This window comes from Patiria miniata, unplaced genomic scaffold (genome assembly GCF_015706575.1).
Source record: "Patiria miniata isolate m_02_andy unplaced genomic scaffold, ASM1570657v1 HiC_scaffold_3, whole genome shotgun sequence".
Lineage (NCBI taxonomy): Eukaryota > Metazoa > Echinodermata > Asteroidea > Valvatida > Asterinidae > Patiria > Patiria miniata.
Genome location: NW_024037069.1, coordinates 43,907,656 through 44,036,081, shown reverse-complemented (window position 1 = coordinate 44,036,081; position 128,426 = coordinate 43,907,656). Strand labels below are relative to the sequence as shown.

At 40.3% G+C, this 128,426-nt stretch overlaps 4 protein-coding genes across 6 annotated transcripts; all 4 read right to left on the bottom strand.

The window, feature by feature from the left end:
- Window positions 1-44,149: 44,149 nt before the first annotated feature.
- LOC119737777 (cytochrome P450 3A29-like) lies at window positions 44,150-59,678 on the bottom strand. Its single transcript, XM_038212373.1, has 14 exons — window positions 59,453-59,678; window positions 56,985-57,087; window positions 55,558-55,610; window positions 54,903-54,999; window positions 53,995-54,111; window positions 52,296-52,384; window positions 51,197-51,342; window positions 50,502-50,629; window positions 50,007-50,162; window positions 49,425-49,645; window positions 48,862-48,999; window positions 46,474-46,573; window positions 45,880-45,942; window positions 44,150-45,260 (listed from the first exon to the last, which is right to left on the bottom strand). The coding sequence occupies exons 1-14, from the start codon at window positions 59,560-59,562 to the stop codon at window positions 45,183-45,185; spliced, it is 1,599 nt and encodes a 532-aa protein (XP_038068301.1). The 5' UTR covers window positions 59,563-59,678; the 3' UTR covers window positions 44,150-45,182.
- Window positions 59,679-62,303: 2,625 nt separating this feature from the next.
- LOC119738799 (cytochrome P450 3A29-like) lies at window positions 62,304-98,356 on the bottom strand. Of its 2 annotated transcripts, XM_038213760.1 has the most exons (15): window positions 98,284-98,356; window positions 81,094-81,203; window positions 74,848-74,950; window positions 74,378-74,430; window positions 73,743-73,839; window positions 72,402-72,518; window positions 71,925-72,013; window positions 71,217-71,362; window positions 69,285-69,412; window positions 68,396-68,551; window positions 67,814-68,034; window positions 66,859-66,996; window positions 65,208-65,307; window positions 64,602-64,664; window positions 62,304-63,920 (listed from the first exon to the last, which is right to left on the bottom strand). In XM_038213760.1, the coding sequence occupies exons 2-15, from the start codon at window positions 81,201-81,203 to the stop codon at window positions 63,843-63,845; spliced, it is 1,599 nt and encodes a 532-aa protein (XP_038069688.1). In that variant the 5' UTR covers window positions 98,284-98,356; the 3' UTR covers window positions 62,304-63,842. The 2 variants fall into 2 exon arrangements, with proteins under 2 accessions (XP_038069688.1, XP_038069687.1); XM_038213759.1 differs by lacking the exons at window positions 81,094-81,203; window positions 98,284-98,356 and adding an exon at window positions 76,496-76,842.
- LOC119738800 (cytochrome P450 3A29-like) lies at window positions 83,259-98,378 on the bottom strand. The gene is made up of 14 exons (XM_038213761.1): window positions 98,174-98,378; window positions 96,525-96,627; window positions 96,055-96,107; window positions 95,428-95,524; window positions 94,073-94,189; window positions 93,596-93,684; window positions 92,888-93,033; window positions 90,959-91,086; window positions 90,068-90,223; window positions 89,476-89,696; window positions 88,438-88,575; window positions 86,799-86,898; window positions 86,186-86,248; window positions 83,259-85,077 (listed from the first exon to the last, which is right to left on the bottom strand). Exons 1-14 carry the CDS (start codon window positions 98,281-98,283, stop codon window positions 85,000-85,002), a joined length of 1,599 nt encoding a protein of 532 aa, XP_038069689.1. The 5' UTR covers window positions 98,284-98,378; the 3' UTR covers window positions 83,259-84,999.
- A 4,253-nt stretch (window positions 98,379-102,631) lies between these two features.
- Window positions 102,632-125,273, bottom strand: LOC119738797 (oleosin-B6-like). Of its 2 annotated transcripts, none has more exons than XM_038213757.1 (5): window positions 125,124-125,273; window positions 108,426-108,521; window positions 105,905-106,015; window positions 104,774-104,858; window positions 102,632-104,274 (listed from the first exon to the last, which is right to left on the bottom strand). In XM_038213757.1, the coding sequence occupies exons 1-5, from the start codon at window positions 125,142-125,144 to the stop codon at window positions 104,084-104,086; spliced, it is 504 nt and encodes a 167-aa protein (XP_038069685.1). In that variant the 5' UTR covers window positions 125,145-125,273; the 3' UTR covers window positions 102,632-104,083. The 2 variants fall into 2 exon arrangements, with proteins under 2 accessions (XP_038069685.1, XP_038069686.1); XM_038213758.1 differs by lacking the exon at window positions 125,124-125,273 and adding an exon at window positions 109,475-109,493.
- Between the last annotated feature and the right edge of the window lie 3,153 nt (window positions 125,274-128,426).

Genomic DNA, 128,426 nt, shown 5'->3' with positions numbered 1-128,426 from the left:
GCTACATTACATTTGTTTACACACTGAATGATGTGATCAGGTGATGCAAACATTCAGTAAACTGTTCTCGTTTGCATTGCATGATTTATTCTTGAAATGTGATTGGTGGTGACATAAACATGTTAAATGTGGGCATAATACCATTCAAAAGATGCTCATTATGTTTTGCTTACCCGTCGGTTGATTGTCAGTGTGACGTCACATGACACATGGTCTATACGCTTTAAAACGTGTTACTACCTTTAAACTAGGGGCGTGTAAGGGGCTTATTTTTGCGACCCTAGCAAGAGACAGGTTTGGGCTTTGGTCATTGGTTGAGCGTTTTGAAGACATCGTTTGTACCTGAATGACATCAGTGTTCTGTCCTAACGAGAACCGGAGTTTGTGGCCGGTTCGTCATGGATTCAAGATGGCTGACTTTAGTCAAGCAGACGATATTTTTGTTTTCTTAACAAAAAGGAATCATGTTTTCTTAAATTCTGTAGACGGCAATCAAAGACCAGTTGGTAGTCTATTGTCTTTCCAATAATATGGAAGGCGGGATGAGTAGACCTAATGGTGAGAAATGCGCCAGATTGTTCTTGTGTTCGGTGAAAATGAATGACACGATGAAAAAGACTGTCTTGTGACAGGATGGAAAAGAGCCTCCCCCTACTTTGTTACTAGTCTTTTGTAATGATTTCCTTCAGTTTCCTTACAGTGTAAATTCATTGAATTAATGTGACACTAATTAATTTGACAATCAGAAAACTCTGATGGTAGGTGTATAGTTATTTCCCTCACGTTTTCTGTCAAAATAATCTCGTTGTGAGCTGTCTTCCCTTCCGAAACAGTTAAAACGTATAAAAATTTACATTCAGTTGTCCTATTGTATAGCCTAACTGTAATTAAAGTTTAGTAGGTGACATAAAGAAACAACTACGAAACCTCAAGATTAAACTATAAAAGCAGTACTAAAATATAAAGGACGCCGATATTTAAATGAACTTTAATTGATATTTTGATATTTCCCTGATAAGACTTTCAAGGCTTTCTTGATTTAAATCTCATTATCGAGAAGTTTTCAATGTATAATTTGAAGGCTGTTTCATGTTATTTTTGATAATTTAAGCGCCTGTAGTTTTAGCTACGAATTAAATTCAAACAATGGAACAATGATTTTACAAGGGTAAAACAAACACACTTTTTGATTTTACGGAGGCCAAGTTTCCGAAGAAACAAACCCGTCTACATTTCAGCACTGATTTTCTGATTAAGAAAAATCGGAAGGGCCTAAACCCCCTTGCGAAAATTCCTGGATCCGCCCCAGTGGTGTTCAATTCACGATTCGTTTTGTTTTGTGACTCAATTCTGCTTAAGTGAAAAAATTCATTGTACTAGGCAGAAATAAGTTTACCATACATTGTGTAGCAAAACCATCGGTCCTACTTCTCACTCGCAAAATGTGTAAAACACCCAGTCTCCGTTGGCTTTATCCCATGAAGCGATACCAATGCGTACTTGAGTTACTACTCGCTGGTGATATGCACCGGCGTCCCACTCCAAGAAAGCCTCCTCATGTCCTCCTTTACCCACCTTGACCACGCCCCCTTTGTAGTCGATCCAGAAGGGGCGGTATTCAGTGGCGTTAACCAGACCTGCCTCATCGTGTTCAGCAATCCTGTCAGGACACTCGTCATAATAACAGGATCTCACAGCTGAGCGACGATTATTCCGACCTCCGATACCTAGTATAACAAAAAAAATTACAAACTAACATTTTCTTTCAGATTTAAAAGATTACACAAATGCCCACAACCGAATCAACCTTTGATAGATACAATGGTAACATTCAACTATCTCCACACTAAAATGTACCTTAAAATACCCTTAAATATTTAGGTGTTGTCCAGTGAAAGTTTTTCAACATGCGTTGGTGTAAGTTATGGGGTTTTTTGGTGGGGGGGGGGGGGAGGGGTATGAGGGAAAGTTTTCCCAGAATAAAAATCCTGAAAATTGGTCAACAAGGGATCGGAGTTCAACGATCACCTTCAGCTACTGCATTTGAGAAAATACACGAGATTTCTATCCAGACATTCAGACTAATCACTTACTCATCTCGGCAAAGATGGACCAATGTGAGGTGTCCTCTGCGAGGGCCAGTGCGGCCTCTCTCTCGGTCTTCACAGCAAAGTCCAACCGGAAAGGCATGCTGAGTGGCTTCAGGATGAACTTAAACGTGTGTGGGTTTGCAGCCACGGTAGAGAAGGAGCAAGCTGTTTTACGAGTCAAAGTCAATCATTTAGTCAATTTATTCTCAAAGCAAAATAAACTACGACCTTTTGACTATACAACCTACAGGAGACAGTGTTGCGTACCACTTACGCAAACGGTAGATAGAACCTATCCTCGGCCCCCAACGTATGACATTATTTCTCATTCAAAAGTCAAAAGGTGCACCGTTATAAAATGTACTTCAATTTTTGTATACATCATGTAGATGATCTACTAGAAATGCACTCTAGAACCACATCATGTAGATGATCTACAAAACAGACACCCTAGAACCACATCATGTAGATGATCTACTAGAAATGCACTCTAGAACCACATCATGTAGATGATCTACAGAAAATACACCCTAGAACCACATCATATAGATGATCTACAAGAAATGCACTCTAGAACCACATCTTGTAGATGATCTACAAAAAATACACCCTAGAACCACATCATGTAGATGATCTACAAGAAATGCACTCTAGAACCACATCATGTAGATGATCTACAAAAAAATACACCCTAGAACCACATCATGTAGATGATCTACAAGAAATGCACTCTAGAACCACATCATGTTGATGATCTACTAGAAATGCACCCTAGAACCACATCATGTAGATGATCTACAAAAATGCACCCTAGAACCACATCATGTAGATGATCTACAAAAAATGCACCCTAGAACCACATCATGTAGATGATTTACAAGAAATGCATCCAAATACTTCATCATGTAGATGATCTACAAAAAATGCATCCAAGAACCACATCATGTAGATGATCTACAAGAAAGGCATCCTAGAGCTACATCATGTAGATGGTCTGCAAACATGGTGCACAAAACCAAACAGTGCACTGCCAAACATACCAGTGGTCAGTTTCGAAAAGTGCACTGTAAGACCAATTTTGCCACAAAAATTGAAGTACATTTTATAACGGTGCACTTTATCTCCAGTTTCAACATCAACTACTGAAATGGTGCACCTTTTCATGAAAAGGTGCACCTTTTGACTTTTGAATGAGAAGTAATGTCAAAACCACTCGTATGCTTGGCAGTGTACTGTTTGGTTTTGTGCACCAAGTTTGTAGATCATCTACATGATGTGGTTCTAGGATGCATTTCTTGTAGATCATCTACATGATGAAGTATTTGGATGCATTTCTTGTAGATCATCTACATGATGTGGTTCTGGGGTGCATTTCTTGTAGATCATCTACATGATGTGGTTCTAGGGTGCATTTCTTGTAGATCATCTACATGATGTGGTTCTTGGATGCATTTCTTGTAGATCATCTACATGATGTGGTTCTAGGGTGCATTTCTTCTTAATTATCTACATGATGTGGTTCTAGGGTGCATTTTTTGTAGATCATCTACATGATATGGTCCTGCATGAGGTCAAGCTTCCATGTGGGGATCTTGTAACACTACAAGCAATTGCTGAATAACACAAGCAAAAGGTTGTTGTTATATTTATACGTTTTTAGGCAATTGCTAATCCAGGTGGCATATGCTTGCAAGAAACAAGCTTTGGCTTTTGCTTAAAATTGAGTAGTAACTGTGAATATTTCACGTAATTTGAATACTTTATTCCAAAGTCGTGTATATTTTTATAAAGAGATCACAAAATTCAGCTGTCCACCACTAATACCAATTAAACGGTCTGTGTGGGAAACGGACACCCCAAGTTGCTGTGAAAAAAATTCACGCCTGAGTGGGTTTGCGACTTGGGCCAAGTCGTGAATATTGGCGTCAATATTGGCGTCAATATTTGCGACTTGGGTTCATGTCGTGAATATTTGCGTCAATACTGGCGTTAATATTTGCGACTTGGAGACCATGTCGTGAATATTGGCGTCAATATTGGCGTCAATATTTGCGACGTGGAGACCATGTCGTGAATATTGGCGTCAATATTGGCGTCAATATTTGCGACTTGGCTCCATGTCGTGAATATTGGCGTCAATATTGGCGTCAATATTTGCTACATGGGGGCCATGTCGTGAATATTGGCGTCAATATTGGCGTCAATATATATGTGCGATGTCCCTTTAAAGCCACTATAACTATAGAAGATTGATGAACCATGTTTGCCTAATCTATCTTCTGTTAATCTGCCCGCCGTCATCATCGTCATTAGCCTTTTTGAGAATATGGCCGACACAATAGAAGGGCGCTGTCACAAACTGAATGTGGTGGGTGAGATGTACTTTTAGGATTCATGGCTCAGTGCGCACGCCTCTCTGTGTTTGTACCGTGCCATCGCATCGCCCGCATCAGCTACTTTGCTGGGCAATTTACTTGAATATTTTAGTGATTAACAAATACAACGTATTAATAGTTTATTGTGATGGCCGTGAACAGCACATAGCAATTAATGGAACACAATTCTTCTCGACTCATGCAAATGCAATTGACACTTAGGAAGGAGACGAGGCAGGAAATTAAACTTAATTTTTGTGTGACCGTGGCAGTAGCTTAATTTGTGTTTATCACAGATGAAAAGATGAATACATGGCGAGTCAAAAAGAAAGTGACCGTATGATTAAAAAAATGGCACGCTCCATTTTGTAAAAAATATAATTGGGATAAAGAACACGTTACTGAGTAGTAACTTTGAACATTTCACGTAATTTGCATACTCTATTCCAAAGTCGTGTATATTTTTATAAAGAGATCACAAAATTCAGCTGTCCACCACTAATACCAATTTAACGGTCTACGAATTGATGAATATCCATTAATAAATATAAAAAGGTTTTCCCGCCTCCACGAATAAAGGAAAAAATTAAAAAGGAAAATAGAAAAAAATCAACAATATTTCTAGGGAAAAAGAGTTGAATTGTTCCCCATATTCAAAATACAAAATCTGACGGTAAAAATAATGTTTCAGTCTTGATTCATAAGATTTCAATCTCAGTTGTATTTGGAATCAATGAGGACGGCTATTAAGTGCTTGTTTCAACAGATCATCCCACAATAAAAACAAGAAGTAAGAAAAAGAGCAACGGTTATTGGACCATGCCACACTCACTAGAAAGTGAAGAGAGACATGTCTATTAGCATCACACTGCTCACACGTCACCTTTGCCATAAACTGATTCTTTACTTAACCCTAAAAGGGCCGGGGGCGGAATCCGCCCCCCTCACTTTTTGGCTAGTCTCAACTCGAGACCAGCCAAAATATCGAGACCAAAGGGGACCGAGACCGAGACCAAGACCGAGACCACAGCTCCCGAGACTGAGACCGGCAAAAAGTGGTCTCGAGATCGAGACGAAGACCGGTCTCGAGACCTACAACACTGGAGAGCCCTTCGGCCTCCGACACACCCACGGAGTAACCTCTCTGGTACGTCCGCACTGGATTGAATTGGACTACATGTAAAGGGCACATTTTTACATGAGAGGGATGAGAGGGACACTGTAACTTTTGATGACTAGACCATTTCGCGTGAGCAGAACTATTATTGTTTTAAAGGCAAGTTTTCCACCTTGATCAAGATGGGTACAGTTTTAATTTCGCAAGCGGAGCATTTTTATTTTCGAGGGGCTGATTTCTATCTCAATATATATCGCAAGAGGAGCGCTACTGTTTAATGGCCAAAATCCCATCTCCTTATTGTGAGAGGGGTGTTTGTGCTTCCAATGGATATTTTTCCACCTCGAGAAGCCTCGGCAATCTTGTAATTGCGCGAGGGGTATTTGTGTTTTTAAGAGGCACTTTTGCAATACAAGAGAGGAGACAATTTTAAAGCGCGATCAAAGTTCGTTCATATCATGTGTGCCGGTTTGGGGCAGTTTTGTCACATCTCGAGGGGACACATTTATGACCACGAGAGGGGCACTTTTGTTGGCTGGAAAAAAGGTCCCCCCCCCCTGTTCTGCCGCTCCTGTATTTTATTGCTATTTGACTTTAATTCGCCCTTTCCTTTTGTGGGTATCTCAAAGTGAAAAATAAAATGAGAGCCCTATGCATTTACTATTTATTCCATCCAGGACTTACCATACAAAGTGAAACCTAACATGAGCGAGGATATAGAGGCAGGGATTGCCGTTTTTAAGATATATCGGTATACCATCAGCATTTTAAATGTAATAATAACTTTAATTACTTCTTTGTTTTTGTAACATTGATATTTTCAAAGCGTACACTCACGCAAACGGTAGAGAGAACCTATCCTCGGCTCCCAACGAATGTGCCAACTTTAGTCATCGAAAAACCTGCTGCCAAGGCAGCCAACAGTATGCCTACTACAAGCGTCACTGTGAGGATAGCAGTTTTCAATTCCTCCAAATACTTTTACTATTGAGGGTGATATTTCGCTTTTGAAATATGAAGTCTTTTGAGATTTTCGATACAGAAAACGACACATATTTCGGCCGAAAAACGTACGCCGTTCGAGTGGACCATGTTAAAAATAACACATTTATCCAACGGCTCAGGAATACAGTTCGCCCGTGTACCGAACTTTTACCACTATTGCTCGCTTGAGTCTACATTCACTTTTTGTATTACTCTCTTTCCTATTTAAAAATCACGAATAGGATATGAAACAATTTGTCATTGGCAAACATGTCTAATCAATTTGCTGCGACCTTTTATTGTTTGGAGTTTATAGCAAAGCTATTTCAGTTTAAAGACAAAATAAATTTTGGAAAATATCACTACTTTACTTACAGATGCTCTCATCGTGTTGGTCTGTGTTCAGCCGACATTCTTTTCTGAACGCCGCGAATGTTTTGTCACGGAGCGTGGTAAGATCATCGCCGGCTGCAGCCTTGATCATGGCGCTACACATCTCTCCTAGTACAGGCAGCACAGAGAAGATGACGCCCAAACCAAATGGTACAAAAACAGCCAAACTCAAAGGACGCATTTCTCTAAGTCAGTCAGCAGAATAAGACTGGACAACCGGATCAGAATTTGCAGCTTGTGGTGATACCGCTGCTACGAAAATCAGACTGAAAATGGTCGATGAAATCGTTGATGAAAACAAATTAGCTTTACTCAATTGTTTGTTTCCATGGTAACGTTAATTAGCTACGTCGTAATATAACAAATTTGTCAAGGTGAAAGTTGACACGAACAAGGTGAACAAAATAATGGGCTTTCTATTTTGCCAATATCACGCGTATTTCAAGGTTCAAGGCAGCTTTTAATACACGAAAGATGTTTAGAATAATCGCTGGCAAGCAATTAACCCTGTCAATCAAAATGAATTCACAGTTAATAATGATAATAATTATTGCATTTTTATTGCGCTCTCTCCAGGACCAGCCTGTTCGAGAGCGCATTACATATTTAAAAATCAAGTAAAAAGTAAACAGACGATTAAATCAATTGCAAAAATTAGCAAAATACACACAAATAAATATCAAAACTCACAGGCAAAAATACACAATAACCATTAATTAAAAATAAAAACAACCCCCTCCCCCCCCCCCGCGAAGTCAGACGCACAGGCAGAAATTAAGAATCACTAAATGCTTGCTTAAAAGGAAAGTCTTAAGTTTAGTTTGAAAAGATCACATTGAATGTTCAATCCTAATTTTAAGGGCAAGGCATTCCATAAACTAGGTGCTGCTGAGACAAAAGCACGATCTCCTAAAGTAGACAGCATTTTACCCTTGGGATAATCTAATAAAAATTCACTTGCAGACCTAAGACTGTAACGCTGTCAATTACGGATGGTGATTTCTTCCTGTAAATAATTTGGTGCTAAACCGTGTAAACACTTAAAACCAGTAAAATCTTAAATTCAATAAGAAACTTGACAGGAAGCCAAGCAATGAGCTAAGAATGGGAGTAATGTGACGTTCGATGCGAATTCGTAACCAGCCTTGCTGCGGCATCCTCTGTAACTTAGACAATTGACGATCCGGCAATCCATAGAGTAAGCCATTACAATAATCCAAACGACTGGTAATAAAGGCATGGATTAAAATAGTTAGTGATCTAGTTGATAAAAACTTACTGATACGTTTTATATTATGAAGATGATACAATACAGCGGAGCAGACTTTGTTGATGTGAGTACTCATTATTTGAGTCGAACCATGAACCTAGATTCAAGTTCTAACATGACTAACTGGGACAATGCTGGTATCACCTACTAAAATGTCAGGGACATCCAAGTCCTAATATCTTCAATGCAGTTTACCATGGCTAAAATTGCTTCTTCTTGATTAACAACACTACCAGGTTTAAATGACAAATACAATTGTGTATCATCTGCATAACAGAGAGCATCTGGTAAGTGAGTTTGAATAACATCAAACAACTTTGAGGGGTACATAACAAATAACAGTGGTTCAAGACAGGATCCCTGGGGAACGCCGCACGTAATATTGAACTTGTCTGACTTGGCTCCCTGTATCTGTATACGTTGACTCCTGCCAGCTAAGTATGATGTAAACCAGTCTACATTACGGACACACTCTCGCAAAATGTGGTCTGGGTGCTTTCTATACAAAAACCTCGTTGGCTCGGGGTTTTGTACGTAAACCTTATCAGTCAGCCGATCACGCTCAATTGACTTCGGCCAAACCGCAGTCCCATCATAAGAAATGTTTTCCGGACCATTTTTTCCGAGAGTGTGTCTGTAAGGCCAAAAAAAAAAAATTTCGGTCTCTGGTCAGACCAAAGTTCCGGAATTGACGCGGCCAGGCGGCTTTTTTTTTTTTTTTCCTTTTTTTTTTTTTTTCTTCAGCTTGGATTGTACAGACAAGGTGGGTACTATTTTGCTTTTTTGGTGTCCTCGTGTACATTGGTGGCCTCCATAATTTGCCTTGGTGCTTTCGATCATTTGCCTTGGTGCAATTTCCCATTCCTTGGTGCTCTTTGGTAAAAAAAAATGAGGAGGTGCGGAAATAGAGGGTGCTGTTGGAGTTACCGCGGAACATTTTGGAAAAAAAAAAGATCGAAGCGCATGCTTAAAATCGACGCGCGCGCTGACCAGAGACCGACTTATTTTTTTGTTTGGCCTAATGGTTGATGGGCTTTTAAAAAGAACTTTTGCAAGTGGGAAAGACACTTTGGAAAAATCCAATCAGTTTGAATATGCTTCATGAATTTCTAAATAAACGAGCACATTTTTAACAGTATTTAATTACTATTATTGTTTTGGTGTGGTGGTGGGGGGGGGGGGGGGAGTGGCTGGCTGGGGGAGGGGGGGGGTGCCAGACAGAAGATATATCAGAATGACGCAATAAGACCGACAACGGGCGCAATAATTTTGATTAGGGTTTCAAAAATGTCTACGTCCGAGTCGTTCATTTGCATAAAAAGTGCCCCCACAATTTTATCTTTATGCGATTTAACAAAATGGTATGATCCAGTTCCAGTAAATGGGCAAAACACAAGATGAAAACAGTCAGTGGTAGATTTTTGTGATCATTAAAACCCTACGCGGAGTAATTTGTTTGATGTTAAATATCAAGTGCTTGTTGGAAATCAATCCGTGACACCATGTTATTTGAGCCACCCGGCCCTCATGCACAGTCAGACCATTCACCCCTGATTAACCCCTGGTATCCCTCAGGCCCCAAACAGCCATTAAAACCACAGACTTAACCCATCAATGCTACTTGACATTCCATTTTGGTCACAGGGGTGATCGAAACAATCCCTGTATACAGTGCATTTGTACACAAGCCTATGTAAATGTGCACAAGCACAACTAGGTTTTCCCGCCAATTTTCAACACCTCCAGTAGGATCACAAGACTGACACCCCCTCTGGTGGATGTACCATGGTCCATACTCGGATCTAGTGATAGATGACCTGGGGCATGGCTACCATGTGGCTGGGAAAATATAAAACAAAGAAATGTGGATGCGATTTTAACCACACTGACTTCAGCTAAGGTTTTAACGTGTCATCGTTGACTAGGCCTATTTACTTTGCACAACCCAGTGTTACAACTGATAATGTAGTAACCAACTGATAACGTATCATCAACCGATAATGCCATCCAAATTGACCGATACTGTATCATTAACCGATAAGGTAACAAAAAATGACGGATAATGTAGTAAATGTTACTACTCTATCAGTCAATTTTTGTTGCATTATCGGTTAGGACCGATAGGACCGATACTGTAACAGCAATGTACTGATAGTGTAGTACATTTTACTACCGTAACGCTGTCTGTCAATTTTGTGTTACATTATCAGTGCTACAGTTTCGGTCAATTTGTGTGACATTATCGGTTGGTGATACATTATCCGTTGGTTACTACATTATCAGTTATTTGTAACAACCATACATTTGTGAGCACCGGGTTGTATCTCGCGGTAAATTGTTCTTTGTGGTTTTATGAAGACCACTTCAGTATGCAGTTTCGTTTGTTACAAATTTATGTGAGCGATTTGAATATACGAAAAGGACAATTGTTATGCAAATGATATGCTGCCACAGATGTAATATCGGTGAGAAAATACATCTCAAATTTCTTGATATACTGTAGTTCAGTACTGCTTGCATTTCAGATTCCTTTTATGTAATTATTATTTCAGGTCAGATACTTGGATAGAAACAATTATTCGATTACTCTGTCATCGAGCAAAATCCGCCCCCTGCTCATGGTTTGAATAGATAACGAGGCACCAGTCACATATCGTTGGATACACTATTATTATGGTAGGGGACCTTGGCCGAAGGAATATGGGAAGCCCAACAAACTCAAGAGACCCCGCCCCCCAAAATAAAATAAAAATCTGATCTTGTTCCCTTTTATTCTGCTTTTTATTCATTTATATTCACAGCTGAAATGGAACTATAAAAACAAACAAACGATTCATCAAAAAATAATAAACTAATAACTTTTTCATCAATAACATAACACAGCGCAAACTATTTCACTAAGATTCAGCAACTTAGAATTATTTTCTTTTTAATCTTAAACAGGATATCTGTATAGAGTACATTATAAGATTCAACATCAAACCAGAAATATACATGCATAGGAAATATGTAGTATAAATATCAGCATCATTTCATCATTTGAACGTAAAAAATCCTCTTAAAGAAGCAGTTTTCTTGATCGAAATCTGCTTTATCGAGAAGTTTTAAACGTATAATGTGAAGGCTATTTCTTTCAGTATAAATTGCGCTTTAAAATAGCTATAGCTGCGGATTAAATGCAAGCAATGGAACAATAATTTAAAAAAATAAAAATTTAAAAACCTTCAAAAGAAGTATATTTAATTAAATAAAAGGAGACTAATTTTAAAAAGCATAGAAAGTTATGCATTATTGTTGAATGATTGATTTTCATGAGCCCTGGTTGAATTTACAACAGAGTTTATTAGTTAGAAATATACAACACAAAAAACTACAAATATGGCATATTCACAAAGCGATGGCTCAGAATATATTCCCTAAAGTAACTGTTTACTACTATACGGGAATATGTAGAAACAAATGCTAGTATGATAAGAACGAAGTTTGTTTTGTGACCCAATTTCACTTTTACTATAAAGTAATTAATTTACCTCATAATTTGTTAAGCAAACCCAGCGGTCCTAATTCTTACTCGCAAAATTTGTAAAACACCCAATCTCCGTTGGCACTAGCCCGTGAAGCGATACCAATACGTACTTGAGTTGCTACTCGCTGGTGATGTGCACCGGCGTCCCACTCCAAGAAAGCCTCCTCCTGTCCTCCTTTACCGACCTTGACCACGCCCCCTTTGTAGTCGATCCAGAAGGGGCGGTATTCATTGGCGTCAACCAGACCTGCCTCTTTGTGAGTAGCAACTGCGTCAGGACACTCGACATAATAGCAGGATCTCATCACTGTGCGAGTATTTCCCAAGCTTCCGATATCTGATGAACAAATGATGATTAAGCGCAGTTTAATCAGGTTTATGGACGCGCAGACACCTCGAGAATTTTGAGAACACTCCCTTATGTGGTTGTTTACGATAACGTCACACGCTGAACGCGTGAATGACTGGCAGTCATTGGTGGAAAATTCCTTTGCGTACATGTAAATAGCACGCAATAGTTTGGCGTCGCGTCATTCTCGATTCCAGCTCTGACCGGAGAAAAGGCAATTTTTTGCACATGAAACTTAAGGTGTTTTTACACAAATCTACAACTGTCCTGCTATATTCTGTGATGTTTTGTCCCCTGTGGTTCATCGTGGCTTGGATAGCGCCAAGATTGGTGGAATTCGAGGAGAGGAATTTCCAATAACAGCCCGTAAAAATGTGGGGCAATTTTTGTTCAGTGCCAACGTGCTGTTTTCGTATTGAATTTTCGTTTGCTTCGAACGGGCCGCCGACCGGCCGACTGCGCTAGTTGAATCACGACACGGCACAAGACTCGTGGCGCAACTATAGAATGCAGGGCCACGCTGGAAAAGGTTTTTCTTTTTGTAGTTTGATGCGATGTGAGGAGTGGGGTCGTTGAGTAGAATGACACTCTTTTGTCTTAGTTTTGAGAACAAAGCAACTTTGGTATATGAGACTTCTCCTATGCAAACGCGGGTCGGGAGTATGGTATGAACGTAGATGTAGCAAAAACTTGAGGGCGGTATAAAGAGCGAATGAGCATGAAGTAAATTGTGATCAATAAAGGGCGCTGTAGAGAGTGAATTTTTGACAAGTACGTAGTATATATATACCGAGTGGATGAGCTTGAAGTCATCAATAGAGGGCGCTTCATTTACCCCGGACCCTCTACTGTGTTCACCCTTTATATAGGACCCACCACTTTATTTCCCTATCTAAAACCAACCCCAACCTACCCACTCATTCCGTCTTGGATGCGCGGATGGGCGGATGCGCGGATGCAGGGTGGGCATGAAGTAAATTTTGATCAATAGAGGGCACGTTATTGGAAGCCTGGATGCGCGGATGCGCAGATGCAGGGTGGGCATGAGGTAAATGTTAATCAATAGAGGGCGCTTTATTGGATGCCTTGATGCGCGGATGCGAAGTGGGCATAAAGTAAAATTTAATCAATAGAGGGCGCTATAGAAATGCGCGGTTAGCATGAAGTTAATTTTAATCAAAAGAGGGCGCTTTATTGGATGCCTGGATGCGCGGATGCGCGGATGCGCGTGTGCGGAGTAGGTATGAAGTAAATTTTTAGTCAATAGAGGGCATTATAGAAAACCGACTGCGCATCCACGCAGCCATATGGATGCGCGGACTCGGCCCATGGCTGTTATACAGTTATAGGCCTAATATCATTATTGGTCTATGTTTAGTGTTTTGTTTATCATTCATTGAAAGGCGATAGGCATGCAGACCTAGCCTGTACAAAACCCGCAAGCAAAATTACAATCAAATATGCCGACTGAGTAGCGTAGCAGCCTACTCTGAATCACACTTGACATGTCCGTGGTTGTATTTTTTCACATGGTTGTCGGCAACTATTGGCCTACGTTGTTGCATTGCACTCACAAATATTTCACAAACGAGACTCCTGGGCATGTCGCTTGGTTCGACTATAAATAATGGCGATAGGTGCAGTTCGTCAGTTATGTGATCTTGTTTCTCACGTACAGCAACTTGTTCAGCGTTCTTTTATGATTATTCATTTGAGGCGTACAATGAGGCCCCCTTTCAGTTCTTTCATTCGTAGGAGTAAGGCAATAATCTTTTTCTGGTCACTCCGCAATATATATTCACCAGCTTATGTTGTGCCTTGGTTTCTCAGACAAAAACCAAAACATACTGCGGAGCCCGGGGAGCCCTTACAGTTTTTTTTATAAACTGGTTCCAGGTTGATATGCGAAACTCTTTACCATTACAGCCCGTTGTGGCTTTGTGCTCCGGTAGAGCTTTTAGCACACTTTTTGACTGATTTTGGTCAGTCTTTTGCTCCATGGTGAGCTTTTTGGGCGCTTTTCCCATCAGGTATCCTGGTGGCTTTCATGGTTTGTAACATCTTGCCATATTACATTACTGCATTTGTCGGTACTTAATTTGCGTCCCTTTTATGTTGTGCTCTTATGAGCATTTTGTATATTGCTCCTATAAACATTTGTATTGTGCTCTTTATGAGCATTTTGCTCATATAATGAGCTTTCAGTGTGCATTTTTGCTATGGTCGTTGGTCATATTATTTGAGCATTTACGTTGAACACTTGTATGCTGTGGATATTTCAAAGTCATTTTCATCAGAATATAGCCCAGTAGTTCAGTCGGAAAAGGGGGTATCGTGCACCCTCGGAAATCAATTTCTAATCAACGTGTCTAGGTCAGAAAAAATGCGTAGAAAACGATTTGCTATGTTAAAAAATTCAAAAAATGTCCCACGTATTGTTTTTATGCAAATTAGTGCCGCCATTACCGAAAAATCTATTTTTAATTATATCTCAGCCAATATTGCTGATAACTGAACGAACTAGATGTCTAAACCCATGTTTTCAAGGTCAGAGATCACAATAAAACTATTCTGGAAGTGACCACATGTGTCTGTGGCATAGGAATATGCAAATTAGTGCCGCAAATACCGGAAAGTCATGTTTTTGGCATATCTCGGCCAATATAGCACATAACTACACCAGTAAAGTGTCTAAACCCATGTTTTGAGGGTCAGGTATCATTAAAAGACCATTCACGAAGTAACTATGTGTGTCTTTGGCATGAAAATATGTAAATTATAAAGTGTCGCTTTATCAGATATTTGATTTTTAGCCAATATCTCGGCCAATATTTCACATAACAACACAAGTAAGGTGTCTAAACCCATGTTTTGAGGGTCAGGTATCATTAGAAGACCATTCACGAAGTAACTATGCGTGTCCTTGGCAGGTAAATATGTAAATTCAAAAGTGTCGATTTATCGGAAATTTGATTTTTAGCCAATATCTTGGCCAATATTGCAGCTAATGTTGACAGAAGGGTTTTTGATAAGCAATAATGATCAAAGTTTATTTTAAGCCATCATATTTAAAATAAACTGTACTATTGGCTGAAATTGAATATAATATTGGCTAAAAATCAATTTTTTGATAAACCGGCAAATTAGAATTTACATATTTTCATGCCAAAGACACACATAGTTACTTCGTAAATGGTCTTCTAATGATACCTGACCCTCAAAACATGGGTTTAGACACCTTACTTGTGTAGTTATGTGCAATATTGGCCGAGATATTGGCTAAAAATCAAATATCTGATAAACCGACACTTAATATTTTACATATTTTCATGCCAAAGACACACATGGTTACTTCGTGAATGGTCTTCTAATGATACTTGACCATCAAAACATGGGTTTAGACACCTTACTGGTGTAGTCATGTGCTATATTGGCCGAGATATGCCAAAAACATGAGGTTCCGGTATTAGCGGCACTAATTTGCATATTCCTATGCCACAGACACATGTGGTGACTTTCAAACTAGTTTTATTGTGATCTCTGACCTTGAAAACATGGGTTTAGACACCTAGTTCGTTCAGTTATCTGCAATATTGGCTGAGATATAATTAAAAATAGATTTTTCGGTAATGGCGGCACTAATTTGCATAAAAACAATACGTGGGACATTTTTTGAATTTTTTAACATAGCAAATCGTTTTCTACGCATTTTTTCTGACCTAGACACGTTGATTAGAAATTGATTTCCGAGGGTGCACGATACCCCCCTTTTCCGACTGAACTACTGGGCTATATTCTGATGAAAATGACTTTGAAATATCCACAGCATACAAGTGTTCAACGTAAATGCTCAAATAATATGACCAACGACTTCGTGAATGGTCTTTTAATGATACCTGACCCTCAAAACATGGGTTTAGACACTTTACTGGTGTAGTTATGTGCTATATTGGCCGAGATATGCCAAAAACATGACTTTCCGGTATTTGCGGCACTAATTTGCATATTCCTATGCCACAGACACATGTGGTCACTTCCAGAATAGTTTTATTGTGATCTCTGACCTTGAAAACATGGGTTTAGACATCTAGTTCGTTCAGTTATCAGCAATATTGGCTGAGATATAATTAAAAATAGATTTTTCGGTAATGGCGGCACTAATTTGCATAAAAACAATACGTGGGACATTTTTTGAATTTTTTAACATAGCAAATCGTTTTCTACGCATTTTTTCTGACCTAGACACGTTGATTAGAAATTGATTTCCGAGGGTGCACGATACCCCCCTTTTCCGACTGAACTAATACAACCTACAGGACACAGTGGGGCGTACCACTCACGCAAACGGTAGAGAGAACCCATCATCGGCCCCCAACGAACGTGCCAACCCTAGTCATCGCAAAACCTGCTGCCAAAATGGCGGCCAACAGTATGCCTACTACAAGCGTCACTGTGAGGATAGCAGTTTTCAAATCCTCGAAATACTATTAAGGGTGATATTTCGTCTTTTAGTGAGGTACCTTAGTGAAAAAATCGTTACACAGTGGACAAAAGCACCATTTTTCACCAAAGCATCTCCATGGTATACCTTTTCGAAAAAAAGACGGACGCAAAAAATTGGATGATGGGAAGGGCATGTATGACGTTATTATGACGTCATCAGCTAATTATGACATGAAAAAATATAAATTGATAATAATCTTCAGAACTACAAGCATCACAACAACAAATGTGGTATCAAATTAAAGAGGACAGCAAGATCTTTCATTTGAGTGGTATGTCATGGGGATGGAATATAGTTAAGGGTGATTTTGTGGGTCAAAAAAACCTTGTTTGGTCAAAAGACATGTTTTTAGGCTAAAATCATGGAATTTGGGTAGTCACATTGACACTTTGTTTTAACATGCAAACAATATGTGGTATTGTGAGATGTTGTTTTTAAGTTCGAGAGAAAAGTTCAAATTCTATGCCAAAAGAGTTTTTGTGATTGGTTATTAGTATCATAAATATGTTTAAACTTGTTCCAAAGATAAGCGGAAAAGTGAGGCATCTTATAGCGAGCTACATTAGTAACAAAAATGCTAAGGATCGTTACATGGTATTTAAAAGCACCATTTTTTTCACCTAAGCTTTGCCAATGTGTTACGATCAAAAATAGGGTAGGATGCAAAAAATCGGATGACATGAAGGGTACTTTATGACGTAATAATGACGTCACAATATACCGAGCTTGTACAGTAGTTAATTGTAAAAAAATAAGGTCGTGAAGCGTTGTGAAGAGATTCCAAGTCATTAATTTGATATTTTGAGGGTAAGGGAATTGAAGAGTGATATAATCAGTGACATTTCAGTAACAATAAGCTGATTTACTGTTGCAGTGACATCACTATTTTCAAATTTTCTTGAAAAATCTAAGCATTTTTGATTATGGACAAAAGTGCTACAATGACGGTATTTGTCATGCAGAAAATAAATTGTGTGAAATTGTGCGGCTCCTTGAATTTGGTCTTTACCACATCCATTTGTTTTGACCATTTACTACAGCTGAAAGACGTAGCATTCTTATATGTTGTTTATTACGGGTAATGAGATGTGGGTTAGGAGCCAGACAGAAAGGAACGTGGTAACCTGAAATAGATTAACAGAGTGGCCGGAAATGCTGATAGTACGTCCTTTAACAGTGTATTACAAACGGGGGCCGCCCGATAGTCCGAAGGTCCAATAGTCCGAAGGTTCTAGTCCGAAGGTTCGATAGTTCAAATGCTTAAAATTTCCATAAGAGGGGGTTTGTTAGTCCGAAAAAGAAATAAGGTTCGTTAATCTGAACATTTGATGCAATAGTCCGAAGGTTCATTAATCCGATGGTTCATTAGTCTGAAGGTTTATTTATCCGAAGGTTCGATAGTCGGAATTTAGAAGAAGGTTAATCAGTCCGAAGGTTCAATAGTCCGAAACGAAAATATCAAGCCTGCGGGAACGGGGGATGCTGTGGGTGCTGCAGCACCCCCAACTGTTTGGATTGGGTTGCTGAAATATGCTTCAGCACCCCCTACTCCCGGGCACAAATGTGTTCCAGCCAGTAGTGTTCTACGATGTTGAAATCGCGCCGCTGCGCTATGCATTATGCTTGCTCTACAAATATCTCCTTCGTTTTGTTCGTTTCTAGTTTTGCCGCGGCTAAGCGCGGCGCTTCGAACGTCTAGCACAAAAGAACACTGTAAAATATCAGGAGGAGGTATTTTCTAAATCTTCGGGCAGTGCAGAATCGATATTAAAATCATGACATGTCTATGATATTTCCGCCATGATGGAAGCTTTGACCCGAAAGCAATAACCTCGACCAAGACAATGGTGGCAAAGTTGATTATGCTTGCCACGATCTTTTTCATTCGATCTTTCAATAGGGCCAAATGTTCATACCTTTCCCCTTTTTCTTTTCATTTACATTTACTTTTTCTTTTCATTAACAAATAGCAAGGTTCACACACATCCCAACCTAATAGGAGTGGGTCGGGCTTCCATTGAAACTAGTTCCAGTGTAGTTTCGTTTTAATAAAAAGCTATTCATGTGTTACCCTCTACAAGTTTTTTCTCATAAAAACATTGCAAATATATATCAAAAGCTACATCGTTTAGGCCTATGTGAATATTTTTATGAACAGAAATTCATCCACTTCCAGTGGAACCATTTTGTTTTAACTTGAACCAAAAAAAAGCCTTTTGGGTTTTATAAGTTTAAGTATATACTTCAGTACATTTCATCACAGTGCATCCAGAATCCAACATTTTCAGGGGCCTTAAAGCAGGCCCCTGGCCCTGTGGCCCCACGCCGTAAGGGCTCGGAAAAAAAAAAAAAAATACACGACGGAATTTACCATATGTAAGAAAGCAGCCTAGCACCAATAATATTTACATGCAATGTCATGCATAATGATACAATTCTTTTTCCAGAATTAAATGGAACAAAAAATAAAGATAAAAATGCAGGGTTTCGACTTTTCAGTACAGTAGAAACGTTATAAGAGCAACATTATATTTTAAACAAAACAGTGAAATAAATTGTCTTTATAATCTCAAAAAAACGTTTGCTAAAAAAGTGCTATGAAAGTGGCCAGGAATTGCTTCATATTGCACCACAGAGCATCCATAATCCAAAACTTTTAAGGGGCCCTTTAAGCCACGCTGTGAGGGCTTTGCGTTCCGCGTTCGCATTAATTTTGTCCGTCCTTTAGAAATTCCAGCACTCCCTGGCAAAAGTGTGTTCCAGCGGGCTTGAAAATAAGGGTTCAATAGTCCGAAGGTTTGAGTCCGAATTGACAATAAGGTTCGATAGTCCGAAAAGACTCTATGGTCCGATGGTCCGAATCGACAGTAAGGTCCAATAGTCCAAATCGACAATAAGGTCCAATAGTCCGAATCAACAGTAAGGTCGGATAGTCCGAAGAGTCATACTGACGAACCGTATTGCCTATTCGGACAATAGAACCTTATTCTCAATTCGGGCTATCGAACCTTTTTCTCAATTCGGACTATCGAACCCTATCGTCTATTCGGACTATCGAACCTTCGGATTAATTAACCGTATTCTATTTTCGGACTAATGGGACCTTCGAACTATCCAACCTTCGGATTATCGAACCTTCGGACTATTCCTTTGGACTAACGAACCTTTGGACTAATGACCCTTCGGACTAGAGAACCTTCGTACTATCGCGCTGTAACCATTACAAACACAATACCAGTGCAGCAAGTCATGTCCTGCAGTTTGTAAAAGTTTTTAGTTAGGGACGTGAAAAAGACAAACAATTATCCATAATGCACAAGCACAAGTGTGTTTCTCGATTAAATGCACCATCCTTGTCGTTGATGGACCGTCTATCCTATTGAAGTATCCATCAGACATCATCTTCTGTGTGACACGAGCAGAGCATTTCTGAAGGTCCACTGTGTGAGTTGTTTATCCTTTCTTGTTATCTTCCACAAAGCTGGATTGCGACTGAGATCGTGCAAATAAATAATCTTTAAAAAGCTTCATCTGTAGTCTTGTTGATTAATTATTAGAGATTTTGGTAAAAATGAACAGAAGTCTTTGTAGAAATTGTAGATATAATTCATCTTGCGTAAAATATACCTTTGCAAGTTTACAAACTTCCACAAAACGTGTTATTTTGCAACATTGGAACGTATAATTGGTTTGAACATTCTACATTTTTTTTGCTTATGTGAACTGTTACTATCGTATTTCAGGACAGTCATGGATTGGACTGCTTGCATTATCTGCATGCAAACTACACCAGAAAAAACTACGTTGTCCACAAAAAGGTTTAAATTGTAACGCCGGAGAAGTATTTGCTCAATTCCTGGCTAATATTGAAGGGTTTAGGGCAATAAATGCATTGCCAGTTGATGTAGAATACGGAGCCGAAGGGACAGTAGAAACTTTTGTGGAAAATAATGCCTCGTGGCATCATTCCTGAGGTAATCATTTATGAGATAATCATGACGTAAGACATTGCATTTTAACGAATCATTGATCACAACAGGGGATAGGAGCGAGGGTTAAAAGTACATGTACATTCCCATCATCCAATTTTTTGCATCCTACCTTTTTTTCGAAAAGGTAAAAAATGGAAATGCTTTGGTGTGAAAGTGGTGCTTTTGTCCACTTGTGTCACGATTTTATCACTAAAGGTACCTCAGTTTTCCGCTTATCTTTTGGCATAGAATTTGAGCCTTTCTCTCTGACTTAAAACAACATCTCACAATACCACATACTGTTTGCATGTTAAAACATTGTGTCAAAGTGACTACCCAAGATCCATGATTTTAACTGAAAAAAAAACAGGTCTTTTGACCAAAAAGGCTTTTTGACCCACAAAATCACCCTCAACTATTTTCCATCCCAATGACATACCACTCAAATGAAAGATCGTGTTGTCCCCTTTAATTTGATACCCAATTTGTTGTTGAAATGCTTGCAGTTCTGAAGATTATTATCAATTTATAGTTTTTCATGTAATAATTAGCTGATGACGTCATAATGACGTCATACATGTCCTTTCCATCATTCAATTTTTTGCGTCCGTCTTTTTTTCGAGAAGGTATATCATGGAGATGCTTTGGTGACAAAATGGTGCTTTTGGCCATTGTGTAACGATCCATTTTTTTTTACTAATATACCTCACTATTTTGAGATTTATGATACAGAAAACGACATAATTCGGCCGAAAAAGGTACTCCGTTAATTCCAGTCGCCTATCCTTGAAAAAAAACACATTTATCCAATGGCTCAGGAAGACGGTTCGCCCTTGTACCGAACTCTCACCACTATTGTTCGTTTTAAGTGGAACGCGCCGATTAGTCTTCAATCAGTGTTTATTTTGCCATTTTCACTGAGTCTGTATTCACTTTTTGTTTTATTACTCTCTATTCTATTTAAAAATCACGAATAGGAGTTGAAACCATTGGCATACATGTCTATTCAATTTGCTCCGACCTTTTATTGTTTGGAGTTTATAGCGAAGCTTTTTCGTTTCAAAGACAAAATACATTTTGGGAAATATCACTACTTACAGATGCTCTCATCGTGTTGGTCTCTGTTCAGCCGACATTCTTTTCTGAACGCCGCGAATGTCTTGTCACGGAGCGTGGTAAGATCATCACCGGCTGCAGCCTTGATTATGGTGACGTCACTCGAATCAACTCAATACATGTATAACACATACCGGTATTGGTACATATAAAGTTACAACCAAATCGGACCTTAAGTTCTTTAGATAAAGGGCTTAAAACGTCCCATTAATGTGACGTCCCCATGATGTCACTTCAATTTTCACCGATAAACACATCCCTGTGGATGTACATGCCAAGTTTCAACCAAATCGGACTTGTACTTTAGAAGATATAAGGCTACGAAAATTACTCCTTTAATGTGATGTCACGTGACACAGGATGACGTCATCGTGACGAAAATTTGGGGAACCATCTTTGGGTGGTCGTTTAAGTGACTGCCAAGTCTAAACTCAATCAGACATAGGTCTAAGCCTACGAAATTGCCAACGCGTATGGTTGAGGGGAAAAAAGTCTAGAAACCCTACGGAGTAAATGCAATTTTAGTTTGACGTCACGTGAAACACGACGGTCGTCATCCAGACGAAATTTTTTGCCATTTGTCTATAGTGGTGGTTTTATAAGTGTCTGTCAATTTTGAAATCCATCGATGCCATCATTTTCCGTGTAAAACAATATGGGCGTGGCTTAATTCTCCTACAAGTCACATTGTGTCTCCAATAGCTGCCATGCACTAGTAGCATTTTGTATTCCAATAAACATTTTGATAAGATTATCAACAAATGTCTTGAAATAAGCAATTATCCAGCATTTTACTCAGCCGATTATTTATGTCAGTGTTAAGATCATCTACCCAAGGAGCTGCAGGATTAAATGCGTCCTGAAATCCCCGAAAAAATCATGTTTTGGATTGTTTACTTATCCTATTGCAAACATCGGGTTAAAAGGTAACCAATAATTGAACCTGATGTCTTACCGTTCCCGAAAAAAAGACGAACAAAAAAAACCCACGATTGTTTACATTGGACACGACCGAGTATGAAAGTGTTTTCTGTCGTTTTCATGCAATACTGGTTCTTAGTTGAGAAATTATTCGCACATGGTGCTTCCGCAAACCGTTCATTCATTAGCATCTCCACCATGCGAAGCCTCAAAGCTTACTTAGTTGATAATTAAAATTCATTGCTTTCATTTAGAAAACTTGAATTTTACGACGATTTCGTGCATCAAGTATGCACTCGGATCGTATACGAGGGGCGAACTGTTTGCGGCGTCATGTACAATTTTGAATTTGACAACCGTTACCGGGATTTTCCAAAACACTACGTGGTCTCCATTCGGCTCCGCCTGCTAACAGTGCTATTTGGGTGCCCAACTTTGAAGATTCCAGGTCAACATTAGCCAATGTTTTCTTATAGAAATATCAAACTGTATTTTCATAACTGTACGATATTATGAAGCAATTGATATATTTAAAAATGTGATCGGAACATTAAAAGTTTTAGGTGATAAAGCGAATTCTGAAACGAAAGCTTCGAAAATGGGCCGTCAATGTCGTCATGTGGTGTGCAAATGTGCGTTGCTAAAAAAAACCCGTGGCATCCAGTTATTTGCTTCAGAATTTAAACAGTGCAGATTTTTAGGCCCGAGCCTAGTGTACAGACCTACGGGGATGTAGGTGGGCGTCACGCAGGTTTTGCAACACGCGCTGAAAAATGGCGCCGCGCATGATAGAACGGCACAATTTGTACACGACGCATGCCGATCTAGTCTTTTTTTATTCTATATTTTTTATCCGGTTTATACTCCGGCGTGAATTCTTTCAAATTTCAGAGAGAAAATCGTTTTGACGTTGGTCCATCGACGGTCACACGAGTGTTATATTTGGTCGTTTCTATCACTATCACACAATCACCGACTGGCATCGTGTACAAACTGTGCACCATTTCGTTTATCATCGAAGACCTTCAATGTAAATCGCGAAATGATTGTTAGTCACCAAAAATAGAACAGTATGCAATCATCCTGAAATGTTGCTATCGTCCTGCAATAATTGGCAATAACTGCAGAGGGTCGACGCCGCTTAGATCTGTTTCATTATCATCTTGGTGAAAAAAAAATGCCTTCAATGAAAAACACCAGGCAAATTACACAGTGGAGAAACAACGAGTGGCAGACATGCGACGGGAAATTTTCAAATCATATGCAGAAAGTCACAACAGTAAAGAAGCATCAGTTAGAGCGAAAGTAATTCGTGCTAAAATATACCGCTATCTGCCCGAGCCGAGAGTATTAAAACGACAAAAGAGAAAATGACGTTTTTTGAATAATACATAGAAGAGGGAAACTAGAAGCGATAACCAATAGTTCTTTTAGCTAAGGCAATGCTAGAAAAGAGGGCTAAACTAGAGGTATAAGGCGTTTGTTGAATTAAAAACGCAGAGTGGTCGGGCTCGCATGTATTACATAGGTCTTTATCCAGTTAAAATTGTAGATATTGTTGTCAGAACAAAAAAAGGGATGACGAAATTCAGCTTTTCCACTGGAATCATCTCTTTTGCATTTGAAATAAGAATGCATTTTTTGTGTGTTTAAATTTCAAGATTTTGTCTAACTTATGTGTACGTGACGTCATCAGTTAGATAGAACGTGCAAAGTAAAATTGGATTTAGTTCAGATGTTCATGAAGGAGCGAAAGAGTTAAGTTATGAATAATCGTATGTCAGAACAAAGATTCATGAGAATTTAACCTTTCTAGTAAAATCAATGATTTTTTTGAACAAAAATGTATGAAATTTCAGTACAATGTATACATTTTATGTACACGTGTATATTATATATCAGATATCATTATTTGGGCTACGAAGAAGGTCATAAGACCGGAAGTGAAGTTCAAGCAGTTTTGTGCCCGAGAGTAAAAAATGTTGCCCGAGGATTCATTTACAACCTCTCGCAAAAACGAACACAATACTCTATTTAGTTGTAAAGATATAGCTGAAACTATTTTTAACAAATGTGACCCTTATATTGCTTGTAATTTGATACTTGATGACGTCTGATGACGTCAGCTTTTAAAAAAAAATCTTCGGACGGGGGTTCAAGTTCACACAAGGTTTTATCATACTCCGGTAAATCGTTTTGAAGAAATTCGCTTCGTTTTGATTTTGAGGCTTCTATCTGTTAGGGGCACCTCTTAATCAAACACGGGACTCTTCTTCTTTAGGTTGACATTCCTTTATTATAATCTACTCAAGCGGACTGTAAATCATCTCTAGGCCTTGACAGGGGATGATCACCTTCCCAGGTGCCTCCCCTAAACAGGTGCGGGTTTCCTAAACAGGTGCGAGTTCCCTGTGCAGGTTTTAAATCTTCCCCACTACGTAAACGTCCACTCACCACTACGATCTCGCTACCTCTTCCCGTGGACGGAATAAGCCTTCCCTCTTTAAAGGTCACTTATTATAGTGCATCATTTGTAATTTGTGCATTTTGTTCGTTTGAAGCAACAAACGTGCTCAAAATCTAAAGAAGTGTATTGAACAACTAACCTGATGAAGTTTCAGCTCAGCTTTAGCTGTATATTCCGAGAAAAACAGCATTCTAGGATATTGATTTCAAATCAAAAGTTGCTGAATCATAAAAATATTGGGCCTGAATTCAGCGTCCGAGACACGTTCTCAATGAGCCGATTGCAGTGACGCTATGTCGCGCACTGATCCGACGAATTATAGCAACCGCGCGCGCGTGTGCGTCGTGCCAATACTTACGCGCGCCTCGCTGCAAAACAAAACGAACTACTAATTTAAATTTCCTACGGTGCGTCTTAAGAAGCCCCGTTGGGAAAGGCCTTCTTTGTTGATTTCTTCAAAATGACAGCTTTCCAGAAAGAATCATTTCACAGGGAGTTTAGTCCCCTTATTATCTCTCAACAAAGTATGTTTTTCAACAAGAATTACGCCAGTTACTTTTTGGATAGCTGCAAATGATGGACTCCAGCTTTTAGACCCCGCTCAACTTATCCCAGTAAGAGTTTCACTTAACGGACACAGCTGTCTAACACCATTAAACTGCATGGGCGAGGGACTGAGAATGAACGCGCTCAGCAACTGCGATGCACTACTGGTCACCCGTGTCTCACAGGGAACTAATCTGGAAAGAAACCAACCTCGTCCCCAGTGCTTACTTTATTTCCAACCTGGTTTCCAATAGTAAGCCTATAGGAAACTTTCTTCCTGTATCCTGATTCGATGCCGCAATTTGCTAGCAATGGATTTGTATCGTGTAGCTGGTGCTGTTAATTTCCAGCGTGCATTACGTGTTTTCACGATCAATGTAATTATAACGTCCACGCCTTTTTCAAAAATACTCATTTCTTTTTTAGTTTGCTCGTATTAATATGAAATGTGATGCTGCATATTGGCAGGCCAGATCATAGTGTAACATAGATAACTTCATAAATATCGTGCTTTCATAGCTCACGGCGCGACGAATTGATGCTCTTTTTACCCCACACACCGCATACAAAAACAAACGCTAGTATAATAACGCACATACAGGCACCAGACTTCTCCTCATTTGCATACGTGTTCAAAAATCTTGCACATGTATGCAAATGATCCAATACCAGGGTGAGAGAGCAGGTAGTAATGGGCACGTACTGCTCGACACCCTGAGGACGAAGTTGGAACGGAACTGCCAAGGAACTGGGTGTATTAACATGCGATTTAAAGACCGGCTTCAATTATCAAGAACACGCGATTAAAATTGCCCCTGAACCAGCATTGATTCAGCAACATGTAATCCAACGCCTGACCAAATATACAACATAGTGGAGCTGCTAAGCGAAGAATCGCGCACTTTGTGGTGAAAGAATTAATGTGGGGTCAAATGAGCTAAAAGTTTTTAAGATCGGGACCCATCCTAGATCTTGCCCGTTTTAGGGACGGAGCTTGACTTGTTTGAAAAGGGCTTGCAAAAAATAAAAACTCATAAAATCTATTAAACACCACCAAAAAAAGAAAGAAAGTCCACACTCATTAGAGGGGTCATCATTTTTAATATGATCGTCTCATGATAACATCTTTGACATAGAGCTTTGGGGATTTTATAGGCTACATTTTGATACCTCGTTGTAAATCGTCCAAATTATATTACGGGTCGATTTAATAACATTACAGGTCGGCACTCAATTAAGGGTCGATTTAATATTACATTACGGGAGAATGTGGTCAAGGCAGTTGCACCTGGCTACGAGGGCACTTACGCCAGTAAAGACTGGTTACTGGTATAGCCAGTGGCGTAGCCACCGGGGGGCGTGGGGGGGGGCGACCGCCCCCCCCCCTGAAACCTTGTCGCCCCCCCCATTCGCCCCCCCCCCCCCCCACTGAGATTTTGACTTTCTAAAAAAATTATCATTGATCTACATGACGCCATGGGCCCTATTATGTACTACAATGTATCTTTTGCTTAGAAAATATTGGTTAAAGTGGTCAGAAATTGCCTCAGATAGCACCACAGAGCATTTAGAATCCAAAATTTTTCGGGGCCCTTAAGCGGGCCCCGAACCCCACGCCTATAGCTCAGAATTCTGGTAGCTGATTCAATGACTCCAACCTCGAAAACAATGTTCACAAAATTGTCTTATGCCTATAGCTGAGAAAACCTCGAAAATTATGTTTAAATTATTATCTTTTGTGCTAAGATAATTATTGGTTAAAGTGGTAAGAAATTGCCTCAGATCACACCACAGAGCATCGAAAATCAAATTTTTTTCGGGGCCCTTAAGCGGGCCCCGAACCCCACGCCAATAGCTCAGAATACCGATAGCTGATTCAATGTCCCCAACCTCGAAAACGAAGTTCAAATAATTATCTTTTGCCAAGAAAATATTAGTTAAAGCATAGAGGAAAGTCGTAAGAAATTGCTTCAAATCACACCACAGAGCATCTAGAATCCAATTTTTTTCGGGGCCCTTTAGCGGGCCCCGAACCGTACGCCGTAAGGGCTTCGCGCTTGCATCAGTTATGATCAAAGTATGTCCCTCCCCCAGTTTTTTGAGAAGCGATTGACGCCCCTGTTTGACGCCCTTCCCCCCGCCATGAAATGTTCCAGCCCCCCCCCCCCAGCCCCCCCCCCCCCCCCCCCCCCCCACTGAAAAATTCCTGGCTAGGCCACTGGGTATAGCTGACCATCAAGTCTGGAAGAAATCGTTCAAAAACTTCACCAAATCTCTGTATTGATATCAATTTCTAGGAATTTCTCAAATTGTTATTTTATGAGTAGTTGAACACTTATATCTAAGTATATTCCGAATTTCAGATTAATATGTTGTTGCAAACGCTAGTCTTACACATTGAACCATCGCCACGGACAATTTCGACGATGATTTCTGCCAATCCAACCAACATGACAATCAAGGCAAACAGACAGAATCAAAACACTAGGAGTCAAATTATTTTTGGTCTCATGAACTTGTTACAGATTACTTGTTTACAAAATCAATTACAATTACAATAGTTTAGGATCTGAATCTCAATCTAAACGCACGAAACAAGCGTTCTAAAAAAAACATAAGATTCCATTTCCAGCTCTATAAATTGTAATAAAGTTGCCAATGATAAATTATAATCACAAAGTTTGCATTTCTAAAGTTGTCCCGGTTCCTAATATTCCTGGTCCTAATAATTTAATCAGGTTCTATACGGTTCCCGGTTTCCCGAAAGCCATGGCCAGTGTACGGCTGTGTTGTGAACTAGGCCTCTAAATTGCACCCGACATGAAACAGTCGTATTGTAATAAATCATCATGTGACTTTCACGATGAACACGATGATTAAAACGTTGATTACGAAGACTAATTCCCCCAAAAGTCACTCCTTTCGTCAACATAAAATACACTAAAACATAGCCCAGCGGTAGCAGAGAACTTGCATTATGACATTAGAATGTAAAGATAATACAAATTTTGCTCATTTGAAACTAAAATGTTGGCTTTTAAGCATAAATCTATGCACCCGATACTCAACACTCAGGCAGAAAAGGGCTGATATTTGCGCGCCAGGGTGATTGTAAGGTCATGGCCAAATATTTTCTGCTCAATGCACATCAAAAATCTGTCAGATTTATCAAAAATCTGCCAAATTCCCCAGACTTACTCGAAATACACTCTAAACACTAAAGATCACATGCAGATGTTGTAGTATTGCCTTAATTAAGGCTCAAATAACAAATATAAACAATCTATAGTCACATAAAGATGTTATGAAATTGCGTAAATTTCAGGCAAAATGTGGTTGCGTCACGCTGAAGTCCGGTTCCCAGTGAACCTCAGCACCTAGACCAGCCAACCTGTCCCATTATGCAGGGGTTTGTTTGAAAAGATTGAAGCTTTTTAAAACAAATATACCAATTTTTTTTTCAAATTGTCTATGTTTTTCTGTCAAATAACCATTTTTGCACAATTCTGCCAGAAATCTGCCCAAAAATATCCATTCTCACTGTCAAATTTTCTGTCAAACTCATTTTTTAACAAAAAAAATCTGTCAAAGTTAGCGGAAAATTGGCTAAAACGGTCACCATGTCGCGCGTGTACGCACTGAGTGCAGGCATTTATATACATTTTTTCTGGGCTATGTACCAATTGTACGGTGCCTTGTAAAAGACGTCTCACTACAATACTAAATATAATAGAAATTGAGGTATTTTGAATGAATTACTTAAGATTATATGGTGCATAAAACATGAAGCACAAATTACAAATGATGGACTGCACATTAAAAATACAATGTATGCTGCGGAAAAATACGCCCCAAGACATTTAACTTTGTCACGTTATGCATTTTGTATCCCTTGTCCCGTTTTAATAAAATGGGGTACTACGATTTCGCATTGCTTGTTTGTTATCATACCCAGGATGCAATGCGAATATCAACTTATAGTACCTCAACAACTGCACCAGTGGCACCCGGGGGCACTAGCATTTTAAAAGGGGGCACCAAGGGCGGTACTATTATTTGACATTCGTTTTGCATCCTGGGTGTGATGACAAACAAGCAAGGCAAATTATGCACATTCCTATCGGGCCGGTGAACCAGTCAAGTGCATTGATATCGGTTCTACCTCGTTCTCGATATTCACCTCGAGACCACGTGAGATAGCGCGGCGTGACCAAGCGTGTTCATTGTGCTGCTGAACCTCGCGACGTTCAGACGTGACTTATTGTCCGTGGCGAATAGTTTTCTATATTTTACGCACAGCATGGCTGGACAACCGACTGAGCACGGCGAGTTGACCCTGAGCCCGGAGGATGAAGATCTGTTTGCTCTCCTCTCACCATCCTGTAAGTTGAATAGTCCTCGGGGCTCAGGGTCTCTTGACGGGCTCTCTGGGTTTCCACCCGCGCAGCCTGGTGGTGGCCAGGAATGGCGCACAAAAACAGGTAATACTGTTAGTAAAAAAGGGAAGTTTCCTCAGAATAAAAAACGAAGCTATGAGGAGAACACGAACGAGTCGCAGTTGGATAATTCCGAAACTGTACAAAAATGTTCCCCAGACATAATGGCTTTAGGCCAAATGATGAAAGGTGCAATGGAATCAATGCAGACAAGCTTCACTAAACAATTCCAAGAATTTACCCAAATGTTCATGGCCGTGCAGCCACAGTCTAATGACGAGGCTGAGAGCGAATCTGCTCACAAAGTAATGTCGCCGAAACGGCGAAAAATGGATGGTGGAAATACTAGCCACTATACTATGACCATGAGTCTAGCGTTGCAAGACTACTTGAGGAAACAAACCCTGATACCGCCAGCACAACTGCTGCAACACCAGAAAATAATTCTGAACAAAACGAGTTACTTGCAAATATTGCACAAGATTTTCAGATAGATGAACAAACTTCTGATGCAGTACATGCCCAGTTGGCATCAATTGCAAACTCTATAATGCGGGACAAATTGTCCGACGACAAAGTAAAAGACATGTATAAAACCTATAACAGACCAAAGAACTGTGAAAAGGTGATCCCAACAAAAGTGAACAAACTCATTTGGGACAATATGTCGAGCAGTACCCGCTCCCAGGATGTCAAATTTCAAAAAATTCAGACATCCGTCATTAAGTCAGTTGTACCTGTGCTTCAGCTTTCGGAACAACTGCTTCAAGCATCCAAAAAGAAGGAGCTTGATAAACTTGACATAAAACCACTGCTGCGTAATGCAACAGATGCGATCGCACTAATGGCTAATGCCAATTATCAGTTGAATATGCGACGCAGGGAATTTATCAAGCAAGATATTAATCCCAATTTTAAACATCTTTGTGATACTACTGTTCAGTTCACTGAACAACTTTTTGGGGATGACCTACCCAAACAAGTCAAAGATATGTCAGAAGTGAATAAGGTTGGCTTAAAATTGGCAATCAGTTCCCGTGGGGGACGTGCGAGAGGTCGGTCGGGGCACAGGTCATATGACAGAGGTGGCCACCAGTACCGGGGCGCAAGAGGCGCTGCAGGCAGGGGTTTTTTGTACTCCCGCCCGTACAACAGCCGCCAATCTTGGCACAGCGGCAAGCAGTCGAACAAGAACAAGTAAAACAGGAGGTAAGACAACCTTCAAATCAATGCCAAATAGAAGCCAATATAGCAGGTCGTTTAAAGGACTTTATTTCGTCTTGGAGGAATATTACCTCAGATAAGCAAGTTCTTGATACGGTTAAAAATTGCCATGTTGAATTCGAGGAAGGGTGCCGCCCTTTTCAAATATGGCCGCCAACAGAAATTAATTTTCATGAGACGGAGAAAATAAGTCTTGATTTGGAAATAGACAAGCTCATTAAAAAGGGTGTTATAAAACATTCCTTCCATGAAAAGGGACAGTTTGTCTCCACAATTTTCCCCAGACTTAAAAAAGACGGCACTTATAGAATGATTTTGAACTTGAAACAGTTTAACAAATCAGTTGCTTATCATCATTTCAAGATGGATACACTAGTCTCTGCAGTGCGACTAATGAAACGCGACTGCTACATGGCCTCTATTGACTTAAGAGATGCCTATTATTCGGTGCCAATTGCCCAAGAGCACCAAAAATTCTTAAAGTTTTCATGGCGAAATAAATTGTATCAATTTACTTGTTTGCCAAATGGCCTAGCGTCAGCCCCAAGAATTTTTACAAAACTGCTGAAGCCAGTTTATTCAACCCTAAGAAAGAAGGGCTTTTTATCAGTTGGTTATATTGATGACTCCTACTTACAGGGAGACACAAAAGAAGAATGTACCGAAAATGTTCGGCATTCAGCCTCATTGTTCACCAATCTGGGGTTCCGAGTCCACCCCGACAAATCCGTATTCGAACCAACGCAACAATTAACATTCTTGGGATTTATTCTGAATTCAAATAGTATGACTATTCAACCAACAATTGGCAAAGTTGAAAAGGTCTGTAACCAAATTACATCTGTGTTAAGCAAAAACCTGATTACCATTCAGGATGTTGCGTCCACTATTGGCGTCCTAGTTGCCTGCTTTTCAGGGGTTGAATACGGACAATTGTTCTATAGGAGCATTGAAACAGACAAAATAAAAGCTTTGCAAAACAGCAAAGGTGATTTCTCTGCGCTTATGCAGTTGTCTGAGAAATCCAAAGAAGAGTTAAACTGGTGGCTTACTAATATAGGGGGCAGTGTCAAACAAATTTCTCATGGAGAGCCAGACTTGGTTATTCAGTCAAATGCATCCAAACTTGGTTGGGGTGCGGTCCATAAATCACTCCATGCAGGAGGCAAATGGACAACCACTGAGGCTACTCAGCATATCAATTATCTTGAATTGCTAGCAGCATACTTGGCTTTACGTTCCTTTTGTTCCTCGTCAAGGAATGTCCATGTGCGTATCCAGATGGATAATACCACTGCAGTTGCTTATGTAAATTCTATGGGTGGTATAAAATCTAAGCCATGTAATGAACTCGCACAAAAACTTTGGTTTTGGTGTATAGATCAGAATATATGGGTATCTGCTTCTTATCTCCCAGGATCGCAGAATGTTGCTGCGGATAAGCAGTCCAGATTATTTAATGATAGGACTGAATGGATGCTTAAACCCAAGATTTTCAATCGCATTCAATCCCTTTGGGGCGATATAGCAATTGATTTATTTGCATCCCGACTAAATAAACAAATCTTGCCTTATGTTTCATGGAGGCCAGATCCGGGCGCTCTCTTTGTAGACGCCTTTTCAGTATCATGGAAACCTTATTTTTTCTATGCGTTTCCTCCCTTCAGCATGATCGCCAGGTGCCTTCAGAAGGTAGATCAAGAAGAGGCAGAAGGGGTGCTGATTTTCCCGCTCTGGACAACCCAATCGTGGTTTCCCAAGCTCATGGCGATGTTAGTAGACAAGCCAGTACTGCTGCCAAGACAAAGGGATATGATGACCCTACCAAGCAGCGATCAACTTCATCCTCTACGGAACAAGCTTCGGCTGGTTGCCTGCCACTTATCAGGAAATCCTTCCAAATGCAAAATGTTTCTCAACAAGCAACCGAAATCCTCATGGCCTCATGGCGAGAGGGAACCCGAAAACAGTACTCTGGCTACCTCGAAAGATGGCTTCGCTTCTGTCGTCAAGGACAGGTTGATCCAATATGTCCTCCTGTGAACACAGTTTTGGACTTTTTGGCAGAATTATACCATTCTGGCCTTGGCTATAGTGCACTTAATACCGCTCGGTCTGCACTCTCAGCTACGGTAGTGACTAATAATTCCACTACTGTTGGTAATCACCCTTTAATTTGCAGATTTCTTAGAGGTGTATTTCAGTTAAGACCGCCCCAAACAAAATATACAGAGGTTTGGGATGTAAGTATCGTCCTAAGATATTTAAAGAGTCTTTACCCACTACAGGGGTTGACTTTAAAAGAAGTGACTTTTAAGTTAGTTACTCTAATTGCTTTGGTCTCGGCACAAAGATGCCAAACTTTTCATTTGATGGATATTAAGAATATGACAGTAACTGATTCGGTTTGTACCTTCTTTTTTGCTATACTTAAGCAGAGCCGTCCAGGTCTGCCCAATGTTAAGGTTATTCTGAAGCCTTATTTGACTGATACAAGTCTATGTGTAGTTAAGACTCTGGAAGAGTACTTACGCCGAACAAGGCCTCTCAGAGGAGGGGAAAGTCAATTGTTTATTTCTCATTCTAAACCTCATAAAAAGGTTACCAAGGAAACCATAAGCAAATGGATTAAACAAGTATTGTCAAACTCTGGCATTGACGTGTCAGTATTCAAACCACACAGTACCAGATCAGCTGCAGTGTCTGCGGCAAAAAGGGCTGATGTTACTATAAATGACATACTAAAAACAGCAGGCTGGAGCACAGAAAGCACGCGTTTGCTAAGTACTATGACAAAGCTATCGTCATCCCAGCAACTGAGTCTTTTGCCAGTGCTGTACTTCAATTGTAGAGAATTACTTCCTTGCATAATATTATACAGTCCAAAAAGTCTGTTTAATATGCAGTTTTATTTATTTGAAAACACATTTACAACCTTCATGATAAATCTTGCATAATAACGTTGTCAGTGTTGTTATTGTAAGAATGTGTAATTAGTATATGCTTCAATAAGCTTGAGAGATTAATATAGTGGAGTGATGAAAAACAGTTGTAACAAAAGCACTGAACGAGAAATGCTAGTAAAAGCAGGTGAATTCAATAAAACATTGCAGCAAGATTTCTGCTGAACTGAACCAGTATGAAGTTGTGTGAATACAAAGCTTCTTTCCGCTGTACCTGGCTCATGCATTATCCTGCTTTGAAATCTCACGTGGTCTCGAGGTGAATATCGAGAACGAGGTAGAATCCTAAAATTAAACGAAATGAAATTGAAGTTTGATTGGGATTCTATCGAGTGATCGATAGAACCGAGGGATCACGTGCCCTCCACAAAATGATAAATCATAATTATATTCAATGGCCCCACCCTGGTTGGGGGGGGGGGGGGGATAATGTATTCGCCGTTAAAAAATGAACACGCTTGGTCACGCCGCGCTATCTCACGTGATCCCTCGGTTCTATCGATCACTCGATAGAATCCCAATCAAACTTCAATTTCATTTCGTTTAATTTTAGGATTAACTGATCATCAATTCACCTTTTTATGCATGGAATCTAAGAAAAAAATTGTACCAAGCTTCAATTTTATACTCAAGAAATAAAACAATATTGTACAACTATTACAAAGAAATATGTACAGTTTCAAACGAAATCACTAACATATACTATCATAAAGGGCTGGTGAAATAATTGAACACGACGAATTTTGAAATTTCTTGTGATATCGGGAAAATATATTTCTTTAGGGCAACATAAGCTGAATAAGTCTTTTCATGAAAGGATGGAAAAGGGTGTTCCCCTACTTTGTTACTTTTGCAATGATTTTATCAGAAATGAACAGTTTTTACCATCACCCCCCACCAGAAATAGAAACAATGTTCCTTCTGCTGTTAGATTTTGCCCACGTCTGGGTTTCGTACGTACTGCTCTTACGAGAGTTGCCTTATGTGGTTACTCACACAAGGGGAACAACGGTACCCCACATGTCGGCCTTATTAAAACGCTACCCAAGAAAGGAAATTATAAAGAAAAGGAATAACGGAGAACAATGGAAGTCGCGGTCAAGGTACTACATTGTAGTTGTGAATAACGTGCGCCCTCACGCGTCAGTTCCAGACTAGCACGTTTAAAATGTACATGTACACGTTATTTTCATGTGAGTTCGGAAACCTAGACTTGGTCAATCTGTGAGGCGTTGGTACACAACCAAATTCAATATAGGCCCTATCTTACGAACACTCACTCATTCAAAATGTTTGCGCCCACAACACGTGTGAAAATGCAGTGCATAAAATTGTTTTAAAAGTATTGTTGTAACACAATTCCACAAAAACAATTAAAAATAAACAGAAGAATGTGCAAAAAAGACCTAAAGGGCCGGCTGAAGCTTAGAATTAGTGCTCACTTTCTTCTAAGAACTATTTATAAAGAGGAAAGAGTTTCAGTATGTAATTGTTGCCCTGAAGATCTCTCGCAATATTCCTCATCACTTCAGCAACGACCTTTAATAATATTATTTGGTTCGTCCGTACAGTCTTTAAAAAAAATAGTTGAAGGAACAAATAATTATGATTGTGCAGCATGTTAAATTAAAAACTGAAATTTGTGACAATTTCATGTTAGTTTCTTTTGTTACGCTTTGCCAATTTGTGGTAAAAAACTAAATTTGAAGCGAGAATATAAAATACTGCCAATGCCTTTTCTACCTGACACATTGCATTCTTGTGAGCAGGGCCATACATTACAAATCACAGCTTGAAAAACCAACGTGATTATGTAGGCCTATCTGATCTACACACAGTATTGGTAAAAGACCCATTCCCCGATTGCTCCATACCATGATGAAATACCGACGTGCGCATGAGTCGGTACTCGCTGGTGATATGCACCGGCGTCCCACTCCAGGAAAGCCTCCTCCTGGCCCCCTTTACCCAACCTGATTATGCCCCCTTTATACTCGATCCAAAATGGGCTGTAATTATTAGGATCTACTAAACCTGCCTCCATGTATTCAGCGACCACTTTGGGACACATGTTAGTGTAACAGGGTCGGATGACTACCTTTGTGTTTTTGTTTGCTCCAATATCTGATGAAAAGAGAACAAAGAGATAAATATATCATTACAGTGTTCAACTAAAAACCTTTCGAGTTTTTGGCTGTTTCGGCACTTTGCCAAAACAGCCTTTGTTTTCGCTAAGATCTTTTCCCGTACTCGTGCCAATACAATGTGTACACGTTTTCACCGAGCCCAGCATATTGGGCACAAATCCGATTGCCTTTATACTTGGCATACACTAAGACCAGTACTTGCAGATGTGTGCCGAACATTGAAGTCATTATGACGTCATCAGGAGTCATGTGACGTCACATTAAGGCCTTTATCTCCAGAACTACATGTCCGATTGGATTAAAAGTTGGTATGTACCTGTATCTGTATCTGTATCCGTTGCTCCAGCTAAACGGTAGAATCCGCATCCCGCTAGAGTTGGGGCGGCTGTGCTGGAGCTAGTTAACTTGGGTTTTGGTTCCCTCCCCGATGACGTGGTCTACTAAGGCTTGTTTAAACTGGTTTAAGTCGGGTATGGTGATGATAGTGTTTGGCAGGTCGTTCCAGATGGGGATCGTTGATGGGTAGAAACTGGTGCTATAGAACTTGGATTTAGCGTTGGGTCGGTGGTATGAAAACTGGTGCGAGCTCCTAAGGGTTTTTGTTTTGGGCCTAAGGTCGTGTTTGACTTCAACGAGGTTGTGAGAGATCTTGTACATCATGGTTAGTCTAGCAATGGAGCGACGTGTTTCAAGTAGAGGCCAACCAAGCTGGTTCAACATATCTGTGACACTGGCAAGCCTGGTGAAGTTGTTACAACACATCCTGGCAGCGTATCTCTGGATACCTTCAAGTTGTTTGTTTTCTTCCTCAGTGAAGGTGGCCCAGCCGCAGGCACCATACTCTAGTTTGGGGCGGGCGAGAGACTGGTAAAGTTGGGATTTAACCTTTCTGCTACAGGATTTGAAGTTTCTTCTGATGATGCCAATGGTCTGCCTAGCGTTGTTGGTAATTTTGTTGATGTGAGACGACCAGCTACAGTCAGAACTCAGGATGAGGCCAAGATAAGGGTGATTGGTAGTAGTTTGGAGAGGTCTCTGGTTGATTTTGTACGTACTGATGAGTGGATCCTTTTTGGTGGTGATATGCATGACAAAGCATTTGTCTGGATTGAATTTCATTTCCCATTCCCTCTCCCATCTGCACAGAGCATCCAAATCGTTTTGCAGGGATGTAGCGTCAGATGTTTCTTCTACTTCTCTGTAAAGTATGGCGTCATCAGCGAACAGTCTGATTTTCGAAGAAACATATGAAGGGATGTCATTAACGTAGAGGAGAAACATCAGGGGTCCCAAGACAGTGCCCTGGGGGACTCCAGATAAAACTTCAGCTGTTGTAGAACTTTTACCCTCCAGGACGACTTGTTGGGTACGTGTTGTAAGGAAAGTTGAGATCCACTTGTGCACATTACCGGTGATGCCATAGTGCCTCAGTTTGGTGAGAAGCCTCTGATGTGGGACGCGATCGAACGCTTTCGAGAAATCAAGTAATATTGCGTCAACCTGTTTGCCTTTCTCGATTGATTTAGCTATGTCATCAATGGTAATGAGGAGTTGAGTGTCACACCCTCTGCTTTTTCTAAACCCATGTTGGCAGTCTGTCAGGATCTGGTGCTGCTCAATGTGGAACATTATATGACGATGGATGACGTGCTCAAGACATTTACATACCACTGATGTTAGTGATATGGGGCGGTAGTTACTGGGGTCACTTTTACTGCCTTTTTTGAAGACAGGAGACACGTTGGCTGTAGTCCAGTCATCTGGGAGGTCACCAGATTTTAAGGATTGGTTAAACAGCCCTGCTAGTAGTGGTGCCAACTCCACGCTGCATTCCTTAAGGATTTTATTAGGAATGTTATCTGGTCCCGAGGCCTTGGAGGGGTTCAGATCACGAAGAAGTTTCTCGATACCCTCAGCCACGATCTCAAGTGATTCAATGTCTGGAACAGACTGCTGTAGGTTAGGGAGGTTGGATGTGTTTTCCTTGGTGAAAACTGATTTGAAGAAGGAGTTGAGAATGTTTGCCTTCCCAACTTGGTCTGAAACGGTGTCAGTGCCATTCTTCAGCGGATGGACGCCTACATTGTCAGTTCGCTTTGATTTGACATATTTCCAGAACTTTTTTGGGTTATGTTGGAGATCTTCCTCAAGCATACTGGAGATATATTGCTGGTGAGCTCTGTTGAGGTTTCTTTTATACATTTTCCGGGCGCTTCTGAACAGTTTGGAGTCCTCAGCAGAGTTAGTTTTCTTCTGTTTATTATACATACGTTGAAGCTTTCTGCTTTGACGACGGAGCACAGGAGAAAACCATGGCAAGTTAAATCTCGTTGAGGAGTACTTGGATGGGATGAACTTTTCAGTAAGTGCGTTGAGGGTGTCCCTCAGAAGAATCCAATTTTCATTAACTGTCCTTAGATTCAATTCATGGAGAAAATTTTCACCAAAGTTCTTCAAATCATTACGGAGGTCTTCAAACTTCCCTTTTTTGTACAGGAAGAATTTGCGACGAACTGGTTTGGTAGTTACACCTCCAGCGTTAATCAGAATTTTCACCATGCTGTGATCTCCACAACCAAGAAGCACCCTGGTGGATTCAACGATGGTGGGGTTGTTTGTCATAAACAAGTCAAGAATACTTTCCATCCGGGTGGGCTCAAGGACAAATTGGTCTAAGTTGAAGGAGTTACAGATGTCAACTAACTTCCTGCACTGAGCAGAAAACTGGGCCCCAACCTTAACCAACCTATCATCCCAATTGATGTCTTTCAAGTTGAAATCTCCTCCCAGCCAAATTTCACCTTTTCCTTTGGTTATTTGATGGAGCTTTGAGAGAGATGTATCAAGTCTATCAATCGGTTCATGAGAGGAGTCTGGGTTGTAGAAAGCCCCCACGTACACCTTCTTCTTAGGTCCACATTCAACGCGAACCCAGATACATTCAGCGTCAGAATTTAATTCATCCACTAGATGACAGGAGAGGTTTTTGACAGCTATCAAGACACCCCCGTAGCCATCATTACGATCTTTTCTAAAGACAGCGTACTCTGGTGGGAAAAGCTCAGCATCAAGGATCTTTTCATTTAACCAAGTTTCTGTGCCAATAAGAATGTCCGGCGTATGTTCATGTAGGATACCCAAAAGTTCCGAAGCCTTATTTTTCAGACTTTGAAAGTTGATGTTGATGACAGTAAGCTTCTTCGCTCTGGTGGGTTTCTTAGACTTTGTTTTTGCTGTGTCACGTATGGGAGGATTTCTCTTCCTGGTTTTACAAGGCGGTTTGGGGGATGATGCAGCAAGGGGTTGTACATCACTCAAAGACTGGTCTGAGTCAAGTGGAGTAAAGGGATTTTCAGTTTCAAAATCAGTCACGATACTAAATAGCGAACCAGAAAAATTTGGATGACCACACCCATCACAAATCCATGAGGTACTACAATTAGCCAACAAGTTGTAAGTTTTACTACTCATGTTGATGCAAGCGGCATGATTCCATTTTTCACACTCTTCACATTGGATACCCTTCTCTGGATAATAGCCTACTTCCTCTCCACAGACACCACACGGTGCAGGGGGGTCATCACGCGAAGAGTTGGATGGAGGGCCTGGGTTTAGGTTGACATCATTTCCAAGTCCGATCAACAAAACATGGGTCCAGGATAGGCCATGAGAGTTTTTCAGAGTTTTGATAAATTGTCTACGAGGCAGTAACGCAGTTGCAAAATAACTGGTGCTTGTTGTGCCAATATCGGGATCACATTCTGTCAGCCTTGTGTCTACGGTTGTACTTACAGTTTTGCAGATCCCATCACTAATACGTGCGAGAGTAAGCAGGAATCCAATCACAAAATAAGTAATGGTGAACTCCATGGTGGTTTAATCCAAGTCAAAAGCTGCAGAAGCGGTAGTAGGAAGTCCAAGTACAAACTTCGATGTCGGTCTATAAATTGCACAGTGTTTTTTTAAAATGGCCGACTTCAAGATTCACTGTTTACACAGTTGACTAAAAATGACGAGATTTGACGAAAATTCACACGAACGACGAACAATAAACCAATAAGCAGATCCTTAAAAACATCAAAAGCGATAAAAATGGGTTAAAAGACCTGGATGGCCAAAGGAAACGCGAAAAATCAAGGATTAAAAAGCTAAAAATCTCCCGCGAAATAAAAGTCGTCTAGCTCCGACACAGCGCCCTCTATGAGTCCGAGAGGTGTTATAATTGAAGTTACATCACGAAAATTGAAGTTACATCATGATGACGTCATCACGTGTCATGTGACGTCATATTAAATTTTGGACTGGACCTAAGTGCGATGACCCCACCACATAATTTCTCCCAAAGTAAACATTTTAACAAAATTTACTTCGATTCTGTTGTAAAGTTTCTCCACTATTTGCATATTAATGCGAAAGTATGCAAAGTGCTACTTACTGATGTCAGCAAAGAAGGAGTCAACTGTCTTGTTCTCTACCAAGGAAATCAAAGCTGCTTTTTCAGTCTTCACGGCGAATTCCAACCGGAAAGGCATAGTCAGCGGCTTCAGGATGTACTTCATGACACGTCGATCTAGGTAGGGCGCACTGGTGAACGAACAAGCTGCAATGATAAATACAGTTTAGACGTCAGGGCGTCCCTTTTTATTGCTATGGTTATCATTTTCTGCCTCTGGAGAAAGGCCAGTTGGTCTGCAAAGAAAACAATCTGAAGATAACAAATTAGATTTGCACCCAAATACATGGCTTAATGTGTGCGTATTGTGTATTCTTTTGTATTTTTTTGCAATGAGATTATCATAAGTGAATCACTGAAATAAAATATCTTTGGGAAGATGCATACAAGACTAACATTATATCTGCACCACGAACCTCGGGTACATTTTGGATGTAGCGGCAGCCATTTTGGATGTAGTGGCAGCCATTTTGGATGTAGCGGCAGCCATTTTGGATGTAGTGACAGTTAATTTAAGGTACAGATCCATGTCATGATGAAAGCATAGACAACACCCGCGCATAAACTTTGTTTTAAATAGCTTTTCAAATAACAACAGCGTGATTGCCTGAATGTGGTATTCATTGTTTTCCCATTTGTTATTTTTGGTGGTCCAGGCACAGGTTGAGCGGTAATAAAACGATAATAATAAATTTTGTTTTGCTAAGGTCGGGAGCACTACTTACAGTTGAGCCGACATTCTTCTCTGAACGCCGCGAATGTCTTGTCACGGAGCGTGGTAAAATCATCGCCGGCTGCAGCCTTGATCATTGCGCTACACATCTCTCCTCGTACAGGCAGCACAGAGAAAGCGAGCTCCAATCCAAATTGCAAGAAGGCGAGAGTATACCTTGAGGCCCGCATGCTTTGAAGTAGGATAAAAGAGCTTTAGCCCCAAATCACAAGAAATCTGCAATTTGCAGAATATGGTACTTCAATTTCCGACAAGACAAATGGGCGAGATTTCGCGTTCAAAAGATATTTGTCGCTTAATATTGCGAGTGATGTTCTCGCTCAGTGCGTTGGATTGCTTCCCCCGCGCTTACTCGTGCAAGCAAGTAATTTACAGCGTTCGATTTACCTCTCACGTGACTTCTCGCGCTTTCTCGAGCCTGGCCCAAGTAACCGACTCGCCGAGCCGGTTACTCACTGAGCCGTGTCCGAAACGGGCTTCCACGGAGCATAGAGCTACAAACGCTATTAGCTCTATGCACGGAGCTACGGCTACGAATTATTGTTAGCGCGTCCCCGCGTATTTTCACTGGGCGTATACGTGCCCTAGACAGTTAATTGATTCGGATGCTGCCTGGGAAAAATGTTGCAATCTGACGCCACTTCCACAATTGTGTACAAGGTCTATGGAGAGTCAAGAACCTTTTTCCTAACACAATTGGAAATATTTTTCAGCCCCAGATTCATGTCTTATCAATATTTTTGCAATGAACGTCATTCATTGAGATGAAATATGAAGAAGAAAGTGGAGTCAGGTTGCAACATCCCCCCTGGAAAAGAACACACAAAAAAAGAAAAAAAAAAGAGAAAAAAAAAAGGAAAAGAGGCGAAAAAAAAAATGTTTCGGCCCCTCTCGAAAAGATCCTGGCGACGCCCATGTTTCCAGTTCTTGCACGAAACTTTACCCGATCACCGTTCGTTTATTTAGCTTCACTGCGCATGTCTGTCATCACGCGAGGGGCCAGGCGCGAATGAGCTTGGGGAAGTAAACGAACGCACTCGATATGAGTGTCCATGTTATCTCTCTGGTAACGGTGACGACTGAAAGAATCATTTCTTCGATTATTTGTTTACATGGTTATAGACAGTGCGTTATTATGGAAACTAGTGCGCACACTCTCAGAAAAAAATTACACAAGTTGTGTAAAATTCAAATATGTTTTATATGTACTATACGAACTCGCTTGCAATTGTGTAAAAAGTTACATAATGCGTATTGGGTAAAAGTTTTCTTGACAGTTGTGTAAAAGTTTACTTAATGTTTGTGTAAATATATTTACACATTTATTAGGTAAAAGACAATTACGTAAACTTTACATTACTTTCAGGTGAAATATTACTACATGTATATTATTATATACAATTGGGTTTTGTGAACGTACCCATCAAAACACGACCTGTTTTATTTTAATTTATTTATTCCCTCCCCGAACCGTGCAGCATATCACAGCATATAGCTTTAAGTTGGAGAAACCATGACGTCTGTGACAACAGCTACTTTCGGTCTTTGAAGATAACATTTTCCTCAAGCTAATTGTAATTGTCATACCGTCCCAGTTCTTGGACACTTTGCAAGATAAGATACAGCAGTACAGGATGCATAACCGATGGCCCACAGCTCGGCCACGGCGAGTATGTACGCATAAATGTTTACGTGTAGGCCTACATAGGCCAAACACAGGTCAACTCGTACGCGAACCAACTCGTACACAATCGCAAAAGAATGTTGCAACCTGACGCCACTTCAGTGGTTGTATAGAAAGCCTATGGAGAGTCTAGAAAATTGTCTAGGTATTTACTAACAAAGATTCATGTCTTAGTCCAAGATTCATTTCTTATCATCATTTTTGAAGGGAAAAAAACAGCGTCAGGTTGCAACATTCTTTCCTGCAACGGGTACGTGGACACAAACTTCGTATATCGCAGTCAAAAGGTACCTTAACATGGGAAGCTCTGCACAAGCTATACGTTGTTCGAAAACTTAAGATTAGGCCAACAAGCTGGCAAACGAACAAGTCTTAAAACCCAGAAATTGTGGAGAAAATTTAAGATATAGCGCATCAGTGCCACTATAGTAACCGCTTTGTGCAGTCAATCCAACAGCAATGCCTGCAAGCGCAAGCGACACGAACTTTGTATATCGCAGTCAAAATGTACCTTCACGTGGAAAGTTTTGCACAAACTATACGTTGTTCGAAAGCTTATGATTAGGCCAACAAGCAGGCAAACGAACAAGTCTTGAAACCCAGAAATTGTGGAGAAAATTTAAGATATAGCGCATCAATGTCACGAGTAACCGCTTTGTGCAGTCAATCCAACAGCAATGCCTGCAAGCGCCGGCGACACGAACTTTGTTTATCGCAGTCAAAAGGTACCTTTACTTGGGAAGTTTTGCACAAAATATACATTGTTCAAAAGCTTGTATCGGAAAACACTCCATTCACGACTAGCTTATGGTACTGATTATAATAGATTGTCAAGCCTTATGTACCTAAAGAGAAAAAAACAGTATTGAGAGAGTTGCAATTCCATTAACATAATTTCCATCTCTAAAATTTAATATAACACGATACAATATTCCAATTAAAATGGCGGTTCAACAATTTTACACATTTTGTTAGTGATTCGATGCTACTTTAGCTTCCATTCGTTTACAATTAACAAAACACAACAAACAACTTTTAAGCATCCAGTCTTATGATGCAAAAAGCATAGTGCTTGATGTTGTCAAATAGTTTCTCTTGAGTCAGTGCCACTCGAGGAGCAGGTCAGGAACAAAAATAAATTTACGAACCCCAAAGACTTGAAGGAAACATGCAATATGATTTTTATGACTTAAATACATTAAAACAGCTCCCTTGCCATGTTAGTATGACTTTCCACCTCCTTTGTAGCAGTAAAAGGGAGAAATTTCAACATTTAAGTTTTTATGCTAATAAAAATTTCCATATTCATGAGCCAAAGCGAAATGTTATTCAAGGCAGATCAATAGCGTCTCCATTGTAGAAATATCATAGATCAAACTTTTTTTCATTAAATTCCACTTTTCACTTGTTTATCATGCCAAACAGCTTGTTTGGACAAAGTAATGGCCAATATTTCTTCAAAACTTTTTTGTACTGTTAATATGCACTTTTGAACAGGCGTACCCTGTGCGACAAAAGTGAAATAGCGCCCTCTTAGTGTATTGATGAAAGGATCTCCTAATTATAATTCAAAAATTACTACTTTCCTGTTACTTGTAATGAAAACAAGTATTATGAGCTTGTATGTATTGTTGCAACACGTGTTCTAGTAATGCGCATGAAAACAAGATGAGCTGAATTTCCTCTGTATGATTTCTTTAAAAAAAATCATTGCATTCAATAAAAAGGATTCAAAAGCTATCGATGCTCACTAATCAGATTCAAGCCATGATACTTCAGAAAATGTCTAATTTGACCAATTAGCTGGTGATCATTGACTCAGGAATTACGTGGGACGTGTCATCATATCAGGTTAGAATTCCGGCTCTGGCGTGATCTTCCTAAGCATCTAGCCTTCTAGTTGGTAAAGGGCCTTAGGATCGAGGAACAGCCGACAATTTGAAACCGTTGTCTGGAGTCAGGATTCCAAACTTGCCGAGGACTGGCGGAATCTAATTATAAAAGATCAAAATAATTGCAAGTTACCCCAATGCACACCACCACACAAAACATGCAACAAAATGTGATTCAAAACATAGAAAATACGATCTGTTCGTGTAACGTCAGCAGAGTGTAGGCCTAACTGAGAACACACATGCGCCCGTGTAACCTTAACTGCGAATAATTATTATGTTTTAAGATATCAGCCGATTACGATGTTAATGGTAACACCGTTACCAAACCAAGGAAACTTCTAATAACTCATGCTCAGAGTGTTTGACTCGCACTAGAATCTGGAGTATGCATTCGTGCACGTCATACGGATGCATTTTGTAAACGGACCATACAAAATTACAGACTGACGATCTGAACTTTAATATTAAAAGCTTCCGTGATGCAGTATTCTTACACTGTGTATGAGACAATGAGGCAGTGTTCAATCACTTGGACGCCTGTGTTCCAATTCTAAGAGAGTGACTTCGTAAGCAGGCAACAATTAAACTAATGATTGCGACGAGTGTGTATTAGGCAACAAAACAAAATATCACTTGTTCCAATTGTTCAACCTATTCTTGACAACATGAACTCGACTTTCTTGATCAGTCTGGTTCCAAGCCTTCTTCAACCTACCTCAGTCTCTGCACAAGTCTCCAGGCGGAAGTTCTGCAGCATCCGAACCAATGCCATTTTAGCCTGTTTAACAAGGCAAATCAAAATACGAATTAAGCACTGGTGTGCACCGGTATTGTGACAGTTTTATAAGACAATGACATTATTTGTGAACGCGGGATCCAGTCTTCAACATGGAAAACCCAAGAAAGGAGGCCAAAATTGAAAACTTAAATATAAACCAAAATGTTGTTGATAAACAGAAATGACTTAGTGTTGCAGTATAACAAAGTAGTCGTTCACACCAAAGCGTTATAAATTGTACTACTTTATGGGCCACCACATGGTAAGAAAACGCAATTTTTCCAGAGCGCGTTGTGGTAAAAGTCGACATTCGCGCACCAGTCTTTCTGCACTTTACACAACAAGGACTCAAGAGTTAGTCAGGATTTGTGTTTGAACAAGTTTTCCTCATGCATGTTTGTGTGGGATCGCACGTTGTAGGATAGCGAAATACGGCAAGGAGACCAACGTTCAGTTTGAAATTGACCTTCTAGGCAATGCTTAATGACGTCCAATGAATAACTGTAATTGCTAATTAGCATAACAACTAACCTGCAGCAGTGCGAAGCGCATTCCAATACAGTTGCGAGGGCCAACACCAAATGGAATCCAAGCACATGGATGGCGGTTTTCGCGTTGCTCTGGTGTGAACCTGTTAAAAAAAATAATTGGTTTTAATGTTACGATCAATTTATTGTGGCGATCCAACTCGAAACAAGACTTCACTCAGCGCGCCGTGTGCAACACTGTATATGTAACCACCTCACTGCGACCATGCCGTGCATGCGCTAAGGTAAAATAAGCCCATAAATGTAATTGATTTATCTCCATACAAATTATTAGACATAATCATTATTTGTAATTAATCATGATCATTACATTTGAATATTCCTGTCTAATGATAGCGAAACAATGTATGTAAATTGTTATGTTATGCCGGATATGTAAGCCCAGTACTATAATCTTACGCGACGTGCTTCGGCACATTGCACGAAACCGTCCTCTCTCCGTCCTTCGCTCAGTGATACAGTGCTTGAACGTAGAACATTTTTGCCTTGATCAGGTGATAGCTGAGCATATCTTTGACATACTACAAATTTTGCCAAACATTCTTGATATTTTTGTCGCCGGTGGCCCACCACTGGTTCCCTTTGGCATTAGCTGTAGTATAATGTTTTTTATTATACCCTTTGTAAATATCACTGTCGATAGGTGAGTGATAAACCACTCCTGTATTTTACACAAACTTAGAATATTTTGACTGACTGATTCCTGGATGGTGTTAATTTTTTTCACTAATTGTCTTCAATTTAGTCAAATAAGATTAAGATTTATTAAATCATTGAAAAACATCTTGACAGTAAATATTGCCTTCAATTTGTGCTAATTTCTGATTGTTTTTCCCCTTTAACAATTGCCAAGGAGATCTATTCTTAATCATTAAGCAGACTTACCACGTGGGGCAGCAATTACCCTACACGTAACCGTGACATTACTATCAGATAACATAGCAATCAGGCAAAGCTTCTTTGACATTATTTTAAACCAATCTGATCATCGAGGGAAATTCATAATAGACTTATCAATATTTTGGTCGGGGTTCGTCACTAACAAAAATAGGATGAAGCTCGCAGCGGCAGGAAAATAGAACTCGAGACAGATTGCCTGTAAGTGAAGGGTTGCAACGTCAAGTCCTTGAATGATTTATCCAAAACAAAACTGCAGGTTGTTAGCCAAAGGTTCCAATGTTGTACTTCGATTCCGAGTTGTTGTCAGTCTAGTGATACCTTCGAAGCAACATTTCTTGTTCAATTAATGGTTTCCACGACCACAGCTTCAGAAAAGGGTAAAGGCCTAGATATATGTAGGTATAAGGGTAGTGGCTATCTAGGAAAGCAAATACCCCGCGAAAGCAATAACCCAACTCAATGCATAAGTAAAGTCTACCAATATAGCTCATCTGACCGGCGTTATCTCCAGTTTCCTTGGCATGAGACGACTGACAATAATGTCTAGTCCCCCTAGATGGGAAGCCGGTCCAACACAGGTTACTCCCAAGCTAATGCCGATACGTTTTACCCATACTCCTGGGTGGAGATAGGCAAGTGGGGTGAAGCTTGCCCAAGGTCACAACATAATGGTCAGCAGCTGGATTCGAACCCCTTACCCTCTGGGGCCAATTTCATAGAGCTGCTTAAGCACAAAATTTGCTTAAGCACAAAAACGTCTTGCTTAATAAAATCAGATTACCGGCCAAAACTCCATGCGATTGTTATGCTAAGTAAACAACAGCTAAATACCAGTCACAAGCAATGTACATCACATGGAGTTTTGGCCGGTAACCTAATTTTACTAAGCAATGTTTTTTCGTGCTTAAGCAAATTTTCTGCTTCAGCAGCTCTATGAAATTGGGCCCTGATCATAAGTCACGAACCCTAACCACTAGGCCACACAAAATGTTAACATGATGAAAGCGCTGATTATTGTTAAGCAAATCATTGTAACTACATTGCGAAAGAGAAAAACAACTGCCCTGTGATGCAATGACGCCACACTTCGTTTAGATGTGCACTTTACAGCCAAAGAGCTCCAAAAAGAAAGTGGAGCTCCAACGTGAACAAAGCCTGACGTCATTATGACTCAGCTCTTTAAAACTAAAGTTGCTGGGATGGGTTAAAATCGTCGTTTGCAGATAAGATACAAAGTATCATTTAATCGTCCCAGAACACCTGTCTCAAATGACTTGGATAGGTCTTATACGAAGCTTAGAAAACTCCAAACTAGGTTCGAGCTCTCGGCAGTGTGCGATACCATTACAAGCCCACCACAAATCAAGTCCTGAGTAAATCAAGACTTGGGACTGAATGACTTGTGATGGATGAAGGATCTTCCTTGTATCACAGACATAATGAAAGGGACATAAGGATTGGATGCGCAAACCTGTCGGGGTCGAACTTGTCCGGGTCTTCCCACAGCTCCGGATCATGATGGATCTGCCAGACTGAGATGAAGAACTCAATGCCTTCAGGAATGGTGTATCCTTGATACAGGTAGTCCCGACTGGCCTCACGGGAAATGCTGTGGATTAGCCATACAAACAAAGCGGACATTTAGTTATGTCCATATAATGTATTTTCCCAAGCCACAAACGTAGATGGCAGTACCCCCTATAGTGACTGCAAAATGCTTTTGCCAGCAAGGGTTGATATTATTGGGAAACAATAATGTAGCCGCTAATTGCATGCCAATTCCGCTTAAACCGATAAACAAAGGAAACGTCTCAAGGTTGGCTTGGGCAGTGCTAAACAAGGGTTAGTTTAACACAGGGAATGCAGCACACAAAGGCTTTGACAGCTCTGGTTGGGCACGGTGGCATAGAAAAGGGTAGACGAAAACAGTGTAAGCTGGGAACAACATACGAAACAAGTGACGCACGAATTGACAAAAAGCATACAGTTGATTAAGTTTGTGCAAATAAAAATTAAAATTGCAGCTATACGCACACGATGGCGGGAGGGTAAACTCGGAGCGTCTCACATATGACCTGGTCCAGATAGGTCATCTTGGTGATATTCTCATAGGTGACGTCATCGCGTCCGGGGGCCAGGGTGTCAATCTCGTTCACCAACTTGTCCTGAACTTCCGGGTTGGTTGCCAGGAGGTAGGAGGCGAAGCCCAGCGTGGTGCTGGAGGTCTCAAAGCCGGCGAGGAAGAAGACCAATCCCTGTCCGAGACGAACCCCCAAGAAAAGGAAAAAGCTTTCAATTCAATGACGAAGGTAATAGATGAACAAAACATTAATCTCTGCGACATGATAATCTATCACTTGATGAAACTGTACGACCGAGACGATTTAGAATGGAAATTCAGTCAGTCAAATTGAGAGAGTTTTAAAAGAAAATTGATGTACTCTATCTATTCCTGAACATTTAATCACCAGTGTCAGTCGAACAAAGTGAACGTTAATCTTGGAAAATAAGAGTAGGCGCTTCCTCGAATAACTTTCGGGAAACTTAAGATAAAATGCCTTGCACTTAGGGTGCTGATTAGTTTCCCCATTCCTTCTTGATATACTACGCGCTCACTTGTGATTTGAGTTCATCCATCGTCAGGGATTTCTTGCTCATGTGCTTGCGGTGCTCCTCTTCCAACTTCTCTTCCTCGGTCGCCTGTTCTTTGTCTTCAGCCGTCAAGTCGGATTTCTTGTGGGCGTCTAACATCAGCTGCAGGAAATCCAATCTCTGCAATACAGATCAATAGTACATGTCGTCAGCAGGTGGAATAATTGAACAAACCTTTATGAAGAGATAGACACATGTTGCATTCGAGTCTATTACAAGTATACCCCACATGCAGTCACAAGTGAATCACAACAAATCGTTTACAGTATAATTATGGAATCTACGGTAAGACGAGGTGCCTACATGTAAAAATGTACTGCGTTACAAAAAATGAGCCTATAGCCTGCTGATTATTGTAGTTAATGATTTGTATAAACAAGATGTTCAGGAATAAAAGGAATTATGGTGAAATCCCTGAATTGATATGTAACAATGTAAATGGCCGATGGGACATTATACCCGCTCCGCTCCACTTCTCCGGAGTTCCACTGCCTGGTCCATGATGTTCTCAAAGAAATTCATAGTTGACCGTCTGAAGGTAGTCGCACCGAAATAGTTCAGCACGGGAGCCAGGAATGGCAAAAACACTACAGGAAAACAAAAACAGTATGCAGATGATGCAATCATACTGCCCAGCAGCGTTTCGGCTGGTGCATACTCAATGAGAAAGCAAGCACAAACACGAATTTGTGAATGCTCGGAAATTTTACGTGTCAATCAGAATTCAGTAGAGACAATGGAACACATAATTCATCCGATATCTGACTCTTTGGAAGTGTGGCTGATTTTTGTCTAGCAATCATTCTCTGTGCTGTTAAGCAGAATATGTGTGCTTCACAACTCAATAAGCCACAGAACATAATTTTTATACAAAACAGTTTCGTTTGCAAATATAATTATGTTCTCATATCTGGCACTGTTTTGCAATGGACCGATCCAGTAAGCACCGCCCCATGGTGTTCTGACCAATCACAGCCGTCATCTATGTCCGACGTGCGTGCACTAAAGTCCGACATGCGTGCACGCGCGTATGATGCGCGCGGAAGGAAAAATGAAGCGTACGCGTGGCATTGAAGAGGAGCGCGTATTAATTTGCCCACGTGCGCACTGGGCGGAGCTTACTGGATCGGTCCATTGGCGTAGAATGAACTTACTGAAAACGAAGAGCGTGAAGGTAAATCTAAACTTGAAAATGTCTTTGGCGTTGGAGAGAAATGGGTCGTTTTCAGTTTCCTGCGAGTTGAGAGTCAGACCGAAAGCGCAGTTGCCGATAGCATCAATCAGATATCCACCGTAGATACTGGAACGAAGGAGAACCCAATAAACCCACAGTAAGTTAGTGACGAATAAAAAGAGCCCTTGCATAGAGAGCCCTCAGCGGGGACCAGTGGCGTAGCCAGGAATTTGTAGATCAATGATAATTGTTTTAGAAACTCAAAATCTCAGTGGGGGGGGGGGGGGGGCGACTGGGGGGCGACTGTCGCCCCTCCCCCCCCCCCCCCCCCCCCACGGCTTCGCCACTGGCAGGGACAAGTCTTTGTTCCTCCTTATGATACACCTGAATAGATTTAATACATGTACTTTCATTGTCACTGCGTTCAAATTCGAAAACCTGTCCTCCGTTCTGGTGCTTTGCACACGGGATCAATTGACAGGTAACCGCATATTGCCTAGGTGCCGAAGTGACCAACATTCAATTGACCTGAACTGTACTGTTGTACTATAGCATTGGGTTATTTCATCCCCGTTTGGCACCTTTGGAAAAATGGTCTTGATGATTCCCAAATTAAACTTCAGCTTTATCAAACTCACTAGGTTTTTGTGTCGAGAGTTGATTTGAAGAGATTGATCCAAAATATACAAAAGGTATAAACGAGAAACAAAAAGTTAGTGTAAGGAAAGCAAGTACTTTGACCCAGCTACACTAAAGGATAAACTTATTTTTGTTATCGTCTTTGACTAAATTTAGTAAAGGGGAAAACCATTACTTCTAAATCAATAAATACATTCATTTTCGACCTGATTCAATCACCACAGTTATCACCCTTGTTTAAATTCTGTTATTGTCGTTTAAATTCGTTTTGTTTGTTTTGTTATTGTTGTTTGTTGACTTGTATAGATTCCTGAAGAAGAGCAGTTTTACTGTCTCGAAACGTCGATTAAATCCACTCCAGCCAGCAATGCATTGGTTCTGTGTCACCCTCTCTTTTTTGCAATACATTCATTTATGTGATTCTAAAGCAGTCAACTCACTCTTTCATCTGTAAACTCTTGCCTTCTTCGTGGTGTTTAGCAACTTTTCTGATCATAGGATCGAGGCAATCGTTGATGAGTGGCGCCATCTGAACAGGAAAAAGCAAAGATCATCAAGTATACTTTTTACAAATCTCCAAGAGAATTAACAAACACATCTGCTTGACTGAGCGTGGTAATCTCAAAACAAACCAAAAAAACACACGAACGTTTGGTAAAGCCAAAAAAAATACTCGGTCTCTGGTCAGCGCGCGCGTCGATTTTAATCATGCGCGTCAATCTTTTTTCCCTTCAAATTAACACGGAAGCTACAACAGCGCCCTCTATTGCTGCACCTCCTGAAATCTTTGTACCACGGAGCACCAAGGAATGGGGAAATTGCACCAAGGCAAATGATGAAAGGCACCAAGACAAATTATGGAGGACACCAATGTATAATGAGGACACAGAAAAGCAAAATAGTACCCACCTTGTTTGTACAATTCAAGCTTGAAAAAAATACCCAAAAAATACTCGCGTCGCCGCATCAATTCCGGAACTTCTGTCTGACCAGAGACCGATTATTTCTTTTTTGGCCTATGGTGTGTTTCTTATGTTCGGAGGAAAACGAAGCCTGTTCGTGGAGGGAACGTATTCTGACGGTCTAAACAAAATAGATATCTGTATACATGTAAACTCAAGAGAAAACAAACGACGTGAGTAATGTTACAAAGGAAGTGACCAGAAAAAAAAGTTCTTGTAAAACAAGATTCTCGTCAAAAAGGCTCTTTAATTTCTCGTGCGGATGGAACGTAGGGTTTGGACTAGTTTGGACTAGCCCAGGTTGGACGACGTCTTCATTGCATGTACACAACGGAGTCCGACCCGGGCTAGGCATACATGTATGTGCATTGGCACTGCACACAGAGCACACAAAAAGTCTATAATTCACCACTGAAATGAAATATCAATTTTAGTCTTTCGCATAAAATCTTTTTCAATGAGATATAAAGATAACATGTGTTATTCACAAGTGACAGGTAGCAATTGAGATATCTATAATCGAACTCAAAAGGGACAGTCGTTGAGCTAGGTAATAATAATAATAATAATGATAATTTGGGAGGCTAATCATCCTTACTCGCAGCTGGTATGCTGAATTGCGAAGGACGCGGCTACAACGTGGTCGGGCCGCTGGCACGTAAAGGCGCCTATGGCGCCTTTACGTGCCAGCGGCCCGACCGGAGGGAGGAAAACCGGAGGGCCCGGAGAAAGTCCCTCGTGGCACAGGAGAGAACCAACGCACAACTCTACTCAAATGTGATCCGCGGCCAAGATTCGAACCGTGGTCACCTTGGTGAGAGGCGAGCGCTTTACGCACAAGCCACCCATGCCACCTCTTCAACTAATTAACTTGCGACAGTCAGCCAGCTGGATATATGAGCTCCGATCAAAGGGCGCCCTTTTACCTAGCAACGACGTCCCATGGGCAGGACATTTCGCTGGCATCGTTCCTTGTGTGTGACGCACGTACACCAGGGGATTTGTTCTAAGTACACGCAGGGGTCGCGCTTCGCAGCAAATGAATTGCAGTCAGGCAAGATGGCGTCAGTCGGTCACCCCCAACTGTACGTCTTTGCCGGCGAGGGGGTACTTGTGAACGGAGCGGATAACTGACCTTAAGTATGTAGATGACTCAACTTTTGACCCGACAACTTACCAGCTTCATCTTGGAGCCGCTGAACGTTGGACTGAGGATTCCCCGCACGTCCTTCCAATGGTCATCTCTCAGGACAGTCAGTGACTTGTCAAATGGCTTGTTGTCAATCGGCTGCTTCTGATGTACCAACAACAACAAAATAATATCTGTTTATACCTTTGGGAGACACAAGACATGTAGGGAAATACATTTCAATATCTCCCTAATGTCACTGAGCTCCTATTATTTAGATGCAAAATTTAGCTTGATCGATTGCTGGTGGTCCAATTCATCCCGAAATTTGTGGGGGTAGGATACAGTTAAATTGGGGTTAGGTGACATTAAAGACGGAAATATTGTGTGCACTCTATGGGAATGTCTCCCAAATTACAAATTTCCCGTAATTGATAATAACGCAGTAATTTCAGTGATTGAAATTTCGACAAAATGTTGGGCCTACAAATGAATTTCGAAACAAGAACGAACGAGGCCCTAAGCGTTACCCTCTATGAATCGAGGAGGTACCAGAACAAACGCTCTGAGGGAAATTGGGTGTGGCATATGGCGGTTTTAACACCTGAGGGGTGCAGACTAGCCCCCGAGGTTAATCCGGAGGTGAAAATCGCCACGCCGCATGCAGCAGTATAACCGATGGATTGTGATATACAAACACCTGACTTTGAAACGAATGACCCACCACGTGTCATACATGTTACACATTGTGTGGGCACTTAATAGGCCAAATAGTCTCTCTTTTTTGAGACATGGTGGACACGATTTGATTTAATTGATTTGGTTTTGCAGTTTGCTAATTTTTTTTAATAACCAAACCAATATCACCCTTCGATTATATCTTATGTCAAAAAGTACATTTGTCAGCAAAGACAGCAATGTTTGTGAAGTTGTGACTTTATAGAGCGTTTACTCACTTTCCGATTTGTGAAACTGGTGAAATCCTTGATGCACAACAATCGGACCAGATCGACATCTGCAGTTATCGCTCCGGGGCGCCAGCCCATATAAAAACTACAATCAACGGGCGATAATGTCGAGGAAATAAGGAAACAAACAAAGTAATATTTTTCAATGATATAATAGAAGACTAATATTGACAGAGATAGAGAGAGAGAGGGGATATTTTAAGAGTTATCATTTGGACATGTGGAAGACAGGAACTTTAAGACTGTGTGGGTTTGAGAATTTCATATTATCAATCTTCCGAGTGATTGCCTTAGTTGTTTCATATTGTTTTCAAAGAGGGATTTCTGAAGTATGTTTGTTTTTTCATTCAGTCACCTCGAGTTCATAATAATGGAGATTGAGGAACATGTTTTACTATTACAGAAAATCTGAGAGTTTCTTACTTTTGTTAAGAAGCTGCACAGTGGGGAAGGTTAAGTTAGAAATGGGTTTGGAATAGTATACGGTTGTGTATATATAGGGTACGTGCAATGGGACCGTTAAGCTCATTTGCATAATTTGCATATGGATAAAGTCACACAGCAAAACGATTGTAACGGTCTCTTTACCAATAAGAATGGGGAAACTAGTCTTATAGGTATTAATAAACCATGCATAACTTACCCGAACATTTTCCCGTAGCGGGCAAAGCACTCCGCATGGTAGCCCACAATTCCCTGAAAATTAATGTTTAACTTCAAACGTAATTACAGTACCCCTTTCATTTATTTTCATTCCACAGGGTGAGTAAAAAAAAGAAGGAAACCCAAACGGCAGGACTATTTTCTTAATAAGCCTAAAGATCTGCATGAAGCACTTTTCAAAACTTTATGAAAGCCAAATTGATAAGTCTTCTTTTAGTATAAGAGTCATTCAAATCACTCTGTACTTTTCAAGTAACGGAATTTTACACACAACCACCAAAATGTGTGGTTTTTCAGCAAAACGAAAGCAAGTCACACATAGCCTTTTTGGACTTTCATTATCCTATATTTTGAAAGAGCTACATGCAGCAGAAAGTCATTCAAAAATTCGTCCGGGCATTTGTGTGTGTGTGTTTTTTGTTTTGTTTTGTTTTGTTTTTTGCTCACCCGACCTTTTTTTTTTGATCACCTTTGCACACCATACTCCCCAAACACTTTTTTTATAAAGAAAGCCTGAACATGTCAATTCCATCTATAATTCGAAACGAACTTTAAAAATGCGAGTAAAGTGTTCAGAATAAAGTGTTAAGAAAACATTTAAATATATTAAACCGATTTACACAAATATGTTACCCTTTCTTATAAAACGTAGTCTATAACAGGCCAGGACAACTTGAACGGGGGAGGGGGGGCAGATTTAACCAAGTGCCCCTTTTGCGGACATAAATGTGCCCCCTCAAGCATAAAGTGTGCCCCTCGAGATGAAAACAAGCCTGGCCATAAAATTTCGGGTTAATTGTTTTCAATTACCGTTTCCGAAAATTGCACAGAAAGTTCTGATATGGAAGAAGAATATATAAACCAAGCCCCAAAATCCTTACAATGTGCCCTGAAAATGGGCAAATAATGTGTCGTTGGCATCGCCTGTTTAGAAAAAAAAAATCCCATATTTTGGAAGATGGTAACAGCCCCCCCCCCCCACCTCCCTACTGAGGTTAAGTTTCTTGTGGAAAAAAATGTGTAAAAAGTGCTGCTGCACCGACGGAAAATGCCTTTTACTGAGCAAGTAAACCTTTTGGGTGACCCGCCCCCCCCCCTTCCCGTTTGAAAACCGTTCCGCTTCCGCTGAAACAAGTAAAACACTTTATAACAACTCCAGACAAAATCTTTGTCATAAATGGAAAAACCTTTTGAAGCAAAGAACGACATCTATTTTGTCACATTATTGCGATTTAACTTAAACTTGATATCGTCGTCATGTTTCATGATTCAGGAACCTGCAAAATATAGTGAAGCGCGTGAACCTCCCCGTTCAGACCCAGAACAAAAAGGCGTATGCTACAATTCAATCCAGTATTGTCATTATTCTCTGCAGGCTTTGACATAAAGTGCATAAACTTTACTTACATCTTTGTTGGAAAAGAAGTCCAGGGTGTTACCGATAAACGGCTTCGAGCTTCCTCCAGGAATACCCAATCTTGCCAGATAATGATGGCTCCAGTAATCGTAGCTGTGTCAAGAAGGACATGTTGATTTTTTTTTTAATCGATGCTACGTTTTAGTGTTTTATTCACTGGTATAATGCGAAGTGAATTTGACGTCATTAACAATTTCCAGCCAACTTTGCCGGAGTTGACATGAGATGTGTTCAATTTCTGCAAAATCGCAGAGGGAAAACTTGCCCTGCCGTCACCCCGCCGTCACGAATTCTTTTTCGCGTTCACTAACTCGTTAAATGTGAACCAGCCGTCGACTAGTGATTGGATCGTCTTCCTCGTGTTTAAAAGGTCTGAGATGGCGGCTTTACCGCCCGCTTCGCCTCGCCTTTCGCCCGGGCCGCTAAGCGCGATCGATTGTTGTAATATTACGCGAACGCAAAAATCATCAGAATTGCGAAACTAATTTGACGTCATGAAACATTCGGTGCAAAATCGATGGAGTTGGCAATTAATACGCTCAACTTTTGCGAAACCGCAGCGTGCAAAACTCCCGGTGATTTCGCTGTCCGTATAGCCCGGTTTGCGATATTTTTTTCTGTAGGCCTACGCATACATTCGTTATGGGCGTATTTCGAAGTACTTTGAAGTTGCAATTCAGGTTTTCGGACTTTATTCTTCCTTGAAAAAATCCTGCATAACAACAAATTGGTGAAACAAGAATGTTCCAAATGACTAACAAACCTTTTAAAGAGAAAAAATGAAGTAAAAAAGAAGACATTTAAAAAGAACATCCAATGGGAATCGAACTCACATCATCGGATTTGTAATCCAATGTAGAATTCATGGGGTCCGCTCATAAGTCCGACGCTCATAAGTCCGACAAAATTGCATCCCCCGACCAAATAAAGGCCCATAAGTCCGACGCCTCATAGGTCCAACGCCTCATAGGTCCGACGCCTCGTAGTTCCGACAAATTAAACGCCTCGTTTTTCCATGACACTACGGCAGTGTCTCGATCGATCCAGCTATGCCTCCAGCATAATTCTATAGTAGCGAGCATGTGGTATGGAAAAAAATCGTGCCCGGTTCATACTCTGCGCGAAGCGAACTCAAATTAACTTTGAGGCAAGTATTCACGCTGCGAATTCGTAAAAGTTGAACATTTAACTCGGGCGAATTTCGCAAATGACGTCAAATTCGCATCGCGTTCGCATGAAGTACAGGCATGAACCGGGGTTGATTATTAAGCTACAGTGAACGGCGCATCACGGTGTCCAGTCCTCCCTAGGCCGAGCTCCTCAACCCCTCCTTCTATGCAGGCATGCAACTTGGAATTAGCAAACAAAAAGGAAACAGGACTTGGTATTTAGTGCTTTTAATTTGTAATGGCATATTAAAGTGTGAGGTGAAAGAAAGTGGGAATCAGCTGATCGATCCGAGGACAAGTGCATGCCTGTTCCTATTGTTGGTTTTGTAGAGATTACACACTGGCGGCGGCGTAGGGTGGGATGGGATGCGCGCGAGTAAGCCCCCATACAAAAACAAATTGGTAACCAGAGAAAAGCACAGTCGTATAAAATGACTTTTTCAACCTCAAGCAGACTTCACAGTTTTGTTAAAACTTGAAAAATTTTCTTGGGGAAGAAATTGCAATTTTCGTACGCGTTTTACAGTTGGTGCTGTGCGAATCAGGGCGATATTGTGCGTTCACGGTACATCGTGGTCATGATCGCCATTTTATTTTCGGGTTACGTTCTGTTGCAACCATCGGCATTTTTACTCCCAAATTTTCCTCAAAAAATTCAAAACCTTATGCCCTCTATCTATGAATATTGAGGTAGAATTAGATGACATACATTTTGTTCTTTATGTCTACAACTAGTTTGGTAAGTCAAACAAATTAAAAGTGTTATTTGTCTTCTATTATAGGGAACAGGCAATACACACCACACGATCGCCTAAATGGCCTCAAATAAAGCCTCCCCTCTTCATTTTGCAGAAGACGGGTGTACCCTTCAGCATGGATGGAATTGCCCCCCCCCCCCCGCCCCCCAGGATTAAAACACCGCGTGCTGGGGGTGCATGACCGTAACAAAACTGGTTGGCCTCATGCACATCCAGGACGGAATCCGTCAGTTATGTTGTCGTATGTATACAGTTTTTACAGGTACTTTTTAAAGCCTACTACATGATCGGTTTGTACTGTAAAATAAATGCAGGACTATATCCAACATTAAGTCATACTAATGTACATGTAGATTGACAACTTGGCATAGGCCACACGTATCCGGATCCCGTGCAGGCCTACATGTACATGTACATCTAGAACATGTGTAGAACTACAAGCCGCAACTTTCACGAGTTACACGGGCCCATTTCGATCGCACGCGCGGCCCAACATGGAGCTATCGTATTATTTTAAAATACTCAACCTACACAAATAGGAGACCAACGGCTGTGATGATCAGAAGCCATGTTGATGTGCTAAATAGAGGCGGTTGCCAGCCCTCCCCAACTGCAGGTGTTGCCGAGTCTACCGCGTCCATGTTTGTTGTTATAATTGCCAGTTGTAGCACGCTGCCTGCTGCGCTGGTGCATGTAGAGTGTACTATGTACAGTAGTTTGGGATATGTTAGAGCATGTTACGTCGACTGGAACATAACAGTGACCGCATGCGCTGAATTGGTCTTTGCTCCAGTCGTCTTCGCTCCTTCACGGCTTCGCGGCACGCGGCTTCGCAGCCGCGATCTGACGGCCTTGGCGGGTGGCTATAATTTTGATATATGAGACTAGAAAGCGTATAATCGGTTGTAAAAATATGCCACGTTGGATACAATCGCGTAGGATCTTAATCTCTTGTGTAACACTGATTACAATTATGGATGAGTCATACGGTGATAAACTCGTCCAACATGAAGGCTTCGCAACTGATGGCTTTGGCGGGGGGGGGGGGGGGGGGGGGCTACAATGTTGATGTATGAGACTATATAGAAATCGAATAGTCGGTTGTACAAATGTATATTTGCCACGTTGGATAAAATCGCGTTGGATGTTAATGTCTTGCGTAACACTGATTGCAATTATGGATCCAAATGAGTCATACGGAGATAAACTCGTCCAACATGGAGCTGCAAAGTGCTTGGGGTTAATTAATGCTGATCGAGTCATGGGGGGGGGGGTGCGTGGGATTGCCTATACTGACCCATCGCGATAGAATTGAGTTAGAATTGCGTCAATGCAGCTTGAAACCTGCAAATCCTGCAGCTGAAATATTCTCCAATTACATGATCAAAATATACTACCGTTACACATTTTATGAATTAAGTGAATTAACAATTCGCTTAATGTTCCTTTTAAAATTGCAACGATGGGGTCTCATGGGATTCTGATGATGGAAAACCCATGCATGGGGTCATCAAGAACACCATGTATTAAGTTCAAATGATCACCATGTGAGAATTTATGCTCATGATCATGGGAAACCCATGGGAACACCATGGAGATTGCATGGACAACATGGGAACACCATGGGAATTTTATGAGCTCCATGGGAGCATCATGGGGATTTTATGGACATCATGGGAACACTATGGGAAATTATGAACACCATGGAACCACAATGGGAATTTTATGGACACCATGGGAACACATGGGGATTTCATGGACATCAAACCATGGGAAAACTACCCCAACCAGAGTTCCGTGACGCATGTGCTCTACCTATATTCAGTGAATAGCATACAGGGTTAAAACGTAATCATAGAAAGTTGTTGCTGACAAATACCAAGTGGAGCAATTTTGAGTCTTTTGAGAAATGATAAGAAACCATTCATGAGAAAATACCCGTATCAAATTTCCCATGGGAAAAAAAGCCCATGGGAAAAATCCCATGCTGCATGGTGACCAATTCACCGTCCCATGGGAAAATTCGTTCTCGCACGAAAAATACAGGAATAACACAAAAACGCCCAGTTTTGAAAGGATAGTTGTGTGGATGTTTATATCCTACTTTAAAATGTTATTGCCGATTAACATCACCTCTTTCAAAGTAGCCCAATTGGGCGCGCTGTTCCAGGACCCTTTAAATGTAGGCCTATAGTGCATAAAAAAAAAAAAAAAAACACTAATGGTGTCTGCTTTTTTACCTTCAAATTAAAAACAAAGGATTCTACTATAGAAATAACTGAATTTGTTGATTTCTTGTCTTTTCTGACATTTATTCACAACTTAACTGATGCGCAATGTCAATGAAATAGTTGTTTGCCCGATACCACCCTGCGTTTAATTTGTAACTCAACCTAAGCGAATCTCTAATTTCGTTTTGTGTATTTGGAAGTGCATATTAAAATAAGCTCCTTCAGTATAAAATGTAACACTACTGTTTCACAAAATACCTATTACCTAGAAAAGGTGACTTTTTTCCCAATACATGTATCTTAAAAATATCGCAGATTGTTTTTACAATTGAAGAGTATATTTATTTCCAAAATGCAATAAACACCATTTTTCTTCCCATCCCGCTCTCTCGTGGCTGCCAATAGTCCATTTCGAATGCTGTTATATGCTTTGACACAACCTAATAACACAATAAGGCGAATTATGATTTTAGGAAATGATTACTCTACAGGATTGTATTTATTATTAAAGGTTTTATAACCGTGTTTTTAACCTTTATTTAAATAGTAACTTACAGTGATAGAGCCATTTTAGAAGCAAAGATTTGTATTCAATAAAATAAAAAATAACAAAACGGTGTTATTTGATTTACACGACTGTGATTCGTAATGGTTTTTCAAACTTACCTAGCTGGTAAAGATTACTTATAAATTTTGCTTTTTGAAATTCAAAATCGAGAATTTATGCACGACTTAAGCTGGTGTGCTGGGTTTACACGATGGTAGAGCTATTGGTCGGTTTTCCTTAACCCAGGTTGGATGGACACATCAGTGTCACAAGATGTGATTCACTTTGCCCACCCCATGGGGATCGGAAAACACGCCCTTCGCGACTAGCGTATGGTACAGATTATAAATCAAATAAGGTTTTGCCCTTCACCGACGTATAAACACTGTATACTCAGTGTGTTACCTCCCGAGTGAAAGTTGGAAAAATCACTCGGGTGGGACTCAAACCCATGACCTCCTGCTTTCTAGTGCAGATGTCTTACCACTCGACCACCGAGCTAACGGGATCGGTTGGCCGGTTCGAATCTGATGTACATAGCAGCGGGTATCGCATTAACTTTTCCATAAGATGGAAAAAAAATTTAAGATGGATTTTATTTTTATTTTTAGATGGATTTTTTTTAATTCCAAAAAATAATTCCATCTTACAAAAAAATATTTCATCTAATGAATGGTACAGATTATAATAAATTGTAAAGCCTAATGTACCTTAAGAAAAAAAAACAGTATTGTGAGAGTTACAATTCCATTAACATAATTTCCTTCTCTAAAAATTAATATAAACACAGTACAAGCTTTTCCAATTAAAATGGCGGTTCAACAAATTTACACATTTTGTTAGTGATTCGATGCTACTTAAGTTTCCATTCGTTTACAATTAACAGAACACAACAAACAACTTTTAAGCATCCAGTCTTGTGATGCAAAAAGCAAAGTGCTTGATATTGTAAATTAGTTTCTCTTGAGTATACAGGGCCACTCTGATAACAGCTTAGGAACAAAATCCAACAGAAAAAAATTCTACGAACCCCAAAGACTAAAAGGAAACATGCAATATGGTTTTTAAGACTTAAATACATTAAAAAAACATCTCTTGTCACGTATGTATGACTTTCCACCTCCTTTGTAGCAGTAACAGGGAGAAATTTCAACATTTTAAGTTTTAATGCAAAAGACAATTTCCATATTCATGAGCCAAAGTGTGATGTCATCCAAGGCAGAACAATAGTGCATCTGTAGTTTTGTGTAGAAATATACACTGTAAAAACAGTGTTTAGCATTTAAACACATCAGAACGTGTTTAGAGTTTAAAACGTTTAGGAATGTGTTTCAATTCTAAACGTTTACCACTTTTTAATGTTGTGAAACTAAACGTGTTTACGTTTTGGACATGTGCTTAGGATTGTATATCTAAATGCGCTTAGGAAGGTGTTTAAATGCTAAACATATTATTCATTAAACATGTCAAACGGATAATGCGTGTCACAGAAAAAGGACATCTAAACATGTCATGATGCTAAACGTGTGGAAAAAGTGGGTACAGAATAAGTGTTTAGAAATGTGTTTAAATCCTAAGCACCGTTTTTACAGTGTAGATCAAACTTTCCTTCATTAAAGTCCACTTTTTACTTGTTTATCATGCCAAACGGCTTGTTTGGACAATAGTAATGGCCAATATTTACTCAAAACTATTTTTTTTGTACTGTTAATATGCAGTTTTGACCAGGCGTACCATGTGTGACAAAAGCAAAATAGCGCTCTCTTACCATGTATTGATGAAAGGATCTCCTAATAACTCAAAAATTACTTCTTTCTTGTCGCTTGTAACGAAAACAAGTATTATGATCTTGTATGTATTGTTGCAACACGTAGTCTATAGTAATGCGCATGAAAACAAGATGAGCTAAATTTCCACTGCATGTTTCCTTAAAAACAAATCATTGCATTCAATGACAAGGATTCAAAAGCTATCGATGCTCACTAATCAGATTCAAGCCATGATACCTAAGAAAATGTCTAATTTGACAAATAGCTGGTGATCATTGACTCAGGAATTACGTGGGACGTGTCATCATATCAGTTTAGAACTCTGGCTCTGACGTGATCTTCCAATGCTGAGCGTCTAGCCTTCTATAAGGTCCCTAGGATCGAGGAACAGCCGACAGTTTGAAACCGTTGGCTGGAGTCAGGAATCCAAACTTGCCGAGGACTGGCGGAATCTAATTATAAAAGATCAAAATAATTTTCCAGTTACCCCAATGCACATCACCACATAAAGCATACAAATATAATTTTTTAAAAAAAATGTAACCTCAGCTCAGCAGAGCGTAGGCCGGAGAACGCGCATGCGCCGATGATCTTAACCGCGCATAATTATTATGTATCAATATATCAGCTGATTTAAACCGATGATAATGATATAAGTTAAAGTTACAAAACCAAGAATAAGTCCAGTAACTCATGCTCAAAGCATTTGATTTGCACTGGGATATACCAGAATGTGCATTCGTGCAAGACACACAGTTGGGTTGTATACAATTACAGACTGACGACCTGGCCACTTGAATGATGGCAGGGAACTTTAATATTTAGCTTCCGTGATATTTGTAGCGCACCTTAATTATGGTTCTCTACATATATCTGTGTACATGTGTACAGTTAAGAACCTGGCCGTATTCTGACGCCGTGTCTGAGGCATTGAGGTGTTAAACCACACTGACGCAAGTGTTCCAATTCTACGAAAGTGACTTCCTAATTAGGCAACAAATAAACTAATGATTGCGACGCTTGTGAATTAGGCAACAAATATAACTTGTTCTCGCTGTTAGAGCTTTTCTCGACAGTATTACGCTCCTTAAGACTTTCATGATCAGTCTGGTTCCAAGCCTTCTTCAACCTACCTCAGTCTCTGCACAAGTCTCCAGGCGGAAGTTCTGCAGCATCCGAACCAATCCCATTTTAGTCTGTTCAACAAGGCAAATCAAAATACGAATTAAGCACTGGTGTGCACCGGAATTGTGACAGTTTTAAAAGACAATGACATATTATTTGTGAACGCGGATCCACTCCTCAACCAAGAAAAACCAAGAAAGGAGGCCAAAATTGAAAAACATGATTATTTGAATATTTTGTTTATAAAAGAAAATGTTTAGTGGGTGCAGTATACAAAGTAGTCGTTCGCACAACAGTATTGTAAATTTTACTACTGGGCCGCCAAAATGTAAGAAAAGGCAATTTTTCCAGAGCGCGTTATGGTAAAAGTCGACATTCGCGCACCAGTCTTTCTGCACCAAACTACAAGGACTCAAATCCTTCGATTCACAATGCCTGCACAAGTCTTCCACACGAATGTTGTGTGGGATCGCACGTAGACAATGAAAACGGTAAATTGTAGGGAAAGAAATGAGGCAAGGAGGCCAACGTTCAGTTTGAAAGTGACATTTTCTTGGCAATGCTTGATGACGTACAATGAATAACTGCAATTTCTAATTAGCCTAACAACTAACCTGCAGCAGTGCGAAGCGCATTCCAATACAGTTGCGTGGGCCAACACCAAATGGAATCCAAGCACATGGATGGCGGTTTTCGCGTTGCTCTGGTGTGAACCTGTGAAAAAACAATAATCAATTCGTTTTAAAGTTAGATCAATTTACTAACAGATAACATAGCTATCAGGCAAAGCTTCGTTGGCATTATCTTAAAGAAATCATATCATCAGGGGAATTCATAATACCTTGATCAGTATTTTGGCCGGGGTTCGCCACTAATAAGCCGAGGATGGAGCTTACAGCATCAGGAAAAAAAGAACTCGAGACAGATAGGCCTATATAGTGAAGGTTGCAACGTCAATTCTTTGACTGACACTGAGCCAAAACAAATTGCATTAGCAACAGCAGGTTAGGCCCTAGTAGCCAAAGGTTTAAATGCTGTAAGACGCTTCCGATTGCTTCCCAGTCTAGTGATACTTTCGAAGCAACATTTCCTGCTCAATGAAATGGTTTCCGCGGCCACAGCTCAGAAAAAGGTACATGTAGGCCTAGCTGTGTGTAGGTGTAAGGGTAGTAGCCATCAAGGTTACCAAATATCCTGCCAATTTACGCCAAAGAAGGCTGATATAATGTATAAGTAAAGTCTGCCAATTATAGCCCATCAGGCCGGCGTTTATCTCTGGTTTCCTTGGCATGAAACGACTGATAATATTTCCGATATGGGATGCTAGTCCATGGCAGGTTACTTCCCAGCTAATGCTGGTACCATTTATACTCTTGGGTGGATAGAGGCAAGTGGGGCTGAAGCTTGCCAAGGACGCAACATCTTTTCTCTTGGACATAGATCATAAGTCTTATTATATTATTAGATCCAAACGTACATTACTTTTGTTCATTACATGTTCGATATATAGTGATTTTGTTATTTCTCTGTGTACTTATTTTCTTTAATTATCGACTTATTTTCCAAAAGGAGTATGGAATAAATGTCTACTTGGATCTTGAATCTTGAATCTATGGTGCGCAGCTGGATTTGAACCCCTGACCCTTTTGTCATGAGTCACGAACCATAAACCACTAGGCCACACAAAATGTTCAGTAACATGACGAAATAGCTGATATATTGCTTACCATTGTAACCACATTGCGAAAGAGAAAACTAATAGCCCTGTGACGCAATGACGTCACGCTTCATTAAGATGTGCACTATCATGTAGGAGCAAGGTGAGGACTAGAGTCGACAAACTCCCAAAAGAAATCGCAGCTCAAGTAAACAAAGCCTGAACGTCACTATGACCAGGTCTATAAAACTAAAAGTTGCTAGGATGGGTTAAAATCGTCGTTTGCATATTAAATGCAAAGGATCGATCAATCGTCTCTGAACACCTGTCTCAAATGAGTCGGATGACGAGTGCTTATACCGAGGTTAGAAAACTGCAAACTAGGTCCGAGCTCTCGGCAGTGTGCGACACCATTACAAGCCCACCACAAATCGAGTCAGGAGTGAATTGCAAGTCTATTCACAAGTCAATTCACAGGTAATAAACAATTACGTACAGGAATGCCTTTGTTCCATAGCTCGGAACTTGATTTGGGTCTGGTTGACTTCAATGTATGTGATTGACTTCGACCATGATAATGACAGGGACAAAAGATTGGATGTACATACCTGTCGGGGTCGAATTTGTCCGGGTCTTCCCACAGCTCCGGATCATGATGGATCTGCCAGACTGAGATGAAGATCTCCATGCCTTCAGGAATGGTGTATCCTTGATACTGGTAGTCCCGACTGGCCTCACGGGCCGCACTGTTGATCAGCCATAACAACAAACCTGACATTTAGTCACTGTCGATATATGTACTTTTTTTAAGCCACAGTCATAGATGGCACACGTTGTGACTGAAAGCCGTTTACACTCCTGCTATCTAAACAGTCACAGACAGTCACAAAATCAATCTTTTTCCATAATATAGTCACCAACAGGCAGATCATATTTCAAGCAAGAACTGTGACTAGTCAAATTCAGTCAACAGACAAAAGTAAACAAGTGGTAGGCACAGCTGGCTTATCAATCACCTACAGTCAATGCATAGCTGTATCAAGTTACGTAAACAGTCACAGCCAGTCAATCCTGCTTTATGTATAGGCTGGGAACTCTTAACTGTTGAAAACAGTCTCTTATTTATTTTGACTGAAATGACAACTTGACACAGAATGTATGTAAGGCAGGCGCGGTTCTACGGGGGGCTGGGGGGGGGGGGGGGGGGGTTAGCCCCCTAAAAATTTTGTCTAGCCCCCCCCCCCCCAAAAAAATAAATTCCGTAAAAAAACCCAACGCATTAGCCAAAAGAAGGATTGTGACATGTGATGTACACGGTCTCCCCCTGAAGAAATAGTCGTGACAAGGGTGCATTTGTAGTTAATATAGTGTGAATGATTGTACGATGTTATTGGCGCTCCCAATTGAAAATATGGCATGAGCCCCCCCCCCCTCGGGATCCACCCTGCTAGCCCCCCCCCCCCCCCCCCCAAATATTGGTTCTAGAACCGCGCCTGATGTAAGCATATTTTTTGGAGAGTTTCAGGGGAAAAAAAACCTAAACGATATTGTAGCTATACGCACACGATGGCGGGAGGGTACACTCGGAGCGTCTCACATATGACCTGGTCCAGATAGGTCATCTTGGTGATATTCTCATAGGTGACGTCATCGCGTCCTGGGGCCAGGGTGTCAATCTCGTTCACCAACTTGTCCTGAACTTCCGGGTTGGTTGCCAGGAGGTAGGAGGCGAAGCCCAGCGTGGTGCTGGAGGTATCATAGCCGGCGAGGAAGAAGACCAATCCCTGTCCGAGACGAACCCCCAAGAAAAGGAAAAAGCTTTCAATTCAATGACGAAGGTAATAGATGAACAAAACATTAATCTCTGCGACATGACACGCTATTACTTGATGAAACTGTACGACCGAGACGAGTTAGAGTGGAAATTCAGTCAGTCAAATTGAGAGAGTTTTAAAAGAAAATTGCTACACTCTATCTATTCCTGAACATCTAATCACCAGTGTCAGTCGAACAAAGTGAACGTTAATCTTGGAAAATAAGAGTAGGCGCTTCCTCGAATAACTTTCGGGAAGCTTAAGTTAAAATGCCTTGCACTTAGGGTGCTGATTAGTTTCCCCATCCCTTCTTGATATACTATGCGCTCACTTGTGATTTGAGTTCATCCATCGTCAGGGATTTCTTGCTCATGTGCTTGCGGTGCTCCTCTTCCAACTTCTCTTCCTCGGTCGCCTGTTCTTTGTCTTCAGCCGTCAAGTAGGATTTCTCGTGCGCGTCTAACATCAGCTGCAGGAAATCCAATCTCTGCAATACGGATCAATAATACATGTCGCCACCGGGTAGAACTACGCAATGAAACAAACCTTTCTGAACAGACAGACGGATGCTTTCGAGTCTATCTACCACAATTCACAAGCGAATCACAACAACTTTATACAGGGTGAGTTCACAAGTCCAGTCACACGGGTACAAGGAATGAAAAACATAAACAGGGATAGGCCTACTTTGTCTATCATCATTTGAATATATATTCCGTGAATTGACTTGTGTTTGAACGACTTGTGACATATTCCGAGGGAGTATCGTTTGCCATTTCTCACCGAAGGATGCTCTATTTTTTTTTAATAATGTACCGGTAGAAATTGTATTCATGCATCAAGTGCCGCTTGAATGGCATCTAGGTTCCTATACTTCGTGAGGCTCATGGTATGTTACCGTATGCATCATTCGCAAAAGTCGAAAATATTGATATGAGCTCATTTCAACTTTTGATGATTAGCCGTTAAATATTATAACATTCGTGCCGTCTTGGAGTTTGTGTGCTACGTTTGGCTCTTATCACTGATGATATCGAGAGAAATTTGTATAGAACTAATATCACGTCCTACATAACAGAGAGACTTCAAATATGTACTACATTAAAATAAAGGAGTCTGCCGATTATTGTAGTTAATAATTTGTAACAAGATGTTCAGGAATAAAAGGAATGAAGGTGAAGTCCCTGAATGGATATGAATGGGCCGATGGGACATTATACCCGCTCCGCTCCACTTCTCCGGAGTTCCACTGCCTGGTCCATGATGTTCTCAAAGAAATTCATAGTTGACCGTCTGAAGGTAGTCGCACCGAAATAGTTCAGCACGGGAGCCAGGAATGGTAAAAACACTACAGGAAAACAAAAACAGTATGCAGATGATGCAATCATACTGCCCAGCAGTGCTTGCCGTTTGGGCTGGTGCATACTCAATGAGAAAGCAAATGCAATTTGCGAATTTATGAAGTCACGGCAAGTATTTGCGTTGTGAATTTGCAAAAGTTAAAACACATTACTCCGGTGAATTTCGCAGCGAATGCTTTCCGACGTTTTTCTCTTCGCGTTCGCATCCACATTCGAAGTATGAAGCGGCCTTTCGGCGTTCCTCATCGATTGTTTCACGGCGGAAATCGCCATCTTTGGCCTTTTTTTGTGACGTCACTAAAAAAAAAATAGATTCGTGGTTTTTTTTGTTGGGGGGGGGGGGGAAATGGCCCCACTGCCCCCACCCCTTGGATCCGCCCTTAGACCTCGGGCTCACCGCACACCCTCCGCCCCCGACTTCGGCAGTAACCTGTCTGGGTCCGCCCATGAATTGACAAATTATGTAGAGAGACCATGTTTTTATCGCGAGAGGGGCACTGTTGCTTTTGATGACCAGCTCAGTGAGCATTTTTTTTGGGTGAGGAGGAGTACTTTTACTATAATTTTTTTTAAAAGGCTGGTTTTCCATGACAGGGGCACAATTTTAATGTTGCGAGCCGGGCAGTGATAAAATTGTGCATTCGAGGGGCACTGTCATTTACATCTCGAGAAGTTATCGCGAGATGCACTATTGTTTTGATGGCCAATTTTCCATCTGGAGAGGGGCACAATTTGATTATTGCCACAGGGATATTTGTCCTTTCGAGGGGTAGTTTTCCATCTCGAGAAGGTGCACAATCTTGTTAATGCGAGAGGGGCATTTGTGTTTTGAGGGGCAGTTTTCCATAACAACAGAGGAGACAATTTTATTTGTAGTGCGATCGTATGCTTTCATGTGTGCGTTTGAGGGGCAATTTTGTTTTTATTTCGAGGGGGCAAATTAATAACCACGAGAGGGGCACTTTTCTTGGCCGTGAAAAATCTGGGGGGGGGGGGGGGGGGCAAGTGCCCCTCCTGCTCCCCCCCCCCCCCAGGTCGGCTTGCTTACAAATTCAAGACACAGTTTCGTGGAGCTACTGAGTATGCAGATAACATTACCAATGCTCGAAAATTCTATATCATCCGATATGTTTTTGGATAGCTTTTTTTTTGTCTAGCAAATATTTCCTGTTAAAGGGAATGCACAACATTGGCTTTTGCTGCAATTTTCAGAATTAAGTACATTTGGAGGATTTATATGTTTTAGCAAATATTGTTAAACTGACTTGTTTTACGTTTTTGGCTTGTAGATGCTGGAAAAACCCCAAAAAACAGTAATATTCTTGTAGTCTGGTTCCCTGACCCCACTTAGACTTTGGGGAATTGTACGGTCAGAGTATCAATTTAGCTGGCTTGTACCCGTTCACAGGTGAGTAATCAATTGCAAAGAAAATGTGGAATAACTAAATATAAGAAATATGGAGTAGTTTTTGAAAATAGCCAGTTTTCTCCAGCGCTGGTCGGCCGACCAGCGTTGGAAAAATACAATATTTCTTGAAAATGTCAGCACACCAGGAGCCACAATTTTACAGGATGTTTTAGACTGTCATTCCCTAACAATCCAGTAAGGTATTTCGTGATAATTGGATCATTTCGTTTTTTGATGTTTGCAAATGTTGTATCTTCCCTTTAAGCAGTATATCTGTGCTTCACAACTCTATTAGTCACAGAACTGACGTACAATACTATTAATTTTGCAAATACAGTTACGTCCTCATTATCTGGCACTGTATTGGCGTAGATTGTACTTACCTATAACGAAGATCGTGAAGTTAAATTTAAAATTGAATATGTCTTTGGTGTTGAAGAGAAAGGGATCGTTTTCAGTTTCCTGCGAGTTGAGAGTCAGACCGAAAGCGCAGTTGCCGATAGCATCAATCAGATATCCACCATATATACTGGAACGAAGGAGAGCCCAATAAACCCACAGTAAGTTAGTGACGAATAAAAAGAGCCCTTGCATTGTGCGCCCTCAGTGGGGACGGGCCTTTGTTCCTCAGTCTGTGATCCGCATGAATAGATTTGAAAATTACTTTCATTGTCACTGCATTTCAATTTAAAACCGCCTCCTCCGCGCACAGGGTCTATTGACCTGAGCTGTGTCACTGTCATACTGCGTTCCTAGCGTTTGGGTTATTTTTACCCCAGCGTGATTTGGGAACTTAAGACAAAATGGTCTCAAACATTCCCAAATTAAACTTCACTTTAATAAAACTCACTAGACTTTCATGTAGAGAGTTGGTTTAAAGAGACAAGAATTGATCCAAAATGTACAAAAAGTATAGACAAGAAACCAAAAGTGAGTGTCAGGACATGAAGGAAGTACTTTGGCCCAGCTACACTAAGGAGAAAATTGATTTTTCTTATTGTCTTTGACAAAGGTACCTGGGGAAAAATCATTATTTATACATACATAAATACCGTACATTCATTTATGTGATTCTAGAACAGTCAACTTACTCTTTCATCTGTAAACTCTTGCCTTCTTCGTGGTGTTTAGCAACTTTCCTGATCATAGGATCGAGGCAATCGTTGATGAGTGGCGCCATCTGAACAGGACAAAGCAAAGATCATCACGCACTTTTTACAAATCTCTAAGAGAGTTCACAAAACATCTGTTTGACAGAGTGTGGTAATCTCGCAACAAACTAGATGTTCGCGTTTGTCAAGTACAAACGCAGAGTGGTGGGGCAAGCAACTATTTTATTAAAACCTGCCTAGTTTTGGATATTTTTATGTCAGAACAAAGGATCACGAAAATAATGTAACCTTTCCAGTACAAACAATTATTTTGTTTAGACATATACAACTTTATGTATATTAAAATATACTAGTCTGGTTCACAAGTGATAGTCAATGTGTCACTGAAGAACGAAGATGACTCTAGTCTGGTCCTCACCGGGCCAGAAATACTCAACCTTTGACCCGACAACTTACCAGCTTCATCTTGGAGCCGCTGAATGTTGGACTGAGGATTCCCCGCACGTCCTTCCAATGGTCATCTCTCAGGTCAGGCAAAGCCTTGTGAAATGGCTTGTTGTCAATCGGCTGCCTCTGATGTGCCAACAAATAATAAGTATACCTGTTAATGATGGTACCTTAGGGAGACACCGGACATTAGGAAGACATTTCAATGTCTCCGTAATGTCACAGCTCCTATATTTGGAGGCAACATTTTGCTTGATCGATTGCTTGTCGTCCAATTCATATACCGAAATTCGTGGGGGTAGGATAAGGTGAAATTGGGATTATGTGACATTAAAGACGGAAAGGTTGGGCGCACAAGTCTTTGGGAACGTCTCCCAAATTACACATTTCGTAATTAGTAATATGGAAGTAATTTCCGTGCTTGAAATTTCGACAAATTGCAGGGCGTACAGACGAGTTTCGAAGCAAGTACGGGACCCGGCCTCAGCGTTCCCCTCATGCATTGAATCGAGGAGTTACCAAAACAAATGTTCATAAGGAAAATATGGCATTTTTAACACCTGAGGGACGCATATATAGCACCTTAGGCTAAGCTGGAGTGCTATGTACCACGAGGTGGTTAAAACGCCACATCACATGCAGCAGCATAAACAATAATTGTGCAACGCAAGTACATAATTATGAGATAATTTACATACATACATAATCAACGCAGTGTATATGAAGTAAACGGTTATTTTTATGGACTAGATAATGTGGCCGTTCGAGACTAATGAAATTACAGTATCGAAGACACGCTATAACAATGCAATTTGTTATTGAACAACTTTTTTTTAAGTATAAATCCCTAATGGGATTGTGGTTATTTTACAGACATGTCTTTGAAACGAATCACCCACCACGTGTCATAAGGCCAAATAAAAAAACAAAAATTAGCGTCCCCGCCCGCTTCCTTTTTGGAGGCAGCCTCCTTTTTTCCCTTTTTTTTACCGAAAAAATGATTAATTTTTAACATTGGCATTATTTTGGCTTCTTCGTCTGTTGCATCTAGCCCATATAAAGCTGACATGCCATTTCCTGTGTCCAAGTGGTGGCCATTTAAAAAAAAAAAAACTGGCATGCAGCCATTTTGAAAAATCGCCCGGTCTGGCGGCCATTTTGGAGGAAATAATAAAAACATTTTAGACATGGTGGACACAATTGACGGCACTATCTGATTTGGTTTTGAAGTTCGCCAAATTGTAATAGCTAAACCAAATAGCGCCCTTCGATTTTATCTTATCTCCAAAAAAAAGGCACATTTTTTTCACAATGTTGGTGCAGAAGTGACTTTCTAGTGCGTTTACTCACCCTCCGATTTGTGAAACTGGCAAAATCCTTGATGCACACTAATCGGACCAGATCGACATCTGCAGTCACCACTCCAGGGCGCCAGCCCAGATAAGAACTACAAGAAATAATGTCATATCAACGGGCGATAATATCGAGGAATACATGAAACAAACCAAAGTAAGATTTTTCAATGATATGATACAACTTGTATATTGACAGAAGAGACAATGTTTAAGAGTTATAATTCGGATATATGTGGAAAAGAGGATTCACTTTAAGACTGTTTGGGTTTGAGAAACTCATATGATCAATCTTCCAAATGTTTGTGTTCATTATTTCATAGGCCGCCTATTGTTTTCAAAGAGGGATTTCTGATGTATGTTTGTTTCTTCATTAAGTCGCCTCAAGTTCATAATAGTGGAGATTGAGGAACCATTATCTACTCGAGAAAAACTTAGAGTTTCTTTCTTTGTTTAAAAAGCTGCACTACCCGTGATACCAACACGTACATGTATACGGTCATGAATGTCAGTTGTATATTATAAGGTACGTGCAGGTAATACGGGACCGTTAAGCTCATTTGCATAATTTGCACAGAGATAGATAAAGTCACACGGAAAAAAAATCATGAACCTGCATTATGCATAACCTACCCGAATAATTTTCCGTAGCGGGCAAAGCACTTCTCATGGTAGCCTTGTATTCCCTGAAACGGTTGCAAATTTTCAACTTCATACTGTTATTGGTTATTACAGTAACCATTTCATTGGTTTTTTTTTCATTCTACCAAGCCCCAAAACTCTTACAAATTGTAGTTGCAATACGCATTGTATTACAACTACAATTTGTAAGAGTTTTGGGGCTTGGTTTTCATATTCCTCGTTCATATCAGAAATCTCTGAAAATGGGCACATAATGCGTCGCTTGCATAATGGCCGGTTTTGCAAAGCGCCCCCCCCCCCCTATTTTGGAATTCCTCATTCAGACCAAGAAGGCACTGCTTTATCATTTCCCATATAATGTTAAGTTGGTCTCTTGTCCCTCATCAATCCTAGTAAAAGGCAAACCAGTTTTATCATTATTCTCTGCAGGCTTTGACATTGAAGTGCATAACTTCACTCACTTCTTTGTTGAAAAAGAAGTCCAGGGTGTTACCGATAAACGGCTTCGAGCTTCCTCCAGGAATACCCAATCTTGCCAGGTAATGATGGCTCCAGTAATCGTAGCTGTCAATAAGGATCAACATGTTGATTTTGTTTTAAATCGATGCTACGATTTAGTGGTTCTTTCACAGGTATAATAAAGGCCGGTTCATAACGCGAAGTGAATTTGACGTCATGAAACATTTCCAGCGAAATTCACCGGAGTTGACATGAGATGTGTTCATATTTTTGCAAAATCGCAGCGCGAAAACTTACCCTGACGTCACAAATTCGTTTTGGCGTTTGCTTATTTGTTAAATTTGAACTGACTGTCGACTCCCCATTGTACATGTAACTGGATCGTCTTTCTCGTGTTTTAAAGCAATATTGGTCAGTAAGTCTGAGATACCGGCTTCATCGTTCACTTCGCCTGTCGCCCGGGGCGGGCGCGATCGATTGAACATAATATTACGCGAATATGCGCAAATAAGAAGCGAATTTGACGTCATGATCGAGACATTCGCAGCAAAATTCGCCGGAGTTGAAATGCGCTCAACTTTTGCAAAACAGCAGTGTGAAAACTTGCCGTGATGTCAATTGAATTCGCGGTCGCATCATCGTTAAAATGTATTGTGCAGCAGCAGGATTCCAATCAAACCAGTCGGTTTGGCGGTTTTGAGACATCATCTCACATTGAAAAAAATATATATTTTTAATTTTGCCGACGCGCATGGCTACGGCGACGCGCGCGCAGACCAGAAACCAGAGACTTTTCTTTTGACCTTAATAGAAGTGATAGAACTCTGCTTTAGGCTGAAGAAGTCACGATCACCTAATATAAAGCCTTCCTCTACCTTTTTCATATTACCATGGGCGTCAATCGGTGGGAGACGGGGGGGGGGGGCAAGTCGGGGATATCATATCGTTTGTCCCCCCCCCCCCACATTTTTTTGTCCCCCTCCAACAAAATAGCCTACATACATAATATGATTCAATAGCTCAGAAACTTAAAAAGTATGTTTAAATTATGATCTTTTGCTCACAAAATTCGTTAAAGTGATCAGAAATTGCCTCAGATCGCACCACAGAGCGTCTAGCATCCAAAAAATGTAGGGGCCCTTAGGCGGGCCCCGAACCCCACGCCGTTATGGCTTGGCGCTTCGCATAAGTTCCGGCCAACAAAATGCCCCCCCCCCCCTTTTAAAAAGTGATTGACGCCCTTGCATATTGTACAGAGGCCGGGTGTCCGGTGAAAAAAGACCTGTCCACCCTTTGGGGGCGTGATAGGCTCAGCAGCTGGTTGCCGCACACATACATGGAGGTATAGGATCAGGACGATTTTGTTGTATAGTACTACAGGTACGTACAGGTGCTTTTTGAATGCCTACATGTATGCAGGACATGGGCATATACATGTATCACACACGCATACAGGTGCGTACTGATGTACTGTATCAAACCATGGAGCTACATGATCAAACCAAACAAACATGTATTTGACAACCGGAACCATCAGCTACAATTACACATGCAGGCACTACTATACAAATGAAACTTTGACAGCCACACGTACACGGGCCCATTTCGATCGCACGGCCCAACCCGTATATTTCAAAATATTCAACCTACACAAATAGGAGAACACAGGCTGTGATGATCAGAAGCCATGATGATGTGCTAAATAGAGGCGGTTGCCAGCCCTCCCCAACTGCAGGTGTTGCCGAGTCAGCCGCGTCCATGTCGTTGTAATAATTGCCAGTTGTGTAGTGCAGGTCCAAGTACTGCAACTGACCTACGTACGTCTGTAGGACTGTTCGTGTTGATGCTCCGATTGTAGTCAGTTCAGATATAATGTAGCCTTTCGTCAAGGCCGGCCAATGTGGCTTAACGCCATTATGCATAGGCGCTAGATTGGTCTTTGCTCACGTCGTTTCGAGTTTTCGCAGCTTTGCAACTTCGCAGCTGACCGTCTTGGCGAAGGCTATTAATGTTGATGTATGACTATGAGACTAGAAAGTGTACAAAAATGCCACGTTGGATAAAATCGCGTTGGAATCTCTTGGGTATTTATGGATCAAAATGATGGAATATGATGCAATGATGGATCAAAATGAGTCATACGACGTGATAAATTCGGCCAAATGGAGCAGCAAGCTAGCTTGGGTTAATGTGGGGTGTTTTTTTTTTGGGGGGGGGACACCGTGGGATTAAGGATTACATCATATTGACTCAATCGTCCACGCACATGACGTTACTGGTCTACACAATTTTGTCCGCAAAACGTGTCTGAATCGCAATCATCGAAAAGTTAGAATTTCAAAACTTTAGGCCTATACGGGTTAAGCCTATATCTACAGTTATAATTTTTACTAATGATATTTGTCGGCCATAATTATACCAAAATACGTAGTATGTTTTATGATACAGATCCTCATATTTTGGAGTATAATATAAACAATATTGATAAAACGTAAGTATAAACTCCGGAAGACTAATTTTCCAAAGCCTTGCACAGCCTACGTTAATTTAAGATACGGTGCTCAGTTTTATACACTTTAAATTCTTGAATGTTCATCATTAAAATAGCTTCAGTCCGCTGCAATGTGCAGCCTTTAGATTGATGATTCCTTGACATTTCGTTTGACCTCGTACTAGTAATTTTGATAAATATGATATCACAGGCCTATTTATAAACACGGCCTACAGTGTGCTATCATTTTGTCATTCATACTACAAGGCGAGTAAAACAAAAAGAAACCCAATAAGCACTTTCAAAATCTACGATATAAAAACCCAATTCATAAGCTTCCTTTTAGTACAAGAATCATTCAAATCACTCGTGTACTTTTCAAGTTACGGAATTTTAAACACAACCACAGTTTTAAAGTTCTGTCCACGGATCACAAAAAAAGAGTGCGTTCTTTGCTTTCAGTTTCAGCAAAATGAAAACAATTCACTAACAGCTTTCATGTGAATTGTTTTCGTTTTAATTTGGGTTTCGGGTTTTTTTTTTTTTTTTTTTTGCTCACCCTGTATACTAAATAACTTTTTCTTATAATGTTAAAAAGGTGAGAGACTTCTCCTGTGAAGATTTCATGTATTAAATTAACGTGTTAGTGCGTACTTAACTATTTTTGTTAAGCTGCGTGATAGCAGCTCAACAAATCACCATGTTTCTCTGTTTATAGTCCGTTAAATAGCAACAAACGTTGACATTATTGCTCCTCATTTTTGACCGATTTCAACCAGACTTTGTCAAAAGTATCAGTACATGGGCCCATATTAGGCCTATGTAACGTAAACTGGGGACAAAACTTATTTTGTTTTACTCAAAACAACTCCTTCACGTGATCCTTGCATGAACACGAATTCGTTGGCCCGCAGCTTCCGAGATATTTCCGATAGAGCTTGTTTTACTCTAAATCTATGTTAGAATAGCTATGTGTTATATAATTTATATATATAAGCTATTATACTTAATATAAGCTATTATACTTAAACAAACTTTTACAACTTGCGCTCTGCAGGTCTAGTATTTGTTCCTATAAACTGTTTGCCTTCAACTTTGTCTAAGTAGCCTGGAGTATATTGTTTGCGTAGCTTTGTGAGATAATGTTAGTGATTTAGTTACCCATATAGTTTGATAACTCAGATGTATTGACATGTATATAAAACAAACAGGCCCGTATTATCCAATGGGCACAGTAGGCACTGTGCCTATAGGGCCTGCGAAAAATTCGGGGCCTACGAAACATATCACCCGTGTGTCAACAGGCTTTTCGAGCCACAGTTTGGACTGGTTTGCTTAGCATCAACATGAAATTGTTGATTTTTGTTTTTAAATCGATGCTACGTTTTAGTGGGTTTTTTCACTGGTATAAATGCGAAGTGAATTGACGTCATTAACAATTTCCAGCCAAATTTGCCGGAGTTGACATGAAATGTGTTCAATTTCTGCAAAATCGCAGAGGGAGAACTTGCCCTGCCGTCACCCCGCCGTCACGAATTCATTTTCGCGTTCGCTAACTCGTTAAATATGAACCAGCCGTCGACTAGTGATTGGATCGTCTCCCTCGTGTTTAAAAGGTTTGAGATAGCGGCTTCACCGCCCGCTTTGCCTCGCCTTTCGCCCGGGCCACTAAGCGCGATCGATTGTTTTTATTACGCGAACGCGAAAATCATCAGAATTGCGAAACTAATATGACGTCATGAAACATTCGGTGCAAAATCGATGGAGTTGGAAATTAATACGCTCAACTTTTGCGAAACCGCAGCGTGCAAAACTCCCCGTGATTTCGCTGTCCGTATAGCCTGGTTTGCGATATTTTTTCTGTAGGCCTACGCATACATTCGTTATGGGCGTATTTTGAAGTACGTTGAGTTGCAAATCAGGTTTTAGGACTTTATTTTTCCTTGAAAAAATCTTGCAAACCACATATTGGTGAACCAAAAATGTTCCAAATGACTAACAAACCTTTTTGAGAGAGAAAAAATGAAGTAAAGAGAAGACATTTAAAAAGAACATCCATTGGGAATCGAACTGACATCATCGGATTTGTAATCCAATATAGTATCCATGGGGTCCACTCATAAGTCCGACGCTCATAAGTCCGACAAAATCGCTTCCCCCAACCAAATAAAGGCCGACGCCTCATAGGTCCAACGCCTCATAGGTCCGACGCCTCGTAGTTCCGACAAATTAAACGCCTCGTTTTTCCGACGTCGGACTTATGAGGCGTCGTTATGATACGGCTCCGTATCCATGACACTACGGCAGTGTCTCGATCGATCCAGCTATGCCTCCAGCATAATTCTATAGTAGAGAGCATGTGGTATGGAAAAAATCGTGCCCGGTTCATACTCTGCGCGAAGCGAACTCGAATTAACTTTGTGGCAAGTATTCACGCTGCGAATTCGTAAAAATTGAACATTTAACTCGGGCGAATTTCGCAAAGAATTCAAGACGTCAAATTCGCATCGCGTTCGCATGAAGTACAGGCATGAACCGGGGTTGATTATTAAGCTACAGTGAACGGCGCATCACGGTGTCCAGTCCTCCCTAGGCCGAGCTCCTAAACCCCTCCTTCCATGCAGGCATGCAACTTGGAATTAGCAAACAAAAAGGAAACAGGACTTGGTATTTAGTACTTTTAATTTTTAATGGCATATTAAAGTGTGAGGTGAAAGAAAGTGGGAATCAGCTGATCGATCCGAGGAAAAGTGCATGCCTGTTCCTATTGTTGGTTTTGTAGAGACTACACACTGGCGGCGGCGTAGGTTGGGATGGGATGCGCGCGAGTAAGCCCCCATACAAAAAAAATTGGCAACCAGAGAAAAGCACAGTCGTATCATCATAAAATGACTTTTTCAACCTCAAGCAGACTTCACAGTTTTGTTAAAACTTGAAAAATTTTCTTGGGGAAGAAATTGCAATTTTCGTACGCGTTTTACAATTGGTGCTGTGCGAATCAGGGCAATATTGTGCGTTCACGGTACATCGTGGTCATGATCGCCATTTTATTTTCGGGTTACGTTCTGTTGCAACCATCGGCATTTTTACTCCCAAATTTCCCTCAAAAAATGCAAAACCTTATGCCCTCTATCTATGAATATGGAGGTAGAATTAGATGACATATATTTTGTTCTTTATGTCTACAACTAGTTTGGTAAGTCAAACAAATTAAAAGTGTTATTTGTCTTCTATTATTGGGAACAGGCAATACACACTACACGATCGCCTAAATGGCCTAAAATACTAAAGCCTCCCCCTCTTCATTTTGCAGAAGACGGGTGTACCCTTCAGCATGGATGGAATTGCCCCCCCCCCCCCCCGCCCCCAGGATTAAAACACCGCGTGCTGGGGGTGCATGACCGTAACAAAACTGGTTGGCCTGCACATCCAGGACGGAATCCGTCAGTTATGTTGTCGTATATATACAGTTTTTACAGGTACTTTTCAAAAGCCTACTACATGATCGGTTTGTACTCTAAAGTAAATGCAGGACTATATCAAACATTACAAGTCATACTAATGTACATGTATATTGACAACTTGGCATATAGGCCACACGTATCCGGATCCCGTGCAGGCCTACATGTACATGTACATCTAGAACATGTGTAGAACTACTACAAGCCGCATATTTCACCGAGTTACACGGGCCCATTTCGATCGCACGCGCGGCCCAACATGGAGCTATGGTATTATTTTAAAATACTCAACCTACACAAATAGGAGACCAACGGCTGTGATGATCAGAAGCCATGTTGATGTGCTAAATAGAGGCGGTTGCCAGCCCTCCCCAACTGCAGGTGTTGCCGAGTCTGCCGCGTCCATGTTTGTTGTTATAATTGCCAGTTGTAGCACGCTGCCTGCTGCGCTGGTGCATGTAGAGTGTACTACCGTAGTTTGGGATATGTTAGAGCATGTTACAGCGACTGGAACATAACAGTGACCGCATGCGCTGAATTGGTCTTTGCTCCAGTCGTCTTCGCGCCTTCACGGCTTCGCGGCACGCGGCTTTGCAGCCTGATCTGACGGCCTTGGCGGGTGGCTATAATTTTGATATATGAGACTAGAAAGCGTATAATCGGTTGTAAAAATATGCCACGTTGGATACAATCGCGTAGGATCTTAATCTCTTGTGTAACACTGATTACAATTATGGATGAGTCATACGGTGATAAACTCGTCCAACATGAAGGCTTCGCAACTGATGGCTTTGGCGGGGGGGGGGGGGGGGGGCTACAATGTTGATGTATGAGACTATATAGAAATCGAATAGTCGGTTGTACAAATGTACATTTGCCACGTTGGATAAATCGCGTTGGATGTTAATCTCTTGCGTAACACTGATTGCAATAATGGATCAAAATGAGTCATACGGAGATAAACTCGTCCAACATGGAGCGGCAAACTGCTTGGGGTTAATTGCTGATCGAGTCATGGGGGGGGGGGGGGGTGCGTGGGATTGCCTATACTGACCCATCGCGATAGAATCGAGTTAGAATCACGTCAATGCAGCTTGAAACCTGCAAAACCTGCAGCTGAAATATTCTCCAATTACATGATCACAATACTACCGTTACACATTTTAGTGAATTAAGTGAATTAACAATTCGCTTAATATCTGTTCCTTTTAAAATTGCAACGATGGGGTCCCATGGGATTCTGATGAGACCACATGGAAAACCCATGCATGGGGTCATCAAGAACACCATGTATTAAGTTAAAATGATCACCATGTGAGATTGTATGCTCATGATCATGGAAAACCCATGGGAACACCATGGAGATTGCATGGACAACATGGGAACACCATGGGAATTTATGAGCTCCATGGGAGCACCATGGGGATTTTATGGACATCATGGGAACACTATGGGAAATTATGAACACCATGGAAACACAATGGGAATTTTATGGACACCATGGGAACACATGGGGATTTCATGGACATCAAACCATGGGAAAACTACCCCAACCAGAGTTCCGTGATGCATGTGCTCTATACCTATATTAGTGAATAGCACACACAGGGTTAAAACGCAATCATAGAAAGTTGTTGCTGACAAATACCAAGTGGAGCAATTTTGAGTCTTTTGAGAAATGATAGGAAACCATTCATGAGAAAAGATCCGTATCAAATTTCCCATGGGAAAAAAAACCCATGGGAAAAATCCCATGCTGCATGGTGACCAATTCACCGTCCCATGGGAAAATTCGCTCTCGCACGAAAAATACAGGAATAACACAAAAACGCCCAGTTTTGAAAGGATAGTTGTGTGGATGTTTATATCCTACTTTAAAATGTTATTTCCGATTAACATCATTTCGTTCAAAGCGCGTTTTGTAGCCCAATTGGGCGCGCTGTTCCAGGACCTAGTGTCCCTTTAAATGTAGGCCTATAGTGCATAAAAAAATTATAAAATAAAAAAACCAACAAAAACATGGTGTCTGCTTTTTTACCTTCAAATTAAAAACAAATGATTCTACTATAGAAATAACTGAATTTGTTGATTTCTTGTCTTTTCTGACATTTATTCACAACAATGAAATAGTTGTTTGCCCGATACCACCCTGCGTTTAATTTGTAACTCAACCTAAGCGAATCTCTAATTTCGTTTTGTGTATTTGGAAGTGCAAATTAAAATAAGCTCATCTAGTATAAAATGTAACACTACTGTTTCACAAAATACCCATTACCTAGCATAGCCGATATTTTTTCCAAATACATGTATCTTAAAAATATCACAGATTGTTTTTACAATTGAAGAGTTCCAAAATGCAATCAACACCATTTTTCTTCCCATCCCGCTCTCGTGGCTGCCAATAGTCCATTTCGAATGCTGTTATATGCTTCGACACAACCTAAGAACACAATCAGGCAAATTATGATTTTAGGAAACGATTACTGTACAGTATTGTTTTTATTATTAAAGGTTTTATAACCGTGTTTTTTACCTTTATTGTAGTAACTTACAGTAGTAGAGCCATTTTAGAAGCAAAGATTTGTATTCAATAAAAAAAAAAATTAAAAAAACGGTGTCATTTGATTTACATGACTGTGATTCGTAATGGTTTTTCAAACTTACCTATAGCTAGTCAAGATTACTTATAAATTTTGCTTCTTGAAATTCCAGATCTAGAATTTAAGCACGACTTAAGTTGGTGTGCTGGGTTTACACGATGGTAGAGCTATTGGTCGGTTTTCCTCAACCCAGGTTGGATGAACAGATCAGTGCCACAAGACGAGTTTCACTGTGCCCACCCCACGGGGATCGGAAAATACGCCCCTTTTTGGACAGATTATAAATCAAATTAGGTTTCGCCCTTCAATGACGTATAAACACTCTCAGTGTGTTACCTCCCGAGTGAAAGTTGGAAAAATCACCCGGGTGGGACTCGAACCGACCTCCTGCTTTCTAGAGCAGATGTCTTACCACTTGACCACCGAGCTAACGGGATCGGTTGACCGGTTTAAATCTGATGTACATAGCAATTCCATCTTACAAACAATTCATCTTATGATTAGTACAGATTATAATAAATTGTAAAGCCTAATGTACCTAAAGAAAAAAACAGCATTGACAGAGTTACAATTCCATTAACATAATTTCCATCTCTAAAATTTAATATAAACATGATACAAGATGTTCCAATTAAAATGGCGGTTCAACAAATTTTCACATTTTGTTAGTGATTCGATGCTACTTAAGCTTCCATTCGTTTACAATTAACACAACACAACAAACAACTTTTAAGCATCCAGTCTTATGATGCAAAAAGCAAAGTGCTTGATGTTGTAAAATAGATTCTCATGAGTATACACAGCCACTCGAAAAACAGGTCAGGAACAAAATCCAACAGAAAAAAATTCTACGAACCCCAAAGACTTAAAGGAATATGATTTTTATGACTTAAATACATTAAAACAGCTCTCTTGCCATGACTTTCCACCTCCTTTGTAGCAGTAACAGGGAGAAATTTCAACATTTTAGTTTTTATGCTAAAGAAAATGTCCATCTTCATGAGCCAAAGTGTGATGTCATTCAAGGCAGAACAATAGTGCATCTGTAGCTCTGTGTATCAATATAGATCAAACTTTTCTTCATTTACTTGTTTATCATGCCAAACGGCTTGTTTGGACAATAGTAATGGCCAATATTTACTCAAAACTATTTTTTTGTACTGTTAATATGCAGTTTTGACCAGGCGTACCATGTGTGACAAAAGCAAAATAGCGCCCTCTTAACATGTATTGATGAAAGGATCTCCTAATAATTCAAAAATTACTACTTTCTTGTCGCTTGTAATGAAAGCAAGTATTATTATCTTGTATGTATTGTTGCAACACGTAGTCTAGTAATGCGCATGAAAACAAGATGAGCTAAATTTCCACTGCATGTTTCCTTAAAAACAAATCATTGCATTGATTCAATGACAAAGATTCAAAAGCTATCGATGCTCACTAATCAGATTCCAGCCATGATACTTCAGAAAATGTCTAATTTGACCAAATAGCTGGTGATCATTGACTCAGGAATTACGTGGGACGTGTCATCATATCAGGTTAGAATTCCGGCTCTGACGTGATCTTCGAATGCTGAGCGTCTAGCCTTTTATAAGGTCCCTAGGATCGAGGAACAGCCGACAGTTTGAAACCGTTGGCTGGAGCCAGGAATCCAAACTTGCCGAGGACTGGCGGAATCTAATTATAAAAGATCAAAATAATTTTCCAGTTACCCCAATGCACATCACCACATGCAGCATACAAATATGATTTTTAAAAAAATGATTTTTTTTTTCGTGTAACCCCAGCTCAGCAGAGTGTAGGCCGGAGAACGCGCATGCGCCGATGATCTTAACCGCGCATAATTATTATGTATCAATATATCAGCTGATTTTACCGATGATAATGATATAAGTTAAAGTTACAAAACCAAGAAAAAGTCCAGTAACTCATACTCAAAGCATTTGACTTGCACTAGAATATACCAGGATGTGCATTCGTGCAGGACATACAGTTGGGCTGTATACAATTACAGACTGACGACCTGGCCACTTGAATGATGGCAGGGAACTTTAATATATAGCTTTTGTGATGCTTGTAGCGCACCTTAGGGGCCATTCAGAATTTTCAGTGTTTAAAATTTCGACTGTTTTTCCAAATTGTGGGTGGGTGGGTCAAGCTAAAGAAATGAAAATCGAAATTCACTTTTCATGTAAAAAGAGCCAAAAAAAATTGATCTTTTGACTTGCCTGAACTACGCGCAAGCGTTCCGATATTGCGATGCATGTTTCTTTTCAAACGTCGTCCCCTGTATGTTCTGTACATTTTTTTCCCGAAAGGACATGCAACCCGCACAGGCTCGCCAGTGGGATGTAATGATGTACATGCAAGTTCATGTACATGTACATGTTTTGTTTTTCTATTAATCGAAATTAGGGGTGGTTGGGTGGGTCAAAATAATTTGGAAAAAAAGTCGAAATTTTAAAACATTGAACATTCTGAATGGCCCCTGAAGTATGACAGCTGTGGTTCTGTACACATGTGCTCTGTGTGCATGTCTACAGTTAAAGAGCTGGCCGTATTCTGACGCCGTGTCTGAGGCATTGAGGTGTTAAACCACACTGATACATGTGTTCCTATTCTACGAGAGTGACTTTCTAATTAGGCAACAAATAAACTACAGGTTGCGACGCTTGTGAATTAGGCAACAAATATAACTTGTTCTCACTGTCAGAGCTTTCCTCGACAGTATTATGCTTCTTAAGACTGTCATGATCAGTCTGGTTCCAAGCCTTCTTCAACTTACCTCAGTCTCTTCACAAGTCTCCAGGCGGAAGTTCTGCAGCATCCGAACCAATCCCATTTTAGTCTGTTCAACAAGGCAAATCAAAATACGAATTAAGCACTGGTGTGCACCGGAATTGTGACAGTTTTAAAAGACAATGACCTATTATTTGTGAACGCGGATCCACTCCTCAACCAAGAAAAAACAAGAAAGGAGGCCAAAATTGAAAAACATGATAATTCGAATAGGCCTATTTTGTTTATAAAAGAAAATGTTTAGTGGGTGCAGTATACAAAGTAGTCGTTCGCACAACAACATTTTAAATTTTACTACTAGGCCGCCAAAATGTAAGAAAATGCAATTTTTCCAGAGCGCGTTATGGTAAAAGTCGACATTCGCGCACCAGTCTTTCTGCACCAAACTACAAGGACTCAAATCCTTCGATTCACAATGCCTGCACAAGTCTTCCACATGAATGTTGTGTGGGATCGCACGTAGACAATGAAAACGGTAAATTGTAGGAACAAGAAATAAGGCAAGGAGGCCAACGTTCAGCTTGAAAGTGACCTTTTCTTGGCAATGCTTGATGACGTACAATGATTAACTCCAATTTCTAATTAGCCTGACAACTAACCTGCAGCAGTGCGAAGCGCATTCCAATACAGTTGCGTGGGCCGGCACCAAATGGAATCCAAGCACATGGATGGCGCTTCTCACGTTGCTCTGGTGTGAACCTGTGAAAAAACAATAATCAATTCGTTTTCAAGTTAGATCAATTTACTATCAGATAACATAGCAATCGGGAAAAGCTTCGGTAACATTATTTTAAACAAATCTTATCATCAAGGGAAATTCATAATACCTTGATCAGTATTTTGGCCGGGGTTCGCCACTAATAAGCCGAGGATGGAGCTTACAGCAGCAGGAAAAAAGAACTCGAGACAGATAGGCCTAAGTGAAGGTTGCAACGTCAATAATTCTTTGACTGATATTGAGCCAAAACAAATGGCATTAGCAAAAGCAGGTTAGGCCCTCGTAGCCAAAGGTTTAAATGCTGTATGACGCTTCCGACTGCTTCCCAGTCTAGTGATACTTTCGAAGCAACATTTCCTGCTCAATGAAATGGTTTCCGCGGCCACAGCTCAGAAAAAGGTACATGTAGGCCTAGCTGTGTGTAGGTGCAAGGGTAGTAGCCATCAAGGTTACCAAATATCCTGCCAATTTACGCCAAAGAAGGCTGATTTAATGTATAAGTAAAGTCTGCCAATTATAGCCCATCAGGCCGGCGTTTCCTCTGGTTTCCTTGGCATGAAACGACTGATAATATTTCAGATATGGGATGCTAGTCCATGGCAGGTTACTTCCCAGCTAATGCTGGTACCCATTTATACGTTTGGGTGGATAGGGGCAAGTGGGGGTGAAGCTTGCCAAGGACGCAACATCTTTTCTCTTGGACATAGATCATAAGTCTTATTGTATTATTAGATCCAAACGTACATTACTTTTGTTCATTACATGTTCGATATATAATGATTTTGTTTTCTTCCTGTGTACTTATTTTCTTTAATTATCGACTTATTTTCCAAAAGGAGTATGGAATAAATGTCTACTTGGATCTTGAATCTTGAATCTATGGTGCGCAGCTGGATTTGAACCCCTGACCCTTTTGTCATGAGCCACGAACCATAAACCACTAGGCCACACAAAATGTTCAGTAACATGACGAAATAGCTGATATATTGCTAACCATTGTAACCACATTGCGAAAGAGAAAACTAATAGCCCTAATGACGTCACGCTTCATTAAGATGTGCACTTTCTTGTAGGAGCTAGGTGGGGACTAGAGTCAACAAACTCCCAAAAGAAATCGCAGCTCAAGTAAACAAAGCCTGAACGTCACTATGACTCAGGTCTATAAAAGTTGCTAGGATGGGTTAAAATCGTCGTTTGCATATTAAATGCAAAGGATCGATCAATCGTCTCTGAGCACCTGTCTCAAATGAGTCGGATGACGAGTACTTATACCGAGGTTAGAAAACAGCAAACTAGGTCCGAGCTCTCGGCAGTGTGCGACACCATTACAAGCCCACCACAAATCGAGTCATGAGTGAATTGCAAGTCTTTTCACAAGTCAATTCAGAGGTAATAAACAATTACGTACAGGAATGCCTTTGTTCCATAGCTCGGAACTTGATTTGGGTCTGGTTGACTTCAATGTATGTGATTGACTTTGACCATGATAATGACAGGGACAAAAGATTGGATGTACATACCTGTCGGGGTCGAATTTGTCCGGGTCTTCCCACAGCTCCGGATCATGATGGATCTGCCAGACTGAGATGACGATCTCCATGCCTTCAGGAATGGTGTATCCTTGATACTGGTAGTCCCGACTGGCCTCACGGGCCGTACTGTTGATCAGCCATAACAACAAACCTGACAGTTAGTCACTGTCGATATATGTACTTTTTTTAAGCCACAGTCGTAGATGGCACACGTTGTGACTGAAAGCCGTTTACACTCCTGCTATCTAAACAGTCACAGACAGTCACAAAATCAATCCTCTTCCATAATATAGTCACCAACAGGCAGATCATATTTCAAGCAAGAACTGTGACTAGTCAAATTCAGTCAACAGACAAAAGCAAACAAGTGGTAGGCACAGCTGGCTTATCAATCACCTACAGTCAATGCATAGCTGTATCAAGTTACGTAAACAGTCACAGCCAGTCAATCCTGCTTTATGTATAGGCTGGGAACTCTTAACTGCATGTTGAAAACAGTCTCTTATTTATTTTGACTGAAATGACAACTTGACACAGAATGTATGTAAGCATATTTTTTTGGAGGGTTTTCAGGGAAAAAAGATTAGCCAAGTTTGAAATTACGACGCAACTATTAAAACAAACAATACACAAAACACTGGACCGAAAAATTAGCGAATGTACAACCCCTATGGGTGTTTAATATGCAATTTGGACTGGAAAAGACTTTTGCCAGCAAGGATTGATATCATTGAGGATCAAAAGTTGTTATTGCATGCAAATTCCGCTTTAACTGTTTAACAAAAGAAATGTCAATAGGGTTGGCTTGGGCAGTGCTAAACAAGGGTTAGTGTTAACAAAGGGAACTGCAGTACAGAAAGGCTGGACAGCTAGGGTGGGGCACGGTGGCACAGAAAAGGGTACACGAAAACAGTGTAAGGCCGGGAACAACATACGAAACAAGTGACGCACGAATTACTTAATAATAGCCAAAAACGTTGATTAAGTTTGTGCAAAAAACCTAAACGATATTGTAGCTATACGCACAGGATGGCGGGAGGGTACACTCGGAGCGTCTCACATATGACCTGGTCCAGATAGGTCATCTTGGTGATATTCTCATAGGTGACATCATCGCGTCCGGGGGCCAGGGTGTCAATCTCGTTCACCAACTTGTCCTGAACTTCCGGGTTGGTTGCCAGGAGGTAGGAGGCGAAGCCCAGCGTGGTGCTGGAGGTCTCAAAGCCGGCGAGGAAGAAGACCAATCCCTGTCCGAGACGAACCCCCCAAGAAAAGGAAAAAGCTCATCAAGCTTTCAATTCAATGACAAAGGTAATAGATGAACAAAACATTAATCTCTGCAACATGATAATCTATTACTTGATGAAACTGTACGACCGAGACGAGTTAGAATGGAAATTCAGTCAGTCAAATTAAGAGAGTTTTAAAAGAAAATTGCTACACTCTATCTATTCCTGAACATCTAATCACCAGTGTCAGTCGAACAAAGTGAACGTTAATCTTGGAAAATAAGAGTAGGCGCTTCCTCGAATAACTTTCGGGAAACTTAAGTTAAAATGCCTTGCGCGTAGGGTGCTGATTAGTTTCCCCATCCCTTCTTGATATACTATGCGCTCACTTGTGATTTGAGTTCATCCATCGTCAGGGATTTCTTGCTCATGTGCTTGCGGTGCTCCTCTTCCAACTTCTCTTCCTCGGTCGCCTGTTCTTTGTCTTCAGCCGTCAAGTCGGATTTCTTGTGGGCGTCTAACATCAGCTGCAGGAAATCCAATCTCTGCAATACGGATCAATAATAGATGTCGCCACCGGGTAGAACTACGCAATGAAACAAACCTTTCTGAACAGACAGACGGATGCTTTCGAGTCTATCTACCACAATTCACAAGCGAATCACAACAACTTTATACAGGGTGAGTTCACAAGTCCAGTCACACGGGTACAAGGAATGAAAAACATAAACAGGGATAGGCCTACTTTGTCTATCATCATTTGAATATATATTCCGTGAATTGACTTGTGTTTGAACGACTTGTGACATACTTCCGAGGGAGTATCGTTTGCCATTTCTCACCGAAGGATGCTCTATTTTTTTTTTAATAATGTACCGGTAGAAATTGTATTCATGCATCAAGTGCCGCTTGAATGGCATCTAGGTTCCTATACTTCGTGAGGCTCATGGTATGTTACCGTATGCATCATTCGCAAAAGTCGAAAATATTGATATGAGCTCATTTCAACTTTTGATGATTAGCCGTTAAATATTATAACATTCGTGCCGTCTTGGAGTTTGTGTGCTACGTTTGGCTCTTATCACTGATGATATCGAGAGAAATTTGTATAGAACTAATATCACGTCCTACATAACAGAGAGACTTCAAATATGTACTACATTAAAATAAAGGAGTCTGCCGATTATTGTAGTTAATAATTTGTAACAAGATGTTCAGGAATAAAAGGAATGAAGGTGAAGTCCCTGAATGGATATGAATGGGCCGATGGGACATTATACCCGCTCCGCTCCACTTCTCCGGAGTTCCACTGCCTGGTCCATGATGTTCTCAAAGAAATTCATAGTTGACCGTCTGAAGGTAGTCGCACCGAAATAGTTCAGCACGGGAGCCAGGAATGGTAAAAACACTACAGGAAAACAAAAACAGTATGCAGATGATGCAATCATACTGCCCAGCAGTGCTTGCCGTTTGGGCTGGTGATTACTCAATGAGAAAGCAAATGCAATTTGCGAATTTATGAAGTCACGGCAAGTATTTGCGTTGTGAATTTGCAAAAGTTAAAACACATTACTCCGGTGAATTTCGCAGCGAATGCTTTCCGACGTTTTTCTCTTCGCGTTCGCATCCACATTCGAAGTATGAAGCGGCCTTTCGGCGTTCCTCATCGATTGTTTCACGGCGGAAATCGCCATCTTTGGCCTTTTTTTTGTGACGTCACTAAAAAAAAATAGATTCGTGGTTTTTTTTGTTGGGGGGGGGGGGGAGAAATGGCCCCACTGCCCCCACCCCTTGGATCCGCCCTTAGACCTCGGGCTCACCGCACACCCTCCGCCCCCGACTTCGGCAGTAACCTGTCTGGGTCCGCCCATGAATTGACAAATTATGTAGAGAGACCATGTTTTTATCGCGAGAGGGGCACTGTTGCTTTTGATGACCAGCTCAGTGAGCATTTTTTTTGGGTGAGGAGGAGTACTTTTACTATAATTTTTTTTAAAAGGCTGGTTTTCCATGACAGGGGCACAATTTTAATGTTGCGAGCCGGGCAGTAATAAAATTGTGCATTCGAGGGGCACTGTCATTTACATCTCGAGAAGTTATCGCGAGATGCACTATTGTTTTGATGGCCAATTTTCCATCTGGAGAGGGGCACAATTTGATTATTGCCACAGGGGTATTTGTCCTTTCGAGGGGTAGTTTTCCATCTCGAGAAGGTGCACAATCTTGTTAATGCGAGAGGGGCATTTGTGTTTTGAGGGGCAGTTTTCCATAACAACAGAGGAGACAATTTTATTTATAGTGCGATCGTATGCTTTCATGTGTGCGTTTGAGGGGCAATTTTGTTTTTATTTCGAGGGGGCAAATTAATAACCACGAGAGGGGCACTTTTCTTGGCCGTGAAAAATCTGGGGGGGGGGCAAGTGCCCCTCCTGCTCCCCCCCCCCCCCCCAGGTCGGCTTGCTTACAAATTCAAGACACAGTTTCGTGGAGCTACTGAGTATGCAGATAACATTACCAATGCTCGAAAATTCTATATCATCCGATATGTTTTTGGATAGCTTTTTTTTTGTCTAGCAAATATTTCCTGTTAAAGGGAATGCACAACATTGGCTTTTGCTGCAATTTTCAGAATTAAGTACATTTGGAGGATTTATATGTTTTAGCAAATATTGTTAAACTGACTTGTTTTACGTTTTTGGCTTGTAGATGCTGGAAAAAACCCCCAAAAACAGTAATATTCTTGTAGTCTGGTTCCCTGACCCCACTTAGACTTTGGGGAATTGTACGGTCAGAGTATCAATTTAGCTGGCTTGTACCCGTTCACAGGTGAGTAATCAATTGCAAAGAAAATGTGGAATAACTAAATATAAGAAATATGGAGTAGTTTTTGAAAATAGCCAGTTTTCTCCAGCGCTGGTCGGCCGACCAGCGTTGGAAAAATACAATATTTCTTGAAAATGTCAGCACACCAGGAGCCACAATTTTACAGGATGTTTTAGACTGTCATTCCCTAACAATCCAGTAAGGTATTTCGTGATAATTGGATCATTTCGTTTTTTGATGTTTGCAAATGTTGTATCTTCCCTTTAAGCAGTATATCTGTGCTTCACAACTCTATTAGTCACAGAACTGACGTACAATACTATTAATTTTGCAAATACAGTTACGTCCTCATTATCTGGCACTGTATTGGCGTAGATTGTACTTACCTATAACGAAGATCGTGAAGTTAAATTTAAAATTGAATATGTCTTTGGCGTTGAAGAGAAAGGGATCGTTTTCAGTTTCCTGCGAGTTGAGAGTCAGACCGAAAGCGCAGTTGCCGATAGCATCAATCAGATATCCACCATATATACTGGAACGAAGGAGAGCCCAATAAACCCACAGTAAGTTAGTGACGAATAAAAAGAGCCCTTGCATTGTGCGCCCTCAGTGGGGACGGGCCTTTGTTCCTCAGTCTGTGATCCGCATGAATAGATTTGAAAATTACTTTCATTGTCACTGCATTTCAATTTAAAACCGCCTCCTCCGCGCACAGGGTCTATTGACCTGAGCTGTGTCACTGTCATACTGCGTTCCTAGCGTTTGGGTTATTTTTACCCCAGCGTGATTTGGGAACTTAAGACAAAATGGTCTCAAACATTCCCAAATTAAACTTCACTTTAATAAAACTCACTAGACTTTCATGTAGAGAGTTGGTTTAAAGAGACAAGAATTGATCCAAAATGTACAAAAAGTATAGACAAGAAACCAAAAGTGAGTGTCAGGACATGAAGGAAGTACTTTGGCCCAGCTACACTAAGGAGAAAATTGATTTTTCTTATTGTCTTTGACAAAGGTACCTGGGGAAAAATCATTATTTATACATACATAAATACCGTACATTCATTTATGTGATTCTAGAACAGTCAACTTACTCTTTCATCTGTAAACTCTTGCCTTCTTCGTGGTGTTTAGCAACTTTCCTGATCATAGGATCGAGGCAATCGTTGATGAGTGGCGCCATCTGAACAGGACAAAGCAAAGATCATCACGCACTTTTTACAAATCTCTAAGAGAGTTCACAAAACATCTGTTTGACAGAGTGTGGTAATCTCGCAACAAACTAGATGTTCGCGTTTGTCAAGTACAAACGCAGAGTGGTGGGGCAAGCAACTATTTTATTAAAACCTGCCTAGTTTTGGATATTTTTATGTCAGAACAAAGGATCACGAAAATAATGTAACCTTTCCAGTACAAACAATTATTTTGTTTAGACATATACAACTTTATGTATATTAAAATATACTAGTCTGGTTCACAAGTGATAGTCAATGTGTCACTGAAGAACGAAGATGACTCTAGTCTGGTCCTCACCGGGCCAGAAATACTCAACTTTTGACCCGACAACTTACCAGCTTCATCTTGGAGCCGCTGAATGTTGGACTGAGGATTCCCCGCACGTCCTTCCAATGGTCATCTCTCAGGTCAGGCAAAGCCTTGTGAAATGGCTTGTTGTCAATCGGCTGCCTCTGATGTGCCAACAAATAATAAGTATACCTGTTAATGATGGTACCTTAGGGAGACACCGGACATTAGGAAGACATTTCAATGTCTCCGTAATGTCACAGCTCCTATATTTGGAGGCAACATTTTGCTTGATCGATTGCTTGTCGTCCAATTCATATACCGAAATTCGTGGGGGTAGGATAAGGTAAAATTGGGATTATGTGACATTAAAGACGGAAAGGTTGGGCGCACAAGTCTTTGGGAACGTCTCCCAAATTACACATTTCCCGTAATTAGTAATATGGAAGTAATTTCCGTGCTTGAAATTTCGACAAATTGCAGGGCGTACAGACGAGTTTCGAAGCAAGTACGGGACCCGGCCTCAGCGTTCCCCTCATGCATTGAATCGAGGAGTTACCAAAACAAATGTTCATAAGGAAAATTTGGTGTGGGATATGGCATTTTTAACACCTGAGGGACGCATATATAGCACCTTAGGCTAAGCCGGAGTGCTATGTACCACGAGGTGGTTAAAACGCCACATCACATGCAGCAGCATAAACAATAATTGTGCAACGCAAGTACATAATTATGAGGTAATTTACATACATACATACACAACGCAGTGTATATGAAGTAAACGGTTATTTTTATGGACTAGATAATGTGGCCGTTCGAGACTAATGAAATTACAGTATCGAAGACACGCTATAACAATGCAATTTGTTATTGAACAACTTTTTTTTAAGTATAAATCCCTAATGGGATTGTGGTTATTTTACAGACATGTCTTTGAAACGAATCACCCACCACGTGTCATAAGGCCAAATAAAAAAACAAAAATTAGCGTCCCCGCCCGCTTCCTTTTTGGAGGCAGCCTCCTTTTTTCCCTTTTTTTTAACCGAAAAAAATGATTAATTTTTAACATTGGCATTATTTTGGCCTCTTCGTCTGTTGCATCTAGCCCATATAAAGCTGACATGCCATTTCCTGTGTCCAAGTGGTGGCCATTTAAAAAAAAAAACTGGCATGCAGCCATTTTGAAAAATCGCCCGGTCTGGCGGCCATTTTGGAGGAAATAATAAAAACATTTTAGACATGGTGGACACAATTGACGGCACTATCTGATTTGGTTTTGAAGTTCGCCAAATTGTAATAGCTAAACCAAATAGCGCCCTTCGATTTTATCTTATCTCCAAAAAAAAGGCACCTTTTTTTCACAATGTTGGTGCAGAAGTGACTTTCTAGTGCGTTTACTCACCCTCCGATTTGTGAAACTGGCAAAATCCTTGATGCACAATAATCGGACCAGATCGACATCTGCAGTCACCACTCCAGGGCGCCAGCCCAGATAAAAACTACAAGAAATAATGTCATATCAACGGGCGATAATATCGAGGAATACATGAAACAAACCAAAGTAAGATTTTTCAATGATATGATACAACTTGTATATTGACAGAAGAGACAATGTTTAAGAGCTATAATTCGGATATATGTGGAAAAGAGGATTCACTTTAAGACTGTTTGGGTTTTGAGAAACTCATATGATCAATCTTCCAAATGTTTGTGTTCATTATTTCATAGGCCGCCTATTGTTTTCAAAGAGGGATTTCTGATGTATGTTTGTTTCTTCATTAAGTCGCCTCGAGTTCATAATAGTGGAGATTGAGGAACCATTATCTACTCGAGAAAAACTTAGAGTTTCTTTCTTTGTTTAAAAAGCTGCACTACCCGTGATACCAACACGTATACGGTCATGAATGTCAGTTGTATATAAGGTACGTGCAGGTAATATGGGACCGTTAAGCTCATTTGCATAATTTGCACAGAGATAGATAAAGTCACACAGAAAAAAAATCATGAACCTGCATTATGCATAACCTACCCGAATAATTTTCCGTAGCGGGCAAAGCACTTCTCATGGTAGCCTTGTATTCCCTGAAACGGTTGCAAATTTTCAACTTCATACTGTTATTGGTTATTACAGTAACCATTTCATTGGGTTTTTTTTCATTCTACCAAGCCCCAAAACTCTTACAAATTGTAGTTGCAATACGCATTGTATTACAACTACAATTTGTAAGAGTTTTGGGGCTTGGTTTTCATATTCCTTGTTCATATCAGAAATCTCTGAAAATGGGCACATAATGCGTCGCTTGCATAATGGCCGGTTTTGCAAAGCGCCCCCCCCCCCCTATTTTGGAATTCCTCATTCAGACCAAGAAGGCACTGCTTTATCATTTCCCATATAATGTTAAGTTGGTCTCTTGTCCCTCATCAATCCTAGTAAAAGGCAAACCAGTTTTATCATTATTCTCTGCAGGCTTTGACATTGAAGTGCATAACTTCACTCACTTCTTTGTTGAAAAAGAAGTCCAGGGTGTTACCGATAAACGGCTTCGAGCTTCCTCCAGGAATACCCAATCTTGCCAGGTAATGATGGCTCCAGTAATCGTAGCTGTCAATAAGGATCAACATGTTGATTTTGTTTTAAATCGATGCTACGATTTAGTGGTTCTTTCACAGGTATAATAAAGGCCGGTTCATAACGCGAAATTCACCGGAGTTGACATGAGATGTGTTCATATTTTTGCAAAATCGCAGCGCGAAAACTTACCCTGACGTCACAAATTCGTTTTGGCGTTTGCTTATTTGTTAAATTTGAACTGGCTGTCGACTCCCCATTGTACATGTAACTGGATCGTCTTTCTCGTGTTTTAAAGCAATATTGGTCAGTAAGTCTGAGATACCGGCTTCATCGTTCACTTCGCCTGTCACCCGGGGCGGGCTCGATCGATTGTAACATAATATTACGCGAATATGCGCAAATAAGAAGCGAATTTGACGTCATGATCGAGACATTCGCAGCAAAATTCGCCGGAGTTGAAATGCGCTCAACTTTTGCAAAACAGCAGTGTGAAAACTTGCCGTGATGTCAATTGAATTCGCGGTCGCATCATCGTTAAAATGTATTGTGCAGCAGCAGGATTCCAATCAAACCAGTCGGTTTGGCGGTTTTGAGACATCATCTCACATTGAAAAAAAAATATATTTTTAATTTTGCCGACGCGCATGGCTACGGCGACGCGCGCGCAGACCAGAAACCAGAGACTTTTCTTTTGACCTTAATAGAAGTGATAGAACTCTGCTTTAGGCTGAAGAAGTCACGATCACCTAATATAAAGCCTTCCTCTACCTTTTTCATATTACCATGGGCGTCAATCGGTGGGAGACGGGGGGGGGGGGCAAGTTGGGGATATCATATCGTTTGTCCCCCCCCCCCTCACAATTTTTTTGTCCCCCTCCAACAAAATAGCCTACATACATAATATGATTCAATAGCTCAGAAACTTAAAAATTATGTTTAAATTATGATCTTTTGCTCACAAAATTCGTTAAAGTGATCAGAAATTGCCTCAGATCGCACCACAGAGCGTCTAGATTCCAAAAAATGTAGGGGCCCTTAGGCGGGCCCCGAACCCCACGCCGTTATGGCTTGGCGCTTCGCATAAGTTCCGGCCAACAAAATGCCCCCCCCCCCCCCACTTTTAAAAAGTGATTGACGCCCTTGCATATTGTACAGAGGCCAGGTGTCCGGTGAAAAAAGACCTGTCCACCCTTTGGGGGCGTGATAGGCTCAGCAGCTGGTTGCCGCACACATACATGGAGGTATAGGATCAGGACGATTTCATTGTATTTAGTACTACAGGTACGTACAGGTGCTTTTTGAATGCCTACATGTATGCCGAGGACATGGGCATATACAATGTATCACACACGCATACAGGTGCGTACTGATGTACTGTATCAAACCATGGAGCTACATGATCAAAGTCATCAAACCAAACAAACATGTATTTGACAACCGGAACCATCAGCTACAATTACACATGCAGGCACTACTATACAAATGAAACTTTGAAAGCCACACGTACACAGGCCCATTTCGATCGCACGCGCGGCCCAACATGGAGCTATCGTATATTTCAAAATATTCAACCTACACAAATAGGAGAACACAGGCTGTGATGATCAGAAGCCATGTTGATGTGCTAAATAGAGGCGGTTGCCAGCCCTCCCCAACTGCAGGTGTTGCCGAGTCTGCCGCGTCCATGTTGTTGTAATAATTGCCAGTTAGTGTAGTGCAGGTCCAAGTACTGCAACTGACCTACGTACATGTATACTGTAGGACTGTTCGTGTTGATGCTCCGATTGTAGTCAGTTCAGATATAATGTAGCCTTTCGTCAAGGCCGCCATCGTGGCTTAACGCCATTATTATTTGCATTATTAAACTGAACTGGAACGGAGAGCATAGGCTAGATTGGTCTTCGCTCCAGTCGTTTGGCCATTTTGCAGCTTCGCAGCTGACCGTCTTGGCGAAAGGCTATTATATTGATGTATGAGACTAGAAAGAGTATACATGTAATCGGTTGTACAATATGCCACGTTGGACATTGGATATTAATCTCTTGGGTAAACTGCATGATGGATCGAAATGATGCAATGATGCAATGATGGATCAAAATGAGTCATACGACGTGATAAATTCGGCCAACATTTTTTTTTTTTTTTTTTTTTGGGGGGGGGGGACACCGTGGGATTAAGGATTACATCATATTGACTCAATCGTCCACGCACATGACGTTACTGGTCTACACAATTTTGTCCGCAAAACGTGTCTGAATCGCGATCATCGAAAACTTTACTTTGATTAATAAGTTCAAGCCTAAGGGTCGTTGCTCACTAAAAGTGCAACTACCGTATACGCGTACACTTTAATGTATTTATAAATCAAGTGAACAATTCGCTTATAATCTCTGTTCCTTTTAAAACCATTATTCTCTTGGGAAAAACGTATTATACCTTATTTCCAACTTCAACAAAAATGGATCTCTAGAATTTCTTCAACATGGGCATATCTTCTAAGCTTCCGAATTGCCAAATGCCTTCAAGAAGTTAGAATTTTAAAACTGTAGGCCTATATAAGCCTATATCTACAGTTATAATTTTTACTATCATTTGATATTTGTCGGCCATAATAATACCAAAAATACGTATAGTATGTTCTATGATACAAATCCTCATATTTTGGAGTATCATACAAACAAATATTGTTAAAACGTAAGTATAAACTTCGGTAGGCTAAATTTCCAAAGCCTTCGCACGGCCTACGTTTATACGGTGCTCAGTTTTATTATACTTTAAATTCTTGAATGTTCATCATTAAAATAGCTTCAGTCCGCTCAGAGGCGTAGCCACGGGGGGGGGGGGGGGGGGGGGGTGGTGCGTGGGGGGGGGGGCGACAGCCCCCCATGAAACCTTGTCGCCCCCCAGTTGCCCCCCCCACCCCCCCACTGAGATTTTTGAGTTTGACATGTCCCCCCCCCCCTTTTTGAAGGGTGGGGGACACAATATCAAATGCCCCCCCCCCCCGATTTTTGTACTCGTGTCTCATTTACAGGGCCCTATTATGTACTACAATGTATCTTTTGCTTAGAAAATATTTAAAGTGGTGAGAAATTGCCTCAGATAGCACCACAGAGCATTTAGAATTCAAAAATTTTCGGGGCCCTTAAGCGGGCCCCGAACCCCACGCCTATAGCTCAGAATTCTGGTAGCTGATTCAATGACTCCAACCCCGAAAACAATGTTCAAAAAATTTCTTATGCCTTTAGCTGAGAAAACCTCGAAAATTATGTTTAAATTATTAGCTTTTGTGCTAAAATAATTATTGGTTAAAGTGGTAAGAAATTGCCTCAGATCACACCACAGAGCATCGAGAATCCAATTTTTTTCGGGGCCCTTAAGCGGGCCCCGAACCCCACGGCCCACGCCTATAGCTCAGAATACTGATAGCTGATTCAATGACTCCAACCTCGAAAACGATGTTCAAATAATTATCTTTTGCTAAGAAAATATTAGTTAAAGCATGGAGGAAAGTGGTAAGAAATGGCTAGAATCTAGAATCCAATTTGTTTTCGGGGCCCTAAAGCGGGCCCCGAACCCCACGTCTGTAAGGGCTTCGCGCTCGCATCAGTTCTGATCAAGGTATGTCCCCCCCCCCAACTTTTGACAAGCGATTGACGCCCCTGCATGACGCCCCCCATGAAATGTTCCAGCCCCCCCCCCCAGCGCCCCCCCCCCCCCCCCCACTGAAAACTGGCTACGCCACTGAGTCCGCTGCAATGTGCAGCCTTAGTGTAGATTGATGATTACTTGACATTTCTTCGACCTCGTAAATTTTGATAAATATGATATCACAGGCCTATTTATAAACAGGGCCTACAGTGTGCTATCATTTTGTCATTTGTACTACAAGGCGAGTAAAACAAAAAGAAACCCAATTAGCACTTTCAAAATCTAAGATATATAAAAGCCCAATTCATAAGCTTCCTTTTAGTACAAGAATCATTCAAATCACTCGTGCAATTTTCAAGTTACGGAATTTTAAACACAACCACCGTTTTAAGGTTCTGTCCACGGATCACAAAAAAAAGGAGTGCGTTCTTTGCTTTCAGTTTCAGCAAAATGAAAACAATTCACTCACAGGTCTATGTGAATTGTTTTCGTTTTAATTTGGGTTTCTGCTTTTTTTTCCTCACCCTGTATACTAATAACTTTTTCTTATAATGTTAAAAAGGTGAGAGACTTCTCCTGTGAAGATTTCATGAATTAAATTAACGTGCTAGTGCGTACTTAACTATTTTTTTTTAGCTGCGTGATAGCAGCTCAACAAATCACCATGTCTCTCTGTTTTATAGTCCGTTAAATAGCAACAAACGTTGACATTATTGCTCCTCATTTTTGACCGATTTCAACCAGACTTTGTCAAAAGTATCAGTACATGGGCCCATATTAGGCCTATGTAACATAAACTGGGGACAAAACTTATTTTGTTTTACTCAAAACAACTCCTTCACGTGATTCTTGCATGAACACGAATTCGTTGGCCCGCAGCTTCCGAGATATTTCCGATAGAGCTTGTTTTATTCTACATCTATGTTAGAATAGCTATGTGTTATAAAAAAAAAAGCAATTATACTTAATATAAGCTATTATACTTAAACAAACTTTTACAACTTGCGCTCTGCAGGTCTAGTATTTGTTCCTATTAACTGTTTGCCTTCAACTTTGTCTGAGTAGCCTGCAGTATATTGTTTGCGTAGCTTTGTGAGATAATGTTAGTGATTTAGTTACCCATATAGTTTGATAACTCAGATGTATTGACATGTATATAAAACAAACAGGCCCGTATTATCCAATGGGCACAGTAGGCACTGTGCCTATAGGGCCTGCGAAAAAATCGGGGCCTACGAAACATATCACCCGTGTGTCAACAGGCTTTTCGAGCCACAGTTTGGACTGGTTTGCTTAGCATCAACATGAAATTGGTGCCGGTGCTTGTTGTTTGGAGTATAGTGGTGCCTACGAAACACTTCATCTGGCCCTAAAATACGTATTCAAACCTACGAGATTCTATTTGACATACCGCGACGGACGTGACGGAGTTTTGTGACTCTTGAGGGGAAAAAGCCACGCCTGATTCCGATCTATAATCGGTCACATGATGATTATGATCAGTCCTATGATGATGATGTCACAAGTCATGATGATCAGTCATATTATGGGTGCACACCGGTTAATAGGCCTAAATCCATCCGCCGAGCTAATGAATAAAAGTTGTACCCTCAAAATATTCTATATTAGAGAGTTCTAAGCGCCGTAAAATTGGGGAAGTTGAAGAGATATGATAATAAATTCATTAACCTCTGGCCCGGACTTTGAGCTTCCCATTCTGAGCATTTTGGATGCTATTTTGCTCGAAAGTGGCGCTATTTTGCCATGTTGTGGAGGGGTCGTTTATCAAGATGGCTACTTTCCCGCTTAAGGGAAAATAGGGGTCGTCTTTTTTGGGTGAGAATATCTCGAAAAGTCAATCGTCAACCAACCAAAAAAATGGAAAGAAAATGAAAGATGACATGTTGATTATCATTTTTCTGTGCAGCTTGACTACCTGTGAGAGTTCTGAGTAATTTTAAAAGAATTTTGAAGTATGGGCATTTAGCGCTAGTGTCTATGCGAATTTATTTGCAGGGTTACACCCTTATGATACCAAGTCACTATGCCACGGGGAATAGGCACCCAGACTATTGTCAAAAGGAAGGAGGCGACTCTTTTTTTTGGGGGGGGGGTCTCTTAGATGGCGGATTCGACTCTTGTTGATACTAGTTTTTCGTCCAAAGAAGCCGTCACGGCCTTTCCAGCAGACTTTGCAAACATAGCTACCATTTCTTGCTAAAAAAAATAGGAAAATGATTTAAAAAAAAGAGGCGGCCGCGAAAAAGGAAGTGTGGGGGACGGGAATTTGATATATATTTTTTGTTTACTTGGCCTAAGTTTGGCTTCGAATACGCGTGAAAGGAGGCTGCGTATATTTATTACAATAGGGAAAAACAACCTCTGTGATTAATACGCAAAGTTTACCCGACTGCTTTTGTTTTAATAAGGCTTAATGTATTCAATTTAGTTCAAGTATTTGTGTATAGAGCAGTACAATATTTCAGTCACAAACAATAGAAAATATAACTAATGTCTTTAGCCGGGATTTCCTACAAATCACAAGGTTAAAATATAGATTCCTATATTGAAATATGACACATACTGATCAATATCTATATATATATTCAAAGTTTTCACAATTATTAACAAAAAAAAATATTTTCATTTGGTACCTACATGTACATATTTTTTACCAATTTATATTTTGTAATCAACATTGTTTTATTATATACAACATTTACGGGTCATTCCGTGTCAATTCAACATGATTTTGGACCCGACCCTCACAGAGTGAATATTTGGTGTGATGATTGGCCTATATGAGAAACCCCCCAAACTGATTTTTTTTGGTTGTAAATTGGCTCGTTAGTTTTTGAGATACGGGTCAACGAACTTTTGACTAATTAACATGCCCTCCTTAGTTTAAATATTTATCTCAAAATCTATAGCACCTACAAAGCCAAGTTGTACAGCATATTAAAGCTCTTTGAATGGCCTCCATTTCACAAAATAAAACCAAAATCGTAGCATGAAGCGCAGAGAAAAATGTAAAATTTCATCAATTATTAAAGCGTTAGAAATACAAAACTTATTCTCTTTTGAAGACATTGACCAAAAGAATACAAATCATTCACCAACATTTAACTATTTTAAGCATGATTTAAAAGTCACAAATACTTTAGTAAAACAATTATATGCTACTATCGAATAAACTTGTGTATTTCTAAATAGTTCATACAATGATGCAATTTTTTAATGTTTTACCTAAAAGAGAAAATATAATTCGATAAAAAAATATCACTGCAGCGTGTTTTTAACTCTTACAAGTAATTTCAAAAAAACATGTACCTTCTTTTTGTGGAATAAAACGAAAGAAAAGTGAACCACTTTTACATCTACACTTCATTTACTGAGCTATATATATATATATAAACCATTTCCGCCTTGAAACACAAAGGGGGAAACGTGAACAACTATTTCAGTATTTTTTTTCTTAAAACGAAAATCAAAAGACCAGAAAATGGATGCAGAATTCAGATCATTCTCAGTTAGTTGACCAACTGGTCACCAAAACTTGACTGCAACAGCCGATCTTTTCACCTGGTCTCTTAAATTATTCAGGTACATGTGGTTAAAAGTCAATTCTTCGGTATAATTTCTTTCAAAGTGACTCTGGAATGCCAATCTTAAAAGGGTGTAACATGTAGAGGTTTGGGCATGCAGTGGGTTTTGATGGGTAAGCCTGCATGCGTGGGTATGCTGGCTGTGCTGGGTTACTGGGTGCAGCTGGGTACCTGGTGGGCGCTGCTGGGTAATTGGGAAAATGCAGCTTACTGGCACTGGGCTACTGACTTTACTGATAGGGGTTTGGGTATTTAGTGTCTCCAGGGTAAGCAGGGTCAGTCGGTGCAGCTGGGTATGCTGGCTGAGTTGGGTACCCGGTGGGTGCTGCTGGGTAACTGGGTTCTGCTGGGTAACTGGGTGCTGTTGGGTAGCTGGGTGCAGCTGGGTAGCTGGGTGCTGCTGGGTATGGGTTGGCAGCAGCTGGAAAAAAAAGAAACAAATATCAAATAAATTGAACCTTCAGGCTAACCAATCAATGATGGCTATTTACTTATATCCCTGTGTGAATATTTAGCAAGGTACAAGTACATGTACCTGTATATGTATGTCCATAAATGTTGAATTGACTCAGATTCCAATAACGTGGACGTGATTTCATATAGTCAGGTGGCATATGGTCGGAATCGTGACCGACTGGTCCAAAGCACCAAACTTGGCAGATAGATTCTTATAGCCCTAGAGAAGATATTAAGAAGGGGTGACACCTGAAATTCTTTTGGGAAGGGTGCCTAATTTGCATAAAAGAATTTCAGGTGTCACCCCTTCTAAATATCTTCTCTAGGTTTATAAGAATATATCTGCCAAGTTTGGTGCTTTGGACCAGTCGGTCACGATCTTGACGAAAATTAGATCTAAGCCACCTGACTAATATGCAGTGTTAACACAACACAGAAAGAGGCAAGTTAATTAAGATACGCACGTTGATAAGCTGGTGGTGGCTGAGCTGGCGGTGGGGCAACTGAGCCAACCTGGTAGTTCACAGGAGGAGTGTGATCGACAACGTGCTGAATTCAAAAATACATAAAACAGACAAAACTATAAGAAGGGAAGGATCTAGCTTTCAGGAAACACATCAAGAAGTGGGGGTAAAGGTGAGTAAAGGTGTGCCCCTCCTATATGGGTCTGGGGCAATCCCCCTCCCCATTCCAAGGCAATTTGAGAATACATTTAGGGTTGCACACGGGTAAATAGACTGCCATAAACCTCAGTGATTGCACTTCCCCAAATTATTAAAAATACTCACAACTCTCCAACATGTTTGAAACAAACATCAAATTAAAGCATATTTGATCATCTTTCAGTTTCCGTTCAAGTTTTAGGGGGTTGACTAGTAACATTTAGGAGAAATTTTCTTCCAAAGATGAACATCCCTAAAAGCAGTCCACTGCAGAAGGACATCACCATTTTCAAAGAGAACGCCTATGCTCCATTGCAACATAAAGCCATTGTATGATTTCATTCAAATTTTCACAGAAATAAGAGCTTGCAGTCCTCTGTACGGCTTCCACCCGTCTTTATTACAAATCCTTAAGTTCAACGCCTCAAAATGCTTTATTACGGGAGAATTTGAGGGCATGCAAATCATGATTTGGCCAGCGAAGGCAATTTCGGGCCTACTTACCAGCCTGCACCCTTAAGGAACTTTGAGTCAATTTTATTTATGTTGGTTCCAATTTTACTGGTATCAAAATTTTTTGTAAGCATTTTTTTCCGCAGCTGAACAGGAGGGTAGCAATCCACCAGACATGGACGCAGAAGATGGTTCAATTGTTATCAACACGCACACTGGCATACTGAAGATGTTACATAATCACGTCTATGCCAAGGAATTGTTGTCGCGTCGTGGGTAATGTGGGCATAATTGCTTATTTTGTGTCAAGATGTTGCTTGTTCCACGAGAATCACACGGTTTCTCACTGACCTAAGCACTGTAAGTGACCTGTAAGTGAATGCATATCAGATTTTTGTCTGCCTCGCAGTCATGTCTGCGTTCGGTCATATCCTCATGGGAATGGATTTAACAGATCAATCTTTCGGTTGACAGACTTACATGGACCACCACTGTGGCCGGTGGAGGGTGATGATGATGATGATGATGACTCAAGGCGTTGGCAATATGGTGTTCACGTTCTGCTTTATTATGGGCAATGTTTGCTTTCATCTGGATATGATGACACAGAAAACAAAACTCTTGTATTTATTAAGCAAAATAGATGATTCTGTTTGTGACTGATCAGACATTTCTTTACAAACTGGCCCAAACTGGCATTGTTAGGGAAACCGGGTAGCCAAGTACCCCAACGCTGATGTCGGGAACTGGTTTCAGATTGTGGGATCGCGTACCCGTAACCAAATCACTTAGTTACTTCTCAAACAATGAAAAAGAACGGTCTTGAATGTCATTTTTGTTGAATTTGATAAATGAATATCAGGCTATACATGGAAAACCATAAAAAATGTCACGCTTAGGTGCATTTTAACGAGAGACAGATTTCCATCCCCCCAGATTTTTGTGGTGAGAAACAAATAATGCCAATTTTAAGGTTAGTCCAAATTTAATGTATTACATGTACCGTACATAGTCCAAATGTATTTCATACAGCTCAGAAAATCTGAGAACAAACAGTCCAAAAGCTTCAAATGCACCATTGTGAGTTGCAATAATTGAGTAGGCCTATTTCAGCTGAAGCCAAGTTAAATAGAAAAACAGGATATTTTCAACTGTCTTGACTGTGCTGCTTGAAAATGTGTATGCACTGTTATTATTCAATGCTAACACACCAAGTTCTGCATAGAGTGCATTCTTTTGTAAACAGTCATATTGGACAATGTACGGGTAGCCCGTTTGTTTACTTTTGCATTGCTCCATGCCGTGGGTAATTTGACTGTCAATACCGGCATACTGGTACATATGAGGACTAAAGTTCACATTCATAATTGTTAAAATGGCTGCTGACGTACATGTTACTATGACTAAAACGCACCGTTGCAACATGCCACTTCTTTCCAAACAACTATGCACACTGTGTTAGTACTACACTACATTCTGTTACAACTTACACAAATTTTGGCTATTCAAATTTCCAAATCATTTTTTTTTGCTTTTCAAAGCCCCTTTTTACATAATTAGTCTTAAAACTACTGGAAATTTCATTTTTGATTTTTTTAAAATGAAGAAACGGAGAACTAGAACATGTAGAACCGCAGAACCGTTTTTTACACTTTGAACAATTTCTGTCGGACTGAAAGTTAACAATGAGCTTGTTAATTAAAAAATCTGAAAATTGAATGAAATTTTATCTGCATTTTTGCATTGCCGATAATGATATTGTCTTTCTCCCAAATCCAAAAGGCCTGATTTCAGACAAAAGTCTGAAGCATCTCTGGAAATATATCTGATTCTGATTGACTCAGCTCAACTAACCCAGATACTTCAAAATCCTTCATTTTTGAAGGTTTTTCAGAAATAAAGTTACTGCGGGCTTCCGATTGCCTTGATGGCTTCCTGCACAATGTATGCTGATTCTAACTTTCACCCTCCTATGCAAACATCTGTTCCAAGTTGCCCTTTCATTCAAAGTCAATCAAGTGACAACAGTTAAGAGCTTCTAGCCTCTAAAGCAGGATTGACTGGCTGTGACTGTTTATGTAACTTGATATATGCTTTGACAGTACACAAACGTGATTGATAAGCCAGCTGTGCCCACTGATTGCCTGGTTTTTGTCCGTTGACTGAATTTGACTAGTCACAGTGCTTGCTTGAAATATATTCCGACTGTTGGTGACTAGCCTGTGTAAAAGGCATTTCAGCCACCAGATAATGACACTGAATGAAGCCATCAGTCTTTACAAATAGTTGGACCATGGTTGGACATGTTCCTGTCCAAGTCTTTAGCCTCATTATGAAATCACAAAACATTGCAGAAATGTCTCCTTTTAAAATTGAATTGAGTCTGCAAACTTGGTTGGTGAAATACTGAGGACCATTTCTTTGCCCAATGGATTTTGAGAAATTTGCTGGGTAAATAGTGAGTAAAGTTGTCCTGATTTAGTTGTGCACGTTTCAGAGCACTCCAGGTCCCAAGTCTGGGTACACACATCAGTTGTCAGAACAAATGACACATTGCAAAAGTGAAACCACTTTGTCTTCCTTATAACTTGTTTTTCTTATCAAATACTACCAGGATCACAGTGAAATTGAAAGGTGTTAATTCAGTGAGTTGAAAAGGGGATTGTGTAGTTATTGGCCCCTCTTTCGTTTCATTTTTAGACAAGAGTATTTATTATTCCAAAAAGACTTGAGCAGCCTTCTTTTAATTCTAATGACCTTATTTTTTTGTAACTTTGAACAGTATCTGTCAACACTACAGTATATTTCCTGGTTGCGTTTTGGCGTCTTCACCATCTTCATCTCAATCCATGACATTGCTGTTGGATTTACTTTAGACATCAAACTACTTTGGTGAGTTCATTAACCTAAAAGTAGTTTTTTGTTCTCTTATATGACATGTAGGAATGGGGCCCATAACCACACAATCGCCTTAAAAAGGTTTGATATTTTGTGATTTTACCTGAAGCCTAGTGGCCCTAACGACATTTCCATGCATGGCAGCATGCGCGGCTTTAGTCTCGAGACGGGCTTCACGCATCTCAGCACGGGCTTCACGCTAAAAACAAAAACAAACGATTCACAGAAAGACAGAGTTAAACAACAGTTCACTCTTTTAAAAGTTAGTCAGTTATAACTTTCCATGAGAGACAGCTTTGATTCTTTTCCTACAGAAAAAGTAACTCATTGTAATGGACTCTACTATTTAGGGGTGTACCTACCGTATACTGTATCCCCCCCCCCCCCCCCGCATGGGGGGTGGGGGAATCACTGGACACATCCCATGCAGCAACATCGACAATGTACGTACTGAACACATAGTTTCCTAAAGTCCTAAGGCCCCCCAAGAAAAGAGTTCTGCTTCCGGTTTCCCTACCTACCCTGACAGCCCCTACCCTAATTTTTTTATGGGGAAAAATACACCAAAAAACATCAATTTACTACCTTGTACCCTTGACTACACACAGATGTCTTCATGTGATTGTACAAAAACAAGTGCCCCCCTGCCCCCCTCCCCCCCAAAAAAATTCCATACATAGGCCACCTACCTTATTTCCAAATGCCACGTAATCGGAAGCAGAATTTTGTTTTTGACCAGTCTCATAAAGTAAATGTAAAAAAACTATGTATCCATCGCCAACTAGTAATGATAGGCATGGTACTGGTAGGCTAATTAAATCCTGAAACATTACAGTTTAATAAAACTGTCTTTTTGAAGAAAAAAAAAGGGAAAAGAGGTGCGAAGCCATGATATTGCTTTTAATTTGATGGGGGGTGGGTAGGGCAAATGCTCTCCTGCTTATAGTGCTCAGGCTCGACATATAAAAAAATGAGAATATAATGAAAAAGTTAAGGAATTTTGGGGAAAATTCTGCTTTGCCCTCCCCCCCCCCCCATATGCCCCCCCCCCCCCCCCCCAAAAAAAGATTCCTGGTGACGCCCATGGGACCAGGAATGGGGTCCTCCTAATTCAATTGGGTGCCTACCTACATGTACATAATTAATACTTACCGCATAGCCTAGCTAGGCCTAGCCCCATAAATGTGGCCTATTTACTGGACTGCCTCCGTAAACATAGGCCACACATCCACATGTACAAAAATCGTGTCGACGGAGCCAAATTTTGATTTTCACATTTAGGCTTAGTTTGTAGGGTTTTTTTGAGTAGTAAGGGAGGCGGGGGTGCTGGACTTTTGTCATAGGTCTGTGGGTAGTACAGGGCCATTAATGAGAAGTCTGGGTACCAGACTTTGTCATAGGTCTGTGGGTAGTACAGGGCCAATGGGAAATCCCCCGATCTCAAGAAAAAATAAAAAAAAAAAAAAATCTAACGGAGAGAGAGTGAGAGAAAGAAAAAAATTAGCTCCTTACCCTGTAAAAGGTGAGGAGCTGTTTTTTAATATAAAAATGGAGAGTAATATGTTTAGACCGACGAGTATTTGAAAAATTAATAAAAAATAATATCGGTTTTTATTAAATAGATGGAATACTTTGGGACGTCACAACTTGGGGATAAGTGCGATCATCATATAATCATCGAGAATGGTTTTTTAATTTGTGAAACGTGCGGTGAAATAGTTTCACGTTATTTTGATTTTTCGGCAGAAAATGCGCAAGAAGATCGTATCAATTGGTCAACTTTAAAGAGAAACAAAAGAAAAACTGTGGAGAAACTTATTTTGTCTGTTTGTCCAGAGCAAGACTTAGAAGATGTCCAAGAAACAATCAATAAATATAACGAGCTCGTTAATTACAAAACATTGAGGGGGAATGGTTGCGTCAAACGGTCATTAATAGCGGCGTGTTATCATCACGTCGTTGGATTAGACAAAGAACGAGTTAGAGATTTATTTAAAGTGACTCAAAATCAATTTAATAAAGCACTAAAAATATACGATGACCACTACAATAAAGGCGGGGCCGAGGGTAACACCCTAAGAGGTGAAATAGAGGTATAACTCGGTGGTTCGCTTTCATAATGTTTATTTACCGAGAATTTGAACTTGTAAGTTTTTCGATAAGAGATTTTTTTTCTTTTGCCAGCCGTTCATCTACCCGTTTTTTAACTTCTTTTTCAAAGTCTGTATCGTTTTTAATTTTTTGAAGCTTTGTGCTGGTCTTTGTTCTGATTTTTTGTTTAAGCTCGTTAAATTTTGCGAGCTCTCTCGTAATCAATAAGAACTCTTCGTGTGATATATCTCCGTCGTTGATGGCTTGAGACACGTATTCTTCAATCGTGTTAAGTTTGGAGTCTGCTAATATCTTAATCTGGTCGTGCTTTTTTAGCTTGGCGGATAATCGCCTAGACGCGATTCTAAGCAGAATATCTACACCAAAAGCGCCTATAAACGTTCCTTCTAGCACCAATCCAACGGGGGCTGATATAACACCCAAGAGAGCGGGAATACCGACAGCCCCCGCTATAGCCCCCAATCCTTCTAATCCTATCTCTACGTAATTAATAGTGTCGATCACTCTCTTTATTTTTTTATAAGTGTGCTCTCGGTGGTCTCTCTCTTTTAAGATTAAAGATCGAATCTCTTCAATCTTTTTTAGTCTGTATACTTTTGTTTCTTCGTTACTATTTAATCGGAGTACATCTCCAGAAATATCGGGGTATAACGCCTTACCATCTACACTCATGTTTTTAATATAAAAAGATTTTAAAATTAAAAGATCTCTAACTCTATCATTATACTCACACCCTTGTTGTTGATGATCTGTCCTTTTTCACCTATGATTGAAAATGTCAGTTTGTCGATTATACCGTTTTTAAGTTTCTTGAAATCCTCGACTCTATCAGGCTCGGGTTCGCGCGTACCCACGGGTACGATTTTTAAGATGTCAGACGGACGGCCATCAAAAAAGTTTTCACTCGTACTTAATTGCGGGCAGCGAATAAACAAAAATTTAAACGGATGAATGTCGTAAGACCCCGTATATACCACTTTGGGTATCAGTCTTCCTTTGGGTAAATTGAGTAATCGAGAGACTTCTCTGTTTAAACGCAATTTGAGATTGACGTCGGTTACAACCAACGTCACCTTTTTAGATTCTCTAAATATTCGAAAACTTACCCCGGGTATATAATTTAAAATGAAATCGAACCAATCGACGTCGTACCACCCAGGTGGGATGGTGACCGAGCCGGTGACTCCAGCTGGTAACGGCGCTAAAAGACTCGGAGAAATAAAATCTAAATTATCACCAGACACGACAAGACTCCCACGTATTGTTATCCCAGCATTTCTAATTACTCTCGCTCTAGATTCGCTTATTATACCTTCGATATATTCTAGCGCTATCTTTTTACCTGAATAGATGAAGCCTCTTTTTTCAAATAAAGTTGTATTTAAAAATATAATCGTATTGTGTTGTACGTCGGTTAGTGTTTTGGTTTGTCTTTTATAGCTTAAAAGTCTTATAACATCTATAATTTGATCCATTTCTTCTTGGGTGGATTCTAAACCAGAGTCTAGTCTATCTTCTTCGTACGCTTCTATAAGATCGTTTATAACTCTATTGAAAGTATTTTCGTCGTTTATTAAAAAGTCGTAGGGGTACTCGGGTACCAACGATTCAATAAAATCTCTATCTGTTCTTATTTCTACATCTGGGTTAACCCGTTCGGGTCTTATAACATCATCAGGTCTTTCAGCGGGTCTCCCATCTATTTGCGTATACCAATCAATCTCTGTGGCGCTGGAAATATTAAAATATCCGGGGTTAAACATCACCCTTTTTACGCGTACAGATTTTTGACCGTTTAAATTATCTACGACGTCTTCTAATTTAAACGTCTGCTCATTTTGAAACAAGTGAAACGAATGCATTTATTTTAAAGTCTTTTTATATTAAAACTGAAACTAAAATAATGGCTGCTTTTATGTTGTTAAAAAAGCAGATACAATCGATAGCTGATCAGGTAACGAGACAAGTAAATCAAAATGTAGCCAAGGCAACCGAGCCAAAGCATCAAGCTGCGTCCCAAGCAAAGTTTTTAAACAGCACTAAACCCAGTGAACTGGAAGTTATAGTTAATAATACCAACGGCTTTTTAAGCTCGTTTCCCGACTTAACCTCAGACTATAAATTGCCTCACGTTGAGACGGATGAGGATGTAGATCGTTGGAAATCACACCCCATGTCGTTTTATCAAAATCAGTTAAATTTTGCGATCTATTGCGCTACTACGGGCTGCGGTGTTGGATTTGATCTTTTAAACGCGAGCAACCGTTACGTTTGGGCCATCTTTAACTTTCATTTATATTTTACGGTTAGAAAGATCCTATATGACCTTGCCGCTCCTTTACCGGGAGATGATACATTTAACGTTCTAGACAACAGTTATAATCATAGAGCATTTAACGATACCTGTTTGTTGTTTGGCATAGATCAAAACAAGTCTTTTAAACAGACGAGAGACACAATATCTAACGGTTTGGGTACCTCGTACAGCTTTAAAAAAGGCAAGTTTTTGGCGGTTGGCGAATATGATAGAGCATTACCCAACAAACCCAACGTTCTTTACGGCGGCTTACACGGTCTAGATGATCCTAAAAAGAGAGGAAACAGTTACGTTCCTTACACGATTATTTACATCGAACAAGACGACATCGTCAAAATGGCTTGGTTAGACTTCATCCCCGACACGAGTTCGTTTACCCCCGCGGGAATCATAAAGATCAACGAATCGATCAGATCTTACGTGTACGCTTTACTCGGTGCGCAGGCTCAAACAAAAACGAGCGTATTATCACCAGGCACCGGATTAGACGCTCAAAGACAATTTAACGTCATCGTTGAAGATATCATCAATGCAGTAGACGATATGGAAACGAGTATCAATCAATTTCAAGACTCGCTGCAGTATGCCAGAACACCTTTAAATTTTGTCGTAAAACCGGGGTTATATTTAATTCCATCGGATATGAACTTGAGGGTTGGAACGCACGACGGCTATAACAACAATCTTCAAATCGCTACCCAGAGTATGAACACTGGTTTGGTGCCAGATTTAAACTCACAACCTCAGCCGGACGACTCTTTTGATGACACCGATGACGTCGCGCCACCAACACTAGCACCAGCACCAACACTAACACCAACACCAACACCAACACCAACACTCACACCAACACCACCACCAGCACCAACACCAGCACCTACAGTTTTAACCCAACCCACAAAACTACAAACTCACCAAGACGAAAAATTATCGTTGACGGTAGGAATATTAGCTATCGTTGGCATGGGTATTTTAGCTTACGAGGCAACGCGATAAGTCACACTCTAATCACAACACAAAAAAAAAGCCTTACCAACTTTGTGCTGGTAAGGCTTATTTTTTTGTTGTTTTGTTTTTAAACTTGATTACAACTACCATCGTTTTTGCAGGTACGCAAACACCAAGGCTCCCACACCCAAAAACAAAGCCCACACGTGTTCGGCCAACCACGATACGGACTTACTCAACGCGTTAAATAGCCAACTCAATATGCTACCTATGATGCCCGGCAGAGCACCCAACGCGCTCACTCCGAGTTTTTGAAGAGCAGATGCAAAATTAGCGAGTTGTTTTGAAATCCACTCTTTGATACCACCTTTTGGTGGTGTTGGTGTTGGTGTTGGTGTTGGTGTTGGCGTGGGTGGGGCACCCGCGCCTCTCACGCTAGCGACGATGCTACTCACTATCGTGCTGATGGCTAAACTCAAAGCGGCTAAAATACTCACTACGGTCACACCTTGTTCTCTAAACAGAGTTCTAATCTTTTCTGCCAGAGTCGTGTCGTCGCCTAAAATTTTATTAATCGTTTCTTTGATTCTAGCGATCTGACTTTTGAGCCCTCGTTCGTTGGTTTTTGCGGCTTCTAATCTGGCAGATCTTTCATCATCTAGCTCTCTTAATTTAATCCTTAAATCTAGTCGTTCTTCTTCGCTTATCCTAGGATCATCCAATTCATGTTCGGCATCAAATATCTCTTGGTCTATTTCTGAGAGACGCGCTAAATTAAGTTCTAGGCTACCTCTCAGCGTCTGAAGATGTTTGTCTAAACCCTGGAGTTCTCTGTAATTTAATCCTTCCGTTTGAGCGCTGGTGTCGCGTTGTAAATCGTCTATAATCTCGGTTATCTCATCTGTGACTCTGGGTAGTTCTGTCATGGGGATACTCTCAGGTTGTATCGATCGCAGTTGTTGACTTTGATCGTCACTGAGTGTCTTACGTTCGTAATGCGTAAAGCCTAATTTTTTTCTAATAAAATCTCTCCCGTTTAAACCAATCTTCCTTACATTTATCTCGATAGTCCTCAGAGTCAAAATCTGTTTGGATCATTTCTAACCGTCAACCTAACATCACCTTTATCAGATTTGTAAAATAAACCATCTGTTTTGAGAATAAATTTTTCGTATCTAGGACGTATTGGTTCATTGTATATGTTATAAGTATCGTAAAACTCATCAACGCGCCCATTAGTGACCATGCTTCTTCCTTGGTCTAAAACGGCATCTATGTCGGTAGTGAGGATTGGTGGTGCAGTAGTATCAAAGTTGTCGTCCAGATTGGTCTCTGCTACATCATCATCATCGTCGTAATCATCTGTTCTTTCGTAGTCTGGATCATCAAATCCTCCTTCAGCCATTTATTTAATAAACCTATTTAAATTATACCGTTTTCATTATACTGCCCGGTAGTATACCCTGGGCCACCAACCAATTTTGCGTGGCCAGAGCTCCACTTATAATACCCGTCAATTTACCCGCATCTTCTACGCTTAGTTTGCTTAAATCCGGCGCTTTCATTTTGAGTAGTTTATTTCCTACCATGGCGTATCCCATCACCAGACCCGATATGACGGCTCCGTGATAAATCGTATTAGCTATTCTGTTGGTGTCAAAGTTACTCATCGTTTTTAATATAACAATTTTTAAATTGCTGGTTTAGCTACAGACCTAAAAGGTCTGATCTATTCCATGTCTAGCGTTTTGGGGGCGCTGGGTGTAGTGGGTTGCGTGACTACCGGCACTGGCTGTACTACCGGCGCAGTTGCCTTACTTTTTAGTACCAGCAACCCCACTCCTATTATAGACGCTATAGCCCCCCACATCGCCCAAGAGTTGTAGTCTGGTGAGCTCGTAGCTTCGTCCGATGTTACGTTCATTTTTGCTAATTTTAATTTCATCTGTCTATTGTGCTCGGCTAAAGCTTTACCCTGCTGTATTCGTTTAGGATTTTTAGTCTTGGTCACTCTCGTTACCGTCGGTGATGACGTTGTTTTTATCGGTTGAGGCGTCTCTGTCTCTGCTGGTTGAGCTGTGATCGCTGCTTGTTGATCTTCCATTTATTATATTAGGTTTATTAAATTTCAAATGTTTTGTTGTGATTATCGTAGCAACTAGGGGTGATATTAAAGTTCCGTACTTGTAACAAACGTCGCTCAACATACCAGCCATACTCGCGCTTATAATAGGATCGGAACTCAAGTCGTTGGTGAGTTCTTCTTCAGAATCTATAGTGACGTTATAGCCTAAAACTTGTACGGGTGTAACAACGGCTAACACTCTCGAAAATAGACTTAAAGTGTATTTACCAACGGTTTGAACAATTTCATTTCCAAATTTAGTTTCGTACAGATGATACAGCTTGTCGAGTTCTTTACTGTCAAGAGCTTCGATATGTTTAACGGTGTATTCCTTTCCCAAGTACTTTCTAGAGTTTCCGGCTGCTATGACACCGCACAAACGATCTTTATGTTCTGCGTTGTGATCTTGTTCGTTTGTTAAAGTCAGTTTTAGGTCTTCCATTTAATTAGAAAGGAGTTTAATTTTGTTGTGGCTGTTGCAACTTTGTTACAAAAGCAAAGGTACTCGTAGGTGTAAAACGATAAATTAATCGATATGACGATAATAGCCAAAAACTGCAAATACTCGAATATTGCTATCATTTACTAACAGCAAAATGTATTTTGTTGACGTTTGTTGATTAACAAATTGTAACGCTTGTGTAGTTTGTTGAATAGGTTATTACTCAGCTAGGTCCTTTTAGTTAAGCACCTAGGTAATTTAACTTGAGCACCTTGCTTATTTTACTTGAGCACCTAGGTTATTTTAGTTAATCAGCTATGTTATTGACCTACTCAAGTAGCTCGTAACTAACTGGAGGTTCGGTGTACACGACTAATTTACTATATTTCACATCTCTCAAACGTCGTTTTATATAATCTCGTTCTTCAATGGGTACGACGTCATTTTCGTCTAACGCTTGATCAAACGATGTTTTATCTTTACAGTAAAATAACGCTAACCATGCCGTGTTTTCTCTATAATCTTTTAAAACGCTGTTGTACTTTTGGGTCAGTAACCAACAGCTGTGATTGACGTGTCTTCCGCTAAACGCCATCTTGCTTAGCGCGCACGTCTTTTTACGATATTTAATCTCTTGATCCGAAGAGCAATCGTCCAAGATAAACAGCGTGGCAACACCTTCGAATATTTTACTGTAAAAATCGATCGCTTCGTTGAGCGTCATCTTGTACAAATCCGGATCGCAGAGGTATACCTCGGGATCTGCTTGAATCCACTTTCTGGAGATGTACGTTTTGTTTTTAAATATGGTAGGGCAAATGATGACTATAACTTCAAATACGTTTTTATAGTCTGACTCTAACAGATCCAAAATCCATTTGGTTTTACCCGAATTTGTTTTGCCGACGATTAAAGCGCAATGCGGTTGTGTCATTTTAACTTAACAGAGATTTAAAATTTCCGTCTTCCAAGTTTAATTGAGCATCCATGACCAAAAAGACGTACATCGTGAGGTCACCTTGACTTTCGGCTTCTCTGTTAAATTGAACGTTGATGCCTCCTCCGTCTCCGAGTTTCCTACCGGATCCGTGAGCGGAATTGTCGTCGTTACTTCTAAAATCGAGCCACAGACCGTACTTGTTTTTTAGATAGTCTCCGAGGTCACAACCCGTCAAATTTAAGTCTTTAGCTACTCCGCGCCCGCTTTCGGTATCGCTGTCTCCAAAGAACTTGTTAATTTCGTACCAGTGTTGATATTGAAACATGCCTTGACTGTAGAGTTGATTGGGTTTACCTTCTACAGTCACCGATGTTTTGGTTAGTTTTGGATTATAAAATCGCTGCGGGTTTTTCTCAGTGGGATCTTTAAACAAAAACAAAATACCCTTGAGACTCCTGATGGGTTGATTGACGCTGACGTTCCAAAGCGTGTCCGATTTGTTGACGGATCTAACTTCTAGCGAGTGGATTTTATCAAACAGATATTGCATTAACCCCTTGTGTTTATTTCTGATGGTGATGGCTAGGTCTCTGTTGGTCACCACTTCGTATTCGAGAGACAAGTCTGAGATACTGTACATCGCCGCCGTATCTGAACTGTTGACTACTTTATCGTGATCGTTAAACTTTATCTCGTACGTCAGAGGTTGTTTTAAACCGCTGGGGTAAAAAGGGTGATGCGAAGTCAGTATGTCAATGTCTAGGGGAATACAATATCTGTTACCATAGGCATCCGCGATAGCCTGATCTTTACCGTTGTTGGCACCCGCGTTAGCATCTCCAGCCCCCGTTCTTAGTTTAGACACGTTTTCTTTTTCTATGCCCGAATACGCCATGTTTCGAGTTGCCGAGCTGTTGATCCAATTGTCTTTAAAGTTGTGATACACGTCGGCGTTACGATAACTTATAATTTCGTGACCTTGAAGTCTGACGCTGATTTCGCTGACTAAATTTCTGGCCAAATTGTTAAAAATGGTTCTATTGTTGTCGCCTGCACCTTCGAGTTCTAAATTAAAAGCTAGTTTACAAGTGTCGGGTACGATCACGTCGTCTACGCCCAATTGAGGAAACTTAACTCTCAGCGTTTGTCCCGCCGATATACTACTAGGATTGTGGGTAATGACCACCTCTTTTCTCTCACCCTTGATAGATCTGGGTATTTTTAATAGCCTGCTGGGATTGAGCTTTTTTCCGTACGCATTCATTTTATTTATACGAGTTTTAAATTTAAAGATATCTGTAAGCCAAGAAGCCCACCAATAGCGTTCCTCCCGCGATAAACGCCAGTTCTTTTTCTATTTGTTGGTCGCTAGGCTCGTAAAAATCTTCGAGTTTGGGTTCGCGTTGCAGTCCTACGGGTAGTTCGGTAGATTGTCCACTCACCTCGTTGTAGTAACGCAACGCTCGGTCTACGTTGGAAAATGTTTCTTTAGAGGCATTTTGTTTTCTGATACGTTCGTTGAGAAAATCTAGATATTTCGTTCGTTCTCGTTGCCACTTATCTTTGGCGGCTGCGAGTTGTTCTGTCGCTAAATCGTGTCTCTTACGCTCTTCGCTGCCACCACTTAGACTTGAAAATAAAAAGTTTGAACCCCCAAAAGCTAAGGCGTTGACGATCGCACCTCCAACCATCATTGCAAAAGCTGACGCCATTTATTTAATGTATAAAGCCTTTTAAATTATTATTATAGTAAATGATGGATAAACTTCAAAAACTGTATTATAGCCCGAGCGGTTATTGGAAAGGTGAAAGCGCCGTCGACCATTTACACGATAAAACCAAAATCGATAAAAAGGTAATCAGGGATTGGCTTAAAAAACAAGCGATCTGGCAAATTTATCTGCCGGGTCCCGCGTATGTACCCAGACCTACGAGTACATCGCGAGAGTTTGAAACACCAAACGACTTTCACCAAATGGATGTGCTATACCTACCCTGGGATAAAGTAAAACGCAAGACTTATAAATACGCTTTGACGGTTGTCGACGTTGCGAGTCGATACCACGAAGCAGAACCTTTGGTTTCTAAAACGGCGGATTCCACCCAAGATGCTATCGTCAAGATTTACGCGAGATCTCCTTTGAGTTACCCTAAAAAGTTGAAAGTAGATGCCGGTACCGAATTTAAAGGTGCATTTAAAAAATGGATGGCTTCAAAAAACGTCGAGATTATCGTAGGCGAACCCGGAAACCACCGGTCGCAGGGTATCGTAGAAAGATTTAATCGAACGCTAGCCGAGAGACTGTTTGGTCATCAGTACGCTCAAGAAATGTTAAATCCCGAGAGTAGAAACACGCAATGGGTCGAGCGATTACCCAGCGTGGTCAAAGCTATAAACGATGAAACGACGAGATTAATAGCTAAAGCACCGTCAGAGGCGGTTAAACTTGAACAGGTCCGGCAATCGCCGGCTAACCCCGTTAAAACAAAAGAGCAACAATTACCGCAAGATGCCATGGTTAGATATTTATATTACCCGGGCGAGCAAGAGGGTGGAACCTCGAGAAGAGCCACGGATCCCATTTGGAGCGTAGACATTTATAACGTGGAAAAACGAACGAGTCAATTTAAAATGATTAACGGTAAAAAAGTCACGACGGGTCCTACTCTTTATTACCTTCAAAACGGCCCAAAAAGGAGTTTTGTGAGACAAGAGCTTCAAGTCGTACCCGAGGACACGCAATTACCGCCTAATTAATATCTAGATTGCGGTGACCATAAGCGAGCGTGTGTATTCCATCCGGTAAAATGTACCTCTTTGTGTCCAACGGGCTCAACGATAGTTTATTTTGAGATATTGTATAAAGGATGTGTTTTTCAGATCTAATGTGAGTCATCGTTTCTGTTTTAGATTTATTTTTAAAGATGCAGTCGTAGTAGTGCCGGTGTTTTAATTTTTTGTCAGTGACCGATTTTGTGACCCCCTTGGCTTTTTTAAGAGTGATGTTGTTGTCATCCGCTAAAATCGAATACATCTTAGGTCTTACACAAACTGCTTCTTGAATGACCTTACCTCCAAACTCGTCTTTAAATTTACCGATCACTTTCTTATTGATTGGATTGTACAAAGGATGATCTGTTGGGTAATTTGAAAAGTCGTAGTGTTGCCCGTGAGATTGTATGTCTTCGTATATGTCATCCGTGTAAACGACAATCAACAGACTGTCCGTATCAGTATACATCAACCTGATTTGATCTCCGTACTTGTCTTTCAATCGATTGTAATAAAAATCGTACATCAGCGTCTTAGATAGATCTAAGATACTCACTCCGCAGTAGATTGGTTTGTTTAACAAGGTTTTAGTCTTGTACGTTTCGACAAACGACAGGTCACATTCTGGAAACGGCGTTGTTGTTTTATAGCTCGGTTTTTGAATTATTTTTTTGTATTTTTCTTGATCGCTCTCGTTATTGTCTCTCAGTAGGTAACCGTCTATTCGATTTCTAACGTTTTCCATCGTCTTACCAAACACGCTGTTATTCATCAGTTTAAAAAAGTCTTTCTCAAAATCAGAGGTCGCTTTTGTTCGGAGTTGTGTGTTTTTGTCGATGTAAGATTTCATCCAAGGCGCTTGTTTAAATTTTAACACGCGATGTACCTTTTTTAGTTTCAAACCGAGTTTGAGATACAATTGTAATGTGACGTAGTGCAACACGTATTTTTGTTTTGGATTGAGGGTACACGTTAATTTTTGTACGTCGCTACTAGGTTCGGTATCCAATAACTCATTTTGATAATCAGACATCCACTCTTGGGGTATGATGATGTTTTCTGGTGCTAGGGGAAAATCGTTATGCTTGGTGTGTAGATCGTTCGGGTAATCGAGGTCTACTTCAAAGCAATAACCGGTGTTTGACGTTTTCTTCAGCGTTAATATTCTTTCTTCGGTAAACGGTTTCGAGGGTGTCCATTTAAAATCGCTGTACGGTAGATATTGACTCATTGCCCAACCGTACAGATTGTTGGCATCCAGATAAGCGATATAACTCGAGGGTTTGTTTGAATCGTAGTCATCGATATATTGATTATTGGCTTTGTGGTATCTCATTCCACCCACGCTCGAGATACCTCCTCGTTTTGCCTTTTCAAAAAATAAATGTTTGTCTACGTCTTGCAATAGTTCGAGTTTAACTTCCGAGTGTTTCAATAGAGCATCCCAGGATAATCCGGGTGCGGTGTAATAATTGGCTGGATCTAACCCGTAGTTTGTAATGCACGTTCTTCTAAAGTTTTCAAATACGCCTGCCAGTAATAACGTATCGGTGGTCACGTATAAATCGTGATATTCTCCTAGATTGTGTATATTAAACTCGTTCCACACGCGTTGAGCTCTGTCGTAGTCTTGTTGCGATATATGTTCGTCTTTTAGTCTGCTGTAAAACTTGCCGATGGGTGGTAGGCTGGTCTCTTGAAACTTATCAAACGAGTTCATATATTCGTAGGGATAAATTCCTTTTTGTAATAGCAAGTCAGAATGTTTAAAATGCTTTTTGAGTAGATGAAACGACTCTTTTGGACAAGCTTTCACTAATTTATCCAACGACGATGCCATAAAACTAAACGAGTCTAAAAATCGTAGATTTCCTATCGAGAACGAAATATACTTTTCTGAATTTTTAGCGATCACTTGTATTTCTGTTTGACTATCGTATTCTGTCATTCCCTGCATGATTAAATGCGCGTCGTAATTTTGTAAATTGTGAAAAAAGACCGGTATCGGTGTACAACTGGGTTTAATTTGTAGTTTGAGGTTACAATAGGCGTGTGCGGCACCCCTATATTTACCAGTGACGTGGCAGTGATCTCTCACCTTTCTAAATTTGTTGATTCTCTTTTTACAGTCGAGACATTTAGACTCGGTAAATCCCTTACTGTTTTTGCACTGATATTCTTTTATTTGTTTTATCGTTTTGGGTTCTCTGGGGTTCTGGCACTGACAGTTGCTCGAATAATTGGTATAAATTGGTTTCTCGCAAATCCAACACGCGTTTGTTGTATCGTGATGTTCTTTAGCTCGCTCGTTAAATTTCATGGTTTGGGGTTTTTCAAATATGCAATTAATATCGCTTTGTAATTGTAACAACGTCGTTATAAATCTAGTTGAAGCGTCTTTGCCTCTATAAGTCTCTTGATACACATTTTTACCGTCACATCGGACGACAACTAGCGAATAACCGCTAGCTTTGTGAACGTTAATCTTTTTTGTGTTTGTCTCTTTATCTGTGGATGTTGTTGTTTGTAATATGGATTCAAAGTCGGCATAAATGACAAATGGTGCTTTTTGTTTGTGCCTATAGTTTTTAAATTCTAATATCGGTACGTCTCTCTCTTCACTTGGTTGCCCGTCTATGTATTTTGGTTTACCCAGAGGAAATACAATCTTTGATGGATGTGTATCTATACCCTTACAATCGGTGATATGTTTGTCTAATTTGTTTTGATTGGTAAAATGACAAAGACATCTTCGACAAAAATATTTCTTACATTTATGTTTCGTAACGTCGTATATCAACCTCGTAAAATCTTTTATCCAACAATAGTGATGCTTGTCACCTTTAGAAATCAAAAGCAGATCGATCTCTTTCCCCTTGTAGTTTTTAGACACGTATAATGGATATATCTCACCCTCATAACCGTATACGTTTATCGATAAATTATTTTGTCTTTCTATCTTGGGTATCTGATCGACCGGTGTTGGAAAGTCAACGCCTTTAAAACTGAGTCCGTCGTCTTTGGTGTATACAACGGGTTCTTCTTTATGAATTTTATATTTAGGATTATTTCTTATTTGATTTTTTACTTTATCCGTATACAACTCAAGAGCAGCTCTCAAACACCATCTCAAACACTCGTCGTCTTTGTTTTTGATGTTGATCATCGCCTTCTTAATTTTAAGATATTCGGGTAGGTCTATGTAGGAACTACCTCTCGCTGGATTATATCTGTTGATGTTGATGTATAACGCCATTATCTTTTTTAAAACCCAACCCGATCCTTGATTCGTATACCTTTCATCCTTTTTGAATAGCTCTTCGATCTCTTCTTTTAAAGCCTGTTTTATTTGACTTTGATTTAAAACGGCTTTTTGCTTGCTATAATGAATAGCTTCGATCGTTTCGATCGTACCATCCGGTTTGGTTTTTTCGTATTTTATTTTGATTGTGAGCTCCATTTTTAAACCTCTCAGCTCTCTCAATTCAGACTTGATTTTATTGACTATTTGTTCCTTGTGCGAATCAAAAAACTTGATTAAATCGTGGTTATAAAGTCTGGGGTTTAATTCCCAGTTTCTGTAGTAATTTCTAAACCTTCTCGTTTCTCTAAAAGCTGACTCTGTAAAGTATTCGGGTTGTCTGTATGTTTTAATCGCCGAGATTAAATCTTTTTTCAAAACTCGTCCTTTATAACCCGTCGGTACGTATTCTAGATTGTGTTCGTCTACAATCTGTTTGAGCTCATGTAGTGTCTTTTTCCTCAAGTTTTTAAATTGACTTTCATAATGTTTTATCCCCTCGATGTAAACTTTACGAGTAAGAGAAACATTTTCATTGTGTGGTATACTATACCGCTGCACGTAATCACGCAGTGTGGCTTTGTTCCATTTAGAATATCCTTTGACGGTCGGTCTAAACATATTACTCTCCATTTTATTATAGGAAATATAATATTTTTTTTCTCATTTTTTTTTGGAAGACAGACTTTAGATTTATAAATAATTAGACTCCCCTCATTCGTGCCTCAACACGTTTCAAGGTCGCGTTGTTTACGCCAAAATTTTATCGTGCCTCAACACGTTTCAAGGTCACGTGGTGGTGACTCCCACATTTTTCAAGGTCACGTGGTGGTGACATCACCTCATTTTAGCGATGACAGATTTTTTTATTTTTTTTCTCTCTCTCTCTCCCGGCGTCAGGATTTTTTTTTTTTTTTTTTTTTTTCTCTCCCGGCGTCAGATATTTTTTTTTTTTCTCTCTCTCTCCCGGCGTCAGATATTTTTTTTTTTTTTTTTTTTTTCTCTCCCGGCGTCAGATATTTTTTTTTTTCTCTCTCTCTCCGTTAGATTTATTTTTTTTATTTTTTTTTTTTTCTTGAGATCGGGGGATTTCCCATTGGCCCTGTACTACCCACAGACCTATGACAAAGTCTGGTACCCTGACTTCTCATTAATGGCCCTGTACTACCCACAGACCTATGACAAAAGTCCAGCACCCCCGCCTCCCTTACTACTTTTTGCTTTAGAAGCATACTCACCCTCTTTACAGGCTAATCAGAAAGTGCTGCCTTTTTCAGATGTCTAATTTTTGTGAAATTTCATGTTGAAATTTTGATACGCAAACGTGTAAAAATGAATCTGGAAATTTCACGAAAAATATACATCTGAAAAAGGCAGCACTTTCTGATTAGCCTATAAAGAGGGTGAGTATGCTTCTAAAGCAAAAAAACCCTACAAACTAAGCCTAAATGTGAAAATCAAAATTTGGCTCCGTCGACACGATTTTTGTACATGTGGATGTGTGGCCTATGTTTACGGAGGCAGTCCAGTAAATAGGCCACATTTATGGGGCTAAGCTAGGCCAATACGCGCAACAACGCATTTTTTCAAGACTGGGCTTGCATTGAAACCTATGGCCCAATGCAGTGCCCCCGCCCCGACGCCTGAGCCAACATCATGCGGAGGGAATGGTTCACGTGAGAGTTCATCACGCCCCATGTACAAAAAAAATACACATCATGTGACCATTGTGCAATACAATTTCGCTGTTTCATTTTGAAGTTGGGATGGATCCGTTGGTAGAAAATCCACCTAAATTCTCACTAGGGAGATTAACAATGATTTTGTACGGAATAGCCCTTACCCTTTCATGTCTGCGCGCCATGATGACTCCTTACTGATGAAATCAAAACCACAAAATAATGAGAAAACTGTCGGCTACGAAACAGTCTGGCTGAGCTCGAAAATCTGCGTCAAAGATATGCTTCACGCAGAGTTACAATAGATCTAGAGAGGGCGCGTTTCATTTGATGAAGATTATTCATCATCACATCGCTGCGGCGCCGATGTGAATCAGGCCGACTGTCTCGTTTTTATTTATTTGTTCATTCGGCCAAACAAAATGTGAGAGATGACGTCTATAGTCTGTGCAGAATACCCCGCCACTCTTGGCAATTGTTCCACGTGGTCTATACCTTGGGGGGGGGGGGGGGGTCGAATCCCTGGCTGCTCTGACAAAAAAATAATATAACAATTATAGTAATAATATTTACCTATTATGCCACAATCGGACATATAAAAATCTGAGAGACGGGCATGACCCCCCCCCCCCCGCAAAAAAGTCCTGGATCCACCCTCGCACACCCGCGCGAATAATTTTTTATGAGGGCGTTGACGTGATCTAAAGGCGGGGCTAGGCCCTATACTCATCTAGACCATAGCTGTATCGCATTATGCGCAAAAAGAGGCGTTTTAGTACTTGCGAGCATTTTATTTTACCAAAAGACAGTGAAACTTACAATTCACTTCTTCAGAGATCACCAAACTACTCGATCATAGTCTCGCTTTGATCTTAACTGCTACAAGAATTCCCGCCCAAATAAAAGGGTGTGTCTTTTCCCCATGCATAGTTATCAATATTTCCGTACTCTTTCATCGACAGGAAATTCCTTTTTTTGTTCTTTTAAGCATCGTGTCCATGATTTTTTTTTTTTTTGAAAAAATTAACTCCATGCTGTTTTTTTAAACAATGAGATCACACAAACATGGCCAGTTTCTTATAGAGCCGTCAGGATCCAACGTTGATGAGCACAATGTAGTTGTAGTACCAAGCAAAATATTTTTTTTAAGATTTCCTAAGTGTTAATATGCTATAAAACAATATTGTGTGTATAAAAACAGTATTTGCCACCTTCTGTGACTTTTAAATCTTAATTTTAAAACCGAAGGTAGTGTTTTCAAATTGCTTATTTGTATTTATTAATATTGGGAAAAGTGCATGAAGATTTAGATGTAGAACTAGAATAAGTTCTTTCGGTAGATCCCCCATTCGGTTTCTATACTTTTTAAGGCATTTTATGAGCCAAACATTTTAATATCTTTAAGGTGTGTTCCACTATACAAATACTGCTTTTTTTTAAGCTCATACGAATTTGTACTTTTCGAAGCTCTGGCATAACGAGGTACATTCATTATTTGAGAGTTGAACAAAAAGTGTTTTGCATAAAACGAGACTTCCAGTCACAACATAACCTCTGATTGAAGACTTTCGTTATGAACGAAGACAACTGTATTTTTTTTCCCGTTTCAATTGTATAATTTTCGTTTTCAATTAGTAGAATTTAGAATCTTAAGAGTGCATTTCTTCCTACTTTGGCTGTTTGTTTTGCGATTCTCAGTTGTAAGGCTTAAACGTAATTTTTTTTGTTCCTTTTTTTATGTTGAATTCTATCTCGATTCTTCCCCCCCCCCCCCCGCATTTTGTAAAGTAGTAGGGACTATTGATTTTTTTTTTAAGGAGCACCAAATTTAGTGCATGTGCATTCAAATATTTCTGAAAATGAACTTAATATATGACATTAAATGAGTATTTAATGCTGCAAGGTGTTGTCGGCCAAGTGAAAATTTACTTTGTCAAAAATTCTTTGCAGATATTGTATCTATCTTTATTCGTTGATTGGATTTTTTTTTTTTTTTATCGATTATCGTTTCAATCGTCGAACCACTGAAAGTAGGCAGGCCTACATCGTACCCGTGTACATCAGCGGCGTTCAGTTTGGTAACAAGATTTGATAACAGTTTCCAAAGTGAAATGAATTGGCCACCAAAAAGACTCGCAAGCGATGATGGGCAGGCCAAATTTAAGCTTTAAAGGTTGAAGCCCAATTCTGTGAACTTTTTTTATACCGTTTCTTTTTATTTGAATTTTCTTTTCTATACATGTATACAAGTACGAGATTAGAATATAAATTACATTTCTATCATGCAAATTAGACAAACAGACATACTAATCAATATCTGTATATAGAAATGTAAATTTTCAAATTATTACAAAATATTTCATTTTGTATCAATTGGCATATTGTAATCCACACAGTGACATAAAACACTAATACCAATATTAAAAACGTTCCATATGACCCACACAAGTATTTAAACTTATTCCTTTTTTTAAAACCGTTGAAAAAAATATATATGTCTTGCTCAACGATGGTACCAAATAACAAATACGTGTACATCCAAACATAATAATGCAAACAATATAAAGATATTCATTAGTTTTCTGTACATTTCATGTGAACTTTTTAAGTATCTCTCAATGCAGTATAAAATATGCGAGAGGTTTTTTTGGCTTTGTGTTCTTTAACTTTTAAGTTCGTTAGTTTCAAAATGAGTTACACATGTTGATATCAGCAGTAGTGTTTGAATTATTTTAAGCTAATTTTTCACAAAAGATATAAAATATAAAATACGATGTGATTACTAAGCAGACGTGTAAAGTCCTGATAATAAGATGTACTCTAGTATTTTTTTTTACATTGATTTTAGAAACTAGAAATCATTAGGGATTGTTTAATCGAATTTCATTTTGGGAATAAAGTGGTAAAATGTTTCTGCACCCAGATCACATTTGTAGCAAACAAACGAGGGGGTGCATGGACACAAGATGGAGTCATTTTTCTGCATCAAAGCAGATACATTTACAAGACCAATGGTGCATGATTCAGTGTTAGTGTCTTCTGTGTCCAAACGTTGGAGCAGTACAGTCGCTACCAACTTTCTATGGCTTCTTTAGAACTGTTAAGTGCATGACATATCGCACGTGTAAGAAAAAAAAACATGTTCAAAAATATGTGGCTCATTTGTTACATTGAACAAAAAGTACCTTAGGAATAAAGTACAGGTCATTGACTAAAAACTGTTAAAATGTAACGCAACATAACGTATAATTACATTATACTCAAAAGTTATCTCTGTTTTAATAGAAATAGGGGATACCACATAACTCAGCTGTCCATATCACTGCCCATTTACCGATGCGCATTGATGAAAACAAATACAATGAACGTTAATTGGGGCTTTCCTACCTCCATTAAAATCGCCTTAGTTCAGGGCGAGTAAAAAAAAACGAAACCCAAATGTCGGGACTATTGTTGTACTGAAGTTC

Excerpts from the sequence above, each read along its gene's own strand:
- LOC119737777 (XM_038212373.1), bottom strand. The coding sequence starts at position 59,562 with ATGGACGCGGTAGACTCGGCAACACCTGCAGTTGGGGAGGGCTGGCAA. Across the intron at positions 55,000-55,557 it reads CGCTACGGGAAAATGTTCGG|TTTTTATATGGGCTGGCGCC; the intron begins GTAAGTTATGCA and ends CGTTGATTGTAG. Across the intron at positions 49,646-50,006 it reads TGGATGAACTCAAATCACAA|GGATTGGTCTTCTTCCTCGC; the intron begins GTGAGCGCGTAG and ends CGTCTCGGACAG.
- LOC119738799 (XM_038213759.1), bottom strand. The coding sequence starts at position 76,767 with ATGCATAATGGCGTTAAGCCACATTGGCCGGCCTTGACGAAAGGCTAC. Across the intron at positions 68,552-69,284 it reads GGAGAAGTGGAGCGGAGCGG|AGATTGGATTTCCTGCAGCT; the intron begins GTATAATGTCCC and ends TCCGTATTGCAG. Across the intron at positions 64,665-65,207 it reads TGCGCTTCGCACTGCTGCAG|ACTAAAATGGGATTGGTTCG; the intron begins GTTAGTTGTTAG and ends CTTGTTGAACAG.
- LOC119738800 (XM_038213761.1), bottom strand. The coding sequence starts at position 98,283 with ATGGACGCGGCAGACTCGGCAACACCTGCAGTTGGGGAGGGCTGGCAA. Across the intron at positions 89,697-90,067 it reads TGGATGAACTCAAATCACAA|GGATTGGTCTTCTTCCTCGC; the intron begins GTGAGCGCATAG and ends CGTCTCGGACAG. Across the intron at positions 86,249-86,798 it reads TGCGCTTCGCACTGCTGCAG|ACTAAAATGGGATTGGTTCG; the intron begins GTTAGTTGTCAG and ends CTTGTTGAACAG.
- LOC119738797 (XM_038213757.1), bottom strand. The coding sequence starts at position 125,144 with ATGGCGCGCAGACATGAAAGG. Across the intron at positions 106,016-108,425 it reads TTAGGGCCACTAGGCTTCAG|ATGAAAGCAAACATTGCCCA; the intron begins GTAAAATCACAA and ends CATCATATCCAG. Across the intron at positions 104,275-104,773 it reads GCCACCACCAGCTTATCAAC|CTGCTGCCAACCCATACCCA; the intron begins GTGCGTATCTTA and ends TTTTTTTTCCAG.